Source organism: Rhinatrema bivittatum, unplaced genomic scaffold (assembly GCF_901001135.1).
Source record: "Rhinatrema bivittatum unplaced genomic scaffold, aRhiBiv1.1, whole genome shotgun sequence".
Lineage (NCBI taxonomy): Eukaryota > Metazoa > Chordata > Amphibia > Gymnophiona > Rhinatrematidae > Rhinatrema > Rhinatrema bivittatum.
Window position 1 is genome coordinate 1 of NW_021821031.1, and position 116669 is coordinate 116669.

The following is a 116669-nucleotide window of genomic DNA, read 5'->3' on the forward strand; positions in this document are numbered from 1 at the left end:
TGGTTTGTGCTCTTAGGCATTGTTTTAATAGTATTTGAGTAGCCAGAGTCTGCAAACAACAAAGGTGTGTCCATAATTTGATTATATCTACCTATAGTTATAGAGATAGATAATAAGAGATAGAGAGATATATTTATATATATATAGTGATAGAGATATATATATATATATAGATATTTATATAAAATATATAAAATATATAAATAGATTTATATATATTATATATTTTACCTATATTTTATATCCATAATTTTAATCTACCTATAAACACCAGTTTTTCGTTCAATGTTATCACTCCCCTGTTTCCTGTAAACCAGCATGATGTGATTTTATCATGAATGCAGGTATAAAAAAAGCTTTAAATAAAAAAAAATAAATAATACTGCATGAAAGAGAAAATGTCACTGTGGAATCCTACCATTATCATCAAATCCATGTGTGATTTCATGACCAATGACCATGCCAATGCCACCATAATTTAACGACTTTGGCTGTGATGCACTGAAGAATGGTGGCTGTAAAATACCTGCAGGAAAAACTGAAAAAGAAAGAAAACAATTCAAGAGCTACTTATAATGGGCTTTCAGATTTCAAAGTATAATAGTTTCCATTTATTTAAATGTGAGTGTTGAGTTTCTTATCAGTTTTTTTGAAACAACATTTTTCAGATAATGATATTGCAAGAGAAAGTAATTTCCATTAAAGGCAATATACCTTTAAAAGATAAAAGTTCTGCTTTCTAATGATATAGGGCATTAGTTTATGGGAGAAAATGGTTACATAGTAGTCTTAGATTTTAGGGTTACAGAAACCTAACACTTAAGTGTCTATGTGGTAACGGGTATTAGCATTAATATCTGTGTTAAACGTGTATCAATGTGAGCATTAAAATAGCTAAGCCAATGTACTAACCAACTTAACGCTTGCTATTTGCATGCTGGTTTTACACCTGTTTCCAAATGGTAACACTAACATGCATGCAAATAAGGGCATAATAATCAGAATTATGCCTTCACTGATATTAATGCTGGACAAACAATCCAGCATTAATGTCTGCAGGGGTTAATGCAGTCCTTGGAATGTAGCAAGTATAGTTAAAAGGTCTGTGTTAGACAGGCCAGTTCTGATCTGGCCTTCTGGCTTGAACTCCCTGTCCTCACCAAGAATTGACCCTTCAGGCCTCTGAAACTGTTAGAATCCAGCTGCCTTCCCAAACTCCTCGGCAAGAGCAGCACCTCTGCTGCAGGGTATTTCATCCCCCAACTCCCTTAGCCATGGATATGGTGATAGGTTGAAAGGCATACGCGCCAATTAGATGGATTATTTATTTATTTATTTATTTATTTATTAACTTTTATTTACCGACATTCGTGAAACACATCATGCCGGTTTACATAGAACTCAATTGGGAAATACAGTATAACAATATAACAATATAACAGTATGACATTGAAACAATAGGATGTTACTAAAACGAGAAGCAACAAACAGAAAAACCAAAAGCAAAATACAACAAAATAAATAATGTTAAAGGAAAACGAGGAGTGTAGTTTGTAAGAAGGGTAGGCCGGGGGGTAGGGCGAGGGGGGGGAGAGGGTAAGGGGTAGAAGGTAGGAAGGGGGGAAAAGGGGGATAAGTAAGGGAAAAGAAAGGTATAGATTGAGGAAAAGGGGAGAGAAAGTGGGAAAAGGAAAGGAGGGGGAGAAAAGGCTTGTTTGAAGAAGTGAGGGGAGAGAAAGGCAGAAAAGAGGGATACCATGTACAGATGGCTAATGTACATGGACTCGCTTAACTAGGTAGGATTATGGAGAGTTGAAGTAGGTGGTATTCAATGGGGTAAAAGGTTTTCTTCAGAGGAAGGACCTGGGAAAGGGGGGGAGCAAGGAGTATAAGGTAGAGCAAGGGGGCTAAGGGGATATTAAATTTGATTTGTGTCGGGGTAGGCCTGTCGGAAAAGCCATGTCTTGACTCCTTTCTTAAATTTGTGAAAGGATGTCTCTTGGCGTAGGAGGGTGGGGAGGGAGTTCCAGAGGGTGGGGCCAGCGACAGAGAAGGCTCTCCCTCTGGTATGAGTTGAGTGTGCTGTTTTGAGGGATGGGATGTGGAGAGTACCTGTATGGGTTGTTCTTGTGGGGCGGTTGGAGGAGCGGTAATGAGGCATTTCATCGAGCCAGGTGTGGTTGTGTTTATGTAGGGTGTTGTGAAGGATGGTGAGGGTTTTGTATTGTGAGCGGAAGGAGATGGGCAACCAATGTAGGTCCTTTAGTATGGGGGTGATGTGGTCTCTTTTGCGCGTACCGGTTATGATTCTGGCCATGGAGTTTTGTAGAATCTGAAGGGGTTTGATGGTGGTGGCGGGGAGTCCTAGTAGCAGGGAGTTGCAATAGTCTAATTTTGTGAGCATGGTGGTCTGTATGACTGTGCGGAAATCATTGGTGTGGAGGAGGGGTTTGAGTTTTTTAGGATGTTAAGTTTATAGAAACCCCCCTTAAGTAGAGTTTTGATGTGGGGTTTAAAACTTAGGTGCTGATCTATGAAACGCCCAGGTCTCTTACAGACTGGGTCTGTGAGGGTTGTGGTAGTATTTTGAGGAGTGTTCTGTGCATGGGGGAGAGTGAAACGTTCAGGTTGGTTGGAGATGATAAGTAATTCTGTTTTAGAAGTGTTTAAAGCTAGATGGAGTTCAGATAACAAGGCGCTTATGGTGGTGAGGCAGGATTCCCATCGTTGCAAGGATTCGCTTATGGATTCTTGAAACGGTATGAGAATCTGCACATCATCTGCATATAGGAAGAAATTCAGGCCTAGGTCGGAGAGGAGGTGGCATAGGGGTAGGAGGTAAATATTAAAGAGGGTGGAGGATAGGGATGAGCCTTGGGGTACACCTTGCGTGATAGGTATGCGTGAGGATTCGTGCTTGTCGATTTTTACTACGTATTCTCTGTTTGTAAGGTAGGAGGAGAGCCATGATAGAGCTGTACCTGCGATGCCTATTTCTGCTAGGCGGGCCATTAGTATTTGATGGTTGACTGTATCATAGGCAGCTGAGATGTCTAATAGGGCGAGGAGGTACGAGTTTCCGTGATCCATACCTTTGAGTATGGTGTCTGTCATGGCCAGTAGTAGGGTTTCGGTGCTTCGGGCTTTACGAAAACCGAACTGTTTAGTGTGGAGGACATTGTGGTCTTCTAAAAAGTCCGTCAGTTGTTTGTTAATAACCCTCTCTAGGACTTTGGATAAGAAAGGAAGATTGGAAATCGGGCGGTAATTGGCCGGGTCTGTGGGGTCAAGGGTAGATTTCTTCAGGAGGGGCTTAACTATGGCCAGTTTGAGTGGGTTTGGGACACTACCTGCGGTAATGGAGCAGTTGATTAGGTCCTTAATAGGTTTGGTGATGGCGGGGGTAATAGAGAGAAGGGTTTTTGAGGGAATGGTGTCTGAGGGGTGTGTGGCAGGTTTCATCTTTTTTAGGATAGCTTCTACTTCTATGTTGGTGGTGAGGTCAAATTCTCTAAGGGTGATCTTTTTGTCATTAGGGATGGGGGTGAGGGGGGGTGATGTTGGCTGGGAAGCGAAGTAGGATATTGTCGACTTTGTTTTTGAAGTAGAGAGCTAGTTCTTCGCATCTTTTGTTGGAGATGGTTTCGTTGAGGGTAGGTGTGTTTTGGTCGGTGAGTTCTGATACGTATGTGAATAAGGCAGTTGCATTAAATTGGTAGTCATGGATCTTAGCTGCGTGGAAATCACGCTTGGCTTGGGTAATTGCATGACGGTATGCGTGCAAGGTATTGTTGTACGTAGCTTTAAGTGTAGCGGATGGTTGTTTGCGCCAGGCGCGTTCTTTAGCTCTTAGTTCTTGTTTCATTGTTTTTAAATTGGTGGAGAACCAAGGTTTTCTTTTCTCACATTGTGCAATGGGTATTTCTTTGTGGATGATGGGGCATATCTTGTTGGCTATGGTCGTTGTGAGATTGTTCCAGGAGTGGAGAGCAGTGTCTGGGTTGGTGAGATCGATATTGTTGGATATTTTGTCGAAAGCTAGGTTGAGCTCTTCTGTACTACAGTGTTTACGGAAGGAGATAGTTTTATGGTGTTTTTGTGTGGAGGTGTGTGGGATTTGGTTTCAAGGGTTGCATTGATGAGGAAATGGTCGGACCAGGGTACTGGGGTGATTACAGGGGGGGTGGCAATGGTTATTTTAGAGTTCACGAAGATTAGGTCGAGTGTGTGGCCCGCTTTGTGTGTGGGTTCGGAGACGATTTGATTGAAACCCAGGGCTTTGAGGGTGTCCAGTAGGATTTCGCAGGCGGGGGTGGCGGGGTGGGCATCCACATGGATCCACATGGATTAGAGCCCACCTCACTGAGAAAGGATCACGCAGCGAGAATGATTGGCCAGAACATCCCATTGAGCTCAGCAGGTATCAAGGTGACTCCCGGATGGGAGAAACCCTTAAGGTTCACTTGGGAGATACTCTGGAAAGGCTCCCTCATGAAACAGACCTGCTGTGCCTTAGAACAACCTAAGAACAGCGCTACTACTCGACCGGCTCTTGGAGCTCGTGAGCAACCGTCAGCCAGAAGCAGTGACATCCTTTCCCCAGAAACAAAGAATGAAAGACACCCCTTGTGGGGGTGAACAATTGGACATCCAGATGGGAACCCAGTTGAATCTGCCCGTCTTGAAAGGAGAGGAGTAATGGGAATTGGGGCCTCCTGATCCCAAAAACCTTTCAACTCTCCTGTTGAGAGTTGAGTTATAATCACTGATCGTTGAGGTTCAGAAGTGACCAATCTACCACAGACAGCTACCCTCAGATGGGGTAAGTCACAATAATCAACAGAGGAGCCCCAGCAAAAATGGTCCAATGACTGCTGCTGCTGTTCCCTGGCCCTGGCCTCCCAGGGAAATGCAGAGATTCAAAGAATTGAGGCTCTGGCTCAGAGATAAACATCAATGTTAAAAAAGGCACCGCTACTAATGATTAATGTCCCATCAAGGACTTGGTTAAACAGATGCAATCCCCATTTACATTTCACTGCTGACATCCAAGCAACCAGTATTCACTTCTTGGACATTACCATTATTAAAACTCCTGAGAAGTTCATTACCACTTTATATCGCAAACCTGTCTCTAGCAATACCTTTTTACATTTCGCTAGCGCTCATCCTTGCTCCTTAAAAGAAAACCTTCCTGTAAGTCAATTCTTTTGGATTCGACATCTCTGTACTACATTATCCGATTATCAAATTCAAGCACGGGCTCTCAGTGCAAGATTTCAAGCCAGAGGCTATCTCCTACAATGCATTAAACGTGCATAAAAAAGAGCCACGTTTGCACACAGAGAATGGTTATTTCTCCCACGAGCTGTTGATTCTACGGATATCCTGACCTGCTTATTACCTTTTTCTTCTATGACCCATATTGTGAAAAACATCATCTGGAAGAATTGGCATATTTTACAGCTGCACCCAGAATTTCAAGACACTCCTCGGTTTTCTTTCACTCGTGGTACCAACTTACAAGATCAGTTGGTCCACTCTGATTCATCCATCCGACAAGTTTTTTCTGCTGTTGGTTCACATACAGCCTGCGGTTCTTGTTCAGTATGCGGCATCATGATCCATACTTCGGCTCTATTTTTCTCCAGACTCAATTTTACTTTTGTTTTGAAACATAATACTGATTGCTCCTCTACAGGCATCATTTACATTTTACAATGCCCATGTAACCTCTGGTATGTCAGGAAGACTCAACGATCTTTGAGAACACAGTTGATTGAACATTGTTCATGTTTAAACAAAAGTCATTTGACAGCTCCTCTTGTAGCCCACTGTTTGGAATTTTCACATCCCTTCGACACTCTAAAAGCTTATGTTTTAGAGCAACTTCATCCCAAATGGCGGGGCGGTGACTTTAATACATTACTTCTGTAAGCTGAGCAATGTTGGATTCACCGGTTAAATATATTACATCCTGCAAGATTGAATACATCTTTGGATCTTCATGTCTTTCTTTGAATCAGCCATTGTTGTTTATTGTTTCCAAGATGACTTTATTTTGTTATGTCATGATGTTATTCCGTGGGTTGAGCGCGGGCTGTTTAATCCATACATCAAGTTTGATGCGGGTCTCTGTCCCGTGGTTTGGATATCTTTTGCGAGTCCTTCCGTCCATCTTCAAGAGGTGCTTTCTCCCATCGAATAAGTTAAGTAATACTTCTTTTAAAATCACTTTCGAAACTAATTTAAAAAGTTTTTTGGATATATTGTTTACAGAGATATTTAAATTCTTCAAATACCCCTGAGGAGGCTATGCCCTATAGCGAAACACCGGCCGCTGTCGGGTCTTGAATATTTCCTGTTCATGGTTTTACAATGCCCATGTAACCTCTGGTATGTCAGGAAGACTCAACGATCTTTGAGAACACAGTTGATTGAACATTGTTCATGTTTAAACAAAAGTCATGTTCATGGTTTAATCACTCCAAGTCGGGACATTGGTTAAAAATTTATTGTGTTTAAAAATCATCATTAAGCGCTCCAGCATTCTAAAATTTGGTATGTGCTGCAAATGTTTAGTAGACTGGATGGTTCTTCAGTGCATAGAACACGCCGCCTGACTTTCTGATGCGGCACATACCCATACTTAAATATTTTTCAAATACATCTCTTACTCCTTGGTGGGACATTAATCATTAGTAGCGGTGCCTTTTTTAACGTTGGTTATTGAAATACAGGACCGCAAGAGTGCTCTTTGTTGTTTGTGGTGTCAGAGATAAACATGCCAGGGACGGAACATCAGGGGCTTCCCCACAAAAGGGGTTTGTGACATGAGAGGGCTCGAAATCATCCTCTTCCAAGGGAGGAGAAGACTCCGACACTAGTATCCCAGTGTCTACTCCCCTTAGGGTTTGATCAGTAACTCAGTACTAGGTCAGTCCTGTGGCTGTGGCGCACAACCTGTTGAGCTCACCATGAGAGAAACATACACACAGATACACCCATACAGCAGAGGCAATTGGAAAAAAGAGCCCTCTGCTGTAAAAACATGCTGACCAATAATACAGTGGTATCCACTTGCTGGAGTAGGTAGCAACGTGCTGGTAAAAGGCAAATAACAATGTGTGAGGACACCTTCCCTTCCAGTGCTCCCCAGCACTTTGCGGTGCAGAACCGATGAGGAGGCTGAGACCCTGATGTACCTACGGCAGGACCCTGGCTTGGCTGAGAACTGCACAGACAGGGAGAATGCTGCCTGCCATCCTCTGAAGCACTTGGAGTAGATGCCTTGCTGTGCCCGGCTGCGCATCCTATGCTCCACTGTCACCATAACTCCCAGTGAAGTGCATAGGGACAGTGTGGTGATAGTGTCTCCAATACCACTAGGGCTCTAGATATGGTATGGTGGTGGGTAGCGTTCTATGGCGTTTCTCCCTCCAGTACCTGATAACACTCCAAGAGACTGGACCACAGTCCTTGAAACTGCATTGGGAATGGCTCACCGCCGTTTCCCTCATGGAACGACAGCAGCGAAGTTAATGGTGCTCTGCAGTCATTCATATGGCAACTGACCAAGTCCACTAGTGCACACAGTTGTGACGGTGCCCGTACAGCCCATAGCGCATTCACATTCTTCAACAATGGATCACATCCAGGGCAACAGATGACACTACACCCAGAGCTTCCATGGTGTTAACAGCCCAGTGACACTCAGGTCTATCCAGTAAAGTGCGGCCGCGTTTACCCCACTCCTAACCCGCATTCTACTCACTTTCCGGCCGCGTTAGCACTTCCTGCGATCCCCAATCCCCTTTAACCTACTCCTACCGCGTCCTAAAATCCCCGGGCAACCCTTTCCGCACGCGGCATGTATATTGCATGTAAACAAGCAAATTAGCTATTCCCTTCCATCCAGTAACGCGTGCCCCGACTATCCCTTTTTTACCCTGCCGTTTTGCCGCGTGTTTAACCTGCTAACTTACCGCCTACCCCTACCCCTGCGTTAGAGGCAGGGGTAAGGGTAGGCGGCAAACTTTCCCCCAGCCCCCGCTCTCCTGCCCTGGCCGCGTCCATGGGTGCTGGTCTCCGGGGCAGCCCCAGTCCTCTCCCCTCCTCCCGAAGCAAAAAAAAAAAAAAGCGGAAAAAAAAGTTGCAAGAGAGAGAGAGGGGAGAGGACGGCAATCCTACTCGGGGTTGCCAGTCCTCCCTCCCCTTCTCCCGAGGCAGGCACGAAAAGCAGGCTTGCTCCGGGAGGAGGGGAGAGAGGACTGGCAGTGTGAAGCGACTTACTTTTTGCAGCCCCCCTCCAGACATCGGCGAGGATGGGATTGCCAGTCCCCCCTCCCCTCCTCCCGAAGCAGGGCGCGAAAAGCAGCCTTGCTCCGGGAGGAGGGGGGAGGGGACTGGCAGTATAAAGCGGCTTACTTTTTGCAGCCCCCATCCGGACATCGGCGAAGACGACCGCGGCTCCTCTCTCCTGCCTCCAGCTGCTCAGGAAGATGGACGTCATGTCTTGAGCGGCCATCAGCAGAAACGGATCGCGGCTCCCCTCCCCTGCCTCCCGGCGAAGATGGACGCCTGCACGGGGGAAAGCGGCACCTGTGCGTGCAATTGGCCGCTCAAGACGTGACGTCACATGCCGTGACGCCAAACGTCGTGACGTCACGTCTTGAGCGGCCAATTGCATGCACAGGGGCCGCTTTCCCCCGTGCAGACGTACATCTTCGCCGGGAGCAGCGATCCGTTTCTGCTGATGGCCGTCTCCTCCGGAGGGCTGCAAAAAAAAGTAAGTCGCTTGGTCGCCTCACACTGCCAATCCTCTCTCCCTCCTCCCGGAGCAAGGCTGCTTTTCACGCCTTGCCTCGGGAGGAGGGGAGAGGGACTGGCCATCCCGAGAGTAGGATTGCCCGTCCTCTCCCCTCTCTCTCTTGCAACTTTCTTTTCGCGTTTGTTGCTTCGGGAGGAGGGGAGAGAGGGCTGACAATCCAGAGCGTCGGAGAACTGTCCACTTCCTAGTACCTGTCATTTCAAATGTCATTTGAAATTACATTTGAAATGACAGATACCAGCGTGTCCGTGAAGCGTTAGGCCCGCGCACCCAGGTTACTGTATAGGCGCTGTATAGCGCTCTATACAGTAAAACGGGTTGCGCGGGCCAACGCTTCACGGACGCTTCTTAGACGCAGCTTGCATTAGCAAGCTATTTACATACAGGATCGAGCGGTAGGTGAGCTGCACTGTGCGTGCGGCAACCGCGGGTGCGCCGGGCACTAACGCAGCTCTTCCTACCGCTCGGTACTGGATAGACCTGACTAATAGAGAACCCAGTACCTAAAGGCATTGATAGACCGCTGGTACCAAGGATGCCAGGGATTCCTTCAGGCAGAGGCTCCGACATGCCTCATCGATGCCCAGAGGAACCGATGATGCCAGCACCATCAACTGTTCCCCTTGGCTCATCTATCCATTCGAGGACATCGATGCTGAGGGTTCGATGGAATCTCTTGCCAGCGGCTATAGCTGACAATAGCCTCGCTAGCACTCATTACCACAAATGGTGCACGAATCCAGGTGGGGCCTCCAATGCCTCCCGACTCAAGTGGCTCAGGGCCCACAAGATCATCCGCATCCATGGTGCCCGACAGCCATAGGCCAGTGATGGGACAGCACAATGCCCCTCAGTGCTCCACTGGGACACCATCAAGGTGCCTCAAGGGCATCAGACCACTATGCTGGTATGCCTTGAGTAAAGGACAACCCCGCTACTTAATCCATTTAAAGCTGAAATCCCTGCTGCTCGAGGGCTTCAGTAGCACTTAAGGGCTCCCAAGAACCCTGGCGGTCGATGGCCTTGGGGATGACCAGGGCCAATGGCCTCCATGGCGGCCCCATACCTCGATGGCATCGAAGGCATCGATGGTATTGGGGCAGCTCCACACCACAATGGCAAAGAGGACGTGCATCATGATGGCCCTGAGGGCAGCCACGGTATCACGGGAGTCCACTCCCACACCTCGATGGCAATGGGGGTGGCCACTCGTGCACCTCGATGAGATTGAGGCCACGGATGGCACTGAGGGCATGGAATGGATTCGAGGCAACCATGGCATAGAATGGAACAGAGGCATCCATGGAATTGATGGGTCTGCCATCTCGAAGCCCCAGGCGCTCGATGATTGCAGGGCTTCGAGTCCACAAATGTCTATGGCACGGAAGGCTCTTATGGCATCGAGGGGGTCACATACGCCGATGGCATCGAGGGTGTCCCAGCACCTTGATGGCATCAAGGGTGACCACAGCGCTCAATGGCAGTCCTGGTCCCTGATGCGGTCCTGACATCAATGCTTCAAATTAACTGTGTTCTGGTCACAAAAGTGCACGGGCAGCCATTACTGGGCATGGCACCAAAGGTGCGGCAGCAAGCTGTTTGCCCAGGCTCCTGCTCACCCTCTCTCCCAGGGAGACTATATTGCCATCACCAGAAAGCAGGAGGGGAGGCTACGTCATCCAGGGCTTCTGCCCATGGAGACTAGTTCCTTTCGGTGTGGAGGGGTGAGCTCTCCCCCCAACAGGAATGGTATGGTCCTCAATCTCTTCACTGTCTGACCTCCGTTGGAAAGAAATCAGTAGAACTAGGGATCACAAAATGAAACTCCAAGGAGAAACACTTGGAACCAACGTCAGGAAATATTTCTTCATGGAGAGGGTGGTGGAGTGGATGCCTGGAATGCCCTTCTGGAGGAGGTGGTGAAAACAAAAATGGTGAAAGATTTCAAAGGGGCATGGGATAAACACTGTGGATCCCTAAAGGATAGATGATGAAAATGAGGGAAAGATCAGATGGGGGTAACTTGCTGATGTGACGGTTACTACCTTTAACCAATAAGCCTTCATACTGTTGATGCAACTCATTATTGCTCTCTACTTTAACAGCAGGGGGAAAAGAGGAAAAGGGGAATTAGTTTCAACCAACAAGGACATTGAATTTTACAGTCTAGGAAAACAAATAAGCATGGGGGTAACTTGCTGATGCAACTGTTACTACCCTTAACCAATAAGCCTTAAACTTGTTATGTAACTCCAACATTGCTCTCTGCTTCAATAACAAGAGATAACACAAGAGATAAGAGATAACGGGAAATTGGACTCAGGCAGTAACCAACAAGGGCCCTGACTTTAACAGTTTGGGAAGAAGTAGGGGGTAACTTGTATGCCACAGCAGATCCACCCCTTGATGCTACCATTATAGGGGAGACCTGGATGGCATGGCTGATGCTACTATTAGCTTGTTGTGCAGATTGGATGGACCGTTTGGTTCTTTTCTGCCTTTATTCCTATGCTTCTATGTTTCCAATGATGCTGCTCAATCGGTAAAACAACATGGAACCTGTGCTCGGATAGAACTCAGGCGAGTCCCCAGGCTCAGCGGCCTACACGGATCTCCCACGGACTGCACTCAGTCAGTCCTGCCAGCACCGGACAAAAGGTACAAAAACAGAGCAAGGAGGGGACACACAGAAACTATAGGTGCAGTATAATATATAGACTCTGCCAGACTGCACAGTGACTAAGGCCCACCAAGTGGCCAGCAGACAGGAAAAGATAAAGAAAATTACCATAAGGTAAAGGAAAGAAAATAGCTGCAGCTCTAGAAGAAATCTCTTACAAACACCATACAGGAAGAGAGTAAAGCTGAATATCGTGAGCACACAGCTCCCACAACCACACAGCTCCATGGAAAAAAAAGACTGAGGGACTTTGCCTGGGGGGCAGGGTGACTACAGCTGCACATGCTCAGTAGGGCATGTATGAAAGTACTAGATTCTTTGAGATCAAAGTTCTGTGCCAGGCTCCATCTGATGATGTCACCCATGTGTAAGGACTAACATCCTGCTTGTCAGAGAAGAGAGGTTTTTTTTTCCATCAATAGAAAGAACTTTGGAAATTTGCACACTGATTCAGAAGCTGAGCCTCGAGGGAAAGATTTTGGTGCTTGGAGCTACCATCCTGTTTTTTTTTAACTTTTGATGATTTCACCTTTTGGTCTGAAATCCATTTTATAAATTGCAGTAAACCATTTTTTGTTTAACACAATACCAGTTCTCTGACTACTTTTTTTCCATCCCAAAAAACAAGTCTGCTAAGCTAAATATATCTGCGTATGTGAATATGAGGTGGAGAGAGACTGGCTATGAGATACTGTAGAAGGTACCTATCATCAGGAGCTTAGGGCCCCAGAGGCTTGTCCTCCCTCCCTGCCGGTTGAACCCCGGCCCCCATGGTGGATTACTGCAGTGTAGTGGATGGTGTGAGTGCGAGAGAAGAGTAATCCAGGAGACAGTAACCCCAGGGCGTTCTGCTGTGACCCTTGTATTACGAGGGGGCTACATGGGTAATGTTTGGGCATGTGTAGGATACATGGTGAGCCCCAAGGCCTACTTTTGGAGTTTGGAAGGGTTATGGTGGCAGGGTCTATGAAGGCCTGGAGAAGCATTTTTGGAGATCAGGGAGGGGGGAGACTATAATGGGCTCAGAGGCCCATTTTTAGTTCCTGGAAGACGAAGGTTCCCACACTAACCATCCTTTTCACTTTGGGCCAGTTAGCATAGGGAAATTTGGGCTGCCCAATGTGACAATGTTACTATGACTGCCACATGCATGTTAAAGGACATGTCAAAATTAGTGAAAATTTTGGTGTCTTAAATGAAAATGTCTAATGAAGTATATTATCCAAGTTAAACATTACAAGGTTCATATTCAGCTGCTGGCTGGCTAGCAAAATTAGCCAGATAAATAGAGACACACTGTTGAATATCTCTGGCTATTCTAAAGTTAGCTGGATAAGTTTATCTGGCTAATTTTAGGACAGCTCTACGGAAGGCCTAAAGTTATGCTGCTATGATAGCCAGATAACGCAGAAAATCTGTATTTGTCTGGCTAACTTAACCATATAGCCAAGTCCATTCTGGAATGACCCCGCCCCACTCCCGAGTTAACTGAATAACATTTTAATCAAACAAATAATTTTCCAGTTAACTTGGGACCAGTCAGAACTTAGCTGGACAAATGGCGCTGAATATCAGCCTCTAAATATAAAGTTAGTACCATTTCCGTTATAATCTAGCACACCAAAGAACAATCCAAAGATAGTGACTTCTATGAACTATTAGTCATGAGTTTCAAGATTCCAGGTTCTTATCATTGCACTGCATAATACTCAAGAAAGCTACTTGAAGTAAAATTGATTGAGCAAAGTTTTATGATGATTGTTTTAAAAATAATGTATTTAATTTATCTCTTATCAACATTGCAAAGTACATTTAATTATCAGGCACTATTAACATGTTATTGCAGTGTTTTAAACATCAATAAAACATTTGAAAAGAAACTACAGTTGGTTTGAAATAATATTTTTATCAGGCTCTCTAATGTTTGAAAGATATAGCTTAGCACTTAGGATTAATGACCCTTCTTTAGGCCCTGGCCTCTAGTAGGCAAAACTCCATAGGAAAGCTCCTAACAGGCCTAAAAAAAAAAAAAAAGGGGATCACATTACTCCAACCCTACAAGCACTACACTGGCTCCCCATAAGTACAGTATTTAATACAAACTTGCACTGATAGCACACAATTTACTATACTACATCACTTCCCCTTGGATTGGCTACATTCTTAAACTCTATATCCCTAGGAGATCATGTCCCTCTGCCTCCTAGTCCCTCTTAGAAATCCCCTCCCTTCGTGCTGCCAGACTGCCATTTACACATGAGCACCTGCTCTTTTCTGGCCTTCCCTCTGGAACTCCCTCCTGCAGTTGTAACATAACATGACTGACACTGAGGAGCTTAAAAGATCTTTAAAAACTCACTTATTCACAGGCGCCTTCTCCCTGTCAGTAACAGAGAGTCAACCTCCTCTTAGCAAAGCTTAATGCTCCACCTCTGTCATACAGGCTCATTTGATACCGTGCCTTTCAGGCAGAAATAGAATGAAAAGTGCTAATTTATTCTAATTTGTCTAGAACTATGCCTATTGCTTGTTGACGTTTAACCTCTGCTGTTTTTAAAATAAGTAGTTGTGTTACCTGCGCCGAACTTTCAGGGCATGGGCTACAAATCATATAAAATAAATAAATAGTGTATATATAAACTTAAGTTTTGCAATACCGTTATAGCTTGATATATAATTAGCACAAGATTCTCCAACAAATATGATAAATATATTTTACTGAACAGACAGTTTCTAGTGGTATATACATTGCAATTAAGATCCAAATCCAATATCAGACTTACTATTCAACACGTTTAACTTTTTTTTAATCAAACCGAAAACATTATCAATTAAAAGAAATAATCTATAAATATTATTATAAAAGGTCAAATCATTTTCATTTCATAAACACATGATTTCTGCTTATTCATAGATTTGAAATTAGCTATTTCTATTTTTAAATTCCAAATCTACCACATCTTAATACAACTAGTGACATGAATTTAATTGGAAATGCAAAGGAAAGGCAAGGGAGTCCTTCAGAGAGCAATAACAGTAGATGGAAACACTAATAACTGACATTTCTAATCTGTATTGTCAACAACTGTGATGAGGCAAATATAATATTGCCGTATTTATTTTCAAGAAATATTATCAGAGCAGCAGGGCTCATTTAATGGAGTTTTATATGTCTATCCTACAGCCATTACCATTATAAAATGTCAGACACCTACAAATGCCTAGAGTAAATGGTCTGTTCCTCCTCACCAAACTTTGCTCTCTTCTCTTGTATTAGAAAACCCATTCATTCCCTACAATCCCATATTTACACTTTATTTATTTTTTTGACTTATATTCTGCCTTTCCGCCACTTCAGAGTAGATTGCATTCAGCTACTGTAGATACTTCCCTATCGCCTGAGGGCTCATGGTCCAAGGGTCTGATTTACTACAGCTTATCTCTCACTTTGTGGATATAGGAAAAATGCTTAGTAAATGAGGCCCTAAATTTAAATCTGAGGCAATGAAAGGTGAAGTGACTTGGACAAGGAATGACAGCGGGATTTGAACCCTACCTTCCCTGATTTGCAGCCCACTACTCTATCACTAGGCTACTCCTCCACCTCATTTGCTCTTTCTACCAACCAAGCAGGCACCTTCCTGCTTCTAAGCATTCTCACTGCTTGGACGCTTCTGGAATTATCTCCCACCTTATCCAAAAATCCTGTCCCTTTGCATCTCTTTCATCTTCTTCTCATAGTGCTCCTTCAGCTATTCCATTTTCTCTGTGCTTTATTTTGTCTGTTATTACATCTGTGCGAAGGTAAACTGTATAGAGCACCATAGTAATCGAACTCTATGTAGGTAGGCAGGTATGTATGAAGAATGGAAGACTTAGAAAGGTGCAGAAAACAGCTCCAAGGGATGATGGGTGTGTCGGTAATCCTTACCTATTTGATTTCTGCTTGGAGAGTAGAAGGCATTAACTACAGCAGCTCCAGTTATCCACCTATGAAGAATATAAGAAATCTAGTTAGAAAATCTGAGTGAACTAGATAGAAAAATATATAGGTAATACTGAATAAATATAGTACACCAAAAATGATTGAATTAGCAGGAATTTAGAAATTTGTCAAGCCTAAAATGTAAAATTTCAAATGTTTCTAGTGTAACAATTAGGATATCTGTGTATAAGTAGCCACTACTCATTTATTTCCATATTTTAGAAATGACAAAGAACATGCATATTTTCACTTTTGTGTGCACATACGCACGTGTAAAAATGGGTGGTCTAGGGGTGTTCTGGGACGGGGCGAACACTTGCATGCACAAGTTGATATTTTAAAAGACATGCACATATTTTTCCAACTTCCCTCGCATATTTTTAAATCTGCTAATTATCTTGTGTAATCGATATTAAAATATTTATTGTGTAGTTACTGACTGGGCAGGAGGACTGGGAGGACTGGGGGCAGGTCAGGCTAAAGAACCAAGAATATCTTGATGGACTTTGGAGAAGGACTGAGCAAACTGGTTAATTTCCTTGATGTGTGCATGTTTTAAAATTGGCTGACTTAGATGGTAAATTAGGACTTACACAAGTAAATTCTAGTTACTTTCACGTGTATATATTTTTAAAAAGGTTGGGTAAGGTACACATGTTCAGTGCAGTGAAATATGTGATTTCAAAGCATTACATTTCTTTGAGCATTGGCCCTACACATAATGCATATTTTATAAAATGTGCATATGTGATACACACATGTTTCTAAAATGCTGGAGTAAAATTATACAAGGCCATCTACATGAATATATGTTGCCGCACGCAGTTGTTTGAAAGTTCTCCTCCCTGCATTATCAGAGTTGAAGAGTTGATGAGATTGAAATGATATGTTTATTAGGGATTGTTACGTGGTGGGGTTTTTTTAGTGTTGCCCTTGGGCCTCAGCCCGACCACAGACGGATCCAGGGCCGAACCGAGGGTTGACGGCGTGTTCCAGCATGGCTGACGGTCTTAGCCTCTGCCAGGCCTGCAAGCTCCCAAGGCCAACAACATGATGTTGGAAGTTGAATAGTCCTCTGAACATTTCGAGCCCTTTTGGACCTGCCGCTTGTATCGACATGGAGCAGCAGGCCTGGCCTGAGGATGAGGGCAGACCGGCCTTGACATGAAGACATGACACCAAGGTTGATGCAACGGCATCACAGACAAGGGTTGTTGAAGACATGACACCAAGGCTATTGAAGACATGACACCAGGACTATGAAGACATGACACCAGGGCTGATGCGAAGACATCATGGGACCAGGGTCGATGCGATGGACATCCTGGACCAGGGTTGATGCGACGACATCCCGGACCAGGGTCAATGCGACGACATCAGAGATATGACGAGGAACTTGACAAAGTCCAGATGAGACGAGAAGCTGGGCAGGAGGGACATTGGCACTGTCTCTCAGGGCGCCCTACTCAGCCCACCTTCACAGGTGGACCCAATGGGCTGGTCGCAGAGAAATGAATATGCAATTTGCATACATCAATCTGTTTCTTAAACCAAATATATGAAACTAAATCCTATGGATATTCATTAGGGAAACTCTGAAAACCAGATCAAGTAGGGGACAACTTGAGGACCAATTTGAGCACCACAGGATAAGAATAGCATGTGGTAAAGTCTGAGGTATTTGTATTTGTTGAGTGTAACAATTCAGAAGCCAAAAGTCAACTCTCAGAAACAGTATCCAAAGATTCAAGAAAGTTTCTTGCAACGTATCAACTTTTTAAAATCTTTGGACTCCACTTTTTTGGGATCCTTCAAGTATTTGTTATTGCATATTTTATTTAATCTTTTGTTTGTCAGATTGATGCAAAATAGGTAGCCACACTTTTCTTGGTGAGGTAGAGCAAGCAGAGCACCCTGCCACTTGGATTTCATTCTAGGCCACATGTAGATACAGGGCACCTAGCTTCTGCAGGAGGCCCCTGGCAGGTCCCTTACCATAGGGAGGCAGCTTTGGATAATAATGCTCATCAGAGAGGTAGGGGGACAGCTTTGTCTGTGCTTTCAAACCATTGCATGGTTGAATGTGTGTCTGCCTGCAAGAGTGCATTCATATTCTATTTGCAGCACATACTTGTGCGACAGAAGGCTACTTTATCCATTTCATGCATGTGGGGCTGCCCAAGTTGCATGTTCACATTGACTGTCTGACAGAGGGGAGGATTAAGGGTTATTCAGTTATTCAAAGATTTGATTAGGTTCTTCAGAATCTTATGGGTTCAATTTTCAATTTTCAAAACTGTGTACTTTGATGCATAGTCCGTCCCCATCAATGTGTACAAAGATTTCTGACTGTAGATATCAACCCTTTCCACCATCTAATTTGTACGCATCTTTAGCTAGTCGCCCAACTGGTAAATGGGATTGGGACATATTTGGGATTGGGTCTTTATTTGGTGGGCTAGGAAAGAAAAATTCATAAATTATCATCATAGTTATAATCATTATTTTTGTTTTTCATTGCCATTTCTTTAAATTGACAGTTTGTTCTTTGCAAAAGAACAGTTAAAAAAAACTATTATCATGGCCAGTCATTCCTTCTGCATGCAATGAAGAACTAAAGAAGAACATTTCTTATAAAGAAGAGTCTATTTGTCCTATGAAGATTGATTTACTGTAAGGTAGTAGTTGATATGTGCAGATGAGATAGATTGTGTGGTGGCATGGTATGTGTAAGAAAGTTATAGATTCAGAGAGCAGGACAGCTATGAAAATCACAAAAGAAAGGAATTGCATGTATTTTGATGTGCTGTGGGGAGAGGTAGTTCAGGGAAGGAAGGGGGCGGAGTAGGAACTTGTGTGCGCACTTTAATATTTTACAAAGCATGCGTGTAAGTCCACCCGCACATGTTTCATCCTTGATGGAACAGGTGTAAATTTGTGCAGATGAGTCTGTGCATGTACTAAGGCACCCATGTGGGAATTCTCAAAATGAACTGATGCATTTAAGTTAGCTTCGGAAATACGGAGTAAAGTCTACATGTTAAAAAGGTACATGCAGATTTAACCCTTACTTGCGTAGTTATAAAATGACCCTCCAAAAGTGTTAGTTGTTTACATAGAGAGGAAGTACACTGCATAAATATAAAATGTTATTTTAGATTTTGCATTCACTTTTGGATAATTATCTGTTGCTTTGACAAGCTTTGGAAAATGCCATGTAAGAGTACAATAAAATTATAATACATACTCTTCTTTGTCCACCTGTTTCTCTGAGCTTTTTAATGCTTTATTTAAGGTAAATCCTATATTTTGAAGTATGTTCTCAAAGTATTATCCTCCTTATAGTTCAACTACAAAAGAGGAAATACAAATGTTATTAAATTCTGAGACTCTCTCTAGTTCACTATTATAGAAGACTTGCTGAGCTGCACTGTGTAAGTACAGTAATGCACAGGGAAAGCATTAATCAAAGCCATTTTTTGCATGAAAATCTGTGTTTTATCCACAGAAATGGCCTTTTTGAGATTTGCCCACTCTCAGTGCAGATAACATTACATACGTTGTCCAACAACATATAACTACTTGCCGTAGTTATAAAATGACCCTCCAAAAGTGTTAGTTGTTTACACAGAGAGGAAGTACACTGCATAAATATAAAATGTTTATTTTAGATTTTGCATTCACTTTTGGATAATTATCTGTTGCTTTGACAAGCTTTGGAAAATGCTATGTAAGAGTACAATAAAATTATAATACCCAAATACTAGAGAGGTGTCGCCATAGATGGGATTAGGTTGGGGGAGGGCAACAACATTGATACATTTGGATTTTCTAAACTACACAAATTATATTGCCTGAAAAACGGGACCTGCGGAAAGAGCAGATGCAAATCTCTGTGAGTATTTTTTCCATGGCAGTGATCAGAGCAAAATTACCCAAGGGGTTATTACCAGGGAGGCTGGGGCTTATTTATTTACCCTTTAGAGGGGAGGGGTCTTTTTGACAAATATATTTTTTAGTATGGGGGGGTTCTCTGTCAGAGGAGGGGAGTTCTATGTCTGACCTTCAGGCCCCTTTAGGAGTTCTTGGGAGGGTTGGGATGGGAGGGAGAGCATTGACAAGTGCATAAGCCTTCTGATGATTTCAGAAGCTACTTAACTGCACCTATTGAGGTGAAGTTAAATAGCATGGCTTAACGTGCATCGTGCCATTTCCTATGATCCATGTTAAGCCTTTTGCATATTAATGAACTGCTTTGCATGCATTTGCAGTTTTTCATGCAGTTCAGCTTATTAATTTGGCATGCACCGTACCTGATTTGCTTTCAAGTGATATCGCACACACATTTCATATAGTGTGAGTTAATGACATTTTAACCTGCATTAAGCACGGGAATTGGTATTTAATGTGCATTAATGTGTTATCGCAGCTTAGTAAATAGAATTCAGTACCAGCTGAGAATATGGGAAGGTCAATATTCAAAGGTTTTGGTCCAGCTAACCTCCGGACTTAATCAGTTAAAAGCCAAGATTTGAACATTTCACCCAGCTGAGTGGCTAAATCGACTCATTATGCATTACCAAATCTACCTGGACACAAAGAGATGGCACTGGGGTTGTTCCAGGGGTGAGGGCTAAGCTGGTGCTTGCTCATATTGAGTGCTGTCCAGGAAAAGATACTCATGTAAGTTAGCTTAGAAAACAAGAAGGCCTAAAGTTATCCGGACAGTATCTGTGATTATTCAGTGACAGATTTATGTGCATAAGACCCACTGAATACTGAATATTCACATAAAGTGACTTCATCTGGATAATTTTGCCACTGGTCAGTCTACTGATTAAGTGATTATTGACCTCAGGGTGTTCTAGATTAACATTCATTAGGACTGTGATTAGTTTTTTTTAGTGGCTTCATTGGTTTTGGCACGGATCTTACTGCAAAAGAGCCCAATGACATATCATAGTGCTTAAGTGAATCCTGAACAGAAAATGACTCTGAACTACTGCTAGACATATACCATAATTTTACATGTGCTATCATTTTTCTTTTGCATGCATGGAAAGAATGGCTTTGCAATGTGCCTAATATTAATATCCCACAGAGCACAATATTCAAGAACGAGACCAAAATCTGTAATTTAAATGTTGGTAAGATGATACATAATCATCTGTCTGGTATGCATGCTATTCAGAAGCACACTAGCACAACAAATACTGCACTGTATACATAAAATGTCATTTCTCAGCAGAAGAAAAAAAACATTGTTTTATTATAGGCACAAAGTGGGTGAAATGCGTTTGTATGCCACTTGCAGTGTTCTCAGAGAAAACGGTTTTGAAAGCCTTTGAAAACAATTGAAGTCTTGAGCTCCTGACAAATTTCGGAAATGGTATCTGAGTCAGCTCTTTGTGAGTTACTGCACACCCTTGTTCCCATGATACCTTGATGGATACCTACATCCTTGTAGTCCGCATTCAGCTTGTTGTCGTCCATGATGTCATTGGGGTAGCCAATCCTCTCTCTAATTGCTCTAGCCTGGAAATAATTATTATAATTTTTAATTTTGAGCCTAAATTATCTGCAGCTAGAACAGTAATCATACTCGATATATTTATTGGCAGTTGCACTTCTGACTAGCTAAAAAAGGTGGTGCTTACAGGCATGGAATAGAAATTCAGCCACTTATGTCATGATTTTAAAGGATTCGTATGGATTTAATGAATTCTTGCTTTTAGAAAATATTGAAGTTTGTACTTCAAGAGCTCATAGAAATAATTTAAAATGTTTAGTTTATTTTCTGTATTCTCCTCCATAAAGGCGTAAACAAACATGAAAACAAAAGCTTGAGCATACTTTGCTGAATAAACAAAAATATATCTTTTACCAAAAAAGAAAAAGACATTAGAAGAAAAAAGATAAAGATAAAAGAAAAATATTGTAATTCATTTATCCAATCTAATTCATTATATAGAAATAAAAGGAGGGGGAAGAAATGCAAACAGAGAAAGAGAAAATAATGCAAACAGAGAAAGAGAAAATAATTATAGGAAAAGGCATTAACATAGCATACAAAACCAGCTACATATTTATTTATTTCACCTTCACTTAGACTGCAGGGGACGAGGTATTAGGCCTATAGGGTTCTGTAAAGAGACGTAATTGCTCAGATGTGAAAAAAATGAAACATTCGCTGCCCCTCTTAATTATACATTTACAGGGGTAGCGTAAAGTAAAGGAATAACCTAAAAGAGGGCCATCTCCTGCCGAAGGGAAAGGAACTCTTTTCTCCGTTGTTGCGTAACCTGAGCTAAATCAGGATAGATCCTCACAGCTTGACCATAAAAGACTATCGGAAATTTCCTAAAGAAAGTACGCATGACATTATTTAAATCAATAGTAGAAATAAAAGACACTAATAAAGTATCTCTCCAATACTTCTAAATAAATTTTTGGTAAAGGATTATAAAGTATCCAATTATTATTTCTATGTGCAAACATTTTGGGCTTGTTATTTGAAAAATGATAAAGAATTTAAAAAAATATATATATCTATATATCTTTTAAGCTGGAATAATCGTTTGATTCCATGTTACAACTGTCGGTAGTGTTAGACCAATTTTGAAATTCAAATTACTTTTATGTTCAAGCAACTGAAATCCATATCTGCCAGTAGATTCAAAGTGCAAACTGCCATGACCCTGACATCATGACACATTTGTTTATATTCCATTTTTCAGCTACGTCAAAGTGGATTACATTACATTCAAGCACGATAGGTATTTCCCTATGCAATCAGTTTGTACCTGAGATAATGAAGGGTAAAGTAAGTTGCCCGAGGTCACAAGGAGTAGGAGTTGGACCCCAGCTTCCCTGCTTTATAGCCTGTTGCTTTAACCACCAGGCAAGGGCACACCTAGCCAGACAGGTATTCAGGTTATCCTTGATACTTATACAGAAGATAGATTTTATCTGGCTAAGTCATAAGTGATACTATGAGTTACTACAAGTTACTAGGGATGTGCATTCGTTTGCAACGAAATAGGTAATAAAGACAATATTTCCTATTTCATTGCATTTCGGGAGGGGCCGCCAAAACGATAAGAAAACCACATAAAATTTTGTGGGTTTTCCTATCATTTCTTGGGGAGGGGGGGGAGAAAGGGCACATTAACAACACAAAACCCACCCAACCCTTCAAATGTAATTAATTGCAACCCCCCACCCTCCCAACCCCCACAAAACTTGCCCGACATACCCCCCCCCCCCCCCCACAAGACTTGCCAAAAGTCCCTGGTGGTCCAGCGGGGTCCCGGGAGCAATCTCTTCCTCTCGGACCGTCGGCTGCCACTAATCAAAATGGCACTGGTGGCTCTTTGCCCTTACCATGTGACAGGGGCTACAGGTGCCATTGGTCGGCCCCTGTCACATGGTAGGAGCAATGGATGGCCCGTGCCATTTTTTAAGTTGTGTGGGTAAATGATATCACCCCATAATGGCCCAGCAGGCAAGGGATTGAGGCACTGTCCCAGTGCGGAGGTGCCTGTGTCCATGTTTCAGCGCAGCTAGCGACATGGGCAGATAATGTGACCTACAGTAGTCAGCTGGAAGGAAACCCACACAGCCATGGGGCATCAAAAGGCGGCAGGCCTAAGGAAGCCAGGAGAACCCAAGGTCACAGTAAGCTAACATTGCACAGGAGCTCAGCTACAGGTGGATTGGTGCCGTGCTCGCATCTGTATGCAAAAAAAACCTATTGAAAGAAGTAGCTGTTTCCATCTCTCTGGTTTCCTTCCTTCACAAACAAAAACGTCAAATGATGTCACAACGTATGCTCTGACACTAAAGGCAGTGCTAAAGAATGTCCAAAACATAAAACGGATATAACTCTCATAAGCTACTCATAAATGTAAAGTAAATTTAATAAAAGGTACTCCTGTAACTTGTTTGTTGACCTTTATTTCAGCATTTGAGTAAAGGAATTCTAAACCATGGTGATCTAACTTGATTATGTCTCTTCGTTTCTCTGTATTACTAAATCAGCTGTCTTTATCATATGGTCCTTATAGCTATAATCTATAACATAGCAGAGTAACATGAGAGATCATTATTGGACAGGTAAAGGAAATAATGTATGAAATGCATTTTTGACAAACCTTCTGTTCCGCTTTTATTTTTGTTTCTGCATCCATCCAACTGAGGTCTTCCAAAGTGTGGATAAAAACATCACGGATCTGTTTAATCATGTCTTCAACCTTAATCATCAAACATATGAAAATCAAGACAAAGCCGAGTTTAGGAAAGAGGAGCGGTGCTGCGGTTTCAGCCAGGTCTATAATTCTTGGGGTATGAATTCAAGACTACCACTAAGGCCTGGATTTTCAAAGGTCACAGACCTTAGAAAATCTGGCAGTAATGGGGGTGGGGGGGGGGGGGGGGGGGCGAAGGGCCTTCAAAAGCCGGCAGCGATCGCACCTCCGCGATGCAATCGCTGCCGGCTTTCACACCCAATAGCACCACCGTGAAAGGTGGCACTATTGGGCGTGCTGCTGGCAGCGATAAGGTGTCCTACCTTTTCGCCATCAGCGAAGTCGTTGCGGAGTCCGCCCCGACTCCTCCCCTTCCGAAGTGGACTCCACCCCGACTCCGCCCCGATTTTGATATCATTGGAAAATGACCCCCTAAGTGTCTGAAATTTATATCCCTATAATGTCTATTATTAATAATTTACATTTATTTATTGCTGCTTCTCAAAGGCCAATGGCGATGTACACCAAAACAATGAAGAGCAAAAATACTTAGGGATGATTTTTCATCATTGCATATTGTTTTGGCTCAACATAGTACCTGCACAAAACATTTTGAGAGAGAAATAAGCAAGGCAAAACTACTCATGGTTACTCGCCCCGCCCACGGCTCACCTGCATAGTTCCTTGGTGGGTCCTGGGATGACCTCCCTTGCGGTAGTGGCTAGTCCAGCTAGGTCCCGGCGTCCCGCGGTGGCGGTCGCTGGGCCTTCCACTGTGCACCATGCCTCATGCCGAGGTTTGGCATCTCTCTCCATGCTAGCCACGCCCATACGCACGCGGCCTGCCCTGACTCTTGTAGGGCCGAGGGTGGGTCTAGGTTCCGCGGCGCACCCTGATTGAGCTACAATATAAGGAACTTCCTGACTTCACTTCCTTGCCTTGGCAATCGGGTCAGCTTGTATGCTAGATTGTCTCTGCGTCTGTTCCTGTTTGTTCCTAGTCTCGTTCCAGGATCCTTCTGTTCCAGTTCTGTTCCTGATTCGTTCCTGCATCCTCATTCCTTATTCCTGTGTTTGTTTATCTTCCTTCCCATGTAGTACCCTCTGATTGTCTCACTGGTACTGACCTCAACTTGTTCCTAACCTATCTGTCTGTCTGCTGCCTGTCTACGATCCCAGCCAATTTATGACTCGTCTGCCTGTCTGCCGCCTGCCTCAAAGACCACAGCCTGTTCCTGACTCGTCCGTCCATCTTCTGCCTGTCTCAAAGACCACAGCCTGTTCCTGACTCGTCCGTCCATCTGCTGCCTGTCTCAAAGACCACAGCCTGTTCCTGACTTGTCTGTCCGTTTGCAACCTGCATCCAAGACCTCAGCCTATTCCTGACTCGTCTGTCTGTCTGCCGCCTGCCTCAAGACCTCTGCTTGCTCCGGACTACATCTGTCCTCTGGTATCTGACCCTTGCTCCGGTGACCACTCCTCGGGCTGACCTTTGGACATTGACCTTTGCCTGCCTGACCTTGCCTCCAGATTCTGGCTCTGCTCCTCGCCTTGTCATCACCAACACTGTTCTGGTTCTCTCTGCTGCAGCTCAAACCTGACCTTGCTCCTTCTGTGTCTGTGGGCACGTCGGACTTCCATTCTCCCAGGTGAACCTGCGAGGCCCACCTAAGTCCAAGTGGCCTGGGTCCCTATGGGATCCTCCCGGGGGGACCTCGGGCTTCCAGTGGTGAAGCTCTTCCCAGCCTCTGTTTCCTTCAGTGGTCCGCCCCCCTGGGGCCAGTTACCTCCTGTTCCCCTTCAGGAGTCATTCCATCCTTGTCCCAGACAAGAGTCCACCCCCGAGTGCAACAGGTTGCCAAGGCCATGGACTCGACGGAGTCTCCCACTTCCAGGGCCCTACAGGACTCGCCGCCACAGTGAAACAACATCACCAAGCCTTAGAGATGCTTGCTTCTTCGGTATAAGAACTGCGCTCTCAATTAAAGATACAGTGATGGCCAATCCGGTGGGCCTCTCAGCCTCTTTGCTTCCAAAAGCAACTTTGGCACTTCCTGCACCCTCCAGGTATAATGGGGATCCACGCTCCTGTTGTGGCTTTCTTAATCAGTGTTTTATGCAGTTCACACTGCAACCCTCATTGTTTTTGAAGGAGATTATCAAAGTTACCTTCATTTAGTCTCGGTTGGAAGGGAAGGCTCTGGCATGGGCCTCTCCCTTATGGGAACGTTCTGACCCCATCCTGTCCAAGTTATCTGACTTCATTACTCTGTTTAAGCAGACCTTTGGAGACCCAGGTCACAATGCCTCCCTCCCTCACCCTTACCTGTATATAGTATACTATCTCTGTTCTCCCCCCTTTATTTTCCTTTCCCCAGTTTTTGCGCCCTTGTTGTAATGTAACTTTATGCTTCATCTAATTTTGTTTCTTGTTAATTGGTTACGGTTAACCGCTCAGTTCGATGTAAACCAAGTTGATTTGATTTGTATCAAGAAAGTCGGTATAAAAAACCCTTAAATAAATAAAATAAATGGCTGTCGCCAGTCATAGTCTACTCCACCTCCATCAAGGGTCAAGAACCCTCTCCGAATATACAGTGGAGTTTCGGACTTTGGCCACAGAATTTGGGTGGCAAGAAGATTGTCTGCAAGCCATCTTCCTAGATGGACTCTCTAGTGCGCTAAAGGATGAGCTCGCGGTCCGTGAGATTCCCATGTCTCTAGAAGATCTGATCTCTCTTGCCGGTAGGATCGATCATCGCCTCCGGCAAAGATGCCTAGAATTAAAGGCTCCACGCCCTTCTGTTGCATGCCCCACAAGTGCATCTCACTCTCCAGTGAAGAATCCGGTGTTACCATCTTCTTCCACCGTGGAACCCATGGAGGTGAATCGTGGGCGATTATCCCCGACCGAAAATCTCCGTCGGAGGAAGGAGGGGCTTTGCCTTTACTGTGGCACTTCTGGACATCGTCTGCAGTGTTGCCCAATCCGTCCGGGAAACTGCAACACTTGAGCCTGGCGGGGGTCCCGAGCTTGGGCACGACTGTTTCTGGCCCTCAACTCTTGCTTCCTGTAACTTTGGGCATTAAGCCCCACACCTTCGCCACCACTGCTCTCATCGATACTGGAGCGAGCGAGAAGTTTGACATCGTCAAACTTCTGAAAATACCTCCTCAACCCCTTGAAGTGAGTATTCGTATTGCCTCCATTCAGGGGGAACATCTGCCAGGTTTCATTACTCACCAGACAGTGGCAATCCATCTCACTGAGGTACTCTGCATCACAAGGAAACATCCTTCTACATCCTTCTACATCCTAAAACACTCTAGTCATCCGGTGATCCTGGGGCTCCCCTGGCTCCAGGTCCACAAACTTCAGTTCGATTGGCAGTCCTTGCAGTTGGTACAGTGGGGTCCGAAATGCCCGAAGACTTGTTTGCATCCAGTATCCCCCGTGATACTTGTTTTGAAATCAGTTACACTTCCAGGGTTACCTCCGCAGTACTCTGACTTCAGTGATGTGTTCTCTAAGCAGAAAGCGGATACCTTACCCCCATTACACAAGTTCAACTGTCCTATTGAACTCCTGCCTGGTACCATGCCGCCCAAAGGCAGAACGTACCCGTTGTCTCAGCCTGAAACCCAGGCCATGTCGGAATATATTAAGGAGAATCTTGAAAAAGGGTTCATTCGTCCCTCTGATTCCCCGCAGGAGCGGGGTTCTTCTTTGTGAAGAGAAAGGATGGTGGACTCCGTCCCTGTATAGATTACAGGGGTCTCAACACGATAACCCATAAGGATCGCTATCCGTTACCCTGATCAGCGAGTTGTTCGACCGACTGGAAGGGGCATAAATTTTCTCCAAACTGGATTTGAGAGGTGAGTACAATTTGGTACGCATTCAACCCGATGATATCTGGAAGATAGCGTTTAATACCAGAGACAGCCACTATGAATATGTGGTAATGCCTTTTGGGCTATGCAACGTGCCAGCCGTCTTTCAGCACCTCATGAATGAAATCTTCCAAGATCTCCTGTATAATTTTGTAGTCATCTACCTCGACGACATCCTGATTTTTTCTAAGGATATAGAGTCACACCGTGAACACATCCGCATTGTTCTCCAATGTCTGAGGGAGAATCACCTGTACACAAAGTTAGAAAAATGTTTATTTGAGCGGAACCGCTTACTCTTCCTGGGATACATCATTTCTGATCGGGGATTCGCGATGGACCCAGAGAAGCTTCAGAGAATCCGCGACTGGCCTCACCAAATAGGCCTTCAGGCATTACAACACTTCTTACGATTCACTAATTATTACTGGAGCTTCGATAGTTGCCCCACTCACTGCTATGACTAGGAAGGGGGCCAACACCCGAGTTTGGATGCCGAAAGCTATCGCTGCCTTCCAGAGAATCAAAGAGGCCTTCAGCTCCGGCCTCTGTCTCTATCATCCCGATCCTAGACATCCATTCATTGTTGAAGTTGACGCTTCCGCGATCAGTGCCGGAGCCGTCCTGAGTCAACATTCTCCCACAGGCAAGCTAGTACCCTGCTCGTTTTACTCTCATAAGTTTTCTCCCATGGAGCAACATTACAAACCGTTGGTCGAACTCCTTGCGGTCAAATTGGCGCTTCAGGAGTGGCGCCCCTGGTTGGAAGGGGTGCAACATAAGTTTACTATCTATACAGATCACAAGAACCTCGAACATCTCAAGGAAGTTCAACTTCTGAACCCCCGTCAGGCCCAGTGGGCTTTGTTCTTTGAGAGGTTTAACTTCAACCTTTGTTCCGTCCAGGTTCAAAAAACCTACGCGCTGATGCGCTCTCCAGATCCTTTGAGCCGGAGGACATTTCAGAGGTTCCCAGTTTCATTATTGACCCTGCTTGTAATACCCTGGTGGCTACTACCACAGTTCCAGTTGGGAAGACCGTTGTCTCCCACTGACTACGTGAGCGTGTGTTATGGTGGGCTCACGATTCCAAAATGGCAGGCCACCCCGGTCGTGCTCAGACCTTGGAGAAGCTGAGAAAGCATTATTGGTGGCCTACTATGGTAGAAGACTCCCGAAACTACATGGACTCATGTCCTACTTGTGCTCAGCAAAAACCACCTACGGGGAAGCCTTGGGGCTTGCTTCAGCCTCTCCTAGCACCTCCTGAACCATGGTCCAGTATTTCTACAGATTTTATTACAGATCTGCCTGTTTCCCAGAACAACACGGTGTTATGGGTCATGATCGACCGCTTCTTGAAAATAGGATACTTTTTCCTTCTACCAGGTCTTCCTTCAGCCCCGGAACTTGCTAGACTTTTTCTGAAGAATATCTTCTGTCTTCACAGACTCCCCAAGGAGATTGTGTCCGATCGGGGACCACAGTTTGCCGCCAAGTATTGGTGTTCCTTATGCCGATAGTTCAACATTACTTTGAATTATACGTCGGTCTACCATCCTCAGGTGAATGGGCAGGCCAAGAGAACCAATCGGACCTTGAAGACATTTTTATGTTCCTATGTTAATGATCTGCAAGACAATTGGTTGGAGCTCCTCCCCTGGGCCGAGCTGTCGCACAACACTCATGTCGTAGCAGCCACCAACACCTCTCCGTTTGCAGTAGTCTTCGGACGGCAGCCCCGACTGCCTCTTCCTGTACCTTTGACGGCTCTGTCTCCAGCGGCTCAAACCATTCGCTACGTGTGGACCCGAGTAAAGGAGCGACTGGTGCAAGCTGCAGAACGCGCCAAGCATGCCTCGGATCTTCATAGATGACCTGGCCAGAGGCTACCCTCTCACAGCCTGGCTCCCAAATACATCGGATCATTTCCAATAATCCGAAGAGTAGGAGCTGTTTCTTATCAACTCCAGCTACCTTGTTCCTTGGGTATCCCCAACACATTCCACGTGTCCCTATTGAAGCCATTGGTTCTCTTCTAGCCCTCTCGAAAAGACCCTCCTGCTCCACGTGTCACTGCAGAACCAGACATGTCTCTCCAGATAAGAGAGGTCCTCGACATCCGGCGACGCCGAGGCAAGTGGGAATATCTCTTAGCCTGGGAGGGCTATGGGGCCAAGGAGAATTCGTGGGAACCATCTCAGAATATTCTGGATAAGAACCTTCTGAAGACCTTCCATAGAATGCACCCTGAGAAACCACAGCTGCATAGGGGGAGGCCTAGAAGGGGGGGCTACTGTTACACGCCCTGCCCATGGCCGTTCCACACATGGGACCACTCACCTGTATAGTTCCTCGGCAGGTCCCAGGGTGACCTCCCTTGTGGTAGTGGCCAGCCCAGCTAGGCCCCGGTGTCCCGTGGCGGCGGTCGCCGGGCCTTCCACTGTGCGCCAGGCCTCATGCCGAGGTTCAGCATCTCTCTCCATGCTAGCCACGCCCATACGCGCGCAGCCTGCCCCAACCCTTGTAGGCCGAGGGCGGGTCTGGGTTCTGTGGGGCGCCCTGATTGAGCTACAATATAAGGAACTTCCTGACTTCACTTCCTTGCCTTGGCAATCGAGTCGGTTTGTATGCTAGAATGTCTCCGCATCTATTCCTGTTTGTTCCTAGTCTTGTTCCAGGATCCTTCTGTTCCAGTTCTGTCCCTGATTCGTTCCTGCATCCTCATTCCTGATTCCTGCCTGTTCCAGTGTTCATTTAACTGCCTTCCCAGGTAGTACCCCTGGACTGTCTCACTGGTACTGACCTCGGCTTGTTCCTAACCTGTCTGCCTGTCTGCTGCCTGTCTACGCTCCCAGCTAGTTCCTGACTCGTCTGCCGCCTGCCTCAAAGACCACAGCCTGTTCCTGACTCGTCCGTCCATCTGCCACCTGCCTCAAGAACTCAGCCTGTTCCAGACCTACTCGTCTGTCTGCCGCCTGCCTCTAGACCTCTGCTTGCCCTGGACTACATCTGACCTCTAGTATCTGACCCTTGCTCCGGTGACCACTCCTCAAACTAACCTTTGGACATTGACCCTTTGCCTGCCTGACCTCACCTCCAGATTCTGGCTCTGCTCCTCGCCTTGTCATCACAAACTCTGTTCTGGTTCTCTCTGCTCCAGCTCGAACCTGACCGTGCTCCTTCTGCGTCTGTGGGCACGCTGGACTTCCATTCTCCCAGGAGACCCTGCAAGACCTACCTAAGTCCAAGCAGTCTGGGTCCCTAAGGGCTCCTCCCAGGGGGACCTCGGGCTTCCAGTGGTGAAGCTCTTCCCAGCCTCTGTCTCATTCAGTGCTCCACCCCTGGGGCCAGTTACCTCCTGTTCCCCTTCAGGAGCCATTCCATCCTTGCCCAGGACAAGGGTCCACCCCCGAGCGCAACACTGATGATGTAGTTTTGCTTCAATTATTCTGGCAAACCCCATGGGTAGCAAAACTACCCACAACAACCACAGTGTGATTATCTTCTGAAGTTCTACATGTATTGGTACATATATTTATGACTTTCTTTTTTTTCTTGAGAATGGTGAAAAAATAATTATGCTTAAGTATTTTTACTCTATTAACAATAAAAATATATTCTTTTTCTTGAAGTTTTAATATATAGTTTTTATAACCTAAAATGATTGTAATATGCGAGGATACACAAAAAAAAGAGAAAACATGTTAACTTTAGAAAATTATTTTTGAATAAAATAAAGACCTGCAATAAACTACATCTAGACTGTTAGACTGCATAGTCTTTACTTTTTTTTAGAAAAAAAAAAACCCTCTAGGCACTTTTCTAAATGTTTAAGGTGGTGCCCAAAATCCATGATAATTTGTTGTGCCAAACACATCATGTTTTAGTGAATGCCACATGGATGCTTACTGGTAATTGCAGGAAAATACACATCACAACAAAGGGGTTGAACATGTGTTAATGCAACCATGTGTCCAATATATGTGCATCTAATTTTAATCAAAACCCTTCATGCTTAAGAGCTTAGGCATGAATAAAGAGTGTGATGTCCTTAGTGCAGGGGTCAGGAACCTTTTTGGCTGAGAGAGCCATAAACGCCACATATTTTAAAATGTAATTCCATGAGAGCCATACAATATGTTTAAAACTAAATACAAGTAAATGTGTGCATTTTATGTAAGATCACACTTTTAAAGTACAATAAGTCTCTGAAAATATTACACCAGGCCTAAAGACACCAATACATCTCCTATTAGGAAAACGGACCAAGTCAGGCTGCTATAGAGTCCTACACAGAAACTACACGCCAGCAGAAAACCTCACCTGAATCACGTGCTGTCCCTCACCTAACATAGAATAAAGAGACCAAAACGCATAACAAGAAGCATGCAGACAAAAACTGAATTGGAAACTGCAACAAGCCAGAGTCTCTGTATGCAGTGTAACAAAGGAAAAAAGAAACATCACACATCCTTATAAAACAAATCAAGAAATATAAAATCATCAGCAGTAAAACTGTACTAACAAAAAGAACATATTTCGAAACAGCTGATGAGTGGAATATCCAATAATTAAAAACTCATATAAAACATTTCCAGATACCAACAAAATATTTCAAAATAGCAGACACAAAGATCCAGTAATGAAAAATAATAAGGATACAAAAATTTTTTTGCTCTGCATACCTGGGAACATTTGATATCCAGGTGTCCTGAGATTGTTCTGAATTAGCAGGAGGTGGGGTGGTTTGCTTGGAACTTTCTCCTCTCTCAGTCACATACCAGCGCTCTCTCTCACACTGGCTCTCAATGACACACCTATACACACATGCTCTCAGTCACTCACATATACAAATGTTTTTTCTCTCTCACTTATATAGGCTCTTAATTACACATTTACACACATGCTGTCTATCTTTTCACGCTTACACACACACAGGCTTTCAATCACATAAATACATGCTGTCTTTTTCTCTCACACACAGACTCTCATTCACATGCTTACAAACATGTCCTCTCTTTCTCTCATTTACACACAGGCTCTCAATCACATACTCACATGCTCCCTCACCTAAATCAGCTCTCAATCACACACAGACACACATGGTCTCTCTCTCTCATTTAAACACAGGCTCTCAATCACATACTCACATGCTCCCTCACCTAAATCAGCTCTCAATCACACAGACACACATGGTCTCTCTCTCTCATTTAAACACAGGCTCTCAATCACATACTCACATGCTCCATCACCTAAACCAGCTGTCAATCAGACACAGACACACATGATCTCTCTCTTACTTATACACACAGGCTCTTAATCATACATACACATGATCTCTCTCACACACAAAGGATCTCAATCATACACACATACTCTTTCAAACAAACAGGTTTTCAATTACAAACTTACACATACAGGTTCCCAATGGTAAACTTACATTCATGCTCTCTCTCTCACAGGCAGGCTCTCAATCACAGACATACTCTCTTTCACATATACAGGCTCTCAATCATTCACATACATGCAATCTCTCACTCACACACACAGGATCTCAAACACACATGCTTGCTCGCTCATTCACTCTCTCTCTCCCCCTCCCCCACCCCCACCCCGGGAACTCGCGGCAGCAGCAGCCACCTCCCAACGCTAACCTCCTTCATTTTCAGCCCTCGCGGAGGCGAAGGCGGAGTCCCATCGGCCGCGGTTGAAGATTTTCATTTTCCTCCTGCAGTCTTCTTCCCATTGGACACTAGATTTTCATTTTCCTCCTGCAGTCTTCTTCCCATTGGACACTAGCGTGCCTGCGCGGGTCTTCCCGCGCAGGCACGCACCGGCGTGCTCTCTTCTTCCCGCGGCCCGGAAGAGGAAGTGGAGAGCATCGGGTGCCTGCGCGGGAAGACCCGCGCAGGCACCCGGATGACTCCAGTCGGTGTGCTCTCTTCTCCTCCCCCCCGCGGCCCGGAAGAGGAAGTGGTGAGCATCGGGTGCCTGCGCGGAAGAAGAGACCACGCTAGTGTGGTCTCTTCTTCCCGCGCAGGCACCCGATGCTCTCCACTTCCTCTTTCGGGGGGGGGGGGGAGGAGAAGAGAGCACGCCGGTGCCGCTGACTCCAGCTGTCCTGCCGCGTTCCGCCCGGGCGGCGGGGAACCGCGAAGTATGGCGACACTTGTCTGCGAGCCAGATGCAGCCCTCAAAAGAGCCATATCTGGCTCGCGAGCCATGGGTTCCCGACCCCTGCCTTAGTGCATAGGGTGATACCATTTTTGGATTTAAACTCTATTTTAGGAGTAAAAAAGATTTTTACTCATTAGTGAATAGACACTTATGCTTCCAGGACACAGCTGAAAACAAGCCATCCATCTGAATCTGACTTTCCTGCTATCTATGGGGTTAATTTTCAAAAGATTTCCATGTGTAACACTGGCATCTACATTTTTAAGTAGTATGTACACACATAAGATATGCCATACTGGGTCAGACCAAGGGCCCATCAATCCCATATAGAACGTACATGCTATTTTGGAAACATCAGGAATATGCATGAACTTGCGGTGTCATGTGTAAATATTGACAGGGAAAAAAGGGATGATTTAGGGGTATTACAGGGTGGGCTTTGATAGTTCATGTACATGCTATTTGTTAGTGGTATATGTGCATACATTACCTAATTGTCTGTATGCTTTTACACCTGTTAATTTTCAGGTGAATTTTGAAAGCAGTTACGCATGTAATTGTAACATACTGTCATAGCAATTTTCAAAAGCCATTTACCCATGTTAAGAACACTTACATGCGGGCAAAACCTATTAACAATTCAATGGCATGTAGTGTAGCAATTTTCAAAACTCAACTTACCTGCGGAAAGTGCACTTTCATTTATAACAACACAGATTTAAGTGTGTAAATACTTTTGAATATCATGCCCTAAGTCTCAAAAGTGAAACTGCACTTGTATTTTGTCTGCAGTTTTTGAATGGGAGGTCTGGATTTAAGTGATGGGGGTAGGGGGGTGGGGTCAGAGTGAAGAGCCATAGGGTCTTAGTGAATCTGTGGAGGTGCCGGTGAACTGGTGATTGCAAGAAGGCACACAAGAATTTTCCAGAGCGGAAGTTTCAAAGAGGAGTAACTCTGCATTATTACATGCATGCTATAATTATTATCGGTGTAAAACATATGCATATAATTTTATGAAACGGGTAGAAAAATATGCACTTTCCTGCATTACAAATGTACACCCACACTGAAATATACATACACACTTCCGGGGCAGAAATATTCTGTATTTTATAAACTGGGTGGCTCCTTACTTGTACGCGCATTTGGTGCTTTACGCAGACAACTGAAAAATGCCATTTTCTAACATGTGCAAACACTTGATTTGAGTGTGCTGTTTTTAAAGGGAGAGTAATTACCAGCTTGAAATACAAAGATATTTCTTTTTAGCACTACCTTAAAAAGTTAAAACTTGTTTGAATGGCACACAACCAAGTTGCTGGGTAGATATGACTTGGCATCTGATCTGACCCTTGTTCTCAATAAAAAAAAAAAAAAAAAGGCTTCAGAAAGTGCTACGAACAAGCTGCTTCCCAGAGTATGTAACTCGTGCATAGTTGGGGGATTTTAATGGTTATAACAGTTCTTGCGCAGATGTTCAGGCAAATATCATCCTAAGTTTTAGTGATTAAGCGTGACAATGATGAGTTCACTGATCTTACACGACTAGAGAAAAATCCATCCAGGCTCTGATTTATGATCTAGGCTAGCGTATGATCTTTTCCAAGAAATACAAGTAGTAATAATCATACGTCCTTAATGTATAACATTTTTTCTGGTTTCTTTACTACAATTGTTTATAAAGAATTCCAAATGTGTAGGCAACATGGTTTTAGTTCTGCAAAATTCCAGAGCTGCATAAATGCCTAAATATCTGGAGATGTTCATCCCCAAGCACTTTTTTTTTCTCATGCGGTAAGACAGTTACTTCACTGAGTAATTTACCAGGTGTTGTTTACTAGCATGTAGCACAGACAAATCTGTGTGAATACGTTGGACACAAGGTAACAGACATGAAAAGGGGTTGAATTAGCACAAGCTGGAAACTTGTGAGCAGTAGCACTGATCCATTGTCCTCTTCAATATTCAGGATAAGTATGGTTGCATAAAAGTGAGAAATAGCAGAAGAATTAGCTGCACGTCTTTTTCCTCTACTAGAATGTAAACATATATCCATGACAGCCTTTTTGTGTGTATGGGGGGGGGGGGGGGCTCAGCCCCTCACCCTGGCTTGTTACAAAATCAGGGGACCTTCTATGCAGGGGGCAGTGGGGCAAATAACTAAACGTGGGACTCAAAGTCCTTCCACTGTACCCCAAATGTACAAATAAAGCTTTCACAGGGCAGGGCAAGGAATTATGAGGAGACAGCAAGAATGACAGAGAGAGAGAGAGAGAGAGAGAGAGAAAGAAGGAGTGCCATGGTCAGGCAGGTTGCAATCGGGAATTACCCCTACAGGAGTGGCACAGCACTGCAGGACAGGACTGGAGACGGTCTTTAGCCTGGACCAGCCACTTCCCCCGCAGGTTGAGCCCTTGGGTTCTTATGGTCGGCAGGACTTAGCTGGAACCAAAGGCAAGGCTTGGGCTGGAGACAAGGCTAGCACTGGAGGCAGGCAAGAGCTGGAAACAGGCAGGGCTGGAGGCACAGGTTGGATATGAAGGCAGGGCCTGGGCTGGAGTCATGGCTGGTACTGATGGTAGGCAGGAACTGTATAATAGACAGGGCTGGAGACAGGCACTGGGATGGACAGGACAAGGACAAGAACTGAATAGGCTGGTACTGAAGGCAATGCAAACAAGGGCTTAAACTGAGGACAACGTTTGGTCTGGAGACAAGGACTGGACAAACACATGACAAGGACTGGACTGGACAGGATAGGATAGGACAAGACTGGACAAGGACTGGACAAGGACAGGACTAGAACAAGCCAACAATAAACAGTGCAAGGCTGGGCTAGGCAAACCTAAAAGCTCTGAAGACCACTCAGCAAGGCAGGAAGACCTGGAAAGCCACAGAGCAAGGCAGGGAGGCCTGGAAGGCCACAAGTTAAGGCAGACATACCAGGAAGGCCACTAGGTAAAGCAGGAGGCTGAGATAGGCCACAAGGCAAGGCAGGATAAGAAAGCAAGGATGTCCAGGTCAAGGAGCCAAGATAATGTGATAAAGAGCTAAGGAGAGTGTCTGGGCTAAATAGATCTGGAATTGCCATGTCATTTGATCAGCAAGGTGGTGGTGAGAGCAACTGTGGGCAAGGGTCACTAATAACCTATGCTGTCAGGGAGGCTGCATAGCAGACAGGATCATGACAAGTAGATGACAACACACAGAGAAGACACATTGACACACACTTGAGCAATTAAAAAAACAATTCAACTTGTTTTACACAAGGCAAATGTATTATCAAGCAATAAGTTCCCAGAGGGCAAAGGTCTTTGCTGTCATTGACATTCACTGTAGGCATTCAGATGCTTGAGGCTGAAGAGGTCTAAGTCTTACAAGCTTTTTTTCAACTTACCAATTAGTTTGAGTGAAGAGCTCAAATCTGTGAGCCACTGCAGGATGGTCGGAGAAGGGGGAATGGCCAGATGCTGGTGATCTTCATAGTTACAGCAGCCAGATTACTCCCTCCTGCATTCCCACTTTTATCCTCAACCACATTCTCTAGTAACACTCATTAAAGGTCCTAACTGACACATAAGCAATAGTTCTAAACATGCAGTTATGTTAGTTTTCTGCTATCGTGGAAGTCACCCCTCTGTTTTGACCTCCTCACCTGGAGTGTACTAGCTGTTCTCTCTGCACTGACAAGCAACCCTCATGTACCACAGTTTGTTGGAAACCCCTTAGAAGCCAGAAGGAGGAGTCAAAAGAAAAAGAAGACTGAGCATTCTCAGTTTAGTGTGCTCACACGATTTACAATGCCCTCAGAAAGTAACATGCTCATGCTATTCAGCCAATGTATTTTTGGGTTTCCGGCAATGAGAATGGCATGACCCTGCTATTTCTGATTTGTTTACTGTGAGCACACTAAATCTTTATGCACCATTCATTAAGTGCACTGAAAACATTACCACGTGTTTACTCTCGCCAGCAAATGCTTCCTGTACATATAATCGTCCAACAGCATTCTGCAAATTCTCATTGACATAGTTTGCACAACGACGCCAAATAGCAGTTTCAGATGTTGTGCCATAAAGTGCCTGTGGAAAACAAAACATTCATTTATAATGTATGGAAATTGTTACATAATAGCAAGAATGAGAGAGAAAGCACAAGAGAGGCACTACTATGACTGGATATAATGCCTGGAAATATGATAAAACAAAAAAATTCCATAATCTGCTCTGTTATAAATCATTTTAACAAAAAATATTATTAAAGAAACTTGTTTTTGTGTATTGCCAATGTTAAAAATACCAACCAACAATAGCATGGATCAATCACATCAATGATTTTTGCTATGATTCTTGATGTGATTGATCCATGGTATTGTTGGTTGATTTGGTCGATTATCCTTTTTGGTGGATTCATTAAAGGCTATTAAAATGCAATACCAGATATTACTTCAGAAGCAACACATGAAAAGATTAAAAAAAATATGCTAGATATATATATATATATATATATATACAACCCATGAAGGTTGTACAACAAAAGGAAAAAACAGAAAAAAAGAGTATATCAGTACACTTTATGTATATTGAGTTTATTTGTTAATACAATTTTGCAATTAAATGTAGATATATTGCTATAACATCTATGATGCCCCCTCCCCCAATAGGGGCCCTAAGTGATTTTAATATAGCATTGGAAGGAGTCTGGGTGGGGGAGACCCTGATATTTTCCTCAGATGCAAGTGAATAGTTCCTGAAGGTGGTTCAGACAGTAAACCATTATGCACCAATTTGGATAAAATAATTGCCTTTAACAGCCATTAGATGGCAGAGCGCAGGGCAAGAAGAATATGGTGGATGTTAACTAATGAGAAAATTATGGAGGCAGTGTTTATTGGATTTCTACTGCATCTGTGCACTTTAAGGAGTTTGGGGGGGAAAGTCTGCAGAGATAGTTTTCAGAGTATAAAAGCCTGTGTTCAAAGTTTGGTGAGAGGAGTTGGGACCAACCCACATGGAAAGTGGGGCACCCAGGGTATCTATCCTGAAGAGTGCTCTTCAGGGGTCTTCCCCCTCAAGGGGAAAGGTCTGAGGCTGGAGAGGTGTTTCATTCCAGTCAGGGGACCCGACCTGGGTCCTGAAGGTGGAGGAATGACTTATGGACCCCTCAGGTGGTGGAAGACTTTAATGTAGAGAAGTTTCAGAGGAGTGAGAGCTTGGGTTACAGGGGAAATGCCTGGAAGAGAAGTTTGAAGCAATATGGGATGAATATATCGTATTCCTTGGGCAATGAGGAACATTAAATTATGTCTAATGAGTGAGAACTTATGTATCTAAATCTGAGGCAGTTATTGAGTATGTTTGTAGGGCTATACAACATGGTGCTGGCCACAGCCGAGACAGACAAGGCTGGTGCTCTTTTTAAAGAAACCAAGACAAGGCAGGAGCGCGTGGCCATCCTTCCTTGCCTTTACAATCACCAGATCCCCAGGGAAGGGGTAGGCGGGGGCTGGGAGGGTCCCCAGGCCGCAGCCCTGTTGACATCTGGGAGGGAGGGAAGTCAGAGAATCATGGCTAGGTCCAGTTAGGTAGGCCCAAGCCCCAAGTTATTTTGCAGTAGGAGAAACATAGAAACATAGAAATGACGGCAGAAGAAGACCAAATGGCCCATCCAGTCTGCCCAGCAAGCTCCACACATATCTTCTCTCATACTTATCTGTTTCTCTTAGCTCCTGGTTCTATTTCCCTTCCATCCCCACCCCCAATGCAGAGAGCAGTGATGGAGCTGCATCCAAGTGAAATATCTAGCTTGATTAGTTTGGGGTAGTAGCCGCCGCAATAAGCAAGCTGCACCCATGCTTATTTGTTTTACCCAGACTATGTTATTAGCCCTTATTGGTTGTTTTTCTTCTCCCCTGCCGTTGAAGCAGGGAGCTATGCTGGATATGCGTGACGTATAAGTCTTCTCCCATGCCGTTGAAGCAGAGAGCCACGCTGGATGTGCATCGAAAGTGAAGTATCAGGCCCATTTGGTTTGGGGTAGTAACCGCCGTAACAAGCCAGCTACTCCCCGCTTTGTGAGTGCGAACCCTCTTTTCTTCTCCCCTGCCGTTGAATCAGAGAACTATGCTGTATATGCATTGAAAGTGAAGTATCAGGCTTATTTGATTTGGGGTAGGAGAAGATTTGGAGAAGGGTCAGACAGGCCTGGAGAGGCCCTACCAGGTTCCTGAGGCTTCTGTTGGGAGGGGAAAGGGGTTTAGAGGGCCTCCAGGAGGTTTTGTTTTTTAATTACTTCTTCCCTCCCTTACACGAATACGAAAATATCCACAAATTTATGGTTAATATTCATGAGAGGTCATTTTTCAGTTTGTTCCAATCGTAATGAACTGAATTGGCCTCATTCGTCTCATTTTTAACATTCATTTCAAAAGAATGCACATCTCTACTGTGGACACCTGAGAGCCCTGGTTTTATCAGTACCGTGTAATAGTTTTGTTAACTCTGACTGCTGGCCAACCCCAGAAATAAATGTTTGTTAGTTTGACAATGTCTGGTGTGAGCCCAAGGTACAGACTTAGTAAAATGATGGTTATCAAGGTGGAATGACAGGGGAAACAGTTAGAAGAGGGCAACATGGGAAAAAATAATTGTGCTGTGAAAATTTCCTTTTCTTTTTTCCTGATTGCCCAAGAGGTACCCTTGCCTCTGGGCCTGGCCCACTACACCATCTCTGCTTGACCATTCATTTCTTTTTGAATCCTACCAAGAGATTAATGCTCAGCTCCTAAACGGTCACCAGGCACCTCTCACATGTTATATGCCCTGTCAGGGTAGAGTTACAAATCTTGACATGCAGGAACATGTGGTAGTTATGGTATTGCATTTCTCCCATAAAAGTGTTTATTTATTGTTATTACACCGAGCCTCAAAATTTCAAGTATAAGCTTCCCAATTAAATTAGAATTTCAGAAATGTGGCTATAAATCCAATTTCTGATAGTCATATAACTGAAAATGATTATAGAATCTTTCAACTGACACATTATCGTGAACAAGAAGTTAAAATTATAGATTACCACACCTTTCGAAAATCATTTCTTGTGTCCTTGTATGGGCGGCTCAGGCTACTTACAAGATCCATTATGTATCGCCATTCAAGGTAGTTTTGTATTTCTCTGTATAGTGGAACAACAATGACACTCTGTTGATGTAGCCAAACGTTTTGCAAACGGATTAACATTACAAGAAAAGCCTTCATATAACATTTGAGTTACTCAGTATACCTACCTAGCATTACGCTTGGTAAGAACAGCTTTAAGCTTGGTTAGGTATTCTGGAGCATAAACAATCACGTCTTCATCTTGCTGAACCGTAATTGCTACGGCTGCCATTATTTCATTGGTTAAATTTAACCAACTGAAGTCCTAGAAGAAAATGCTTGTGTGAGAGCTTCATGGCATTATTTGGTTGCCCAACCACAGATACTTATTTTAAGAATTCAAATGAGTGATCTGGTGTTAAAATGGAAATATCACAAATTGCAACTGGGGATCATTAATATCATATCATATGCTACAGATTAAACTTGGTTTAAATTCCTATCATAAATGCTAAGGGATAGGGATGTGAATCGTGTCCTCGATCGTCTTAACGATCGATTTCGGCTGGGAGGGGGAGGGAATCGTATTGTTGCCGTTTGGGGGGTAAAATATCGTGAAAAATCGTTAAAAATCGTTAAAAATCGAAAAACCCGGCACATTAAAACCCCCTAAAACCCACCCCCGACCCTTTAAATTAAATCCCCCACCCTCCCGAACCCCCCCCCCAAATAACTTAAATAACCTGCGGGTCCAGCGGCGGTCCGGAACGGCAGCGGTCCGGAACGGGCTCCTGCTCCTGAATCTTGTCGTCTTCAGCCGGCGCCATTTTCCAAAATGGCGCCGAAAAATGGCGGCGGCCATAGACGAAAAAGATTGGACGGCAGGAGGTCCTTCCGGACCCCCGCTGGACTTTTGGCAAGTCTCGTGGGGGTCAGGAGGCCCCCCACAAGCTGGCCAAAAGTTCCTGGAGGTCCAGCGGGGGTCAGGGAGCGATTTCCCGCCGCGAATCGTTTTCGTACGGAAAATGGCGCCGGCCATACACGTATAGCCGGTGCCATTTTCCGTACGGAAAATGGCGCCGGCAGGAGATCGACTGCAGGAGGTCGTTCAGCGAGGCGCCGGAACCCTCGGAAAATGGCGCCGGCAGGAGATCGACTGCAGGAGGTCGTTCAGCGAGGCGCCGGAACCCTCGCTGAACGACCTCCTGCAGTCGATCTCCTGCCGGCGCCATTTTCCGTACGAAAACGATTCGCGGCGGGAAATCGCTCCCTGACCCCCGCTGGACCTCCAGGAACTTTTGGCCAGCTTGTGGGGGGCCTCCTGACCCCACGAGACTTGCCAAAAGTCCAGCGGGGGTCCGGAAGGACCTCCTGCCGTCCAATCTTTTTCGTCTATGGCCGCCGCCATTTTTCGGCGCCATTTTGGAAAATGGCGCCGGCTGAAGACGACAAGATTCAGGAGCAGGAGCCCGTTCCGGACCGCTGCCGTTCCGGACCGCCGCTGGACCCGCAGGTTATTTAAGTTATTGGGGGGGGGGTTCGGGAGGGTGGGGGATTTAATTTAAAGGGTCGGGGGTGGGTTTTAGGGGGTTTTAGTGTGCCGGCTCACGATTCTAACGATTTATAACGATAAATCGTTAGAATCTGTATTGTATTGTGTTCCATAACGGTTTAAGACGATATTAAAATTATCGGACGATAATTTTAATCGTCCTAAAACGATTCACATCCCTACTAAGGGATCCATTTTCAAAAACTCACATACTGGGTAAGATAACATGACCAATTTACCTGGTTCTCTTTTACCGGATTTTCAGCTGCATCTAACCATTGGATTTGTGGATGAAAACCTGCCTATGTTTAACCGGCAAAAATTTGTTTAGGTAGATTTTAAGGATGTGCAGACAAAAAGTTTATGTTGATAAGTCCATAAGTTGAAAGTGAGGGTCAATTTCGGTCAATATGGACATATGGAGAATTCCATAAGTTGAGGCTATGTCCATACGTTCACCGGTTCCCTAAATAAAAATTTAAACCCCCCACCCTCCTTAATCCTACCCCAAGACTTACCAAAACTCCCTGGTGGTCCAGCGGGGAGTCAGGAAGCCATTCCTGTATTCCTTTGCGAGGAGCACGTGACGTCGGCGTCACGCGGACGTCACGTGATTCACCGCGCCTCCGCTCCGGGACCCCCGCTGGACCCAACCGGAACTTTTGGCCAGCTTGGGGGGGCCTCCTGACCCCCCCAAGCTGGCCAAAAGTTCCGGTTGGGTCCAGCTATGGCTATGGCTATGTTGAATAAGTTGGAAATCGCGATCGTTGCGCCTCATCACTTTTTTAAGTTAAAAAAAAAATAAGTTGCGTTTTACATATGCGTTCAAAACGAATGCACACCCCTAGTAGATTTAGGTCGGTCATTTGTATGATTGAAGCTGTGTGGCCAAATGTATCCAGTTAATGCCGAAAATGCAAAAGCCTGCCCCGAGAACTCCTCTGGCCTTGTCCCTTTTTTCACCAGATGAATTTGTGCATCTTGCAATTTAAGGTGCACAGATTTAGGGCCTGATTTATTAGGGCTTTATTTATAGATAAAATGCTTAGTAAATGAGGCCCTAAGTGGATCAGAGGGAGGAATTTTTAAACTGGTTAAATTTATCCAGCTAACTTCAAATCTTTTGAAAATTGAATGCTAGTCTTTTTTATTCTTATGGCTCCATTTTTATTGCGAATCCATTTTTTATTGAGACTAGAATTTTTTTTAAAGATAATTAGAAAATGTGTTGCATCATTGGAAAAATATGATATAGTGGCAGTTACAATAGTTTTAATTGGACCACAAAAACAAGTCTAGCATTTTAAAAGAACATGTTTTACGAGTAATTTCCCAGGAGCCACAAAACAGAAATATTGGTTGTATGCCTACATTTTTCAAGCTGTTCCTCTCACACCATCATACTCCTCCTCCACCCCATCCCCTATGCCATCTCCCCCTACATTCTCTGTCACACCATTTCCACATTCTCTCACACAGTCTCCATTCCACTCCCCCAGACTCCCTTCTCCCATGCTCTTTCTTTGCTCATCATACTTTTTTCTCCCCCGCTCTCTACACCCACCCCATGCCACTTCCCCATGCTCTCTCTTCTGCTTTTCCCCATGCACTGTTCAACTGATGGGCACCAGGCAGCAGAGTTAGGAGCCAGAGGAGAAATGAGAGGGAAAGGGGTCTGGCAGCATTGATAGGGCCACATGTGGCAGACTTTGGTCTTCAGTCAAGGGGGGGATGCACTCTGCCAGGGCACCTCAGTGATAGTCTCCACTCTGGATCATCATTGGTAGAGGCTGCCTGGCAGCAGCACCACCCCTTATATTATCAACCTGTCCTTCAGTAGCACTAGCACCTGCATGTGACACCACTACAGACGAATGGAAAAGCCTATAACACAAACATATTATTTTCATAAAACGTATTAAAAATTTACACCTAGATGTACTGCAGGACAGATTGGAGTTAGCCGGTTAGGTTATTTGGCTAACTCAGCTACATCCTGGAACATCCCCGAAGTGCCTCCCATTTATTGAGATACATTTTGTCCAGCTAATGACTTATCCGGATAATATTTATCCAGATAAGTGCTGATAATATTCAAAACTTGAATATTGATCTCTTTGTTTGCTAATGTGTCAAGAAAGCATGCTCTGTACCTTAATAACTAGTTCAAGTAAGTCAATAAAGATGACATTTATACACAAAATAGCAAGAAGTGTCCATAATGAAATATAATCAAAAAGGAAAAAAAAATCTTTTTGATTCTTCACAGTGAATTATTATTATTTTCCCTTTTTGATTTACACACAAATTGCCACATGCACTCCATAGAAACAATGGACCTGATGAATAAGTTTTTGCCATCAGAACAGGATGTATTGGAAATAGAGATGTGAATCGTGTGCCCGATCGTCTTAACGATCGGGTTCGGCTAGAGTGGGGGAAAAATCTGATCGTGGGTGATGTGGGTGATGTGAATCGGAATTGGTTCCGATTCACATCGTTACTTTTTTTTTAGGGAGGCCCGACCCTTTAAAATTAACCCCTTACCTTCCCCCACACTCCCGAACCCCCCCAAAGCTTTTTACGAGTACCTGGTGGTCCAGTGGGGGCGCGGGGATCGATCTCCTGCTCTCGGTCCATCGGCGCCATTTTGGCTGCCACTCAAAAATGGCGCCGAGGGCCCTTTGCCCTTACCATGTGACAGGGTATCCGTGCCATTGGCCGGCTCCTGTCACATGGTAGGAGCACTGAATGGCCGGCGCCTTCTTTAAATATGGCGGCGGCCATCGTTAAATATGGCAGCGGCCATCTTTAAAGATGGCACTGGCCAGCCAGTGCTCCTACCATGTGACAGGAGCCGGCCAATGGCACGGATACCCTGTCATATGGTAAGGGCAAAGGGCCATCGGGGTCATCTTTATGAGTGGCAGCCGATGGCCTGAGAACGGGAGATCGCTTTCGGGACCACCACTAGACCACCAGGTAATTTTAAAATGTTTTGGGGGGATCGGGAGGGTGGGGGAAGCTAAGGGGTCGTTTTTAAAGGGTCGGGTGGGTTTTATTTTTATCGGGCCATCGGCGCCATTTTTGAGTGGCAGCCAAAATGGCGCCGATGGACCGAGAGCGGGAGATCGGTCCCCGCACCCCCACTGGACCACCAGGTACTCGTAAAAAGCTTTGGGGGGGGGGGTTCGGGAGGGTGGGGGAAGGTAAGGGATTTGTTTTATAGGATCGGGGTGGGTTTAGGGGTTTTTTTGGTGTGCCGGTTTTCCCCGCCCTCCCCCCTCCCCCGATTTACGATTTTTCACGATAAATCGGGGGAATTTCTATTGTATCGTGACTCAACGATTTTTGACGATTTAAAATATATCTGACGATTGTTTTAAATCATCAAAAAACGATTCACATCCCTAATTGGGAACATCAACTCCTAAACGTGCAAAAGGGAGGGAAGGTTCTTGTATATTAGTGTGATTTGAACTAATGCACAGTTATGTGAAATAAGGTAATGTTACAATATTTTCTCTCTTTCTCTGTTCAGCACTTACTGCTTGGGACTAGACAAGGGGGTTGAGCTGATGTCATAAGACAAACCTTGCTTCTCTCTCTCTCTCTCTCTCTCTCTCTCTCTAGATCCCTGCCTGTTTGCTGCTCTCAATTTCACCTTCTGATCTGCCCGGCATCAGTGCTGCAGCTACTAATGAGACACTAGGCTTTTTTGGTTTACATAGATGTTTTGTTTTCTCAGATAAATAGCTGGGGTTTTTTTGGAACATATTACTAAGTGGCGTGTGCATTCTTTCAACAGGACTACTCACTTTGAACAAAAAGGTTAAACCGCAGCCTCCAACAGAATGAGAGACTCAGACAAGCTGTGATAAATTAGACTGATTGTTATTAAGTCAAACTTATCTGGCTGTATGCCATCTGGATCATCTTTTGGAAAGATGGGTTAAAAATTCAAATTATTTTTATTATTATCACCATTGTCAGTATTAAGAGATGTGCGTACTTCCCTAAAATAGGTTCACACAACTATTTATGGAAATTCTGTGGGCTTGCAAATATTTCTTTTTGTTTTTGTAAGGAGGGGTACTCAGGACCTGCCACAGATCATAAAATGTCCTTTTAGAGGCTTTTCCCAACATAGAATCCAATTGATTTTTACCTGCACACCTCTGGAAAATCTGCTGATTTTTGCAGACTTGATCCAGGTTGAATCTAACCACTGAGTTCAGATCCACACAGTCCTAGCCAGGTTTTGTCTTGCTGGCTGCTGTTACTGGGTGCGCGCGCGCACACACACACACACTACATATGAAGGGGCCTCAGCATTACTACACAAAATGATGTAACGTTTTTTGTTTTTTTTCAGAAAAGTTCTGTGTCTTCTGTACCAATGGGAACAAAATCTATTTTGTGATAGAATTACTTTGTATCTCTTGTGCATTTGTTATCTGTTGTGAACTCTGTTAATCAAGTAAAGGAATCACTTTAGAAAAGGAAGTGCCATTCTCTTTTGTTTTTCCACTGATAAAATCTTTTTCAACAGTGCCTGGTGCAAGAAACAGAGTCTGGCCGATGTCAACATGGTATGGAGGTTTGTGAAAAGTTATTCATGTCCTAAGACTTTCAGACTGGGCCTAGGTCCTACTTGGCACACGCTGGAGTACCAGTAGGTCATACTGTCCATAAGTTTTCAGTTCATTATTTTTCTTAAATGTGATCACGCCGGGTTCTTTATAACAAGCAGAGCCTCTCCTGCAGAAGTCTTTTTGAGAAATACATAGAGTGGGTGGGATTTCCTCAGGTAAAACAGTGCTTTCCCCAGAGAAATGGGCGTTTACCGTATTGCCTGCCCTACATGCAGGTAAAAATATGCACCTGGGGCTCTGTGTGCTTACTTTTACCCACAGTGACAAGAGGCATTTCAGAGGGCAGGGTTTCGCGTTTCTGCATGTCTGTTTGTATTTTCAAAATTATGTGTGTATTGTCCCTCAGAAAAGCTACCCTCACAAATTAGCATACTTTCCCTTTGAAAATTACAAAGTCTATGGGTAATTGACTTTGAATCTATGTGGACATTTGCAAAATTATCCCCATACCGGATATCTATATGGAAATACCTACAGTATCTGAATGTAATCTTCTTTGAAGTGCCTGAAAGGCAGAATATAAGTAGATAAATAAAATTATATATATATATATATATATATATATATGTGTGTGTGTGTGTGTGTATAATATATTGAATAGAAAGCTCTGTACAGTGTGATATGGCTTAGTATAATTTTTGCACAATCTTATCAGTAATTTCACAATGTTCTACCCTTTTCCCTAAAGGGAACCAAAACTGAAATTGCACAACTGAGAGTGCACAGGTCTGCTCCCTGTTGTGGGGGTGGGGGGATGGGAGGTAAGGGACGATTGGGGGGATAGGGGGGATGGGGGGGGGGGGGGGGTGACAGCACCAACAGTGTCTGAGGATGCTAGATAACTAAATCCGTCACTGGTGACATGGGAATTTCAAAGATTTCCTCTAGAGGAGAGGCTGGAGACCTCTTCACAGAAGCCTCTATCCTGGGAGAAGAAGATGAAGCAGAGTGGACTTTGTGAAGTCGAGCAATGGACCACAGATGTTTTTTGAAAGTTGGGCAGGTATAACTTTCGCGATAAAGGTAGGGGGTGGGGGGGGTGGGGAATTAGTTAGGGCAAGGGAGGGGAAGGGAGGGGAAGATGCAGGGGGTGGAAGGAAAGTTCCCTCCAAGGCTGCTCCAATTTCAGAGCGGCCTCGGAGGGAACGAAGGCAGGCTGCGTGGCTCGGCTCGGCGCGCGCGGCCTGCCGATTTTGCGCAGCCTTGCGCGCGCCGACCCCGGATTTTAAAAGATACGCGCGGCTACACATGTATCTATTAAAATCCGGCGTACTTTTGTTTGCGCCTGGAGGGCGTACTTTTATAAAATCTACCCCACAAAAGTCAGTAGGAGGCAACACCGTTCTGACCCTCCCCTTTACAATACAAAGAGACAGAACAGTGCTTACGATATAATTACATCCTGGTCAAAATGCTGGGTTAGGACAAACTATTTTGTAACAGTTTAAAGTAAATGGGCAGTCCTGCCACGACCCAACCCATTAGGCAACTGCAGGGCATTTTCACACAAATTACAGAGAAGCTTTCCCCGCAATGTCTTTGCTTTAAAGCTAACTAATAGTTGTCTTGGTCTATATTATAGTCACTCAGTACCACATCATCGATTATATATAATCTGGCCAGGGGGCACCTCTGATATTTTTCTGCTGCCCTTGCACTGCTCGGGAATCTTCAGTGAGGAATAGGATATGTTCCTTTCAGGAGAAAATGGAGGACTATAAATTGCTTTGTTTGTTTTTTGGTATGAAAAAATACTTGCACTGTGAGCTCTCTACAACAGTCGTACTACCTAACCTATTTTTCTTTTTAGGGTTGCAAGGTGATATTTTTTAGGGCTAAACTTGATCCTTGCTCTACAGGACATGAAAGTGGAACCAGACCTTCTTGTGGGCTCTTCTGTTTTGTTCCTCAAGTATCCTGAGAAGCAGTAATTATAGTAATGCTGTGTTGACAGTCTGAGTCTGAATATATTCATTTCTGGGCTGCCGTTTTCTGTCCCACCACAGCTCTGAATGGAATTTACATATTTTGATATACTGAACAGTAGCAATATGATAAGACTAGGTGCTTTAATGAACTGCTAGAACTGAAATGAAACATTGCTTAAGTGAGTTCTTGAATGTATCACTATTGGTGAGCAACGAACAAAACATTATTTAACTAATAAAGAAATAACAGACTACACCTTTGTGTCTTCTAAGAGCTTGGTATTAATTGATATCAGGTCTGCTGAAGAGGGAAAACTCACAGGTTCCTGAGGAACAGACAGATAAGCAGGTCTGGTATGGGATCTAGGTGTTTATTTCCAGGTTATACTAAGTAACAGCTACAAACAGATCAGCTTTGATTTTGGCAATAGGGAGCCAACAATTCCTCTCCTGAACTAAGGTTTCACTACATTTTTTTCTTCCTGATATTAATTGTCCCTAATTTTATTCCTTACTGCAAGCCACTACAAATATCAAGTCCACTTTACCTATTCTCTACATTGTTTGCCTCTTCAGCTATTTGTCTTCTACCCTGTGCACTGGTCTTGAGCGTCAAAGGCTTCTTCCTCTCATCTGGCCATCTCCACTCTCCCTGAGGACATCTCATCCTCATTACTGTCATCATCCCTCTTCTACATATTCTCCTGCTCCTCCTCTCCCTCCTTCTTTCAGCCTGCGATACCAATCCCAATCCTGGCCCTTCAAGGCAACTGTTACTCTATCTGTGCACATCAAACTGTTATCCCTCAACCTTACCTTTATCCTCTCCTCTGTCCTCCTTCTCTCATTTTCTCACATTCCCCGTGGAACGCCCAGGCCTGGCACGACCAGGTGTGCATACCATGCATTTCCACAGAGCGGCACACCTGGGGGCGCTGGGCCAGCGGCAGCAGGAGAGGCTGCAGGGCCACCAGCAGACTTCAACCCATCGGCAGCTGAAGAAGGCCACCGGCGGGTTGAGCTCCGCTGGCGGCCTCTTTCCTTCTTCAGCTGCCGGCGGCCTGTGGTCTCTCTCCATCCTCGCTGCTGAGGTTAAGTCCCACTGGTGGCAAGGAAGGAGAGAGGCCGCAGGGCACCGGCGACTGAAGAAGGAGAGAGGCCAGTGGCGGTTAAGTTGCACTGGTGGTGAGGAAGGAGAGAGGTTGCCAGCAGAGCTCAACCTGCCGGCGGCTGAAGGAGAGGCCCCATATTTTTGTGTGCACTTGTGCCTGCGCACAACGTCCGCTCCTCCCCCCAAGCAGGAAGGCCGTTGGACTGTGGTGAAGCTCATCTCACCACAACCAGATGACAATAGGAGACAAGGTATATATTTGTGTGAGTTTGTATGTGTGTGTGAGTGAGTGAAAGCCTGTGTGTGTCTGTAAGAGCATGTGTGTATGTGTCTATGTGAGAGCATCTGTGTGTGTCTGTGTGAGAGCCTATGTATGTGAGTGTGTGTGTGTCTGTGTGACCGCCTATGTGTCTGTACGAGTGCATATGTGTCTGTGTGAGAGCCTATGTGTGTGTTTGAGTGTGTCTATTTGACAGTCTATGTGTGTGTGTGTCTGTGTGACAGCCTATGTGTCTATGTGAGCACATATGTGTGTGTGAGAGCCTATGTGTGTGTTTGTGTGTCTATTTGAAGTCTATGTGTGTGTGTGTGTGTGTGACAGCCTATGTGTCTATGTGAGCACATATGTATCTGAGAGCCTGTGTACTTGTGTGTCTGCTTGTGAGAGTCTATGTGTCACATAAAGGCTCTCACAGGCACACACACATATAACACATACATAATGTATCTGTGAGGGAGAAGGAGCCTATGTATGTGAAAGAGAGAATGTGTGAGAGAATGAATGTGTTATTGTGCATGTGTGAGAGGGAAGATAAAAATTTGTACAGCCCTTCCTTCCCCAATCCACAATGATCTCAGGGTGACTGGAAATCAAAAGATACCAGGTATGGAGAGCATTTTAAATCCTTATTAGTTTTAATTATTGGGAGTAATTTGATGTTTCTGCTCTTTTGAAATATTTAATTTTGGGGGAAATAGAACATTTTTTAATTATTGTATTTTTTATTCATCAGATGTTTTGAAATATTTTATTAGAGTTTGGGAAATTTTGGATACTCTTATTCATTAACTGGTTTGAAATATTTATTCTTTTTACGAATGTGATTTTACTATTATGACTGATGTTTTATATTTCTTGATTTTATTATTTAATGTTTTATGAAGAATGGTAATGTTCCTGTTTTTACATTCTTGCTCTGCATGTAGAGGTTGGCTTGTTGTGGGTTCCAGTTCAGTTCTTCTCAGCATGTTTCTACTTTATACTTTTGATACTCTTCATTCTGTATTTGGTGAGGTTCTGTCCGTGTTTTGCGTATGTGACCGAGATGAGGGGGTGGGGGCGTTATCAGTTTTTAAAAATATAGATTGTAAGAGGGAGCTGGGCTTTATTTGATGGGCCAGGACAGAGACTGAATGAATCATGTGGGGGAGGGCAGCACAGTAATTGTTCGCACAGGGCAGCAAAAGACCTAGCACCGGCCCTGGGAATGCCTATTCTATTACTAATAAGCTTGCCTGCATTCATGACCTCTGTCTCTCATAATCTTCACCTTCTCACCTTGACTGAGTTGGCCTTTCCGCTGAGTTGCTGCACTCTGTCGTGGAGTTTATCTTCTCCACCTCCACCTTAAACCCACTCCTTTTATTTCCTTCAAAGTCCAATTCATCTGCCTATTCGCCCCACTACCTCTCCAGATAGTTTTCATTTATTGACCCCCTGCTTCCTTTCTTACTGATTTTGACCCCTGGATTTCCTTTTTCCTTGAATTATCTCCCCCTTCCCTTATTCTTGGGGGACTTTCTTCCCAACTGATGACCCCTCTGACTCATATGCCTCAAAGCTCCTTGCTTTAATCTCCTCATTGACCTCCACCTCTGCTCTTCTGCCCCTTGTCCTAGCTCTTTCTTTCAGCTGCTGTCTCTTAAGCTTCTTCCATTTTCTGACCATCATCTGATAAATTTCACATTTAACCACTTTTCTCCACAGGTTTGCCCAGTCATCACCACCATCTTTAGGAATCACCAGGGTATTGAATGTTGTTCTCTCTCCATTATTATCTCATCCCTAGTCTCCTTCACTATATTATCAGAATCTGTTGATAAGGCAGTTTCCTTTTATAACACTATACTCACTTTCGGTTCAGTTGCGCTTGCCCTATCCCTTCCCGATTCAAGAAAGCATGTGACAAATGCATGGAGATCTCTGAGAGAGTGATGGGAATTGTAAGGGCTAGATAAATTAGACAGATGGACAGACTAGATGGGCCATATGGTCTTTTTCTGCCATCATGTTTCTGTCAAGTGTACCAAACTCCAGTCTTGACTCACCACCAGAATTTGCTTCCTATTTTCCTGTATTTGTTCTGATTCTGGCTAAAATTCCATGGCTATGCCAACTTCATATATTTCAAATTCATGCTGACCTTCTTCCAGTCTTCTGTTTCTATTGCTAAGCAAGAATACTGATAAACTCCCTTGCCATCTTTATGCCACACTCAACTCCCTCCTCAAACTGCCTCCTCCTTCACTCACTGCCCAGATTATGACTATTTCTATGACAAAGTTCACAAAGTTCACAAAATTAATCTGGAGTTGTCTACCAGGTCACTTCCTTCACTCCTATTATCCTCCTGTTTTTTGGCACCTGTCACCCTCTCCTTCTTTTCTGAAATCACAGAGAAGGAATTTTGGTGATCTTTTCTCCTCCTGCATGCTCCTCTGACCTATTCCCACCCAGCCGTTCTGCTCTATTTTCCCTGCAGTCATCCCTCTATCTGTCACAATCTGGCTGCCTTCAAACATGCAGCAATTATACTACTCTTCAAAAAACCCTCACTTGATCCTATCTTCCCATCTATTGTCCCATCTCTTTCCTCCTTTTCACATTCAAACTACTTGAATGTACCATTCATCCAGGGCTGGTGGAAGCATTAGGTGGGGTAGGTGGTGGCCTAGGGCACCGGAAGTGCGCAGGGTGGCAGAGTAGCTTTTAAGGGTGGCAGTTTTGAAAGGACGGACAAGATGAGAAGTGGCACAAGTGAGGCATGGAGCTAGAGGGCGTTTTCCATTTTAGGGTATGTATTTCTTTGAGGAGCTTGGGTTGTTTGTTGTGTGCAATTTGAGAGAGAGAGAAAGAGAGAGAGAGAGAGATTAAGTGTCAATATCACTTCCACTGGCACTCCTTTCATCTCCACTGTCTTCGCTTTCTTTCATCTCAAACCATTCTTAATTCAATCTGTCTTTTACTCTCTATATTCCACAGAAACCGCCTTGCTAAAATCTCTAATGACCTGTTCGTGGCCAAAGCCAAGGGTCTTTACTTGATCCTAATCCTCTTTGACCAATTTAATGCTTTTGACACTGCTGCACACCATCTACTCCCTAATAATCTGTCCTGTCCTGTCAGGAATCCGTTTTGTTGTGTTCTATTCTAGCCTGTCCCATTGCACTTTCAATGTGACCTCTGGTAGATCCTCCTCTACTGTTACCCAGTGACCCACTATCAATTGATGTGTCTCATGGCTATGTCCTAAGCCCTCTTTTCTCATTCTATTGGTGCTCTGATCTCCCATGGTTTTGCGTACTATCTGACTACACCAGAAATTTCATCAGGAACCTGGTACCAAATCTCAGCCTGCTTCTCTGACATTTCCACCCGGATGTCCCACCACCACCACTTTAAATTTAAAATGACCAAGACAGCACTTATCTTTTCCCCCAAACCCACCTACCTTCCCCTTTCTCCATTTCTGTGGATAACAATGTCAACTTCCCCTCTGAAATATTCTCAAAGATGTTGACTAGGTTCATCTCCAGGACCAATCCCTGGGCAAATAAGAAGGGGATTATGGTCCTCATCTGCTCTCATATTCTACATAAAATTTGGAGTGTCAAAGAGGGGAAAATACAAGCCAAGAGGCAGAGAATGGTGGTACAATTGCATCGGGTGTCCAAAAAGGCTGTGGTAAACAGCATGAAATGGTTAAAACCCTCAGAGGTATGGCATCATTAAGCTTTCAAGAAGACTGGTGTAACCAGTATGAAGCAGCCATGGATATAACCTTCAAATCATAGATATGGCTATATAAGGCTCACAACAAGGATTGGGTAACCTGCACAAAGCAGCCAATAATTCTATGCTATCAATGAGCATGATTTAGACAGATATGGAAGAGCTGTGGTAGGAGCAGGGAAGTGTTGAATGGGGGGTGTGTGGTGGATGCTGCTGGTGTCAATTTGGCTATTAGGAATCAGTTTGCCTATCTACCCAGAGTGGTAGAAATCAAGTGGGGAAGTCAATTGGCCTTTATCTACCATCATTTTATTATGTAACTATGGGCATGGGTGTCCACAGGTGCACATGTGCTAGTCCAGGAATAGAGCAGGTATGGGTCATAGGCAAGCAGGTCCAATCCAGAACCAAGCAAAGGGCTAAAGTTCTGTGGTGATATATAGCTAGGCAGCGTTTGAGTTGCTGGGAACACATCTCTGTTCCAGCAACTCCTTTTCACTGATCCTCCAACCAATCCAGCTCCTTGGTTTTGGACGTTATCAGTGAGGCCATTCTACCTAGTGCTTTTGTCTTGTCCTGTGTTCTTAGATTAGTCAACTAGTCAAGGCATCCAATCCTTTTATTTATCTGGCTATCTTCGGCTCTCCTTAGTCAGATAAGTCGCCACAGCACTATGCCAGATATTTGTCACCACTTAGCCGGATAAGCCAATATGTATGCGGGTATGTTTAAAATAATGCCACATGTTTTTTGATTTTGCAAACATGTTGGGTAGACTTCCGTGTATTTTATATTGTATACCTGCATTTGTATGTATGATATAAAATACATGTGTATACACAGGTGCGTCCATTCAGTTGTGTATATGGGCGCACTTGCATGTTTTAAAGTTACCCTTTTATTCTTTATTGATTTGTTTTAGAATTTACATGTTGATAACAGCTGGATTTTGTTGATGATTTGAATTTTTCTAGTATATACTTAATTCTCTTGTATAGGACATACCCATCAGCATTAACATAAGAACATGCCATACTTGGTCAGACCAAGGGTCCATCAAGCCCAGCATCCTGTTTCCAACAGTGGCCAATCCAGGCTATAAGTACCTGGCAAGTACCCAAAAATGAAGTCTTTCCCATCCTCTAATGCTAGCAATAGCAGTGGCTATTTCTAAGTCAACTTGATTAATAGCAGGTAATAGACTTCTCCAATAACTTATCCAAACCTTTTTTAAACCCAACTACACTAATCTCTTACCCTGGCTACAAATTCCAGAGTTTAATTGTGCGTTGAGTGAAAAAGAACTTTCTCTGATTAGTTTTAAATGTGCTACATGCTAACTTCATGGAGTGCCCCCTAGTCCTTCTATTATCCGAAAGAGTAAATAACCAATTCACATTTACCCATTCTAGTCGCTTTAAATTTCTAGTCGCTTTAAATTTCAAAGAATGTGCTTTTAGGTATGTTTTGAGAGTTGATTACTTGAATTTTCCATGGGGATAGGCCATCAGATAACCACTCCTCTGTGCAAATGAATTACTTGCTCACTATTGGCACTATAGGGAAGAAATGTCACAAATTTGCACACCTGAAATCTGGTAGTCTTATTCTAACCCCATCATGGGGTTAGAGACAAAGTTATTGCTAGTAAAAAAAGAGAAGTCCATGAATGGTTACTTTAGAATCCGTGGAGGTTTGGTGGTGGTTGGGGTGATGTAAACTAGCAGTCTGCCTTTTTTCTCCAATAAGCATATGGAGAGAGTTCAGACTTCATCTGAACAAGATTAAATAATTCATACTTGTGAAGGTTCCATACTTACTGTGCATGCCATAGTGCCAAACTGGTGATCTCTGGATTTGAACTTATAATCTATTAGTTTTAAACCAGGGACTTTACTGCTGTGTTAAAGGAGCAGTTCCCCTACCTAAAAGGAGCTAGCTAGCTACCTAAGGATCTGATTCACTAAAGCTTTTCTCCCGTTCTGTATCTATGGGAAAAATGCTTAGAGACTCAGGTCCTAAGTTAGTTGGAGAATCCTATCAAGAGTCCTGTTGCTCATATCAATCTCCTTATTATACCTCCCTGTCACAATACTGAACACTGACAGCTTAATTCTGCAGATACTATAGGTTTTATGTTGCCTAACAACTAAAGAATCATAGATGCTAACATGAAAACACAAGATTATTTGGATCGAAAATTTGTAGCTTACTGCTACTTTCTACTTAGGAGTGTAATTCACTCAATGTAGTAAACATGGCAATACTTAGTCGAGAACAAGTAATGTATATTCAATCAAGCTAGCTCTACATTTTCCCGACTTTCAACTTCTCCTCAAAAGGGATCTTCACCTATTTTCAATAATAGATTTTCACCCACCTAGACTAAAGAGAATATAATTAGTTTTGAACCTGATTTTTCAATCCCCAATGAGTTATAATGTAGCCCTTAAAAAGGCATATTCTCCTTGTCAGCTTCTCTTTTCCTTTATGTAATCCTGTCTTTACTGCATGCCTGACTTAAAGCTGATTGTTTTCTTTTGTTGTTCTTTCAGGTGTCGGGGATCACACCTTTTCTCTGTTTAGTCCTTAAAATGTCATTTAATGCTTCCACTGGTAAAGGCTGCAACATAGCCCTCTTTCTCTCTCTCTCTCTCTCACACACACGGCCTGCAGTGAAGTCTAAAGTGTGTGAAGGTTCCTTTTTAATCATTACTTAGAAAAGTGATTTATGAGCCTGAGATTAAAGTGCTTAACAGTCATGCTAAGTAAGATATTCACAAAATGATTTAGCCTAAGCAATAATGTTGAAAAGGATGTTATTTATTTCAAAGGAGAGCAACATTTTCCACTTAAATTATGCAGATAAGCTACTCTATTAAGAATAATATTGTTGCTGTACATGCAAAATAAAATCAACTATGATAAAGATAAAAGTTGAGTAACATAATACAGTACATTGAACTTAGATATTCCCGGTGGAAAAATTTCCATGGGCTAGCCTGACCAGAGGCTTGATTCCAAAACAGGCATGGGATTTTAACTAGTACTGTGTATTATTTGAAAGGATATAAATTGTGGTTTCAAAACTGATCAGTTTAATGCTGCAAGTGGATCAGTGCCAGCTATTCAAGTGTGGTTTGTACAGCCTCTCAGACTCAAAATGTTCTTAAAAGTTTTAACCAGTGCTACTTTAATAATGATTTACACAGCATTGGATCAGTTGCAAAGTATGTTTTTAGCTGCTACTTACCTGGCCATTGACAACCAATGAGAAATTGTTTTGGACTTCTGCTAATGTCATTTTGTTATATAGTAGCATTGGATCATTTCTATCTTCAGGCTTAGCTGTTATCTGCAGAAAATAAACACAAACAGTTTGGTAATGTTAATCATTTTGGAAGGGGTTGTAAAAGCATGTGCACAATTGCAAACTCGTGCAAGTGAAAGTACAAAACAAACAAATGAGAGTAAAATGAAAGCACCAAGGACCTGAGTTCAAAGTTTGTGCTTCATAACTTTGCATTTTATGCATAAGTTCCAGTATACATGGCAGGCATCAGTCAAAAAGAAAAAGGACACATTATGTAGACATCTGCCTTCTTAGTAGCAGGCATGTGGCGAGGAAAAGCCAATAACATTTTATGTATGCGTCACCAACACATTTTAGCTATAACAGGTACTGTAAATCACTCGCTGTCTAATCTTAACCTGTAACCTCAAAAGTTGCCCTGAATAACCTTCTGAAGGTTCCTGTACTTGTCTCCAATAAATACACTTCCCCATAGCCCCGTTTATTGTGTATGTTGCCTTGACTAGATTGTGAGCTCCATGGAGCAGGGACTGTCTCTGATGTGTATCTGTATGGGCATGCATGCAGCTTTCAAAATATCATTAGCTGCAGCCCTCAAACATGAATGTGGTTTCTCCTCTGGATGGATATTACCAGCAGAAAAGACCCATGCAAAGAACCTCTCTGCAAGGATCCAGAAGAATAACAGTAAAATCAAGACTATTGCAGGTGGCCTTTGGAGGAAAAAAAGTGGCCAAAAGTAAATAAGGGACCATGGACCTGAAAGAGATGATAATAGAACCAGAGACACAGGCTTAAAAGTGCTTAAGTATTACATTTTGTCAATACAGAGATTAGAATTAACAGTTTAAAAATGATCATCATTGAACCTGCCCAGATGGCCACATTTTTATTGCTATATAGGATCCACGGAGGGTAATTTTCAAGTGTGCGTAAGTGAGTACATACACACATAATATGAAGTGCCTAAAGTTACACCAGGATTTTATAAATTGCTTGGTAGGAGCCACCAAGTCTATAAAATAACCCATTTCTTATTTTTATTTTATTTTATTATTTCTATTCCACCTTTCAGCACTTCACAGCAGATCACATTCAGGTACTGTAATCATATATATATGTATGGGATCTGCATAGTTTTTACACCCATTTTGTAGAAGTTGACGTATATATTTTACATGCTAAATAGTTGTAACATGAGTGTGCAATAACCCAGAATTTATGCATAGACAGGTATTTTATAAAGTTGGATATACAGTATGCACCTACCCCATTTTTGAAATATTTACTTGAGCAGATACTTCTATCCACCAGTTCACCCAAACCTCCACCATGTCACTTAGACTCTCCTCCAGTTCACCTAAACCCCACCATAACAATGCAGACAAAATACAAAGGCAACAACTCTATATGTTAGAAAAGTAAACAAGAGTAAGAGGAAAAAGAAACCGATCTGGTTCTCTAAGGAAGTGGCTGAAAAAATAAAGACAAAAAGAACAGCATTCAAGAAGTACAAAGGATCCCAAAAAAAGGAACACAGAGAAGAATATCTGTTAAAACTGAAGGAGATGAAGAAAGAATTAAGGAAAGCAAAAGGTCAAGCGGAAGAAAGGATGGCCAAAGAGGTAAAAGGAGGAGACCAGGGGCGCATTGGCCTATCGGGGGATCGGGCATGCCCCAGTGGGCCTTTCTGCCTAGTCACATGGTCTCCCACAGCTCCTGCCCTGCCTAATTTGACAACCGCCAGACTGCAGGCACCACAGAGTTGTCTGCGGGCTTCGAGAGCTGGGGACACTTTCTGCCGGCGCTGCCTTGCAATTTTGCACCATGCCCAGCCCCTGACTAATTGTAGAACCACGGGCTGGGCATGGTGCAAAATTGCAAGGCAGTGCCGGCAGAAAGTGTCCCCAGCTCCCACAGCCTGCAAACAAGCAATAGAAGAAGAGGCCTGGAAAGGATCTGCCCCAATCCTCCCAACCAGGGCCGAGAAAAAGGCCCAGAGGGGCTACCGACACTAACTCTCCTGCCAACGACCAATGAAAAAAACCCAACAGGGCCGCTGGCAAAAGTCTTCCCACCTGCGGCAGTACCTCAATGTACACACGCCCTTCCTGGCTATTTAAAATGTGTGCAGCCCACTTACGCGCTTATGTGGTCATTTTTGCATGATCAGGGCTTTTAAAATCTACATCTATTTTTTTTTTTGCTTTATTTCTATATCTTTGTATTTTTATTTTGTATAATATTTATCATTGATAGATTCTATTTATTTTAGTTATATCAATATTAGAACTTTATTCTTCTTTATATTTTTATCAATTATTTTCTTGGTATGGTTTTCCCTGATTTTTTTAAATCTATTTAGATTTATGATTTCTCTGTATTATATTGCTGTAAAATTTTCTATTTGTTTGTTTACATCATTTGACCATCATCTTCTGGAGCTGTTTCAAGACAGACTGCATGAATCCACATGACTCCAATAAAAAGGAGGAACACATTATGGGGACAACCAGCCTGTAATCAGATAAAGCAGTCATGTCAGACTCTAAAAGTGGACTTTGAATTTTACATTTTTACATTTTTTTTGTGTCCTCTAATGTATGTTTTGTGATTGTTTTGGACACCTCAGCTTAAATAAGATCATTTAGATTTCACCCCTGATGTAGGCAATCTACTGAAACAGGACCATGTTGGGTGTTGGTTGATAATTTTTATTGGTCTTTCTGTATTATTCATTTATGTATTTACTACTTAGTTTTTAAATTAAAATAACCTTTGATTTAAATGAAAGTTTAGCAATTGGGTATTTTTATTTAAACTTATAGCTGAAACACCAAGAACATATTGGGGCAGATTTTAAAATGTACGCACGCGGCTTACATTTGTGCACAATACCCGGCGCGCTCAAATGTACGCACGATTTTATAACATGCGCGCGCAGCCGAGCGCATGTTATAAAATCAGGGGTCGGCGCGCGCAAGGGGGTGCACACTAGTGCACCTTGTGCGCGCCGAGCCCTCGGGGAGACCAGCTGGCTTTCCCCGTTCCCTCCGAGGCCGCTCCGAACTTTCCTTTCCCCTCCGAACTTTCCCTTCCCCTCCGAGGCCACTCCGAACTTTCCTTTCCCCTCCGAACTTTCCTTTCCCCCTCCACCTTCCCCTCCCTTCCCATACCTGTTCCACCCCCCAGCCTGAAACACCCCCCCCCCCATACCTCTATCTGACAAGTTCCGCCTGCCAGAGGCAGGCGGAACTTGCGCGCGCCAGCCAACTGCCGGCAAGCGATCTCCCGGCCCAGTGGAGCGGGGGCGGCCTCTAGTCACGCCCCCGCTCCACCCCCAGACCGCCCATTTTTTCAAGCCCCAGGACTTACACGCGTCCCGGGGCTTTACGCGCGCCACCGGGCCTTTTGAAAATAGGCCCGGCGCACGTAGGGCTTTTCAAATCTGCCCCATTATTTTCCTTATGTTGGATATTGGCAGTGTACTCTACTCAGCACTGTATAAGTATCTACATTTTAATACAGTAAATGACAACCCCAAGAAACTTACTATCTTGGTAGGTAGATGAAGCTATGGAAAATAAAGTGACTTCAGATCGAAATGTTAGAAGCATTTGTAAACATCTTAAAGAAAGAGAAAGATTTAATTACATTGGCAATTTCTTTCTCTAACGCAATAACATTTTCCAATTCAGCTCTGATCTGGGTTTCATTTGATGTAAGATTTCTTTCCTGGCGGATAAGTTTAGCCACAGCAACCATGAAATTTACGTAAGCTGTGCATGCCTGTAAGGAAAAATGCAAACAGAAGTTAACAAGCTTTAAAAAACACATGCAAAATGCCTCAAAAATGCATTTTATTTTACATGAATTGCTGTTCTTTCAGAGATAATCTTCCCCACTATAAAATTTTACATTGCTTCAATACTGGCAGACAAACTGTAGAAATATCTTGTTCTGTGCTGCAGTGCCGAGTCCAACTAGCTGTATTAGTCTTGGAGAAACTGGTCTTTGCAGTTTGTAATACATTTTATGAAGACGGAAATGAGACTTACTCTTCTGTTCTATTTTATAAACTGCCTTATTCCCCCAAAATAGGGATCCAAAGTGGTTTATATAAAAAATATAATATACCACTATAGCATAATATTATAAATACCAAAAAAAATCATTTGGCACAGACCTAGCACATCCCTACTTTCACTAGAGAAGTTGTAAGCTGCATTGCATAACTAAACAATAACACTATCTCCTATCATCATTACAATAAAACCCCTACCACATCAATACAAACTATACAACATAATAAGTTGCACCATAATAAGTATAAAACAATAAATAACAGTAATCACAGTATAAGCAAAAGTATTCAATAGCAATATGTAGTATCCATAGCTCAGGTACAAACTGCAAACTGCAAAGAATATGGGTCAGTGCAAATTAACAGCTTAAATAGCAATATTGTCATATTATCATGCTAATTCTTTGGTTTTGTTGCTTCCTCTTTTCATCCTGCTCTTAGTAGGGATATGCTGCAGGGACAGATTTGTCCAAGTCGGTATTCGTATTCGTCGGGACCCAAATTTGTTGCATTCGTTTTTGGGGGACCCCGCTTCTCATTAAAGTTGAATAAAACCCCATCCCAACCCTTTAAATTTAATTAACTACAACCCCCCACCCTCCTGACCCCCCAAGGCTTGCCAAAAATCCCTGGTGGTCCAGCGGGGGTCCTGGAGCAATCTCCTGCACTCGGGCCATCGGCTGCCAGTATTCAAAATGGCGCCGATAGCCTTTACCCTTACTATGTCATGAGGCTACCGGTGCCATTGGTCGGCCCCTGTCACATGGTAGGAGCAATGGACGGCCAGCGCCATCTTGTGCTCCTACCATGTGACAGGGGCCGACCAATGGCACCGGTAGCCCCTGTGATATAGTAATGGCAAAGACTATCAGCGCCATTTTGAATACCGGCAGCCGACGGCCCGAGTGCAAGTGATCACTCCAGGACCCCCATTGGACCAACAGGGACTTTTGACAAGTCTTGGGGGGGTCAGAATGGTGGGGGTTTTATTCATTAATGATACATTGCATTCGTGGGGGTTCGCCATACGTTTCGGAACCCCACGAATGCAACGAATAGGGACCTATATGTTGCGGATTGTGCATTCGTTCAAAATGAATGCACATCCCTAGCTCTTAGGCTTCCTTTGTTTGTCATTAATTTTTGTTTGTACACTTTCAGTAATATGCTCCTTGATTTTTAAATTCCCCCATTCTGTACTTTTAAATGCTGTATATATATTTTAAATGTTTCACAGTGATACCTGGATAGGGTTTTGATGGATCAGCGTATTACACTTAATTTACTTATTTGCTCCCATTAGTATGAATCTAACTGTGAGAAGATCTCTAAACATGAATACAGTGGTTCCCTGTTACGCCCGTCGGTCACAGACAGCTGCGATCACTTATGCTCACCTCTTTCTGTGCTGCCTTGTCATCTCTGGGAAGAATGGCGGCCTCCACCAACCACTGCCAACCAGCCTGGCATTCCCGGGTCGGCGTGCGCGCTGCCAACCACCATCTTGTTGCAAGAATTACCTAGTCGCACGCACGGGCCACCTTTGTACACGTCATGGTGGGAACTTCAGGGGCGTCCCCTCCGGATGATGTCATGCATCAATTGTACTTAAACTGGCTGGCCCTTCGGTTTGACGAGTTAGCAAGGAGTTTCCTCATTGCTGAATTCTACTTCATCCTTGGACTTCCGGTTCCAGACTCTGCACTTGGCATGAGACGCTATGGTTACCCGCTCCTCGGGGGCCCTTCCTCATCTTTGGTCATCTGCTCCTCGGAGGGCCTTCTGCCTTGGAATTGTCTATCCTGCTCCCCGGGACCTCTCCTGGAACCATCTCCTGTGAGTATCTTAATCCTACGGACTTCAACTATAACAGCCTCTTCGTGGGATTCTCTCTGGTATACCCTGCGCTGCAGGTCACTCTGCACCACCCACTTCAGGATCCTCATCGGGGTTCCTGCACCTCGACTACCTTCCCATTACCACCACTGGGACACCTTTCCGGTGTACCCCGCTCTGTGGGCCACTACCGGATCTTCTCATCGGAGGTATCACCCTTGGGTATACCCCTCTGCTCAGAACTTTGCTTTACTGCACCTTCTGCTCCTCGGGCTGTGCCTTTTCTCTTCCCTTAATAAAGACTCTATTCCACAGCTGTGTCTGGCACCACTGAGAGCCCTGTGAGCCTACCGATGGTGAGGCTCACAGGGCTCCTCCCTGTGGGCGAGACACCTCTCACCTCGGCCCAGGATTCACACTTTCACAAGTCATAACATTCCCAAACCTGTCCTGGTTACTTCAGAACCAGTCAGATTTTCAGAGTATCCACAATGAATACACTTGAATTAAATTTGTATACACTGACAACCAAGTACAGTATGGTGATAGCTTTCAAAACTATGACTGCATATATGGCCACACGTAGATCTACGACAGTATTTTATAATCCGTATGTAGTATATATGCACATATTATAAAATAAGGGCCAGATTTTAAAAGCTCTACGCGTGTAAATCCAGTGGATTTAAGCGCATAGAGTGCCTTACACGCGCCGGGCCTATTTTATAAAGGCCTGGCGACGCGTGTAAAGCCCCGGGATGCGTCTAAGACCCGGGGCTTTACTAAAGGGGTGGTCTGGGGCAGGGGCGGGGCCAGAGGCCTCCGACACAGTAGCCATTTGCCGCTGTGTCGGAGGATCGCATGCCGGCAGGCTGCCGGCGCGTGCAACCTAAAAGGTGAGATAAGAAATTGGGGGAGGTTAGAGTAGGGCTAGGGGGAAGGGGTGGGAAGGGAACGGGGGAAGTCCGCAGGCATCGGTGCATACAAGGTGCACCCCCTTGATTGCCCCTTTATTTTGTGATAACTGTTTTACTAAGATTGTATCTTGTTTTATTTCATTTAATTTTTTAACTAATTATTTATGTAAACCGTGATGATGGTACAGTCCGAATGATGGTCTATAAAAACGTATTAAAAAATAAGTAAATAAACTAATTAATTAATTAATTCTGCAAGATAATTAGCGAGTGTAAAATTATGTGAGTAAGTTGCCAAATGAATACGTGCAAATGTGTTTTAAAATAGCAATTTAGGCACGTAACTGTTTACCCTGCCCCAGAATGCCCCTAGACTACCATTTTTACTCCAGTATATGTGCGTGCAAAATGCAAAGTGGACGCGTACTTTCAACATGTATAAAATAACAATTGCAAGAGTGCAGGCTACTTATGTGATAATTTTTATGCATGTAACTCTTGGAAAATTACCTCCCATATGTACATTTATCTTCAGGATATTCATTGTGGATATCCTGAAAACCCAACTGGCTTTGTGGGGTCACTATAACAGATTTGGGAGCCACTGTATTAATATCTGATTAGAAATTAAATAACAAAGAAATAGAAATGAGTCATCTTATTTCTTTGTTTTAATCACCAGCTTTTTTAATCAACTTTTTCCCATTGTACTATGGTTTCAAATACTTATATTTTTCTAGTTATTTGAGAAGTGTTTAGAATCCACCCATGGTACTGGATTTCAGTTGTTTAAGTGTAGACTTTAGATTGGCGCCTTTAAAATGGGGAGGATAATTTTCAAAACAAACAATGTGGCTAAAAAGCTTGGAACTTTTGCTTATCAGTGATCAGACCCTCCTTCAATATGGCTACAAGTCCATTCATTGCTCCTCAGGGGAGACTTTTCCAGTGTTGTGTATAGGTTGGGAGAGGAAATGTGCACACATGTAAATGGCCCCTTCAAATCTTTGCACAAATCTTTCCCGCAAAATTCTGCCTACACAAAAAGTAGGTGCAAATGTACATGGGTTCTTTGCACCAACAGCAAGTTTCAAAGTGAAAACATATGCATACTTTCACTTTGAAGAACTTGTGCAAAGCCCATAGGTTAGAATTATGCATGCTCTTTGTTCCAATGTAGACAAAGCTGCACCCCCCTCCCCAATAAGTAGATACCGATGCATTAAAAATGCACCACAAGATGGAGGCCTGACTGCAAGCTTGTATGCTGCCCCGTTATTGCCTCGACTATTTTGCTTCTAACTTTTGCCTCTGTGACTTTTATGCCTCCTAAATGTAAAGGAAGAGTTAGGCTCTTTCCCTGGGAGCCCACTCTCCCCTCAAGGCAACTTACTATTCAACAATGCTTGCACCCCGCTCCGGAAAAGGGTTTGGCTCCCGTTGCTGAGGTCGTCGTTGGAGAGCTTACCTCAGCTGTGGATATTACATCTCTTAGCCCCCTCGATGACCGGCTGCCTCTGGTGGTAAGAGGCTCTGTCACTGAGGTATCGGAAGCGGGTCCCAGCGAGGTTCAGCTCGTCACCAGAAAAGAGGGAGTAGCGGCATTTCAAGCCTCACTGCCAATGTTTCCATTATCAGTTGGCTGCATTTCTGGTGCACTTGGACAAGGCACGATTTCTATCGTGTCTGAGGAGGAAGCCTGTCTCTCTCCTCTGGACCTTCAGTCCAGAGGGGTTTTCATCTCCAGAGAAACTGGCAGTAGTCACTTTAGACTCTTTGTGGGATCTCATGGTTCACCTTGGGAAAGCCTTTACTTCTTGTGATGCAAGGTAACTGTTGTTTCTCATCAAGTTGAAAGCATTTCCAAGAATTGAACCTCTCAATATCAGGAGTTGTTGGGTAAAATTAAAGAAGTGGAAGTCAATCTCTTAAAAGAGTGCAATCTGTTATTCAAGATTGTAATGCCTTGAGCAGAAGATATGAACATATTGAAAATAAACTGCGACATTTGAATCTGCGCTTGTTAGATTTTCCACGAGTGGTGGGTGAAAATCCTACATTTAAAATGATATCTTTTGGATAAATTCTACCCCCACCATGGATAAAATATATTTTTTGCCATAGAAACATAGAAATGATGGCAGAAAAAGACCAATCGGCCCATCTAGTCTGCCCAGTAAGCTCCAACACTTATTTTCCCATACTTATCTGTTTCACCGACCACCAAGTTCCGGGCCCTTGTTGGTAACTGTTTGATTCAAATTTCCTACCATCCCCTGTCATTGATGCAGAGAGTAATGTAGGAGTTGCATCAAAGGTGAGCATAAGGCTTAATGGTTATGAATAGTAACCGCTGCATCAAGCAAGTTACCCTGATGCTTGTTTACCCAGACTGCACAGATCCATGCCTTGTTGGATGTTGTCTGAATATAAATCCTCTTTTTCACATTTCTCCCTGCTGTTGAAGCAGAGAATAACGCTGTATATGCATTCAAAGTGAAGTATCAGGCTTAACTGGTTTAGGGTAGTAACTGCAGCAATAAGCAAGCTACCCCCATGCTTATTTGTATACCTAGACTGTGTAGTTCAGTCCTTGTTGGTTGTTGTCTGAATGCAAATACTCTTTTCCACATTTCCCCTTGCCGTTGAAGCAGAGAGCAATGTTGGCATTGCATTAACCGTGTGAAGGCTTATTGAGTAAGAGTAGTAATCACCAGGTAGTAGCCTCCATTCCAGCAAGCCACCCCCATGGCTCTTCTCTTCATTCCCATCTTCTAGCCTTTATGGATCCACAGCGTTTATCCCATTCCTCTTTGAAATCCTTTCCAGTTTTAGTCTTCACCACTTCCTCCGGAAGGGCATTCCAGGCATCCACTACCCTCTCTGTGAAGAAATCTTGTTCTTCAACTGAGTGCTAATCTGACTGCCTTCCTTGCATCCTCTGATTATGAAATCTCTGAGAGAGCTACCTTATTGGTCTCCTTTTTTTACTGAATATGATCTTTCAGTTATGAAAAGTTATTTTAAGAATTCTAATGCTCTGTTTATGGGACAAAAAGTTAGAATATTTCCAGATCTTTCTAAGATGACACAGGAAAGGACCCTAGGAGTGGGTGCAACTTTCTTCTTGAGGTGCCCTTGCAAATGCATCGTGAGATATGACAATGATTGTTCTGCTTTTTTTATGTACCGGAACAGCTAAAAGCCTTTGTTGATTCTAAGAAGTTGATGATTCGCACTGGTGTTTCTAATTAGCCATCTATTACATAATGGACCGGGATTTGTTAGGCTACGTCATTATCCTAATTTTACATGTCCTATATATTTTCTCCAATATTTTCTTCTCCTCCCCCTACATTTTTTTATTTGGGGTCTAAAGTAGAAGTTTCTGTTTCTTAATTATTATTATTGCTTACGTATCTGTTTGTTTGTTTTTCACATCTGTTTCTATCACTAAATGGATGCTTTGTTATGACTAAAACTCAATAAATAAAGAAAAAAAATGCACCACAAGGCACATAAGCACAATCTATAAAGCACCATCTTGAAGAACAGATAATAAAAGATTACCTTAAAATAGCAAGAAAAATGTAAATGATCCATTTTACACAGGAAAGAGCAATTTTCAAAGCAATCTATCCATCTTAAAAATGGATTAATGTGCCTAGATTTCCTTGACTAAAATTTGCTCACTTCTGTCCAGCTAAAAGCATGCCCAGGCTTTCTCCACATGCATACGTTGGCCGTATGTAGGTTAGGTGAGGACACAATATTTGATTATTTATTTCTTTATCTATCTATCTGTTTATTTATTTAGGCTTTTTTTTTATTACAACAAGCAACACACCTATATAGAAATAAAGCCTAGGGCAAAAGAAATTTAAATGGAAACTCTTTAAGATTATTTCAAACTGAAGGAAAAAAGATAAATTATCCATGGCTAAATAGTCTACCAATATTGTGGTGAATATCCAAATCATGAGAACAAATAAGAGGGGGAAAAAAAAGGAAAAAAACAAACAAACAAAGCAACCCTCAATAGTGTTCGACAAATCATCCTTTCAATGCCAGGGCAAACAAGTAAGCAGAAGCAGCATCTGAAGCTAACATTCAGGCTGATCTCAAATCCCTCTGCCTCACCAACAGCTCCTACTACCCTTAACTGTTCTTTGCTTAGGGAGAGCTGCAAAGCCACCCGGATTCTGGAGGAAGCCTCTAGCCCTGCTTGGGCTTTGTGACAGCTGCCTCCTGATGTATTTTGATACCCGCAGACAGGACAACAAATGCCACAGCTGAAAGACCAGGAATGATTGAAAGGAAGTGGGTCACTTGGCAGGCCTGCTTACAATGGCACCGGATAATGTATGCATTAACAGAGTCTTCCCACAATACTGCACATCACATTTTTGCCCCAAGAGGCTAATTGTTCATGGAAGGGAGTCCATATAAAGCTAAACCATTCACTCCAGGTCTCAAACATTTTGATGCAGTTGCCTGCATTTTTGCTCCGTGTGGTCTTCATTTGGTTGGAATCTGCAGTAACGTGACCGCTTACTGTAATTACGTAATGAATGGAAAGCTCCAGCAAATCCTGAAAAATTCCAGTAAACTTTCTGATGAGCTATGAAGTGGTTACACTTCCAGCCTCAGCGCCTGCCATATTGTAATCTGCAGCTGGACACCTGCTGCTCATTTTTCAGTACTGTCTAGTTACTTTTCTTCAGTAGCATGTACTGGAGCACTAGGATACAAATGTCTAATTATTTGGGCCAACAGATTTATTCAGCAATGTTCAATTTTTTAGAAAAGAAAATGGTAACTGCAGCTGAAATTTAATATGCAAAGTAAATTTGAATGGCAGATGTAGACATGGTGATCCGCTGCTCATTTGCAAACAAGAGCTTTTACTTCTAGGACAAGACTTACCTCCTTATATGCACCACTACATTCATAATAGTCACGAGAAGGGAGTCCAAGGCTTGGCTGGTCAATCTTCAGAAAGAAAAAAAAAAAAAGAAACATATAATGCTGCTGTAAGATCTGAGTTTTCTAATACTGATCATTCATAATTCATTTTTTTCTCAAGCAGTTTTATAATATGTTAAGAAGAGAATTTTATTGGCATGTCTGGTTTTGGGGGTTTTTTTTCATGCATTTAATGCAAAGTTCAAGTAGCCGTATTAGTCTTGGAGAAAAGTTAGTCTTAGTGGGTTATGATACTTGTTTTGGATCGGCATAAGAATAATGAAAAGATGCTGTAACACTTGAGTTTTAAATACCTCCTATGTCCCTTCTTCCAAGGTGGATCAAAACAGATAGAAAAGCTCTGCACTAAAAGATGGAAGATGCTGTAGTTATCTGCCATCCCTGTGTATGCACCATAGTATGAAGCCATTATCTACTGAAACAAAGAATTCTTCCAGTGGCTGGAAATACTATTATTATTATTCAAAGCAAAAATCACAAGGTTTATTAAAAAAACTAAATACAAAATATTTCAATCATATGTTGAGCTACTGTCTCGTCTCTCCTCTCTTCCTCAGCATTGTGAGTGTATTGAAGAGGCACTTTCTTTTTATGACACTATGCTCTCCGCTGCTTATGAAAACCCTTTCTGCTCCCCTTCTACCAACTTCCAGCCTTAGCTCACTTCCAGAACTTGCTCACTAAGGGGGTTATTCTCTAATGCTTTCGCACGCGAAAAGGGACTTTTCACATGCGATAGCTAGCTCGGGCAGAGTCAGCCCCAGAAGAGGAGTCAGGGCGGCACTGGGGTCGATGCTGCGGACACATCGCTGGTGGCGAAAGGTAAGATTCCTTATTGCCGCCAGTTTCGCGCCGAATAACTACATCTTTTATGGTGTAGATATTCGGCACGAAAGCCGGCAGCGATCGCACCGCTGCCCCCTGCCCCCGTTATACCAAGCACCCCCCCCCCCAAATAAAACCTGACACAATGCTGGCAATACAATAATCTGGTTTACATGGAAATACATGCAAATTCATGCAAATCAGCTCATTGCAAGTTAAATGAATGCAAATAAAATAAAATAACTTGCCTCGAAATTTGCAAGCTGCATTATTTGATTGAAAGTTAGGAGGAAGGTGAGCAGTAGAAAGTGCAGAATGGAAGTGGGGTAGAGGGGAATTGGATTCAGATAACAGACGACGCTGAGCCCCCACGTTTATGGTCTGGGGTACTGATATGCAGACATTAGGGCAAAAGCACAGGACTGCTTCTACGGCCAAGTCCAAAAGCAAAGCACGTTCAAGCAACATTGTCTGACTTATCAAGATGGCTACTCACCCTGTAAAAAATGTTGCTAGCAGTAATTTTGTTATTTGATATGGGTTTGACAGTTGCTTGGTTTTGATTGTTAGTATTACTACCCTTAACATAAGGCTTGGGGATAACCAGCACAGAGTGGCAGTTATTACCATAAGAAGCTTGCTGGGCAAACTGGATGGGCCATTTGGTCTTTTTCTGCTGTTTACTATGTTACTGTGCCCATGTCCATAAATATAAATATAAATATATATATATATATATATATATATATATATATGTTTGTTTCTTTATATGTAAACAACCCCCCAATATCTTCCTCCTTTTTGGAGTTTTAGTGCACAAAATGGTTTGAGTGGGGGAGACCCTGCAGCTATCATGTTGGATATGTTTGGGAAATGTTTGGCTGATTTATACTGCAGCATTGCTGAAAGACCCCCTGGATGACATTTGAGATGTGTGAGCACTATAGTGTACTACTCTGATAATGGGCTTTGGGGGAAATAGTATGAATGTTCCCTTAAAGGTTTGCGCTTTATGACTGGGCGATAAATGATTGCTTAGTGGGATCTATAAGGGTGGGAACTTTTGGCAGGTGTTTGCCCTTCTGGTTCTTAACTCTTTCCAAGCTAGGGTGGGGAATAGGGACCTGCAGATATATGATCTGCTGGAATAGCCTCCCTAAGGTTTGGTGGTCCCAGTGGCTCTCCCCCACTTAAGGGGAGAAAGGCCAGTGAGCATGGAGCAGCATCGTAGAATTGTCTTTTGGGCCAGCAGGCCTAAGGCAGAACATCTGAAGTCCTTTTTCCTCCTTTTAATAATATATTTTTCAAAGTTACTCACTAGTCGCTAGTGCTTTATTGAGCATTTTTTCAAGGTATTTTTCTGTAGTTTTCTTAAGGGAACATCCTCCTTCATACTCACTTTCAGAAACAGATGGCTCATGTAAATTTAAATCAACAAAAGTGTAAGATCTTGGTCATTTATGTAAACTACTTCAAAATCGATTTTGAATTAATTCAAAAAAGTGGACCAGTTGAATTTCAGCATACAAATTTAGTATTAACTGACATATAGTGGCGGCCCTTCATACAATATTAGTACATAAGGTGGTCATGCTCTTTTGAAATAGTTGAGATCTTGCACTTTTGTTGATTTTGATATATTTGATCTTGGAGTAATTGTATTTTTGGGTAATTTTGATGATTTATTGATCATGTAAAACTAAACTACACCTTTTTTTGTGCAGCCATTTGCTGCAGGAAGTGTTGATAACTTCATAAATTGTTAACTGTACAGAGCAGATTATTTAAACCATTATATCCCCTCAGACTTACATGAAGGATATTCCGATTGGAGTCCTTATCATCTGTACCAACGTAGAAGCCAATCAGGATTTGTTTTATAGATTTCAATTTAAGTTGTGCAATCGATTTCTCTGCTGTCCATGTAGCACCTATGAAATAAAAGATGAACTTTGTTTTCCGCATTCTTCTGGCGCTACCGAAAATGATAATCAAATGTCAGTAGGATTTAAATATAGAGGAAACACGTCTGCTTACCAAAATTAACTTCCCAGTTGTCTGTTGCGACAGGCCAGTCATATATTTCAGATAACGTTTGGATTAAAGGTTTTCCACCTCTGCTATCAATTGTAGCTTGCAAGTGAAACAGAAAAATGAATGCAAAATTCCCTACATAGATGATACAATATAAACAAAACAGTGCAAAAATCACTGTATTTTAACTTGAAACTTACTCTCATTGATGCATGACCTATACAATATTTTTGCTTTTGTCACTGCAGCCAAGTCTCCTGTGTTTGCCTTCTCCAGGATATCTGAAAAAAAATACAGATAAAGTATATATACACTATATATTTATCTACACTCTCTGGGGGTAATATTCAAAAGGATTTATGTGCTTAAAACTGGGTCACACAAGTGTTAGTACACTTTTGAAAATTGCTACGATGTATGCTGTTGAATTATCAATAGATTTTACATGCGTAACTATTTTATTTATTTATTTTTATTTTTTCTGTACCGACATTCCTATAAAATATAAAAATCATATCGGTTTACGGTGTAACGTTAACAGTCGCTCGGAGACGGTACAGGGAACATAGGTTACAGATAACAAAGAAAACTAAGAGAACGTAAAACATAATGTAAAATAAAACATAATAAATAATAATATATAAATATATATAAAAATATCTAATATATAAATTAGTACACTTTAGTGAGTAAATTAGTACACTTTAGTGAGTAAATGGGCTTTTGAAAATTGCTGCAATATAATAAATATATGCAATTTTTATGCACAAAACTCCTTTTGAAAATTATCCCGTGTTGCCTCATAACCTATCATATAAACTTCTATAGTTCTTAAACTATAAAACTTCTATAGTTCTTAAACTATACAACTTTTTACAGACACCAACATGACTTCCTGGATATTACAATTAGAGACTCTGGTTCAAGCAGTGAATGTTTAAAGAAACAGAGAAACGGAAAGATTGTCAGTAGATTAAACCACTTGGTCCATCCAATCTGCTCATTTGTGCTTGCCTACTGTGCTCTTCTCCCTGCCTCCTCCCGTAAACTAAGATTCCTTTGCATTTATCTTATGTGTATTTGAATGCTGCTAATGCAGCAGAAGAGAACCAGAAGTCTCCAGAGGTCATGCGAGCGAATCCAGGCTTCAGGCTCCACAGTCCCGGCTTCCAGAGGCCCTGCACCCCTGGCAGCAGAAGAGGACAAGAAGCAAGTGCCACTCCTGCGCACACTTCACAAGACCTTACTTTATAAATGTACTGCAGGTTTCATTCAGAAGGAATTGAATTCAAAACAAAAGTTAATAAGGTCTTTCTTATTTCTTTCAATAGGTTCCAGAAGCTACCAGTAATTGAAGGATGACTGGGAAATATAGTATTGCCAAACCTGTCACCGCTGTTTCCAGTCCTACTGCTGTCCAGACAGATGTCCTGATCCACAGTGAGGAATCAGTTCAGTGTGAAAGTTGTCTGCAAATCGACTCCCTCAGGAAGGAGGTAGCAGAACTCAAAAAGGAGATGGCGAGACTCAGAAGCATCTGGGAATGAGGACTACATTGATGAAATGCTTGTCAAGGCATCTAAGATGCAGAACTCAAACAGAGTGGCAGGTGAAACTAGTCCACAAGATGGCAGCTGGACTTAGATTACTACGGCTACTAAACCCTACAACATGGCTCTGATTTGAAGAACCAGTAAGTAGTCCTGGAAGAGAAAGAGAAGATGTCATCCTGTGTTGGGCAGGAACCATGACATGCAAACCCCAAAGCTGAGGACACAGCAACCGCTGCACCTAGGAGGCTGAGGGTAGTGGTTGTTGGTGATTTGCTTCTGAGGGACAGGGAGGTATCCATCTGCTGACCAGACATGTTGTCCAGGGAAGTGTGCTGTCTGCTGGGTGCCAAAATCCAAGGCATTACGGAGAGATTGCCGAGAATCCTCGAGCCTGCTGAGCACTATCCGCGATGCTGCTCAACCATGTTGGTACGAATGATACTGCGAGGTTGGATGGGCCATATGGTCTTTTTCTGCTTTGTTTCTAAGTTTTACGTTTCTATAAATGCTATATATTTCAGTGAAAGCCACATGAAATATCTATTTTATTTCATTTTCCTTCACCCAGCAACCCCTCAGGAATATAGCAAAATAAAAATAATATTAGCATGACAAAAACTACATAATGGAGATTAGAGGGAACAAATGGGTTTTTGTTTAATTTCTGAAGGATGGCTTTTCACTTTCAGCCAGCAGGTAGTAACTCCACTGGGACAATCCAGGAGTACATTTTGCAGCAACAAAATGCAAGTTTCCTCCCAAGCAAGTTCTAGTCTCTTTATAAGATTGAATTCTCTCTATGCTGACAGCCTCTTTTATTTTTTTTAATGAATGTGCAGTTCTCATTAGCATACATTTAGACTGCATATACTAATATAGTCATAACAATAACTGTACTGTAATCTGAGCCCTAGATCATCCAAGGAAAAGGTCTATGTTGCCACAGCTTCTCTGCCAGTGAATGGGAGTTGAACTCAAGAAACTGACAGATCAAACTGACTTACATTATGATAGTAACTGGAAAACATATTGTTGTACTTTTATTCTGTCTGATTAGAAGACAAATATATATGAGGTCAGTTTGTTCCAAACAGAATGAACCAAATGAATTGGACAGTGCCTCCGAACGGAATGAGAATGTTAGCTTTGTTCATTTCGGCAATTTGTGTGCACAGTTTGGTAGTCGTGCCCACAGTTCAGTAGGCGTGTGCACAATTTTCTAATTGCAGTAGTCGGTGCGCGCATAAATTGGCATACTGTTGACCAAATTTTAAAAGCGTTGCTAAAAAGGCCATATATGCAAGTATGTGGGCTATGCGAAACCAACACATATTTTAAAAGCCGGAAGCTACACGTGTATATATGCGCGTGCAAGTTACAAAAAAAGGGCTGAAAAGGAGCGGAGGCGGGGGCGGGGAATGGGCGCTCCGGGATGGGGCCAGCAGTTATGCGCGTAAATCCAATTTTTTTAAAACCAGAGGCCGCAGTGCACACCAGCTTGTTAGCCACGTTAACTTTACTGCTGCACCTGATGAGGAGCAAGTCTGCAGATCTCGTGTTTTTGGGCTTACACGACAGGGTGAGGGGTCTGGGTCAATTGGGAGGAATGCAGGATGAAGAACCAGAGGGGTCTGGGTGACCTCGCAATAGACTGGGCAAACTAAACCTGGCTCTCTCCTTCACGCAAGCATGTTTTAAAGCACACACAAAAGCTGTCAATTTCTTAAGAAAGATACGCAAAGTATGCTTGCACAAGTAATGGCTTAAAATTAGGAGTATATTCGTGCACACTAGGCGTATTTTAAATCTTAAATGTGCACATGACTTAAAATTCCAATGTATCTCCGCTCATGCGCCCATTTTAATATTGGCCTGTATGGGTAGAAAACCAAAAATGAAAGAACCAAAGAAAAAAGCAAAAAAAATGAAGTAAACTGAAATGAAAATGCCCACCAAAAGAAAACAAAACCCTTTTTTTTTTTTTGTTGCATTTTGGCCTGCACATCCCTATTAGAGGACTTGATTAACTTGAAATACCAAATAATGAAGTTTGGAAATGTAGGGCTCTATTTCTAATATTAGAGATGTGTTCCTGTCTTTGCCTTTTTCCCTTTAATCTTTATTCCATTCCCCTATTCAGTCTCCCTCTTACCTCCCACATATACACAACCCAGTCTCCTCCTCAGGTAAAGGTCTTAGATTGCACTCCCTGACTTCCAATTGTTTCTCATATGTACTGTTCTAGGCCAAAAGGTCTGCTATGAAAGCTGCATACTTTGCTTTGGTTATGGAAACCTCCCAATTGAGTTTACTGAATTTGTTTGTGGCTCCCACAGGGTTAAGCCAGAATCTTCATAACCTTTTGGGGTTTTTTTTCCTCTAAACTACCCATGTTATCATGGATTACATTATGGCGAGGACTGCTGAGCAGAGATGGTGTTCCCCTATTGAAGAAGGTTTGAAGTGTCTTCCAGAACAGACTGGCAAACCTACTGAGGAGGACTTTAAATTAGGGTCATCGGAGATAGGTAATAAGTCTCTCGGTTAAGTACAAGTCTTTAGGTAATAAAGCATTAAACACTTGCATATAAATGGGAAAAAAGGGCAACATATGGAAAGCTACTATATGTATGCTCTCCCAGAAGGAAAGACATTCAAACGTTAACTAAAAACTTGGCTTTTTAAAAATGCTTATAATCTAACTTATATACTCTCAGAATGCTGTGTCAACGAGAACTTACAGCTTAACCTAAACTCTATGGGGCGGATTTTAAAAGGAGCGCGAATAGCCTACTTTTGTTTGCGCTCCAGGCGCAAACAAAAGTACGCTGGATTTTAGTAGATACGCGCGGAGCCGCGCGTATCTGCTAAAAACCTGGATCGGCGCGCGCAAGGCTATGGATTTTGTATAGCCGGCGCGCGCCGAGCCGCGCAGCCTACCCCGTTCCCTCCAAGGCCGCTCCGAAATCGGAGCGGCCTTGGAGGGAATCCTCTAACGCCCTCCCCTCACCTTCCCCTCCCTTCCTCTACCTAACCCACCCGCCCGGCCCTGTCTACACCTCCCCCTTACCTTTCTCCGGGGATTTACGCCTCCCGGAGGGAGGAGTAAATCCCCGCGCGCGAGCGGGCCTCCTGCGCGCCGGGCAGCGACCTGGGGGCGGGTACAGAGGGCGAGGCCACGCCCCCGTACCACCCCGGGCCGTAGCCACGCCCCCGTACCCGCCCCCAAAACGCTGCCGACACGCCCCCGAAATGCCGCGACGACCGGTCCCGCCCCCGACACGCCCCCAACACGCCCCCCTCGGAGAACCCCGGGACTTACGCGAGTCCCGGGGCTCTGCGCGCGCCGGTAGGCCTATGTAAAATAGGCTTCCCAGCGCGCAAGGCCCTGCTCGCCTAAATCCGCCCGGTTTTGGGCGGATTTAGGCGAGCAGGGCTCTTAAAATCCGCCCCTATCTGAATGCAGAGTTAACAATAACATGAACAAAAAAACAATAACAAGTAATGAGAGAACAACGTAGCTCATGACAACTCCCCAACAACCATGCAAATTACTAAACAGATTTCCTGTCCTGCTAACCTATTGTTCCTGTCCTCGGTAGAGACATATAAGAGCATCACCCTTGATTCATATGACCCTACTGAGTTCTTCCAATGTATCTGCCATACCAAAATATGTATCCCAAGTATTTGTAATCCCATAATGTACCTTAGTAAAGTGTGTTAGACCAATATGTATTACACCATAATGTAATGAGCTAAAGGACACATATTACTTTTGTAAACCATTGTGATCTTCACTTGGAATGATGGTATATAAAATAACTAACTAACTAAATAAATGGTATGGGAAATATTGTGGATTGAGAACTGGTTTAAAGATAGAAGACAGATAGGGCTAAATGGTTAATTTTCACAATGGAGAAATTTGAATAGTGGATTGTCCCAAGAATCTGTACTGGGGTCACTGCTTTAAACATTTTTATAAACGACCGAGATGGGAACAATGAATGAGATGATCAAATTGCTGATGATAAACAAAATTATTTAAAGTTGTTATATCACAAGAGGATAAGTGCAAGGTGATGCATATAGGGAAAAATAACCCATGCTATAATTTCACAATGTTGGGTTCCATATTAGGTGCTACAACCCAAGAAAGAGATCTAGGTGTCATAGTGGATAACACATTGAAATCGTCGGTGCAGTGTGCTGCGGCAGTCAAAAAAGCAAACAGAATGTTGGGAATTATTAGAAAAGGAATGATGAATAAAACGGAAAATGTCATAATGCCTCTGTATCGCTCCATGGTGAGACCGCACCTTGAATACTGTGTACAATTCTGGTCGCCGCATCTCAAAAAAGATATAATTGCGATGGAGAAGGTACAGAGAAGGGCTACCAAAATGATAAGGGGAATGGAACAACTCCCCTATGAGGAAAGACTAAAGAGGTTAGGACTTTTCAGCTTGGAGAAGAGACGACTGAGGGGGGATATGATAGAGTTGTTTAAAATCATGAGAGGTCTAGAACGGGTAGATGTGAATCGGTTATTTACTCTTTCGGATAGTAGAAAGACTAGGGGGCACTCCATGAAGTTAGCATGGGGCTCATTTAAAACTAATCGGAGAAAGTTCTTTTTTACTCAACGCACAATTAAACTCTGGAATTTGTTGCCAGAGAATGTGGTTCGTGCAGTTAGTATAGCTGTGTTTAAAAAAGGATTGGATAAGTTCTTGGAGGAGAAGTCCATTACCTGCTATTAAGTTCACTTAGAGAATAGCCACTGCCATTAGCAATGGTTACATGGAATAGACTTAGTTTTTGGGTACTTGCCAGGTTCTTATGGCCTGGATTGGCCACTGTTGGAAACGGGATGCTGGGCTTGATGAACCCTAGGTCTGACCCAGTATGGCATTTTCTTATGTTAATGTGAAAAATTACAAGAATACCTTATGAGACTGGGAAACTGAGCATCCAAGTTGCAGATGACATTTAATGTGGACAAGTGCAAAGTGATGCATGTAGGGAAAGGCAACCCAAATTGTATCTACACAATGCAAGGTTCCACATTGGGGGTCAGCACCCAGGAAAAGGATCTAGGCATCATCATGGATAATATGTTGATGTCCACTGCCTAGTGTGAGGCAGCAGCCAAGAAAGCAAATACAGTGCTAGGAAGTTTTGGGAAACGAATGGAGAATAAAACAGAGAATATCATATTGCCTCTGTATCGTGACTGCACCTTGAGTATTGTCTGCAGTTTTGGTCACTGCATCTCAAAAAAGATATAGCAGAATTAGAAAATTTACAGAGAAGGGCAATTGAATTGATAAAACTCATTGGAACTAGTTCTCTGTGAGGAAATTGTCTATAAAACAATGAGTGGAATCAGTTATTTACTCTATCAAAGTTTACAACGACTAGGGGACATTCAATGAAGTTATTAGGTGATACATTTAAGACAAATAGGAATAATTAATTTTTTACTCAACTCTGGAATTTGTTGCTGGAAGATATGGTGAAAGTTGTTAGTGTAGCTTGGTTTAAGAAAGGTTTGAACAAATTTCTGGAAGAAAAGTCCATAAACATTATTAAGGTGGACTTGGGGAAATCCACTGCTTGTCCCTGGGATAAGCAGCATGGAATCTATCAACCTTTTGGGATTCTGCCGAGTACTTGTGACCTGGATTGGCCACTGATGGAAACAGGATGCTGGGCTTGATGGACCTTTGGTCTGATCCAGTATGGCATGTTCTTATGTATGTGTAATGTTCTGGATCTAGAAGCAGTCATGGAAGAGGATAACTTGGATGTAGTGGTTGTCACAAAGATGTTGCACATTGAAAATCATGACTGGGATAAAGTTATCAAGGCTCATCCAAAATCAATACGAGTCCAAAAATGGATGTAGTGGGACAGGATACAGGGGGACAGGATACAGGGGATTAATTTTAAAGCACTTTCATTGTTTCTGATACCTTTTCTTCTTTGAATGTTTTTTTTTTAAAGATTTATTTAGTAATTGCATTTTTGCTCTCTTATTGATTTTGGATGAGCGTTGATTAATACAAGAGACAGCTACTGTTTTTTTGTGGGATATAGTTATATCTGGCTACAATCTATTTAGAAAGCAAGGTGGAAAGAAAGGGAGGATTGGCATGATATTAAAGCAACAGTACTGCGGGGCTTATGAGGTAAGGAGGAGGCACCGTGGGTTAATATAGACAGAGAGAAAGGAAAATCCTATTTAGAGGCTGACAAGACAAAAACAGAATAGCTTAACAAATATTTCTGTTTGCTGTTCAGCGAGGAAGGGTGAGGGGTAGGACCACAAAAAATGGACAAAAAGAAGAATGGAAGTGAGGCAAACCACAAACGATTTTCAGTAGACCGTGTTTGTGATGAGCTCGCTAAACTTAAAGTGATAAGGTTGGATGGGATGCATGCGAGGGTATTAAGGGAATTTAGAGACGTTCTGGCAGCTCTGCTGACTGACCTTTTCAGTGCTTCTTTAGAGTTAAAAGTAGGTCTGGAGAAGTTGTTCCTGTTCACAAAGTAAGGAGGCTGGGAACTACAGGCTGGTTAGTTTGACCTCTGTGGTAAGTAAATTCAAGTCATTGCAGCTAAAACAGAGGATAGTGACGTTTCTGAAATACAATGAGATTACAAGATTCAAGGTCACATGGTTTTACCAGAGGTAGGTCTAGCTAGATGAACCTGACCAATTTCTTTCACTGGGTGATTAGAGAGTTTAATCAGGAGAGAGAGAGCTATTTGTAGTAGATTTCAGTAAAGCCTTTGACACCCTTCCACAAAAGTGACATAAATAAATTGAATACCCTTGGTATGGACTCAAAAGTGACTGGCTGGACTGGAAACTCAACTAGAGTGGGAGGTGACAAAGGGTTGTGATAAATGGATTTCATCCCCAAAGCAAGGGCGCTACTGAATAAGTGATACTGCAGAAGGACTATACAGAAAGCTTTGTCTTTTTGAGGATGACACCATAATCTGCAAAGAGTAGACACCAAGGAAGGAGTGGAAAACAAGAATCAGGATCTATCAAAGCTTGAGGAATGGTCTAGAGTCTGGCAGCGTTGATTTAATTCTAAAAAATGCAGAGTCATGCATTTGGGCTGCAAAAACCCGAGAGCAGCACAATCTAGGGGGTGAACTTCTTCTATGCACAAAGGAAGAGCAGGATCTGAGGGTGATAATATCTGATGATCTTAAACTGGCCAAATAGGTAGATAAGGTAACAGCAAACACCAGAAAGATACATGTGTACATAAAGAGTGGGATGCTCAGCAGAAAAAGGGGGCAATATTGCCCCTCTATAAGTCTCTGGTGATACAGCTTGCACCTCAAAGTAGTGGAAGAACAGTTTTGCTGCTTGAAAATGATTAAGTGAATCACCTGAGGGAACAGACCTAGTGCTCCTATCCACATACTGCATTAGATCAGGTACATGCAAATGTAAATCCACTACAAAGAAATATCTTTTTATGACTTGTCTTTCTCTGAAGAATACTTCTATTTGTTTTCACAAATGTTTATTATCAAGGATCACAGAAAGTCAGTAGAGCTCTGATCCACTCTTGATAATCAGATTGATAAAGAATGAATACATTGAAATGAAGCTCACTTTCTTTTACTGATTGTTCTTCTGACAAAGATGTAGCCAAGTATCAATGTATTTAGAAACATCTTTTGCAATGGCTGCCAGTAGTTTATGATGGAATGCATTGCCGGAGAATCTCCAGAAAGAACCATGCACTACAATATTTAAAAAGTAGCTGAAAATGTCTTTTTTTAAGGAGGCCTTTAAGCTGTAAGTGTGATGAGAGAAGTATGAAGAGAACTAAGAAGGACAGAGTCCTGAAATCCAAGTGAGAATAGAGTATTGAGAACTAGCTGGCAATCAACAGTGTCAAAAGTAGCAAATATCTAAGGGCGATAAGGATCAAGGAAAAGGCCTTAGGTTTCAGCCCTAAACAGATCACTGAAGAATTTGGAAAGGGCGCTTTTTGTGGAATGTAGAGGACAAAAATCAGACGGGCGTGGATCAAGAATAGTTTGAGATGAAAGATAGTCAAGACAGCAGAGGTGAAAAGCACGTTTGAGTAGTTTGGATGTGAAAGGGATGAGGGAGATGGGTCGATTGTTAGCAGGACAGGTAAGGTCCAAGGCAGATTTTATGAGGAGTATCTGCTTCTGCTATGCTGGTGCCATTTTTCAAAATGGCACTAGCTGACTCTGTGCAGAATCAGAGTAGCAATGATGTCAGGTGGTGCCTGGGGTCGGCACATGTCATCTGATGTTTAGCCTGCCGCAAAGGGATAAAGTAGCATATGACGTCTGCCGGTGCCATTTTAAAAATGGTGCTGCCAAGGCAAACTTAGCGGGAGTGAGTGGGGATTACTCCTGTCTCCACTAGACCTCAGAGATACTTTGGTTAGCCTCAGTGTGAGGTCCAGGAGGGTGGGGGCTCTAGTCCTCAGGGATGTTTTTCAATAAATGAGATTGTACTAACCAAAGCCCATATCTTTTTGTATATTCTTGTAATAAAATAAACCGACAAGACTAAAAATTATCATAAATACAAAAGAGGGATTATTTTATGGGTATAGCTCATCTGAGAAATCAAGAGGTCAATATTCAAAAATCTTGTTCTGCTAACATTTGGAATTAGCCAGACCAAACTGTATATTTTAATGTTTTCTCCATTCCCTGGCTAAATTTTGTCCCAGCAATTCATTGCTCGCACAAACATTATTTGTGTAAAATGATGCACCGTGGAGTTTGTTTCTGGGTGCAGTTTCACTTTGTCTGGGCAGAGCTGGCATGGCAGCACTGCCCGGATAAAGTTAGCTATGCAAGTCTGCTCCGGTAAATACCTGCCCTATCCTCCACACTACTTCTTCTGTCAGGAATCACTGCAGTAACCTCTTCCATCATGCTTCCCTCCCTGAGACCTCTTTGAGCTCATTCAACCCCTACCAGAAAGGATACTCAAACTGGAGTCTCCGGTGCTGCACTGAACCGCGATGCAAACCACTTTGAGATCTTGGCAAGTTCGCTGAATGCACTTATCCAGCTTACTTAGCTGGGATATTCAGCGGCATGGCAGCACTGCAGAATATACCCCAGCTATCTTAAAGTTAGCCGGATAAGTTTATCCAGTTAAATATAGAACAGCTCAGCGCCAGGAACAAAGTTGGCCAGATAACTTATCCAGCTAACTCCGCTCCTTCCCAGAATGGATAACTCGTCATCTGGCTAGAATTTAGCCGGTTACGAGGCTGAACATGCTGGTTTTGCCATTTAGATGGGCAACTTTTATATGTCCAAAAGGCTTTTGAATACGGACCTCTTTTTCTTCTTTAATTTGCTTTTTATAAACAATTAGGATGTATTTTCCAAATCTATTTGCACATAGAAAACCAGGGTTTTATCACTGTAAATAATTCTATTAAAATAAACCTGAGCTTAGCTTACGTAAAAGTATAACCTGGTATGATCCGCAATTTTCTGTGAACTGCAGAGAGGCTTGCTGGGGAAATGGAGTGGGGCCAGAGTTGGAATTTGCATGCAGACCTTTCTAGTTTGAAAAGTCTGTGCATAACTGAGAGATCCAAGAGTCAAGACGGCTGCTACTGAGCAGGCTGCGTGTGCACCGCGTCTTTTTCCTTTTCACTTCAGAGCTACTTTTCCCTTTGCGATGCCGCATTCAGCCAAAAAACGTCGGGCTAAAGAAAGGACTGGGCCCGCGGTCCTTCTGGATTCCCCCATTTCAGGCCCTATGGATGCCCATGTTCAGCGGGGACATCGATCGGGAGGTTCGCCCCTGGAAGTGGAGACAGGTTTGGAATTACCGTCCTCCCCTCCGGACATGTCTACTTCTTTATCCCCGATCGTCAGGGTTCCTCTGACGAACCCGGCTGTTTCCAGAGTCCTGGGTGCGTGTCGGGAGGGGGCTATTGCCGATGATGCTGAACCCCTGCGACCCGACATGGAGTCAGACGCCCTGTGAGCCCTGGAGAAGAAACCTGTGCGGGTCCTGATGGGGGCTTTGTTGGTTCACTGACAGGAGGAGGGTTTTTTTTTTGTTTTTTTTTATCTCGGAAGAGCAAATCTCCACTCCAGTTTTGAATCCCTTGAAGAGAATTTCTGTCCCGGCTCTGGTAAGACCTTGATTCTATATGGGAGGCTGTAGCAAATCTTGGAACCACTATAACTCTTCAGTTGAATCCTGTTGTTGATAGAATTAATACTATGGAAAACAGTCTTACCTCGCTGGAAAAATAAGAAGCTTCTTTTCAAAAAGAAATTGCAGAAGTCAAACAGAATACTCAAACTTTGAAATCTGCTCAAGATTCATTGGTAAAGGAAAATCAATTGCTTCAGTATAAAATTGAAAATCTGGAAAATGTAATTTGTGGGTGAAATCTCCATTTTATAACTTTTCCTAAACTTTCGCATGTTATGCAAAAGATATGTTTAAAAGATATTTACTGGAACATCTTAAGGTTCCTGAGACAGCGGTTCCTCCTTTTTCTAAATCGTACTATTTGCCCCCTTTTTATAAAGAAGGATAACCAAGCAGGCATACAAGCCATGGGCTGTTTAACTTCCGACTTGGATGTAAAAGCATTACTAGAGACCTCAGATACTGCCCTTGTACAGGTAGCCACTATGGTGGTTACCTTCGCTTTAGAATTTAATCGCGATTGGGTTTTGAGACTTTTTTTTTCAAACATCGACTCAAGCCCTTTCTTTATTCTATCGTTACGGTGTATCCTAATGTCTCCAGGCAAATACAGAAGAAGAGGCATCAGATCCTCTTGATGAGACCAAGGGTTTTGCAGATTGATGCTGCTTTTCCTTTGAAATTTCTATGCAAATGCTTGATTAAATATAAGGGCCTGTCTTATGTTTCCTTTATTCCTTCTCAATTATCTTTTTTTCTTTCTGATAAACCTGTCTTACCATTAGGGAGTTCTGATTTAGCTCAGTCCATTCCTCCTTTAGATGGTTGAGTGCCCTGTTTATTGGATATATTACTCGCTATCGGGCCGATACAGTAAAGTGCGCTCCGGCAGAGCACAATGTTAGCCCACGTTTGGCTGCGCATTTTCGACTTAATATCATAGCGATAGGCCCCAAAATAAAAAAAAAATTTAAAATTAAAAAAAAATTTAAAATTTAAAATCCGCCCGCGGCCCATGGGTTGGAAGACGGACACTCAATTTAGCTGGCGTCCATTTTCCGAACCTGTGGCTGTCAGCGGGTTCAAGAACCCACACCGGTAAAATTGAGTGTCGGCTGTCAAACCCGCGGACAGCCGCCGCTTCTGTCAAAAAGAAGGCGCTAGGGACGCACTAGTGTCCCTAGCACCTCCTTTTACCGCGGGCCCTCATTTGCATGCGGGCCGATACTGAATTGCACGCCCCGGACACTGGCCTGTGCGCGCGTCGGGAGAGCGGGCGCTCGCTGGCTCTCCCGCGCTTCTTTTGGTATCGGCACGTATATTTATAAATGCTCTTTAACACCTTTTGCTTAATGTTCCCCTTTTTGGGGTCTTTTCCTTTTTATGTTTGTAATTGGATCCCTTATAGTGGACTTATGGAATTGTAGGAAAGTGTTTTGTATTTCTTTTGTTTATTTGTATTTGGATATGTATTTCTTTTCCTTCTTCTTTTACTATTTCAAGTTTGTATTTCTTGATCCTAACTAAAATGCATAAATAAAAAGTTAAAAAAAAAAAAATCTGGGCATACATTACATCTCTTAAGTTGCACCATCTGAAGAGCAGGCATAACTTTGTGCGATTTGATGCGTGTACATACCACAAGTGTTTTAGTCATAGCAAGCATATGTGCATAAGTTTGCTTTCTGTGTGAGGAATGTTCAGGCAGACTTTACCATTATTCAGGCTGCTTGAGTCTGCCCCGGCACACTCTGTATTCCTGGAGTCTTACATCAATTACCTGACCCAGACGCTCTCAGAACTGCCAGCCATGCTCATAACTGATCAATAACAGGTGGGTGTTTGTAACAGGAAAATTCCAGTTATTAATTAATATTCGTCCTTCACTGTGTTGCAAATGTCGCCCCCTTTCCTGCGGCACAGAATTTTACTAGTACTCCCACCGGTGAGGACAGCCATGTCTCGGAATCATAGCGCAAACTGCAAATGTTCAACACTTCCAGTACCAGGGCGTATTTCCAAGCACAAGCCTCTCAAGGGAAGCCATGAACAAGCTCCAGCTCGGAGGTACGGAGAGCAATTTCCAAAGCCATTTCTGCTAGAGATGTGAATCGGTTCCGGAATCATTTCCAGAATCGTGTTCGTAGAACCGCGGGAAATTTTCATTTCCCGTGATTCTCACCACTTTTTTTTTGGTTGCCCGAGCCGAAAAAAAAAAACAACCACCCGACCCTTTAAATCTAATTATTTAGACTCCCCCCCCCCCCCCGACCCTCCCAAAACTTTTCTAAAGTACCTGGTGGTCCAGCAGGGGTCCCGAGAGCGAGCTCCCACTCTCGGGCTGTCGGCTGCCAGTAAACAAAATGGCGCCAATGGCCCTTTGTCCTTACCATGTGACAGGGGCTATCGGTGCCATTGGCCAGCCCCTGTCATATGGCAGGAGCAATGGACGGCCGGCGCCATCTTTAAAAATGGCGCTGGACCACCAGGTACTTTAGGAAAGTTTTTTTTTGGGGGGGGGTCGAGAGGCTGGGGGTTAAAGGGTTGGGGTGGGTTTGGGGTATTTTTTTCTTCCCCCCCCCCCAACGATAAGAAAACCACATGAAAATTTCGTGGGTTTTCCTATCACTTTCGGGGCCCCCCCCCCGATACTTGACGGATTTGAAAATATCATATGATATTTTCATCCGTCAGAAAAATGATTCACATCCCTAATTTCTGCCAGTAAAATAGTCTTTTACATGCGGAAATGAACCTTTGCAAAACAGCTACCCTTTATTAACATGCAGAGAGAGAGGAGAAATGCCCAGGGGTTAGCACTTACCCCCATGCACTGCAACGTGCATAGGCGTACATGTACTATTTCACTGCAAGAGGAACCCATGCAAATAGCAGGCACAGCTCTGTGCACGTGTCTTTTTTTCTGACCCAATTTTTAAATGTTTTCCTCTTTGAAGATTGCCTTAAAGTTTGCAGTTCAAAAGTACCCACAGACTTTACTCTTCTGTGCACTGTTTGAGAGTGGCCCTCACAAATGCTTACATTTCACTGACCTTTCAAAACAACTTCCAGTTCATCTCTTAAAATGTCAAAGCTACTGTAGCGGGAGCTGGTCTCTGGAATGATATTCTTCTTCAGCCAACCTCCGCATGCATATTGATAGAAATCTTGGCAAGGCTCTGCAGATGGGTCCATATTATCAAGGATCCGGGAAGCTGTATTCAGACAAGACAAAAAAAAAAACCACAGAGTCTGGAAAACATTTCTGGCATAGTTTTGGAACGCATGCTCTGTCATGAAAATAAGGAACAAACCCAATCGTGGTGACTGTCTGGCATGGTAGAAAATCTACGGTTACTTTTTATGCACAGAGTGGGCCCCATTTGTCACAGAGAATGTACATGTGAGCTTTTGCTTTGAAACTTGCACTAAGTACAAAGAACCTGCGGACATTTGTACCTGGTTTTTTTTGGGTTTTTTTTGTGTTGGTGCTTTTTCCATGGAAAGTAACTTGCAAAGAGTTGAAAATGCAATCTATCACAGACAAAATTTTCCTCTCCCGACCTAAAGCCGGCTGCCCCTTCCTCGGGAACAGGGTCGGTGCAAGGTTATTAGGTGCCCTAGGCAAACGTTCTGCCTTGCGCCCACCCTCCCCTGTGGCTCCCGCACCCCCCCCCCCCCCCCCATCAAGCCACCCCACCCCAGTCTCGGCCCCCGACTCCTACCTCATTCGTGCCCATCGATTGTATGCTTCTCTGGGCCACGAGCAGGATGGGCACTGCTCGCAGCCCACTGAATCTCTACTCCTCTTTGCCGCGAGTGGGATAGGCTCTGCTCATGGCCTCACATGGCTGCTCTTTGGCGCTCCCTAATGGTCAGCGCCTGAGGCAACTGCTTGCCTAGTTCGCCTAATAAGATGTGCTGGCCCTGCTCAGGGTTCCTCCTCGCAATGCAGCTAAAGGCACATGCATTGTCCCACAAGGTGCTTATCTTTAGGCACATTGAAGGAGGGTAAGTTTCAGCCTGGCTGATTTACCCTTGTAAATGGCTTTGAAAATTCTCCCCCCTAAAATAATCATTTGGAGATCAATATTCAAAAGCAATTTAGACAGATAACCTACAAGTTATCTATCTAAATGGCTATTGCGACATATTCAGCTGCTTATCTGGCTAAATTATAGCCTGATAACTACTTATCCGGCTATAATTTAGCCACATAAAAAGGGGGCGTCTCCAGGGAATTCTGGGGAGGGGCTAGGATATCTGGCTAACCTAGCCAAATATTGAGTATATCTGGTTAGGTCAGCTGTAGAACTTGAAAAGATACCCAGTAAAGTAGTGCTGTGAATGTATGATTCAAAAAGCTGTAAAGAGCCTATGGCCCCTTTAAATCTTTCGTCCCTGATTTGCAATAATGCCATTTTGGGCCATTCACCCAAAAGGGCATTAATGCAAGTAATTTCATAAAACTGTGGGTGGTCTTGCAGATGGTCCCCACCTCCCCCTAGCCCCCAGCCCCTTCTCCAAAGCATTCAGAAAAGAAAATGTCTTTACTGAGAAGAGTGAACTGGGAGCCCTGCTGGAATGACTTTCTGAGCAAGCAAAGTGGAAAGACATTTTCATTTTTGAACTTCATGAAAGCTGGAACGGTTTGAATAAACCTTCAGATTATCTCTTCTTTGACTTGGGTGGGGGGTTTTTTTTCTCTTTTTCTTAACTCTGACGATAGGATATCAGGAGATGTTGGCAGTACTTTATTTTATTTATTTATTTTAAAAAATTTCTATACCGCCGTTAAGTTAAATAACCATCACAACGGTTTACAGAAGGGCACGATAAAGAGACATATGGGTGGTATAGATTACAAATTACTCGTGTGCCATCATAGTACGGTAACAATTTAAAATAATAAACTGGACTGGCAACTACTCTCGAAGGGACACATTTTTATTTTCATTTCATTTTATTTTGTATTTTATTATTTTCTTTTGCCTCTTTTTCTTTCTTTCTTTCTTGTTAAGGGGGAGTGGGGCTCCACTCAGTAGTGGTGACTTTAAACCCAAAGCAGGGATTTATGCTTGTGGTAATGGGGGTGGGGGGGGGGGGGGGGAGGAAGGGATGATGGGGTCAGGAAGAAAGCAGGTTAGGAAGTGGGAGCGTGCTGAGGGGAGAGACTGAGAGAAGGGTTTTCCATGGATAGCACATGATTATTACATGTGAGATTGGTCATTGCCTATGCGCTGGGGTTGACTTTGGTTTTCTGAGGGAATATTCAGGCTGGGGAGTCCGGGCCATTTCTGAAGATTACAGGTGTTATATATTTTATCATTTGATAATTATGGTTAAATCAGTGGTAAGAGTAGTGACAAGGAATGTTTCAGGGCTTGGCTCAGTTGTAAAGAGATTCAAAATTCTGTAAGCGATATAATGATTTATAAGTGCAGGTGGGTCTTCTTCAGGAAACACACTTAGATAAGGTAGAACATCCAAAGCTATGAAGACGGTGGATGGGGAAAGTTTTCTTTCTTAATCTGGCACAAAGAAAGCAGGGGTGGCAATATTAATTGGAAAGCAAGTTTCCTTCCAGGAGACCAAAGTAATAGATGATCCAGAAGAGCAGTTTCTGATCGCTGATGGCCTTCTTTATGGTCAAAAAGTAGTGTTTTGTTCGGTTTGCACCCCAAATGTTTATGACCATGATGTCTTTCCTAAATTGGCCACTCTTTTTATGGAATATACAAGCAAGGCTTTAATAATGGAGGGGGGTGGGGGATTTTTAATTGTGTTCATGATCAAACTTTAGACAGATCAACAGGAGGGCCTAGTTCTTTTCTGGGAATCGGAGAATATCTTAACTGTGCCAAATTTTCAATTTAGTGGATGGTTGGCAGGTGTTACATCCCATGGAAAAAGGGTATACTCGCGTTTCTCAAGCACACAACTCTCAATCTTGCATTGATTATCTTTTAGTTCAGATAGACATTTTTTTCCAAAGTGACTATGATGGAGATTGGCCCGTTGGCATTATCCGATCATGCTCCAGTGTGGTGTGACCTGTAAGGTTTCCATCATAAAGGGGAGCGGGGAGTCCTGGAGATTTCCCACTTATTTATATAATGATCAGGGATTTTTTGAGAAAAAGTGGGAACTATTTTTGAGTGATAATGTGGATCACCAAAGTATGCCGGTTTTATACTGAGAGATAGCCAAGGCTGTTTTGAGAGACAAGATTATTTCCTATGTAGCAGAGTAATGTAGAGCGGCATTGAAGGAGATATTGTTACTTGAGAAGCAATTGCAGAATGATAGAGAGTTCTATGAAAAATTCCCCTCTGGGGCGAATAAGGAAATATTCTCGGCATCTCAGGTTATTTTGAATACACTATTGCATCGGAGAGTAAAAAAAGAGTTTATTGTATTATAAATACAAATTTTACCAATATGGCAATAAAATGAGTAGGCTTCTGGCTAATGTAACCAAAAATTGGACAGGCCTCTAAGTCATAAATACAATGCGGTCAGGCTTTAGATTAATTGTTAATTAGGGGAAGCAGATATGTGAAATTTTCAAGGACTTCTATCAGCTCCTTTATAAACAGAACCTAGTGATAGAACTGAAGTTCAGGCATATTTCCAGAAGGCGAATTTACCTAAGCTGACTCCCGACCAAATGGCCAAGCTGAATGTACCAATCCAGCTGCAGGAAATACAAAAGGCAATTCAAGATGTGCAATTACAAAAAGCACCTGGCCGAGATGGGTATACAGCTGAATTTTATAAGCTTATGGTGTTTAAAATAAGTGCTCTGTTGGGGGAAGTGTTTATGCAGTGGATTCAGGATGTTTTTTTTTTCTATTTTCCAATAAAGCACTTATCACTGTAATACCAAAGCAGGGTAAGGATCTGATGCTTCCAGCCTTTAACAGACCAATATCTTTGTTGAACTTTTATGTGAAATTCCTGGCAAAAATCTTGGCAGTGAGGCTGGCAAATTTTATTCTGATCTGGTGGGCAAGGACTAAGTTAGTTTTGTGAAGGGGGGAGCTCTGTCTGGAAAGTGTGAAAAAGTTTAGTTTCTATGGGCTTCAGTAAAAGTAAAAACATCCCCTTGGTCTTGCTCAGTTTAGATGCGGAAAAGGCTTTTGACAGGCTAGATTGAGGTTTTATGTTTGACACTTTGAAAGCTTTTGGTATAGAAGGTGTTTTCATCCAAGCTATTCGAGTGTTATACAGTGACCCTATGGCCTCAGTAATGGTTAATGGGTTTCAATCTAAAGAGATTAGGTTTGCTATTTATTTTAACACTGGAACCTCTTCTTAGAGCTCTTAAAGCTAATGAGGGCATAGAAGGAATTCCCATAGGTCGATTGAGGTTGTCTCCATTTAAATTAATGGCTTTTGCAGATGATTTGTTTATGCATTTGACAAATCCAATGTCATCAGTAACGGCTTTGCCATCAGAATTAGAAACTTTTGAAAGTCTAGCGGGTTTCCGCTTCAATTTAGATAAATCTAAGGTGCTTCCTATAAGCGATGCCATGCGGGAACTATAGAGTGCACATTTTCCTATGCGATGGGCTGAAAATTCAGTGAAATATCTGGGCATAAGACTCCATAAAGACCCCTCAAAAATGTATAGGCTCAGTTTCTCTCAGCTGTTTGAATCCACAAATCTGCTTTACAATCTTAGGCCTGGATTTATCAAAATTCACGATAGGAAAAGGGGCATGTTTTATGGTAATAGGCTGTTTATTGCAAAGTGTGCTATCTTAGTGCTTCGCATAGGTATTACCTCAAACTGCGATACCTTTTTTGCACTTTGCGGTAAGTACCCAAATTGTTGCAATTTGGGGTACTTGGGGGGGGGGGGGGAAAGAGAGAGAGAGAGAGCGAGCACCTTGCCATAATGCCCTCACGCTAGATAGGTATTTATATCCCTATGGAAGGTAGGGATGTGCAGAAGGATGGCATACGTTGCATTCGTAATTTGTATTCGTTGGGGGGGCAGATACATTGCATTCGGCAAGGGGGCCCCCCCGATATGTTCATGCATTCATTCTTATTTGTTTCCCAGCTAAAATTGAATTAACTACAACCCCCCAACCCCCCACCCTCCTGACCCCCTCAAGACTTACCAAAACTCCCTGGTGGTTCAGCGGGGGGTCCGGGAACCATCTCCTCCACTCACGCCGTTGGCTGCCGGTATTCAAAATGGCGCCGATAGCCTTTGCCCTTACTATGTTACAGGGGCTACTGGTGCCATTGGTTGGCCCCTGTGACAACCAATGGCACCAGCCAATGGATGGCACCAGCCATCCATTGCTCCTACCATGTGACAGCTGATACTGCTTCATCTCAGCTCAGTGTTTGGACAATGTTATGTACAGGAGCTGCCTTTCTGCTGGAGACCTGGGCCTGGTCTGGTTATTCCCACCTGGATCCCAGCTCTTATTCCCAAGTCTCTGGTTATGTCCTCTGAGCCCCACCTGCCCCACAGGATCCCACCCACAGAGCATAGTCTTCTGAAGGAATTTAAGGTAGACCAGGCATTTAGCCTGGTTCTGCAAAGGTAAATAGGAGTACTTCCTCACAGAGTCCCTGGTGAAAATTTTTGATTTTCAAGACCCATCTTGGCATTCATTTTATTTATTTACAGATTTTTCTATACCGCCTATAACAGAAAAACTGTGCTAAACAGTGAACAATTAAAACAAGGCAATATATTATCATATCAAAATAATACAATACAAAAACATTATAAAATTAAATTCATATTGAATAAAACTGTTGCGTTCGTGCCTATTCTCACCCTCGCTCCACCCTCTCTACCTTGTGGCGACTCCCTTTGGGTCTGACGGACAGATGCTGCCGCGGCTTCTCCTCACCATTTTCTTCCTGGAATCCCCGGGCTGGCCTGATGCTACAGATCTGCCATGTTCCTGATGACGTAAGGGCGCACGTGCGTGCACTCCAGACTTTGTACCAGCAAGGGCGCAAACCTCGGGGGCGTCCCCCCGTAGTGACATCATCCGCTTCCAACATAAAAGGTCTTTGATTGCTACTATGGATTAAGTTAGCAAGGGCAAGGGTAGGAACCCCTTCTTCACTATTCTCGGGGAATTCTTTCTCCACTGCTCTGCCTCTACAAACTCACCTAGGGGTACCCGCTCCTCGGGGGTCCCGCTCTCTCTCTTCTTGATTTCAGATTGCTGGACGGGATCCAGTACTCGCTCCTCGAGAGCCTACATTCCCGAATACTCAGAAGACTCCTATTGCCTGGAGGCGATCGCAGACGTGAACACAGTGAGTCCTATTACAGACAGGAACCGGTACTCGCTCCACGATCTTTAAGACTCCCTTCAGTCTAAGACGTTATCGCAGGTATGGAGATCGTGAGTTACTATTGCAGATAGGAACCGGTACTTGCTCCATGAGGGCCCATGTTCCTAATACCTTTCTCAGACTCTCTTCTTCCTCAGAAGATATTGCATACCTATATCTTATGGATTACTATTACAGATTAACAGATAGGAACCGGTACTCGCTCCAAGAGGGCCTATGTTCCTAAATCTCTCCTAGCCTCTCTTCTATTTCAGAAGCTATCCCATACACAGTTATTGTGAGTTCTATTTCAGACTGCCTATAGGCAGTACCCTGCGGCTCCTGTTCCTGAATACTGAAGACTCTCTATTGCATAAGAAGACATTACAGATATCTACAATTGTGAGTGTATCATCTACCACGGGTTATATGTCCAGCATACCCTGTCTACTCACTACCTACAGTCTCTCCTTTCAGCTCAGCTACTCAGAGATCGTAATTCCAGTATCCGAGGGACTTCAGCTCACTACTCACTACGGGCACATCAGCTCACTACTGCCAGCTCTGGTGGTTCTACTTCCAGTCTAATAAAGAAAAATCTGTGTTTGTCTCAATACTCCAGCCTAGCCAGTGGTCCCTCTCAGGATCTCCTCTTGAGGGCACTGTCATCTGCCATCGGCCCAGGGATTCACTATTTCTACTAAGTGTTACTCCTTACACTAATAGAGCGGTATTATCATCTGCCACTCTGTGGGAGCCAACCCACATCAGACCATTACTCCTCTCTCTGCGGAAGCTGATCCATAACAGATAGATAACTCCCCGTGGGGATCATACAGGTTGCTGGCTCCTCCTTCTACAGGAACAAAGCATACAGTTTACTAACTCCGCCCTCCTGGTGGGGTGAGCACTAACAGATTGCTAACTCCTCCTCCTACAGGAGCCAAGCCTCACAGATCGATAGCTCCTCCCCTCGGGAGGAGCTGATCAATAACAAAAACTTCAAAGCCAAACAAAAATAACATACTTTCAGCTTTTTTCTGAAGGATTTCTAATCAGAATGAATTCTCAAGCCCATGGCCAATTCATTCCACAACGTGGGACTGGAAACAACAAATGCCCTGGAATGAATGGTCTGAAGTTGATAGGTATTAACAGTGGGGATAAGAAAACCAGAGAAGAACACAGCAGCGAAAGTGAGGGCAGCGAGGCATACCTGGCCTCCACCGGAGGAGACAGCAGCAGCAGGGCCAATCGGGCCTTCCAACCTAGCAGTCCCAGTCGTGGCAGCAGCAGTATAAAAAGAATGCATCGTGCCGGCGGGGACCTCCCACCACCCGCCCACAAAAGACCAAAGAACACCGTGATGGTGATGGTGAGGCTTACCTGGCCTCCAACGGAGGAGACAGCAGCAGCAGCAGCAGCAGGGCCAATCAGTCCTTTCAAGCTGGCGGTCGCAGCAACAGCAGCGACAATGGACAGAGGAGGCATTACATCGGCGGAGACCACCCACCACCCACCTACAGACCAGAGAACACCACGGTGACAATGGTGAGTGTGGCAAGACCTACCTGGCCTCACCAGAGGAGACAGCGGCAGCTGCAGAGTCAATCGGGCCTTCTAAGCCAATGATCCCAGCAGCAGTGGCAGCAGCGGAGAGAGGAGGTGACATGCCAGTGGGGACCACCCACCGCCCACCCACCACCCATTCACAGAAGACCAAGAACACTGCAGCAGCGACGCCAAAGGTGCCTGCGCTCGGGGGTGTATGCCCTTGGTGCATGAACGAAGGAGCACAACAAAGGAGCTTTCCCCTTTGTGCACCCCTTCAGGCGTGCCTGAAGTTCTTATACCTTTAATCAAGTTGCCACAAGCATGGATCAAAAGTACTACATACAGCCCATGCTTGGACAGGGTCGGAATGGAGATCTAAGAAGCGTCCAGAGAAATAAGCACAGAAGGAACATAATGTTGGGCCACCCTAAGATAAGTAAAAACTCTTCAACCACCTCTTCCTATTTATTGTTTACTCTGCTTCTACTAAACGCTCAGTCTCTGTCAAAAAATTCTCTCTGATTAATGACCTGCTAGAGGACTTAAAATACCACCATTTTCTGTGTCTCTTAAACTTGGCTCAAAGACAGAAATAATGTTCTCCTAAACCAAATTGACTATCCTAACTATGATGTATTTAATTTTCCTAGAGCTAAAAAGACAAATCATTTGGCTGAGTAGAAACCCATCGATTGTTAAACCACCTGCCCTAGACTTGGGTAATTTTCAAATTAATCCCTCAAATCAAATACAGGATTTAAGTATACAACTAGATGAGAACCTCACAATGAAAATGCACATCAGTAAATTAATTAAGACAGGATAACACCAAGTTGTGTATATTACATCAGCTAAAACCACTTCCGTACTGTATTGCAAACTCTAATCTTCTCAAACCTTGACTAGTGTAACTCCTTACTACTAGGTCTTCCAGCAGGCCACTTAAAACCACTACAACTATTACAAAATGCTACAGCACAAATATTATTAGGAACCAGAAAATATGAACACACACCCTCACTGATGTCACTGCATTGGTTTACCAGTACAATCCAGAATCTACTAAAAAGTATTAACATTAATTTTCAACATCATTCATTCCAATAACACCAGCTTGTTAGGAGTGACACCACAACCTTACCATCCTCAGTAAACACTAAGATCTCAAAGGACTGCTTACTATTCCCACAATACAGAGCACACATCTGATACAAATAAGAGATTGAGTGTTTTCAATAGCGGGTCCAAAGCTCTGGAATTCTCTGCCTGAGGTTTTTACATATTTTAGCAGATAGAAAAAGATTTAAATGTGAATTAAAAAAAGCATGGCTATTCAAAAACACATATAATTTAACTTAAAAACATTAGAATATACACAACCACAAAGAAGGACAAAAAATAATAGAATCATAAAGAATAAATCAAACGAGAGAATGCAAGATTCTCAAACCAACTCACTAAGATGTGAAAACTATCATTTCATTTTAATTAACCATACTCTTTGCCATATGTACTAGATCAATTTAATATGTAGCAGAAAATGTAACTTGATAGATATTAATGCCCACCTATGAATACCATTCCACACTTTGCAGTATTACAACAATTGTTGCAATTCCTACCTACAACCACTGGGGGGGGGGGGGGGAGAGAGAGAGAGAGAGAGAGAGAGAGAGAGAGAGAGAGAGAGAGAGAGAGAGAGAGACAGCGAGACAGAGAGAGAGAGACTAGCTATAAAGGCCATTCTAGTAGTTAGGTATTTATACCTCTATATGAGGATCACCTAGTAACTCAAGGTGAGGTTTAGGTAGTAGTGTAGGGGTTAGGGGCCACTTTGACATTCAGAATGAGACATATGAACTGAACAGTACACTCTTGTGAAGATGTGATTACCTTCGGAGTGAGGAAACTCACACAAAGATGAGATTTGTACAATGTTCTCCTAACCTTGCTTGATGTTTCTCAGCTTGGTGTTACCCAGGTTGAGAGTCCATCTCTCTCTCTCCTTAGTTTGTCAAGTTATAACTATGAATGTCACTTTGTTAACCATTGTGATCTTTACATGGAACAATGGTATATAAAATGTCTAAGCAAATAAATAAACCCTTGCCTGCCGACCTTAGGAACTGCAGTGGAACGTACTTGGAATTTTATTACCCAGAGCAACAGGAACAACAGAATAAAGAGCCTTATGTACCAAAGTCATAACTTTAAACAAGATCCTGTATTTAACTAGGAGCCAGTGAAGTTAACACAGTGCACGAGAGATATGTTCTCTGATGGAACAGGAATAATTAACTGAGCAGCTGCATTTTGCAACAACTGGAGAAATTCAATCATATAATTTGGCAGCCCTACATAGAGCAAATTAAGGAAATCTAATATGTTTAATATGAACGCTTGCACTACTATTCTAAAATCAGGAGCTGGTAACAAAAATTTAAAGGGATAAGAAGCTAAAATGAGGTTTTAGGAAGAAATCTGAATCTAATAAAAAGCCAAGATCTCTAATAACTGGAGAGAAATTGAGTGAGAGCCCATCAACAATGATGACTGCCGAGCAATTTGGGCTGATTGCCTACTCAGCCACAGGGCTTCAGTTTTGGCCAAAGTAAGAGTAATATCATATTGCTTAAGCCACAACTTTATGGCAGAAATGTAGTTCACAATGGTTTCACAAACCATAACTAAAGGGGCATTAACAAGAAAAACAAGCTGAATGCCATCAGCATAAATTTTAAATTCTTCCTCAAATGTAGATAGAGATTAAACAATATGGAGGATAAAGCAGAGGCCTGCAATACCCTTTATCAAGAGCCTTCCATGATGAGAATGATTGATTTCCCTTAACATCAAAATGACATCCTAACAGATATGAACGAAACCAAGATAAAATGGTACCTCCAATGCCCAAGGAACTTAATTAGGCTAAAAGGATGGAATGATCAACAAAATCAAATGCAGCTGAGATGTACAAAGAAACCAGAATAATAGAGTAATCTGGTCAAACTGCAACAAAATATAATCTGATATACCCAATAATAACTTTTCAGTGCTGTAATTAGCTTGAAAATCATATTGATTATGTTGTAAAAGATGCTTGCTCTCAACAAGCAAGCAGGGTCACTCATAATTTTGCCAGAGAGAGTGAGCGTGAGAGAGAGAGAGAGTAAACATAGATGAATGGGTGAGTGTTTACTATTTGTACCAGTGTAACAGGGGGAACTTTAAATTCAAGGTGAGGGGTTGGGGGTTTTGAAGGCTTGGGTGGGAGCAGTTAATGGTGTCATTAGGAGTGCTGAAAGTTGAAAGAAAAGTAAATTTGTTGACTGTACTGTCTATCTAGCCAGTACCCTGTTACATTGATATAAATAGTAAACTGACCCATTCATACATGTGTATTTTTAACTGCCTCCCTACACCCCCCCCCCCCCCCCAAGCCTTCAACACATAGAAATAGGTCTGACAGACTTAATGGGCAAATTAGCTTTCTTCAAAATTGGGAGTGACAATTTCCTGTTTACAATAGTCCGGAACAACACCCTGATATAGAGAAAGATCCAGGATATTAGTTATTATTCTCACAAAAACCATTTGCAATGCAATAAAAATATTAATGGAACAATGGTCAAGTGAAAAATTTGAGGATCATAATGATTTAAGAGACACCTCTACCTCAGTGGAACCCAGACATTCAAAATCAGTCCAGCAACACGTTATGCGATCTGACTCAGTTATTATATCCTTAACTGGAGAAGGAGGACCAACAGAATCTGACAAAGAGATAGTTTTGTCCAAACAATAGATAGCAAAGGATTCACAATCTATGGCAATGTTGACCCTATAGCTATCGAGGTGGCTGGGACAAGCATCTGGCTAACAAAAAAAGTTCTCCAGGTTGATTTGTGAGGATTGTAGATGAGACCAATAGAATGATCTCTTTCATGAATCAAATGCAGCATGATAAGAAGCACAAGGTGCCTTATAGCTGGTAGCAGTGTATATAGACTTATGAGTGCACCAGAGACTTTCTGTCATCTCAAAGAATGCTTGAGCTGAAAAGCTCAGATGAGAACCACAGAACACATCTTGAACTGAGCAATTTGGTTTCTTGAAATGGAGCAATACGATCCAAAGTTGTAGTAAGAGCACTATTGAACAAATGTATAGACTGATTAATATCATTAAGCTCTGAGGAGTGTGCCTGAACAGAAAACCAACATGGAGACAGGCAAATGCCCCAGAATCCTCTGATTTCTTAGCCTGCCTTGGCTGTATGAACTCTAAGTGACTTATTGAGCATGACTTGCAGAATTCCTAGGACATCTGGACAGGCAGTTAAGCTGGCTCCATAAGGTGATGCCTAATCATAGGGTCACACAAAGCAGAAGCCAACTGTGGGAACTTCAGGCTATACTGTCATAATAAGAGGCACTATTCTCAGGAGTATCTGTAAACACAATTTCAGATGTGTTAATTACCCTGACCAGCAAGATTCTAACAGAACAAAGGACTATCTAGAGAGTGATGGTAAATGGGCCCCACCTAGGAGAAGTAATCAGGACAGTTTAGGGATGATCGTATCATGCTGTTGACATGACAACCAATGTAAATGATTCTTTGAGCAGACACGCAACACTAGAATCTTCAACAATATTGTATGTTATCTATAAAAGAAGGATCACTTCCTGTATACAAGGAGATGCTGGTGGTCTGTTTGTCAGTGACATGGCATCAGCATCTCCCAAGAATACTTATATTAATAAATAAAAAATTATATTTTCTACCAAAATCTAAGTGTTCTTGTATCCCTGGACATGAGCGTCATAAAGAATGGCCTGGCGCTTAACACCTTTAAGTCCAAACTTGATAGAACTGTTGCCCATTCTAAAGAGAATTGTTAAATATCAATAGGCCCATGAACTTCCATATAATTGCTGTTTTAGAGATGACTGGGCTTGAGGAACTACTGTCAAAGAAAATGAAAGCAAAAAAATGATCAGACCATGGTACTGGGATAAGTATGAGACCATCATCTTCTCACCTGAGGCCCATGCCTCAGGAACCCATAATAAATCCAACATGTGACCAGCACAATGAGTCAGAGTGTCAATAAGCTGAGACAAACCCAAAGATGCAAGAAAAGTAAAAAACACAACCACACTGGATTTGGGCATATTACCCTCATGAATATTAAAATCCACTAATAACACCACTTCAGTGTGCCTCAAAGTGATGAAAAAAACTCAATTGAGGTAGGGCTGATGGCATAGGAACACAGGAGCCAATAAATGAGAAAAAGCACCCATGAGTCAACACTAATGACCAAGGATTCACAACTATCTGTAATGGCCTCTGCAAATAAGGACACTTTTAACCAATTCTTAAAAATCAGGAGAACTGCCCCTCACCTTTTTATCTCCCTAAATGTATGAAAGTAGGAATAACCATCCTGGTCTGACACTTTAGCCTTTGTCATCTTATATATTAACTGTTAAACACTGGCTTTCTCACAACAAACTTAAACTGAACCTAAGAAAAATACTGAAGTCATCCTTTTATCTAGCATAAAACAATACCACTTGATTTTCTAACCTCCCTAAATTTGTCAAGGTAAGATTATTCCAATTACTCAAAAAGTTCGAAACCTAGGGGTAATCTTGGGACACAAATCTATCAATACATTGTCAAATTTCCACAGTAGTCAAATCTTCCTTTTATAAGCTGGCTGCAATTTGTTAAAATGTCTGAAACCTCTACTTGAAGCACATGACTTTCGTACTGTATTATAAGTTCTTGATTCTGAATAACCTGGATTATTTGCAACACTCTATATTGGGGTTTACCTACATATTCAATTTGGTCCTCTTCAACTTATTCAAAACACCGCAGCTAGAATTTTAAACCAGATCAAGACTGAGGGGTCACATTCCACCGATGTTACATTCTTTACACTGATTATCAAATCTCATTCAAAATCCAATATAAAATACTCACTTAATTTTAAATGTATTACATAAATAATCTTCGATTTGGTTATATACATCTCTTTGTATTTATAAAACTGACCAGACAGACAATTTCATTCCCAAAATACAATTTACTTGAAATTCCATCCTTTAAAATAACAAGATAAGATATCACCAGACATCATGCCTTCTCAGTTCCTGGGCCCAAAATCTGAAATGATATCCCCCCTTAAGAGACATCAGGAATGTAAAAGATTTCAAAAAAAACTTTGAAGACATATCTTTTTAAACAAGCATATGAGTAGGTGTGAATTCTCCTTATTAGTCACGTTAATAGGAGTTTCTCAGTATTAAAGAGTTAGAATTTAGTTATCATATATGTATTGGTGGAAAGCATATGCTGATTGAGCCCCAGCATTGTATTCTTTTTATCTAGTAGTATTCATGAATTTTTATTTACTTTGCATATTTTCAGATGCAGTTTTATGTCCATTTATTTTGTTCTAGTTAATGTTTTATGTATGTTATTTGAATTTTCCTTTATCTAATGCTTATTATTAATTATTTTATAAGAATTATGTATGTTACTTTACTTGTAAACCACATTGAAAAATCCATGAAGAAAGCGGTTTAGAAATGTTTTTAAATAATGCAAATACATAAATAAATAAATGAATAAATACATACTAATCATCTGCAGAGTGCCAGCTTTTAGTTACTGAAAGAAATCTAGTTGAAACTCAACAGATAAGAGAAAAAGATATCATGGTTTTTTCTTGATGGACAGAGCTTTGATACAGGAAAAGGAATACCAGATGTTTTAATAACTTCTCTGGGGACGGGCATGATTGCTGCCCACACAATGGATAAAGTAAAGACCAAGGTCAATAATCTACTCTCTTAATCCCACAGAAATCAGGACTATACTTTCCTCTCCCCAGCAATACAAGAATAAAATCAAAGGACATGGTTAAAAAACACTATGTAGATAAAACAGAGAAAAAGTTACACAAAAATGTTGAAAGCACTATAAAATAAAATTAACTAAAAAACAAAATTGACCGACCTGTTGCTGACAAATGCCTACTCCATATTATGATAAATAAAATAACATAGAACATTCAGACATTAAAATACAAATTGCGTTATATGCTAAATTACTAAAAACAGATGAGGTCTTGGAAATTGGAATTGGGTGCGGATTTAACAGTCTCAATATGCCAGTTGCTTCATTAAGATACAGTCTATAATAGGTAATGTCCTTTTCCCATCGATAGTAGGGCTGAATTAGCCATGCTGTCATGGGATCTGTCAATCAGGCCCGGAGGTGGAGCTTGTCAAAGCAGAGAATAGAGCTTTGCTCTCTGCGGCTGCGCGTGTGTTTCCCGCGCAGGAAAGTAACGGAATCTCCTCAGTCTGCTTTTTCCGCGAGCGGGATCGCACGCAGAGCTGTTCTCTCCTCAGCATTAAAGTAATAAAATGTCAAAATCGGGGTTTAAACCCTGTCGTTGTGGCAAGTAATGTGGGTCACAGACGGACATGACCGATGTTACAGATGCCTAGGACCAGATCACAATCGGGAAGATTGTGAATTTTGCTCTAGGATGTCACCTAGAGCACTAAAATAAAGGGGCCAACAGGCTTCAGGAACCTTTTGCCTCAAGGGAACCCATCGGAGGCTCATTCGTCGCGCTGGCCCACTGACTTCATCAGCTCCATCAAAAAAGAGAACATTTTCATCAGATCCTCAATCCTCCACTCTTGGAGGTAAGGAGAACGCAAAACGACAAAGGCCAATGGATTCTAAGAAATCCACAGAGCCTGAAGAGCCGCAACGTACCATATTGGCGCCAGAAATCTCAGCGCCGACACCTTCTACGCCTAAGGTGCCATATGTGCACGAAAAAGTATCGCGCACATTATTTCGGCGCCTGAAGAGGGGATCGGCGCACAACACAAGAAACTGGCATGCAACGGTGGCAGAAGAAGCCATCGCGCAGGACCAAATGCGCGCACGGCGCCGTCAAAATCTGCGCATACGACGCCGACTCCATTGAGATCTACGCGCACGGCGCCGAAGACATCGGCGCCGATAACCCTTGTGCGCACGGAAATAGATGGGATACGTGCACAAATCTACATCCGCACATAATCTACATCCGCGCATAATCTAAATCCGTGCATAGATCTAAATCTAACGCATAAAAGACATAATTACTCATCTCGTTCGTTCCAACTCAGAATGAGTTAACCCTTCAACGAAGCTCTTCTTCAGCTTCTTCACCATAACTTCATCTTGTTCACGGATTTCCTTTTCTTCCGGAGCTGATACCAGAGAAGTTACAAAAAAAACGTAGGAAACGATCACCTTCTTCATGAAGAAGGTCATACAGACTTGTCGTCTAACTATTATCATAAGCACTCACGACACTCTCAACCATAAAAAAATTGGCAAAGAGGAGTGCTACATGGGAAATAAGCCCTTCGACTTCTAAATTATCTTCATAGAACCGCCTTCCAATACCTTCTCACAAAGAGAGGTAATACAGGTTGTTTCCTCTAACACTTCTACAGATTCAAAAGAATTCGAGGAACATATCAGTCAATAAAATACAAAACGACAGAAAGGTACCTAATACTTCACCTCAGAATAACTCAATGCACCCTAAAGCAGGTGTCTCACGAAACCAGATGGTCGTATGACAATGCCCTCTCATACAAAAGAGGCATTTTATCAATTGTCTCAATCTGTAGCAGGTTTTTATGAAACGCTTCAGTCATCATTCAAAATGACTAATATTGCTGATGACGGTTCTCCGGAACACAAAGCACAGCTTACTAGAGAACCGTCAGTAGAACCGCTGACATCTCCCATAATAAATCGACCAGCCTCGCCAACTCATACACAGGATACATCTTTTGATTCCCCTTCAATACAAACATCTCCATCAACATCTACAGGATTCCCGTCAGATCCGCAGGAACAACCTCAGGAACTGTACTCCCCTCCGGAAGACCTTACATACCCAAAATTCCTAGAAAAATTGGGTACAATACTGCATCTAGAGGTCCAAAAGAAGCAGACCCTAGAGCAGAAACGCTTGGGCTCCTAAAGATTTTTGATACTCCAGGGGAACCAACATCTCTTCCACCACAAGAGCTCCTGCATTCAGTCTTACAGAAGTCCTAGGATGCGCCTTATGCAATTGTAGCCATTTCTAGGAAAACAGACATAAAATTTCGTATGAGAAAAACATCACCGTACACTCTACCACAATTACCTCACTCTTCAACTGTAGTAGAGTCGACGATGCAAAGATTTAAGAAAACAAAGTCGCATTCCTCATACCACCGGGAAAGACAACAAATATTTAGATGAGTTTGGCAGGAAAATATACCAAACTCGATGTTGACTGCCCGAATTATGCACCATCAATTCTACATGGTACAATACCTATATGAGTGCATGCAAGCTATGAAGGGTATGCTTTCCTCAATGGCGGAACAGATACCTCCGCCTCTTCATGATATGGAAGAGTGTTCTCGACACCTTTTGAGGTCAATCTACAAAGCACATGAAACATCATCCAGGGCATCAGCAACAGCCATTGCAGCCCGCAGACTAGCATGGTTACGTTCAAGTTCGATACGTGAAGACTTGCACGAGAAACTAACAAACCTCCCATGTACAGGAGATAACCTGTTCGGAGAAAGATTTCAGGACACAGTAGGTAAATTGAAGGAAGAAGCTCTAGCAGTACAATCATTAACATCACATCCTACTTATTCGACCACACGTCGTTATATCGGATCTACTCGTAGGCAATCATATGCCAGGAGACCCTATAGATCTTATCAGTCTTTTCGTACACAACCATACACTTCCTACCAGCATCCTGCTCCACAACAGAATACCTCAAACCAACGCAGAGGTAAACCACGTAACCAGAGACAGCAGGCACAACAGCCGACTACCGCAGCAAAAGCGACTTCATCTTTTTAGTTACTCAGCCGCCACCACAACATCAAGCTCCACCAGGCAGAATTTGTTCTTGCCTGAAAGCCTGGGAAAGAATAACATCAGATCAATGGGTTTTGGGGATAGTACGTCACGGTTACCAACTCCAATTTGCCACAAAACCCATATTGCCTCATCTTTCCACACTCAAGATTCACAACCCCCATCCACAACTGGGGGAGGAAATTGCTTTGCTTTGCAAACAACAAACAATTTGACAAATTCACCCACGCTTCATATCAGCAGCATTTTATTCCCCATACTTCCTCATACCCAAGAAGTCTGGGGGCCTCTGCCCCATACTAGACCTAAGGGAATTGAACAAATTTCTCACCAAGGAGAAATTCAAAATGGTATCGTTGAAGTCAATTCTTCCTCTCATTCAAACCAATGATTGGATGTGTTCCATCGACCTGAAGGATGCTTACACACACATTCCAATCCATCCATCCTTGTGGCGTTATCTATGCTTTCGCTACGGACATCAACACTACCAGTACAAAGTTCTTCCCTTTGGACTGTCGGCTGCACCCAGAGTGTTCACCAAATGCAGGGTAGTGGTGGTGGCTCATCTCAGGAAACAAGGTATAACCATCTTTCCATATCTGGATGATTGGCTCATAATTGGTCCAACTCCCAACATCTTACTAGATCACCTCCATCGGGTGATACACTGTGTACAGGAACTAGGATTAGTGATCAATTTTCAGAAATCACACCTACAACCAACACAACAGTTACAGTTCATAGGTGCATGCCTGGACACTATGTGCAACAGGGCATACCTCCCAGATGACAGAATATCACACTTCCGTCACCTTCTACATACCTTGAACCATACTCAGAGACCACCAGCGAGACAGGTCTTGATAGTCTGGGCCACACGGCGGCTGCGATTTTCACCGGTCCCCACACCAGGCTACACATGAGGTGCCTGCAATGGGGACTAAAACGCCAATGGAAACAACATTCACAACCATTGACGCAGAAGGTATCGCTGACCGCCGAAATGAAAAAAGATATAACATGGTGGCTCCTAGACTCCACCCTGTCCAAAGGAGCGTTGTTCAGTCCCCCTCCTCACAACGCAGTCCTAACCACAGATGTGCCTCACAAGGGCTGGGGTGCACACCTCGAGATTTACGAAACACAAGGGTTATGGACAATGTCGGAACAGAACCTGCAAATAAATTTACTGGAGCTCAGAGCGATTCGCAATGCATTACGAGTATTCCAAGACCACCTGAAAGGACGCACGGTCATGATCTACACGGACAACCAAGTGGCGATGTTTTACATCAACAAACAAGGAGGGTCCGGTTCATGGTCCCTTTGCAAGGAGACCCTGATAATTTTCGAACACGCTCACCGAAATTCCATACATCTCCAAGCAACTTACCTACCAGGAGTTGCAAACACAAGAGCGGACAGACTAAGCTGCATCTTTCATCCCCACGAATGGACACTCAATACAGAAATAGCCCAAGACATATTTATGCAGTGGGGAACACCTTCAATAGATCTCTTTACAACAGAGATCAATGCTCAAGTTCCCAAATTCTGCTCGATAAGACCAAGCCAATTCAGGATCGCTCAAGATGCCTTCCTCATTCCGTGGACGACAGGCCTTCTGTACACCTTTCCTCCCATACCACTCATAACAAGAACAATTCAGAAGTGCATAGCGGACAAAGCGCAACTGATACTCATAGCCCCGGCCTGGCCGAGGCAATCATGGTACAGTTTCCTGCTTCGACTATCCATCAGGGATCCAATTCGATTACCGAATCGACAAGATCTCCTCTGCCAAGATCAAGGAACACTTCTACACCCGCTACACTCAGGTCTACACTTGACAGCTTGGAAATTGAAAGGCTCCATCTGACAGAACAAGGAGTTTCCACTTCAGCACAATTCATTTTGTTAGAATCCAAGAAACTTTCCACAAGGAAAAATTATAGCTATAAATGGAAACGTTACTCTGCCTGGTGCACTTCCAAAGGTATACCACCATTGGACTGCTCACCGGAATTGCTCATTGATTATCTTCATACACTATATGTAGCTGGTGTAGCAACATCATCCATCATAGTTCACCTCAGCGCCATAGGCGCCTATCATAGACCAATCAATGATATTCCTATATCCAATCACCCATTACTGACTCGTTTCATGAAGGGGTTAACTCACATTCGTCCTTTGGTATCTAAACCTCCAGTTCCATGGAACCTCAACATAGTCTTGGAACAGCTCATGCTGTTCCCATTTGAACCCATGGACTCGGCACACATTAAATACCTCACATGGAAAGTGCTATTCCTGGTTGCAGTAACATCAGCTCGAAGAGTTAGTGAGTTACAGGCCTTGGTCCATTATCCTTTATATTTGCAATTTCATCACCAGAAGGTAGTACTCCAAACTCACCCATCCTTCCTACAAAAAGTAGTTACTCAATTCCATCTCAATCAGACCATGGAATTACCAACTTTTTTCCCTAAACCGCACGCAAATGATAGGGAAAAACTACTGCACACACTAGATTGTAAAAGAGCTTTAACACACTACAAAGAAAGGACAAACTCGGACTCCCGTGTTTCTCAACTCTTTGTCTCCTTCAACCCGAAGTCACCTGGATTACCAGTGGCTAAACGCACCATCTCCAGCTGGATAGTACAGTGCATCAAATTCTGCTATGATAAACAGAATTTACAATTACATTCTACTCCTAAAGCTCACCAAGTCAGAGCAGTAGCAGCCTCCTGAGCACACCTAAAGAATGTACAACCCATAGACATTTTCAAGGCAGCTACATGGTCATCGCTTCATACCTTCACATCTCACACTACTCACGCCTTGACCAACAAGCAGCCACTGATGCGAAGATAGGGCATGCAATACTGCAATCTCTATCCTCCAGTCCACGGTGACTGCCACATTGTCAAAGATCACGTACAAACACATATATCATAAATGAAGTGATCGGGAGCTTGGGAATCCCATGACAGCATGGCTAATTCAGCCCTGCTATCGACGGGAAAAAGCAAGTTTGCTTACCGTAAACGGTTTCCGTAGATAGCAGGATGAATTAGCCATGCTGACCCACCCTCCTCCCTGGCTGTCACCAAGTCTTCGACTACAATGATGCTTAATCACAGACTGAGGAGATTCTGTTACTTTCCTGCGCGGGAACACACGCGCAGCCGCAGAGAGCAAAGCTCTGTTCTCTGCTTTGACAAGCTCCACCTCCCGGGCCTGACTGACAGATCCCATGACAGCATGGCTAATTCATCCTGCTATCTACGGAAACATTGTTTACGGTAAGCAAACTTGCTTTTCATGGGAAACACAGTATAAATTTGTCCTGCAAGCCTATTTTTCTCAAAAGTTTACTCATTTAACTAGATTAGCACCCACAGAGTTTTGTGTAAATTGTGCCAGAATTGTGGGTACTTTGGGACATCAGTTTTGTGCATATCCCAAACATACAGGAAACTAGACTTGGTTAAAAGAAAATAGAGATGAGCTTCGTTTTTTTCTACCGGGTCATTTTTTGAGTCGGACGCTTAAGGGTAAAGTTCGTTTTTCCTCGGTTAGTTTTTTGGAAAAACAAACAAAAACTAAACAGGGAAAAATGAAGCCGGCCCAAAAAACGATGCAATCGTAATGCAAAAAAGAGATGTTAACATATGGTCCTCATTTATAGAAATATCAGAACAAGAAGTTGAATCAATGATAAAAAATAAACCCTGCTCCACACAAAATCGATATAATACCAACAAATGAGATAAAAAAGATTACCAAAGTAGTAACCCCAACACTAACTCATATCATAAACCTATCCCTAACGGAAGTAATAATGCCAGATACACTAAAAGGGGCAATCATTAAGCCAATCATCAAAAGAAAAACAGTGACCCATTAATCCTCATTAACTGCGGCCCAGTCTCAAACCTCCCATTATTAGCTAAATTAATAGAGAAAACCTCCCCTCCCTCCCCTATTTATTTAGTTATTGATCTGTTACTATGTTCTAGGTTACACAATGTTCCTTGTAAAGGCTTTGCCTATATATATCCTTGTTTTAAGTTATCTGTAAAACCGGCACGATGTGCAAACGGTTGCCGGTATATAAAATTAAATAAATAAAAAAAAAATAATAAAAACAGTACAGAAACAGCTAGCTGAACACCTAGACAATAATAACATACTGTACCCTTCACAACACAGCTTCCGAAAACACTACAGCACTGAGACATTACTTCTCTCACTAACAGACAACATACTAAGAGGTTTTGATAACAGTAAATTACATCCTTATAATGCTTGACTTATCTGCAGCCTTTGATACAGTAAACCACAAAATACTACTAAAAAGACTTGAAGAAATTGGATTATGTGACAAAACAATAAACTGGTTCAGATCCTACCTAAACAACAGGTTCTTTCAAGTCCAGATAAAAAACACATTATCAGAAAAATTTAAACCTGAAAAGGAGTACCTCAGGGTTCAGCGCTGTCTGCTACCCTCTTTAACATATATATGCTACCCTTATGTCATCTGCTGGCAGGCCTAGGGATAATACATTACATTTACGCAGACGACATTCAATTAACTCTACCACCATAGATGACACAATTGAAAAACATTAAGTCTAGCTAACATGTACCTATACATAATTAAACAACTACTAAACCAGATGGAACTGGTTATCAACATTGACAAAACTGAATTCCTTCACCTTGAGAGAAAACATACTAAAATCATTCAAACACCGATAACACTAAGAAATAACCAAAAAATTGAGCTAGCCAAAAAGTAAGGAATCTGGGAGTAATAATGGACCCACAATCAACCTGAAGCAACACTATCTATAAAAGTAAGAGAAGGCTACGCAAAACTTATGGTCCTCAGAAGATTGAAACCATTACTCACACCCACTTCAGAACAGTATTGCAAACACTTATCTTTTCTAGCACTGACTACTGCAACGCACTCTTACTAGGACTCCCAAGCACATCGATAAGACCACTCCAGATACTTCAAAATACTGCAGCCAGAATACTAACGGGAAAAAATAGGAGGGATCATATAACCGAAACTCTAGCAGACTTACATTGGTTACCCATCGAATACAGAATAAAATACAAAGCCTTATGCACAATACACAAATTAATATATGATAAAGAAGCAGACTGGCTAACACAGCCTTACGAGTACACGTTCCTCAAAGAAACCTCTGCTCAGCAAACAAAGCACTACTAACAATCCCTTCAGTAAAGTCAGCAAAATTAACCCAAGTGAGAAAAAGGGCTTTATCATTGGCTGGGCCCATACTATGGAACACAATGCCCCCCAAACTCAGATTACAGAATAATCTCAAAACTTTTAAGAAAAATCTAAAAACATGGCTCTTTAAAGCCTTCACTAAAGAGTGTGGAGGGTAGAGAATGAAAGTACAGGGTGATGCAGATGAGAATGAATTTACTCAATCCTACATTTAAGAAGTAATATTTCAAAACGATAGTAACTCAATAATATACCTGGACTTGACCAACATTACTCAAATAATGATTTTATTTATGAAATTGTAACCGAACTTTATTGGCACCTGTTAGAATGTACGATACCTACATTTACTTACCTTAGTCTATGTGCCTATTTGTAAACTGTTGCGATGGTATATAACTTAGCGACGGTATAGAAAAGTTTTTAAATAAATAAATAAATAAATAATAAGCTAAAAAAAAACCATCCCAAGCATTAAAATTTACTGTAATACAACCCCCACATCCCGATCCCTCCCCAAGACTTACTAACATCCCTGGTGGTCCAGCGGGGTCCCGCAAGGGATTTCTCCCTCCGAGCCATCGGGTTGACTGGCCTGCTTCGATCAAAATGGTGCCGATAGCCTTTGACCTACTATGTCACAGGGGCTACTGGTGCCATTGGTCAGCCCCTGTCACATGGCCATCGGCACCATCTTGTGCTCCTACCATGTGACAGGGGCTGACCAATGGCACTGGTAACCCCTGTTACATAGTATGGGCAAAGGCTATCGGCGCTATTTTGATTACTGGCAGCCGACAGCCCGAGAACAGGAGATCGCTCCAGGACCCCCACTGGACCCCCAGGGACATTTGGCCAGCTTGGGGGGCCTCCTGACCCCCCCCCCCAAGACTTGCCAGGGACAAATCGCTCACGGGACCCCGCTGGACCACCAGGATGTTGGTAAGTCTTGGGGAGGGATCAGGATGGTGGGGGGGGGGGGATAATTTATTTATAGTAAGTTTTAATGCTTGGGGTGGTTTTTTTAGCTTCATTTTCCCACGTCGTTTTTTGGACCGGTTTTCATTTTTCCCTCTTAGTTTTTTGTTTGTTTGTCAAAAAAACTAACCGAGGGAAAACGAACTTTACCCCGAAGCGTCCGACTCAAAAAACGACCCGGTAGAAAAAACGAAGCTCATCTCTAGCACGCAGTGACAATCTAGCACAAATGCCGACCCGAATGCCAAGGCCAGGAAGTTCATGCAATGACTTCCTTATAACAGGGAATCGATCAGGGCGCACCGCGGAAACTAGGACCCGCCCTTGCCCCTACAAGGGGCCCGGTGGTTCACGCGCACGCGCGCATAGGGGCATGGCCAACACAGCCGAGGCCGCTGAGCTCCGGCGTGAGGCTTGGTGCGCGGTGGAAGGCCCGGCGACCGCCACCGCGGGACGCCGGCGCCTGGACATGCTAGCAACAGCCACTAGGGAGGCTGACCCGGACCTGCCGTGGAACCATGAAGGTGAGCAGGACCGTGCGCGGGCTAGGCGCGGACGGACGCATAACAAGAGATCCCTAAGGAGGATGCTTTAAAACTGCCCCAAAGCTGGGGAATCTGATTGGGGAACTGCATTAATGAAGGAGCTGCAAAGTCACAGATTTCCCTTCAGTGAGAATTGTTATGAACTGTGTGAAGAAAAGGTCTTGCAAGCACTAGCAGTACCATATTCCACTACACAACAACCTATCAGCAAAGTTATGTTGTAACTGTATCCTTGAGTCCAGCTTGATTTTTACCGCTTCACAAAAGAACATCCAGCACCTAGGAGAGTATTCTCTCCCCTACAGGGAATCCTGGAGAAACTTGGGCTAGCGGATAATGTGGACTGGAAGGTAACGTAAGCCCCAAGATTTACTCTATGCCCATAGACTCCTCATGAGAGCCACAGCCCAGAGGTTACACATGCATTGAGACTCTGGAATTTAGCTTGCACATGGAACTGGGAGCATTTCTGAGAAAGCAGGAGGTTCTGGATTTTAATTTCCTACCTAAAATCCTAAATTTATGCTTCAGAATCTTCCTCCTTCACCTTTCTATGTTGTTGGTATCCACATGTACCATGACAGCCAGCTCCTCTCTAGCTCTCTCTAAAATCCTGTCTAGGTGACTTTTTTTTTCTTATTTTAGTTTTATTTTTATTTTTTGAGTATCATACTAAACCAATGGTTCCCAAACCTGTCCTGGAGCACTCCCAGCCAGTCAGGTTTTCAGGATATCCATAATGAGTATGGATGAGAAAAATGTGCATGTTAGGAAGACATTGCATGCAAATTTACCTATGCATATTCATTATGCATAGGTAAATATCCTGAAAACTGACTGGCTGGGAGTGCTCCAGGACAGTTTGGAAACCTCTGTACTAAAGGAATGAATGTGTGCTATAAACAAGCCCTAACAGTTCCTAAATATAATCATAAGCATTAACATTTCCACTTTTCAAATTCCCCAGATGAAACAAGGAGATACCAGAACAGTGGCACTGCTGGGGAAATCTCTCTGTTTCTTTACAAACAAACAGTATTGTTAGCACTTTCTTTATATCGCACATTCCTTCTTTTTGTATGAGATCCTATTTTAAAAAAACCTAAACAAAATTAAATATGAAAAAAAGAATAATTTTTCTTCCCCAAAACAAAACAATAGTAAGTCATTTTGTTTTCCAATATCATTGGTATGATTCTGTTGTGTTCGGTAAAGCAGTTTGGGATACATTTGTATGAAAAGTTCTGTCTAAAATGTAGTTGTACTGTTTTGTATTCTTTGTTATTGGATAAAGGGACAGTCATTGTTTAATGAAATCAGCTACTTGTCTAATACTGCATTCAATAATCCATTTGTTTATGTAAAAACTAAGCAGTCAGTAAAGCGTTGTATACATGTATTCAGTGGAATCCTGAAGAAGGCGTCTGTTCTGTCAAGTGCAGATTTGAATCTACTAAACCTACCACAAAAAATTATGAAGTCTAATTTGCCAATGACCAGAAGAGAAGAATCTCTCTTGAAACAGAGCCTTGCCTGTTTAAATAATTGCATCTATCATTCCTAAATCTCTTTCTGTGCGGGCAAGCGTTGAAGTCTTTCTTTGATTTAAATAAGTTTAACATTAAAAGGAGCTAGAACAAAAGCAATAGTCTCATTTGAATGCTCTCATTGTAATCTGAGATTAACTCTCTGGGAAGTCCACACCAGAGAGTGAACTAGGGAGCTTGAAAATATATTTCATCCTGTGCAAATACTGAGGTATTGTTTGAACATTCAGGTCAGAAATAACAAGTTTTGTTATGAGGCTAAAAAGTGGATTTATCAGACCCCCAATGATGCACAGCAAGATGTACATATTGATGGGAGAAAGCTGCACTTTTCTTTGCTTTGCCTCTCATCTCGTAAGTGTGGCTATGCCCATAAATACAATTTGATTTTGCAAATGCTTTTGTAAATACAGAAAAAGCTCAAGAATGTATTCATAAATGTTCTTCCTATTTTAAACATAAAATTCTTTACAAATCTTTACATCTGAGTAAACCCAATTTTCTGAATTCTAACAAATTCTTCCACATTTCTAAGTGGTCACATAAAAATATTCTTTTGAAAAGCTTTTGAGTGCCAGATTATGCCTCCTGCTTACCAATAATTTGTGCAATTTTGGAAATAGGAGTTAATATTTTTCAAATATTTGGAAGAGAGCTATTCCATTATGTTTGCATACAAAACAATATCATTAAACCAGTGAAAACCAAATCTGGAGCAGCTATCAAAACATCAGTTACCTTCTTACAGAGCTGCCAAATGCTCCATTTCAAGGAGGGGTCTTCAAACCAATCCTAGATATCTCCAATGCTCCCTTGAAGGGGTGTCTAGTTGCACATCTTTTTTCATGTAAACAACAATTATTTTAAACCAATAATTTCTGAGCACCAACATTAGCGCTCCATATCTGTTTGAGCATTCGCTCACACGCTCAGCTTAGAGGGAACTATGCTTACAACCCCCATCCTGATGTAACATGGCGCCGGCAGTGCTAGTTTCTGCAGAACTACAAATACCACAATGCACTGGGATGCAAGCTCAAACACCAGGATTGGCCAAAAGCCCATATCCTTGAACTGGGTCACTGAGCAGCTTTCGTCCTGTTTTATATTGTAGCGTTGACCATTAGACTTGTGCTGTAAATCCTACTTTACAAATGAAGATTTCTAAAATCATTGCAATTTATGTCCTATTGCGTAATTAAAGAAAATAACTTAGCTGGTAAGACACAAATTATTACTTTATTGAAGTAATGTACTTGCTATGCCTGTCGGTCGCAGATGACTGTGACCGCATGTACTTACTTCTTGCACCGCTCTCCTCCTGCCCTCCCTGGGTCTGCTCGCAGCACGGGCCAGCCTACACCGCCGCGTTCCCCGGGACTCCTCATGGCGGCATGGATGCCGCCACTTCCCACACTGACTTTGGGCCTTCCTAGGTGTGCGAGCGCGCATCACTGGCCCCGCCTTTGAAGCCTCTTCGGCGGGAACCTCAGGGGCGTCCCTGTTTGATGATGTCATCGGACTTCTGTACTTAAGCTCCACCTTCGACCCCAGCTAACCGACTTGGCAACAAGTTCCATACATGTCTACAACTCCTGCCTTCATGTTCCTGAGACTACGCTACTTGCCCTTGCTCCTGGACCCTGTCTGGCACCCGATCCTCGGGGGTCAGTGTGTGATTCTACAGGGACTTGCTCTCCTGGCCTACCCCATTCCTCGGGCTGGCTCTACACTTCCTGGGTCCTACTCTGCAAGGCCTTCTATTTCTCGGGTCTTCCCTGGAACACTGCGGCAACCTGCAAGTTCCACGATAGGGCTTCCCAGCTCCTCGGGGTTGTGCCTGTGTCCTGCACAAGACTGTCTGTGCCTCCCCGCTCCTCGGGCCATGCCTACAAGCTCAAGAGACTTTCAGAGCTTCCCCGCTCCTCGGGGCTGTGCTCTCATGTATTCTGTGACTGTCAGCTGCCCCGCTCCTCGGGGTCGCGTCTACATTAGACTGCCGGCATTCCACCGCTCTTCGGGTCACTGCCTACGTCAGCAGCAGAGATCTGGCTCGGGCTTCCCTGCTCCGCGGATCGGCCTGCGTCACTACATCTATGCCCACTACGCTGCACAACTCCGCCCCTCGGGGCTGCCTTTCCAGAGAACCTTCTGCATGGCTAGTTTTGTGCCTTCCACTTCACGGTCTGTCTGGCACCTCTCCCTTCAGGGTCCAGGTACTGCCTCCTGTCTGCCATCCTACGGGGGTAACTTCCTGGTCCCTGGGGATCTCTCCATCACTGTGCCCAGAACTCCCCACTGTGCCTATACCTCGCCTCCTGACAGTCCAGACCTGTGGGACTCCTCCCCACAGGCAGTAACAACTCGCATCTCGGACCAAGGGTTACACACCCACAAATCGTAACAGCACTTATGACAAAAATGATATTTTTTGCCACCCTTTATTCATACATGTAATAAGTAATAGGTCTGTGCTATTTATGTATGCTAAATTGTTGGAATCTGGTAAAGGAATGAAAGATCAATAATAAAACCATGGACCCTGATGCTTTTGGAGGGGGTTGTTATATTTCTGGTCCACTAGTTTTCCTCCTGCTTCTTTGCGCTTCCAGCTCACTCAGAACTCTCCTCTACAGGATTATGGTGCCATGAGGCTTCTTTTGCAACTGGGGTTCCCCATCCCCTATTTTTATTAACCCTCACCTAGCCCAATCTGTTGTGGGAGTCTCAGTTTAGTGGTCCCTTGGGCCGACCTGCTGGAGACTGGGAATAGATGGTCAGTGTCTCTAATGAATAGCAGGCCGGGAGGCAGATGTTCAGGCGGGACGTAGATGCTCTTCACCCTGGAAGCTGGCACTCCCCCGGGAGGAGCCCGTAGGAGCCCAACCGCTGGGTCTTATGTGGCTTCACCCTTGGAAGCCGAAGCCCCCCCGGGAGGAGCCTGTAGGGGCCCGGCCGCTGGGACTTAGGCAGGTTGTGGATCAGGACAGGTAACTGGAACCAGACTAGGACAGTAGCAATACTGTAACTGGGTTCGGATTCTGGAACCAGGCAGGAACTGTGGCAAGACTCAGGTACTGGAACCAGGCTGGCTCTGTAAGTGGCAAGCCGGAACCAAACAGGCACTGTAGGTGACAAGCAGGAACCAAGCAGGCTCTGTGGCTGACGAGCAGGAACCACGCTGGTACTGTAGGTGACAGCAGGAACCAAGCAGGCTCTGTGGCTGGCGAGCAGGAACCACGCTGGTACTGTAGCTGACAAGCAGGGACCAAGCAGGCTCTGTGGCTGGCGAGCAGGAACCAAGCAGGCTCTGTGGCTGACGAGCAGAACCAAGCTGGTACTGTAGCTGACGAGCAGGGACCAAGCAGGCTCTGTGGCTGGCGAGCAGGAACCAAGCTGGCACTGTAGCTGACAAGCAGGGACCAAGCAGGCTCTGTGGCTGGCGAGCAGGAACCAAGCTGGCACTGTAGCTGACGAGCAGGGACCAAGCAGGCTCTGTGGCTGGCGAGCAGGAACCAAG

General features: G+C 43.1%; 1 protein-coding gene across 1 annotated transcript; it reads right to left on the reverse strand.

Moving 5' to 3' along the window:
* Positions 1-401: 401 nt before the first annotated feature.
* On the reverse strand, positions 402-87227 carry LOC115082383 (neprilysin-like). The gene is given in 16 exon segments (XM_029586609.1): positions 402-538; positions 15442-15500; positions 18743-18827; positions 18830-18845; positions 20953-21030; positions 23649-23747; positions 37768-37896; positions 40894-40987; positions 41100-41236; positions 57423-57524; positions 61137-61271; positions 69246-69311; positions 71943-72061; positions 72168-72263; positions 72365-72445; positions 86984-87227. Coding segments are annotated over 16 exon segments (1677 nt in total).
* Between the last annotated feature and the right edge of the window lie 29442 nt (positions 87228-116669).